The 144,179-nt window shown below is 37.9% G+C and overlaps 1 protein-coding gene, 2 long non-coding RNA genes and 1 pseudogene across 7 annotated transcripts; 3 read left to right on the forward strand and 1 right to left on the reverse strand.

Moving 5' to 3' along the window:
- Nucleotides 1-11,508: 11,508 nt before the first annotated feature.
- LOC125248851 lies at nucleotides 11,509-17,916 on the forward strand. Of its 2 annotated transcripts, XR_007180414.1 has the most exons (4): nucleotides 11,509-11,846; nucleotides 12,472-12,630; nucleotides 12,905-12,941; nucleotides 17,366-17,916. It is a non-coding gene; the product is annotated as an uncharacterized LOC125248851 (long non-coding RNA). The 2 variants fall into 2 exon arrangements; XR_007180408.1 differs by having other exon boundaries at nucleotides 11,509-12,630.
- Nucleotides 17,917-19,326: 1,410 nt separating this feature from the next.
- Nucleotides 19,327-58,963, forward strand: LOC125276422 (annotated as a pseudogene).
- Nucleotides 58,964-70,856: 11,893 nt separating this feature from the next.
- Nucleotides 70,857-113,626, forward strand: LOC125246482. Of its 4 annotated transcripts, none has more exons than XM_048157469.1 (17): nucleotides 70,857-71,086; nucleotides 82,869-83,213; nucleotides 83,284-83,640; nucleotides 88,152-88,253; nucleotides 89,235-89,336; nucleotides 92,174-92,260; nucleotides 92,354-92,446; nucleotides 92,584-92,658; nucleotides 93,422-93,535; nucleotides 101,225-101,359; nucleotides 102,405-102,488; nucleotides 102,764-102,862; nucleotides 103,010-103,090; nucleotides 104,713-104,808; nucleotides 110,701-110,799; nucleotides 111,416-111,444; nucleotides 111,606-111,958. In XM_048157469.1, exons 1-17 carry the CDS (start codon nucleotides 71,035-71,037, stop codon nucleotides 111,624-111,626), a joined length of 1,971 nt encoding a protein of 656 aa, XP_048013426.1. In that variant the 5' UTR covers nucleotides 70,857-71,034; the 3' UTR covers nucleotides 111,627-111,958. The 4 variants fall into 4 exon arrangements, with proteins under 4 accessions (XP_048013426.1, XP_048013424.1, XP_048013423.1 ...); XM_048157466.1 differs by lacking the exon at nucleotides 111,606-111,958 and adding an exon at nucleotides 111,975-113,626 and having other exon boundaries at nucleotides 70,861-71,086; XM_048157467.1 differs by lacking the exons at nucleotides 92,584-92,658; nucleotides 111,606-111,958 and adding an exon at nucleotides 111,975-113,626 and having other exon boundaries at nucleotides 70,860-71,086.
- Nucleotides 113,627-135,978: 22,352 nt separating this feature from the next.
- LOC125248976 lies at nucleotides 135,979-137,647 on the reverse strand. The gene is made up of 3 exons (XR_007180460.1): nucleotides 137,320-137,647; nucleotides 136,972-137,007; nucleotides 135,979-136,056 (listed from the first exon to the last, which is right to left on the reverse strand). It is a non-coding gene; the product is annotated as an uncharacterized LOC125248976 (long non-coding RNA).
- Between the last annotated feature and the right edge of the window lie 6,532 nt (nucleotides 137,648-144,179).

Raw genomic sequence — 144,179 nt, forward strand, 5'->3', positions numbered from 1 at the left:
ATGAATAACTACTTCTCTCTTCTCTCCAAGATTTCCAGAAAATACCAAAGGAGTGCATAAAGATATGGTCTTGAAGTAATGTATTGTTAAAGTGCCAATGTGACTTATAGGATTTAGGTGACAAAACAGACATAGACATAGAAATATAATGATGATCTGACATAGATGTAGGAGATATACGATTACTAAAAAATCTTCCTTTGTTACATTCCTCAGTATAGAAACGATCCAATCTTGCAGCAGAAACATGATTTGAGTTAATTTTCAACCAAGTATACTGTTTAACATTAGGATAAGCATCCCTCCATAAATCTATGAGATTATGTCTATTAATTAAAGATTTTAATGCATCTACTGAACCAAAATGAGGTTCTTCATGGTTCCTATCTAATTCATGATCTGCAGTACAATTAAAATCACCACCTATAACAACAATCTTATCATCTGAACACTTCAACATTTCTTCAGAAAGTTTTTTAAAAAAAATCACCACGCTCACTTCCTATATTAGGAGCATAGATATTATAAAAAGCAAAACTATTATTACCTATTACTATATCAACTCGAAGAAGGCGTCCAGGTATTATTTCTAAAATAACTGGATTATCTTTAACACGTTTTGAAAATAAAAACGCAACACCAGCACTCAGATTCGTACCATGACTAAGACTAATGCTGCCCTCCCATTCATTTATCCAATCAGTCTCATTACAGGCATCAGTATGAGTCTCTTGCAACAAAATTACATCTGCTTTTTTAAGTTGTAAATACTTAAATAAAGTCGATCTCTTTCGTACATCTCTACATCCATTTACATTTAAGGATCCAATGTTAAAGGATACCATCAGGATGAGAAAGAAAAAGAAAAAAGAGAAATTGAATAAATATCGATATAGATGTAATTTCCAATACATAATACCTCTTTAAGGACTTTTCTTTACTCTTTTTCTAACAGCACTTACAAACTTTTTTAAACGATAACGCTTAGGCTGATCTAATTCCTCAAGTGTAGCTTTCTTCATAGCATTTACAGAGGAATCAATAAAAAGCTTTAGATCAGGAAAGTACATTTCAATCTTTGGTTTTCTCTGATTTTTTGTAGCATTCAAGAAGTCATTTAACTTTTCCAGACTATAAAGTCGAGACTTCCTGAATCTCCCAACAGTACTTTCCTGAGAGCTTAATTCATCCAATTCATCAGTGATTAAATCTGAACACTCACTATCCAATTCACTGTCAACAACTTGTGATGTTGGCTTTTCAACCAACAGATCAGCATCATTTTGAATCATGTTACTGCTTGATGCCTGTACCTCATCCAAGACATCACTCACTTTAGGCCTGTCTTTTTCTCCAGACTGTTTTAACCCCTCAACAGTCTCTACAGGATCATTCGTTCCACTCTGTCTAACGTCAGGAACTGTCGCATCTGTAATTTCAATACTATCATCCTGACGCAACTGTTCTCCCATTTCAGTAGACGCGGAAATTTCCGCATTCAAATCATAAGCAACACTTTCTGTAGTCCGTTTAACTAAATCTTTCTCCACAACATCTTGCACTGAATCAGATTCGGAACTATTTCTTGCGCGTTGAGCCTCTTTAACCACTGGACAGCCTGTTTTAATGTGGCCATATTTTCCGCAAATAAAGCATTTCATGGTCTCAGTAGTGATGAAGATCGTATAGTCCCTATCACATACTGTCAATTTAACAGACACATCCAACGTTTCAAATTCAGCACTTAATATCATCAGAGCCTGACGTCTAAAAGACATGACATGCTTCAAATCTGGAGTTTTTAGTCCCAGCGGGATCATTTTAATCGGCCCAACCAATTTTCCATAACGAGCTAAAATAGACTCAAGCGCTTTATCAGAAATAAACGGAGGTACATTTGATATCATCACTTTTTTCGAAAGATTAGACAAAGGCAAGACTGGTACAAACACATCTTGAACAGTCAAACCACACTCCACCAAATGACTAACCATTTCGATTTCTTTCAGAAATACGACAATTGCTTTATTCATTCTCGACGCAGACATTATGTTTTGTGCACCTATTTCGCGACCAATAGCAACCAAAACATTCTCAATGGAAATTGACTCATCTGCCGGCATGCACTTGCACGCGTGCCGAGCCGACAGATTGGAAAAACCATCCGAATTTAAACCCATCTTTATCAGCTGACAACTTCTCTTCTAACTTACAACAAAATTAGAAATAAATAAATAAAATTAAACTGAAAAAGGAAAAGTTAGAAACTCACTCAGCAACTCCACATGCTCCTCACCCACACACTCCCAACAGCCACGCCGCACATGCGCACAGACAGAGAGAGAGAGAGAGAGAGAGAGAGAGAGAGAGAGGGAGACACACACAGAGAGAGACTTTTTGACTTTTAGAATGTCCTTTATTTATACATTACAAAATAGCTTTTTTTTTTTTTTTTTTTTCTTCTTCTTTTATGGGAAAAAACCACATAAGTTTATACATTCCCAAGCTATAAAAACATGAATAAATAAATAAATAAACAATAAAAGACCTTAAACACTCAATTACAAACCTTCTCAAAAAATGTTAATTTTAAATCCTTCAAAACCATCAGGTTCACATAAAAACCCATCAACTCCCCAAAAATGATAAAAAAACATCACATTATTAGTAAGTTTGTAAAAAGCATATTCCAACGTTAGTCTTTTTTTAATAAAACAATTAACCATGAAAACAGGATCTGTTTCACCCCCCTTTGCTTCCACTTTATTTTTCCTTGTAACCCAAATTGCAAGCTTGATTAAACCATACAAAAAATTTAAAATAATCACTTTCATCCTTTTATCAACGGAGTACTTTGGGCCATAAATGAACAGATTAAAACTAAAACAACCCACCAGTCTTATACTCCAACATTTTGCCAATCCTAAAATATTTTTTAAACGAGAACATTGCATAAAAACATGTAAAACACTCTCAGACTCACCACAGAAAGGACATCCCTCCCCAACTAAAGGATCTAACCGTGCTATGTGTCTGTTCGTAGCTAATATCCCATATACAATTCTCCATTGAAGATCTCCTATTCTCTTCTCAATGGGTCTTTTGTACAGGGACCTCCAGCTTCCTCTCGGGGAAGAGTCTGACTCCAACACTGAAGTCCATTTTGTTCCTTTGAAGTCTTTAAAAATTTTATAGTTGCAGTTTTTAACACACACTCTGTAAAGGGTTTTCCTGGTTAACGTTCTAAAACAACTCAACTCGGGGATTTTCATATTCACTGTGTTTCCAGGGGTTTCCTCCCAATCCTCATCCTTTAGGGAGATTTTAAAATCAGGGAAACCATACGCCTCTTTACAGGTTTTTGGAGCAGTAACATTTAAAAAGTCTCTTGCGGCTCTTGGGAGTGCCAACTCTAGTTCGTTAAACAACCGTTGGGTGGTCCTTACGGATCTGAAGCCCACCATATCAGCCAGTTCCTTTGCCTCCATCCATTCACATCCTCTTCTAAGATCGGATACCTTTGATAACCCAGCACTAATCAGTGCGACTCTAATGGCATCAGAGGACAAACAAACAGTGTGTAAAAGATCATTAAAAAATAAGGGCTCTTTCAGGATCCAGGCATCAGGACTCCCCCATTCTCTGGAAAAATTAAAAGTCTGCCACAGCTCCAATATATTACTATAAAAGGGTGTAAGTCCTCCGAGTGAAGTTCCATTAAAATTCATTAAAAACAGTTGTCTGTCCAATCCCATTCTTCTGGTCTTGAGAAGCAGGGCACACGCAACGTCCATCCACACGTGAGGCTGATGATAGAGGAGGCGCTGGACCGCCATCAATCGAAAGGTTGCCAGCCTCGCCTTTATGTCGATGAGTCCCTGTCCACCTTCATGCACCGGCAGGTAGAGCATCGCTGGCTTTAGCCAATGTTGTCCAGACCAGAAGAAGTCCACCAGCATCTTTTGAATCTCTCTGATTAAAACCATCGGTGGGTCGAGGACCATGAACTTATGCCAGAGTGTTGAGGCGATCAAATTGTTGGCGATCAGAACTCTTCCCCTATACGAAAGCTGGGGTAGCAACCATTTCCATTTAGACAACTTAGCGCGGACCCTATCTACTAATCCCTCCCAATTTTTCTTTTCAAAGTCATCATTACCTAAAAATACCCCTAAATATTTAAAACCTATTTTATTCCATTTAACATTTTTTGGAAGTTTAGGTAAGTTAAAAATATCATTACTTTTGGATCCAAACCATAAGGCTTCTGTTTTTTCCCAGTTAAGTTTGGCAGAAGAAAGTTTGCCATACATTTCTAAGCTTTCTTCTAAACATTGCACATCTTCTGTATTTTTAATTACAACAGCAACATCATCAGCATAAGCAGAGAGAACAAAAGCTTCTTTTCTTAAACCTCCTGATATAACTATGCCCTTTAATTTTTTCCTTATCATGCAAAGTAAAGGTTCTATTGCTAAACTGTAAAGCTGTCCTGACATCGGACATCCCTGTCTAATGCCTTTCTCCATTTTTACAGGAACGCTTAACCCTCCTCCAACTTTTATCAAACATGAAGCGTCATGGTATAACACCTTTATCCAAGATAAAAACTTTTCACCAAAACCATAGCATTTTAGAACATAAAAGAGATAGTGGTGATCTACACGATCAAAAGCTTTCTCTTGATCAAGAGAAACAATCCCAAAGTCCACATTGTACAGTTTTGTATACCTTAAAATATCTCTCATTAAAAACAGGTTATCATAAATAGATTTCTTGGGAATACAATAAGCTTGGTCTTCAAAAATTAACTTGTCTAACACTTTTTTAAGTCTGTTAACAAAGCACTTAGACAGTATTTTGTAATCTGTAGTGAGTACAGACACAGGCCTCCAATTTTTTAACATAAGCAAATCTCCTTTTTTGGGGATTAGAGAGAGAACGGCCCGCTGACAACTTTTAGGGAGCATATTCAGATTAAAACTTTCCTTTAAAACACAAACCAAATCTTGCCCAATAACTTCCCAAAAGGACTTATAAAACTCTGCCGGCAGACCATCAATGCCTGGAGCTTTCCCTTTATTAAGCTGATGAACTGCTTCCGTCACTTCTCCGAAACACAGGTCACTTTCAAGAGTTTGTGCAGTTTGTTCATCCAATACTGGCAGACCATTAAAAAAGTCACTTGATGGATAGAAGTCAGTCTCTTCTTTTGCATATAAATTAGTGTAAAAGTCCACAGCAAGCCTTCTCATCTCCTGAGGATCTGAGGTAACTGTCCCGTTTGCTTTTCGAATGCCATGCATAACATTGGATTGGGAGTATTTTTTCTCCAAGTTAAAGAAGAAGGTTGTTGGAGCATCCATATCCTGCACTGATATAAACCGTGCTCTGACCAAAGCTGCTTTAACCCTCTCCTGAAATATATCTCTTAATTCCTGTTTTTTTGTCTTTAAGCGTTCTTGTAAACAAGGATCATTTTGGTTCATCAGGCTATTTTGAATTTCACATATCTCTTTTTCTAAAACATATACAGTATATTTAAGCTTGTTTCTTGTATGTGATAAAAATTGCTGACTAAAAAGTTTAATCTGAGCTTTCCCCACTTCCCACCACTGCAGGAGATTGTTAAAATCACTTTTTTGAGTTACCCAATAACTCCAAAATTGTTTAAAATTTTCGCAGAAGTCGTGATCTAAAAGAAGTTTGGTGTCAAACCTCCAAAAATAAAAACGAGGGGTTGTATGTGACAATAACACATGTAAAGTGATCATATGGTGGTCTGAGATAACGTTTGGGATTATTTGTGTGTCCATTGCTCTATTATACATAGTTTTCTTCATATAAAATCTATCGAGACGAGCAGCACTAATTCTATTGTTAGTAACTCTAATCCAGGTGTACTGTTTCACTCCTTCATTCTTTCCTCTCCAAATATCAAAGAGTTCTGATTGTTTTATAACATTTTTTAGGGATAGAGCAGATGATGGATGAGGTTCTTCACCATTCCTGTCAGTGATAAAATCTACAGTACAGTTCCAATCCCCACCCATAATTAAAAAATCATCTTGATCTAAATCATAAAGAACTTTCTTAAGTTTCTGAAACAGTTGAATTCGATCACTTCCTACTGTGGGAGCATAAATATTAATAAAAACAAAAACCTTACTGTTTATTTCTACTTTTAAAACAAGGAGCCTTCCTTTTTCTACTTCCCGTTTTGATAAAATATTGATCTTTGTTTTCACTGAGAAAAGTATTGCCACCCCTGCACTTACATTAGTGCCATGGCTTAAAACACACTCACCATCCCACCTCAAACCCCAATCTGTTTCATTTGCTTCATCACTGTGTGTTTCTTGAAGAAACATCACATTAATCTCTTTAGGTCCAATACACTCTTTTAACAAAGCTAATTTATTTCCATCCCTGGCCCCATTTATGTTCAAAGATCCTACTCTCAGGATATCCATAGAAATAAAAGAGGGAAGGAGATCAAATAAAATCAGAAAAGTAAAGAGAAACCCGAAAGAGTTGTAGACACCCATGTGATCCTTATTTTAATTTACTTCTCTTATTTCGAACTTTCTTTGAACTTTGCCTAATTGCCGTTATGTGTTTCTTTAACCTAAATCTCTTTTGTTGGGACAGAACTTCATTGCTGCACTCACTGCGAATTTTTATCACTGAATCAACAAACTTGTTTAAATCAGGGAAAAACTCTACAAGTTCAACACTTTTGCCTTTGGTTTCATCCAAGAAGTTGTTAATCTGTTCAACAGTATACAACTCTCCTTCATAAGCCTTATCCATATCCACATCAAAACAGGATTCATCATCTCTAATGCTTCCTTCAGTGACTGCAGACTGTCCATCCACCTCATCATCACTACTCTCCACACACCTCTTACTCAAAGCCTCTTCAGCTTTAGCACCATCAGAACTCTGCTGAACACTTACAGCACTGACACTAGGCATTTGACTATCATTAACAACATTAACCGCTTCACTTACCTCAGTGTTAATCACTTTGGCCGTCTCTGCCTGTACACTGCCTTCCGTCGTTACAATTTGTTGCTCATCTGTCCGCGGGCCCTGGTTCTCCTCGGCGCGTTGTTTATGTGGACAGACGAAGCGTTTGTGGCCGATATCTCCGCACTCAAAACAGCGTAAACTGTCTGTGCTCGCGTACAGCATGTATGAACTGTCTCCGTGAGACACACGGAAAGAGACATCGAGTGTTTTGTCCGGCGAAGTTAGAAACATAGGCTATACAGTTGTCTCCTAAAAGACAACACGTGTTTTAGCGATGCGTTCTTGCATCCGAGCGGAATCATTTTCACCCCTCCAGCAATTTTCCCGAATCTAGACAACTCCTTTACAATTGAATCACTAGAAATAAAAGGCGGTACATTTGAAACCGTGACTTTTGTAGCCGGGGCAGATAAGGGTGTGACGGGCACGTACGTTTCCTTAACCCAAATTCCGTTTTCAATCATAGTTTTTACTAAGTGTTCGTTTTTTAGAAACACTACAACAGCTTTATTCATCCTAGAGGCCGAGTTTATTTTTTCGTGGCCGATTTGGTCCGCGATGGCGAGGAGAACATCTTCTATGGTTGCGCCTGATTCCGGCGCACACCTGAACCCATTCCTGAGAGAGAGAGAGGCGACGCTCCCCGCTCCGGGGCAGACGTCATTACAGCCTCACGCTCCCCACTCACTCAATCACGCTGACTAACACAAAAACAAAAGGGAAAAAAAGGAAAAAGAAAAATAATGCCCAAAGAATTGGGAGAAAAAAGGAAAAGAAAAAGACAAACAACGGTTAAATCAGAAAAAATCTTGAAAAACCGTGCGCTCCCCCACATGCAACCCAAACGCCACACTCTCGCTACCCAGCATGCAACACACCTGAGAGAGAGAGAGAGAGAGAGCTGTTAGTGAAATAACACATTAGTTGGCACTTCAACAGAGACAAACAAGACTGACAAATCTATTGAAAACATGCTTTGTTCACGCCATGTCGTGATTACTGTTATCACGAGATGAGAAAACACATGATTTTATTTGTTCATGTCATCAGATTCAGAATTATGTGCTTCTGTCACAACATTATTAATCCCAAAATGAGTCTCCAGCAGTCAGGAAGAAGTTGGAGCTCTCAGAAAATTATATATTATAATTTATGGTAATTACAGTAATTACTTGAACTTGAACTTGAACTTGAATAGGGAAGACGGTCTGGCAGAAGCTCAACATTTTAATTCATAACTTGTTTAAATATGGATATTTTTCTCACACAAACGCATCGCTTCAATCATGACGTCTCACCTCTGTTTTATAGCATCAAATAACTAACTAAAACCAAACTTATTTAAAGAACGAGCACTTGAACTGACACCAGCGTGAAAAAAACTGCCTAATATGACAGAAATTGTCTTTGGAAAGAAATAGTTGAAGTGTAACAGAATTAGTTTGTCTGGCGTCCCACTGAAACACATGGAGAGGGCGGGGTTTATGACCTATACTGCTTCCAGCCACCAGGGGGCGATCGAGACACTTTGGCTTCACTTTTCAGGACTCGTGTGGCACGCTTGTGTACTCCACATTATCCTCCTCTGTAGCTCTCTGAAAGAAAACACTAAAGTTCATCAATGTATTCATCACATTATTGGCACATCTATCCATCCTCTTTCCACAAGCACAGGAAATACAGCACAACACCTCATGTGATTCTTGAATTTATTAATTATGAACAAGAAAGTAACAATATGATAGAAGAAATAATGAAAAAGTACAATAAGATACATTTCTGGCTGACAACTACTTAAAGAAATGCTGGCGGGGAAAAGTTCAAGTAGTTAAAGGTATATTTCATTTATAAAATGTAATACTTAAACAGAACAGTCTAGAGAAAACCATAATGTAAAATTAATTAATTAAAAAAATAAAACATTAAATTAACATCATATTTAAAAAAAAAAAACAATAAATAAATACATTAGATTAAAATAAGTAAATAGTGATAAATGTTCAAATAATATATGATAAAAATCAAATAAAATTAAAACAATCTAAAATAAATTAAAAGTAATTAGATATAAATAAATACATGGAGGTTTAAAAATGAAATTAGAATATTATATTATTAGAGGTTTTTTTGTACAATTACATCAATATTTTACATTTCTCTCACTGTATGTGTGAAGGGTGAACATTTAAACTTTGGTATGTCAAATTCAGGCGGAAATCTAAAAAATGCCTCAGAGTGGAAGAGGTTAAATGAAATAAATACATTATTAAAGTAAATAAATAATAAATTATTAATCTCTTATTGGTCTGTTTATCTTGAGCCATTGAACAGAGAAACAAGCCTTGGAAATTGATAAAAGAACACATATTATACAGACACTCTATATTTAATCTTAGATGATTAGTTTATTGCATTTGATAGATTTTACTCTCAATAAAACTTTTGCAATACATTTGTAAAAGGTGTTTTTATGCATGTTTGGCCTGAGTTTTGTTGCATTTACACTGTTCTGACCACTAGGGGTCACCGTGGAGACAGGTGTCAGATTGTTTCGAAGCCTCGACACATTACGACACATTTGCTTCAACTGCTTCAGTGTTTCACGAAATAAATAGTGAAAATAAATAAACAAATTTGACTTACAGTCACCTGAAGAATAACACAAAAATTAAATGAGAAATTAAAGTACAAATCAACAAAAGTGCAACAAACTATTATATTTTCAGATATGCCACATCGGGCGAGACTTTAAAACAGCCAGTTACTACACAAAAATGTCTAGAAAACTATGTTCAAAAGTCGAGTTGTGAAAACACCGTCCTTCATTCAAAGGAGTGTATCATCTTACCCTCCTGTGATTAGTGAAACACACATCTTTACACAATATTTAATCAGAATACACACTCCCTCTCCTTGGTTTTTTAAAATGGATGACATTAATTTAGTGATCAAGTGTAACACCCTTATTATGATCGAAATATGATCATATTTTGTACTTATCATTTAAATTCTCCAATTGTTTATCATAAATCAGCATCTCAAGAAAGTGTGCCTCCCAGAACTTGTGACAAAATATTACTCAAAGGACATGCAGCCTCATGTTCCCAGAGAAAGAGAGCAGGAGTGAAGAAGAGGCTGTTGTTTATGAAAGAACTGCACTTACTCAGTTAAGAGTGTTGACTCAAAGAGTATTAGCCTGTTACTTGAAATTTGTTACTTGAAATTAAGTGTTTCAAAGTAGTTCAACACAAGAAGCACAAGAAACGAAACATTGCACTTTGCAGGAGATTTTATTACTTACTTATTGCACAAGCTATCTATTACCCTTTCTACATGTATCCACGTGTGTCTTCCATATCCATAGCGTCGAGTTGATCTGCTTTTAGTGAATGCAGGAATTTTAACTTCCGCGAACATCATTCCCACGGTGTCTTTAGCCCTTTCATGCATGAATTATGATAGGCTACTTCAGGATTTTTTTCAAAAGTGTTTTTATTACTCTTTAGGCATGAAAAAATAATCACCTTCATTTTTTTCAAACACGCATTTTTCGCGGGCCGGCAGTTTGAGACCACTGGACTAACTAAACAGAACAGAAAACAAAAACAAACAGAATATATTTGACAGTGGCTCTCTCTATTGGACAACACTAGTATTGTGGCATATATATGATTAAAATTCACTAATTCGTGGTAACCTTATTTCATGCTTTAAACAATTAGTTAGAATTTTTAACTTCCGTTTTGTAGCTAAGCAGTACTCTAATTATACATTATATCACTTGCTATTTAACAATTACACTCAGTCCTGCATTAACAGTGTGATTCAGTTTGTTTACACTGCCTGTATAGAGTGCCCCAGGGATGACGTGTTTTTGTAGGCCAACCCGGAAGTTAGCGGCACACGGGTTCCCTCGACTGAAAGCCTATTCATTTTTCCCATAGACTTTTGGAAAATCGCAGAAAATAAGCTCTGTGTTTAACAAAAGGTTATGACACTTACACGTTTTGTCTATCAAGATAATCTTTACAAGTTAACACAACATTTATAGATTTTGAAGCCCAAATAAAGTCGTCAGATATAAAAAGCTAACAGTAGGCTATAAACGGACTACAGCACACCATGGTTGCGGATCAACGTCGTCACCACCAAGCTTCCTCAAACTTTATTTAGAAAACAACTTTATTTATAAACATGCTCGCTGATTATGATCTGTGCTGTTATGAATACTTTTCCACTTTTTCATGAGAAATGCTGTCCAAATGTCCCGTTTTTAATGATGACGTCTAAAGTCCCCGCCAAAGGAAGTAGTCCCTTTTAGCAATTTGTTAGCAACCGCCAATTTTAAGACACAGTAAAAGTTAAAAAAATCACAAGCAGGTTATAACTGGTGTGTTTTATGTCATAGATCAAAACGTGAAAGTATTTAGAGGCTTTGTTAACCACAGACCTTATTTCAGGCGATTTAGCAAAAACCCATTCAAAAAACCCATAGACTTTACAGCGTTGGAACCGGAAGTCCTAAAATGCTAACTCGCTTCCGGGTTTTGCCTACAAAAACGCGTCATCCCTGGGGCACTCTATTTCAGTAAGTTAGACTAGACTTCCTGACCACCTGACCACCGGACGACCATTTAAAACCAATAATAACCAACTGCAGAACCGCAGAACCATACGTCATGACAGTCTGAGGACGACAGCGCCAGACTAACAGCCTGAGGGCGGAAGTGGGCGGAGTAATAGTCTCAAGTTGTATGTGGGCGGAGTTAGCGACAAACAAACAAACAATCATGGCGGAAGAAGAGAACACGGTAAAAAGTTTCTTTGTGTTGTGCTTTTAATCGATCACGTTTATGTGTTGTGTATTTATTCGATCATTAACACTTAACATGACTTAAATATTTTGTAAATGGGCTTCAAAGTCACTTTATCACGTCTTTTGATATTTTACAAATCGTCTCACGTTGCTTGCGCCCTGGTGAAAAAATACTATAGTCATTTATAGTAAATACTATAGTGTTTTTGAACCATACTATAGTACTTTAAGTACTTGAATTAATTTATTGTGGTAATTCTATAGTTGCTGTGATAATATAACAGCTATAATAATATGAACAAATTACCCAATATTGTACTAAGTTTTCTACAATTTTAGGGTATATTATACTACAATATACACTAGTTTACTGTAGTAAAAACTAAAGTATACTATTTGTTACAGTTTATCAGTTCACTATAGTTAATATTATAGTATTCTGTAGCATTCATTAGTGTTGTAAATACAGTGTGGTTCAAAAACACTATAGTATTTACTATAGTATTTTTTCACCTGGGTGTTTACATATTCATGGTTTGTGATTTTACTTGTTGTTGGTACTGTATTTTATTTAATTGGTTACATTTTACAATACTGATCAGTGTTTTTGTGGATTTTAGAGGCATATTAGTATTGGGAGATGCTCCGCTTTACTTCATTTACAGCGATGCAAAACGTGCTGCAACAATTTCCACTGTCCAGTGCTCTTAAACCAACCAGACGGCACAGGTTGAATGCACAGCTTCAAATTCACTTAAAAAAGGCTGTTGTTCATGGAGGTATGGACGTTTCTTTTGTATTCTGAATTTAAAATGTTGTTTTTGCAATGCAGTAAGTAGTAATTTTGACTTTAGAAGAATGAAACTTGTTTCTTTTATGCAATTTTTATGGTTATATATTTAAGTTTTTCTTTAATTTTGCAATGCAGTAAATTGACAAACAAGGTTAGTTTCATAAGACTTTCATAAACACATAAGCTACTTGTACAGATGGTGTGTTGTTATATCTGTCAAATCTTTTCAGGAATAACTTAATAATATTCTATTGTTTTAGAACAGTTGACCGGCTCTGGGGGATCTTCATGTTAATGGTAAGAAAAAAAAAAGGAAAAGTTAAAAGTTTTTAAAAATGTATGAACTTCTCTTTTCATTAGAATGAAAAACATATATGAGGGCTTTTCATACTTTAAATAGTTAACCCTGGGTGATTGTTAACCCCAGGTAAACAGAATCCTGGGTTATCTTGATTCACGTTTCACACTGATCATCATTTACCTGAGGTTAACAATTAATTCTGAGTATTCATACGCAGCGTTTCACACTGTACATTACTAAAACCTGGTTAACATCCTTATTTGCAGTGTCAGTGTCACTGATTGGATGAACAAAGCACACAATATGTTTTCATAAATGCTCAGGCATTGCACATCCTCATTACATATAGTCAACTTCACTATCAAGTTTATCCTGAATTAACATTTCAGACTATAAAAGAATTAAACAGTATTTTCTGCACTGCAATTGTTCCATTTTCTGTCAGCATTTGTTGTTTTTTTTCTTTCCAATGCTGAATTTTCTATTTATATACAACGCACAGTGTTTCTGTGACTGTCAAAATCACGTAAATATACAAGCAATATGTGGAGCATTACTTAACCCATGGTTAAAAGTGGTGTTTAGGACGACGATAACCCGGGGTTAAGTGCAGCGTGAAAAGCCATGTGAATTGCTTGCCTTTTTTAAAAAAAAAAAAAATTAAACTGAACATAATAGATTAATTTCATTAGTGACAGGGTATGATTTGTCTTCAATATATAAACATGAGAAAAACAGAATGTCAAAACTTTATTATACATGCTGTGCTGCATCCTGACCAGAGGTGTAAAAAGTACTCAAAAATGTTACTCAAGTGAAAGTACAAGTACTGAGTGAAAATTTTACTCAATTAAAAGTAAAAGTATCTGGCCAGAATCATACTCGAGTAAAAGTAAAAAAGTACTACATTAAAATTGTACTTGAGTATTAAAAAAGTAAAAGTAACAGCAAGAATGAAAACTAGAGATTCTTGTTTAAGCTTTTAATCTCTAAAAACATGAAGTGAATGAACCACATACAAGGTTTTATCCTGCTGTAGAACTGTTTGTGTTTAATTGTTTTTAATTATCAAACTATAAGACTACTACCTAATGCCAGTATGCAACATGCTACTCAAAGTTGCAAAACCTCTGATTTAACTTAAGCAGAAGCTGATTTTCAAAATTGTGAGTGTCAAGCCTAGCTCTTTTGGAGCTAAAAATCAATCCTGCAGTGCCTGAAACACTGGTGTCTGAAACACAGGACAGATATCCATCCACTCTTTGCTGGCTTCATGTGTTGTCTGTTTCAAAGAAGCGAAAAAATCTTCATCATCAGATGAACTGTTGGCCATGGGTGCTCTTGATTCTGTGGCTGATTTTTGACTTCCTCCATTTTCTTCCACTGACTGTTATACAGTGGGTACGGAAAGTATTCAGACCCCCTTAAATTGTTCACTCTTTGTTATATTGCAGCCATTTGCTAAAATCATTTAAGTTCATATTTTTCCTCATTAATGTACACACAGCACCCCATATTGACAGAAAAACAGAATTGTTTACATTTTTGCAGATTTATAAAAAAAGAAAAACTGAAATATCACATGGTCCTAAGTATTCAGACCCTTTGCTCAGTATTTAGTAGAAGCACCCTTTTGATCTAATACAGCCATGAGTCTTTTTGGGAAAGATGCAACAAGTTTTTTCACACCTGGATTTGGGGATCCTCTGCCATTCCTCCTTGATCCTCTCCAGTTCTGTCAGGTTGGATGGTAAACGTTGGTGGACAGCCATTTTTAGGTCTCTCCAGAGATGCTCAATTGGGTTTAAGTCAGGGCTCTGGCTGGGCCATTCAAGAACAGTCACAGAGTTGTTGTGAAGCCACTCCTTCGTTATTTTAGCTGTGTGCTTAGGGTCATTGTCTTGTTGGAAGGTAAACCTTCGGCCCAGTCTGAGGTCCTGAGCACTCTGGAGAAGGTTTTCGTCCAGGATATCCCTGTACTTGGCCGCATTCATCTTTCCCTCGATTGCAACCAGTCGTCCTGTCCCTGCAGCTGAAAAACACCCCCACAGCATGATGCTGCCACCACCATGCTTCACTGTTGGGACAGTATTGGACAGGTGATGAGCAGTGCCTGGTTTTATCCGCACATACCGCTTAGAATTAAGGCCAAAAAGTTCTATCTTGGTCTCATCAGACCAGAGAATCTTATTTCTCACCATCTTAGCAAACTCCATGCGGGCTTTCATGTGTCTTGCACTGAGGAGAGGCTTCCGTCGGGCCACTCTGCCATAAAGCCCCGACTGGTGGAGGGCTGCAGTGATGGTTGACTTTCTACAACTTTCTCCCATCTCTCGACTGCATCTCGGGAGCTCAGCCACAGTGATCTTTGGGTTCTTCTTTACCTCTCTCACCAAGGCTCTTCTCCCCGATAGCTCAGTTTGGCCGGACGGCCAGCTCTAGGAAGGGTTCTGGTTGTCCCAAACATCTTCCATTTAAGGATTATGGAGGCCACTGTGCTCTTAGGAACCTTAAGTGCAGCAGAAATGTTTTTGTAACCTTGGCCAGATCTGTGCCTTGCCACAATTCTGTCTCTGAGCTCTTCAGGCAGTTCCTTTGACCTCATGATTCTCATTTGCTCTGACATGCACTGTGAGCTGTAAGGTCTTATATAGACAGGTGTGTGGCTTTCCTAATCAAGTCCAATCAGTATAATCAAACACAGCTGGACTCAAATGAAGGTGTAGAACCATCTCAAGGATGATCAGAAGAAATGGACAGCACCTGAGTTAAATATATGAGTATCACAGCAAAGGGTCTGAATACTTAGGACCATGTGATATTTCAGTTTTTCTTTGTTAATAAATCTGCAAAAATGTCAACAATTCTGTGTTTTTCTGTCAATATGGGGTGCTATGTGTACATTAATGAGAAAAAAAAAAACTTAAATGATTTTAGCAAATGGCTGCAATATAACAAAGAGTGAAAAATTTTAAGGGGGTCTGAATACTTTCCGTACCCACTGTAATTTCCAGGTCAACAAAGAGCTTAGAACCCAAGAGGCGACACTCTGATACTTTTTAGGCAACAGTCACTAGATGGCGCTCTGGTAACGCGGCCACCATTATGGGGTGAAAATACTAACTGGACCATTGAATCCTTCACATCTCACGCACCCAAAATCGGTGAATTTCACTGCCAAATCAGAAGCACAATAGAACAGATTTTTAAATTAAGTCACCACTAAATTGTATGGCTCCTACAGTAAATGTTGTATTGTCTTATATACGTTTTATTTTACCAGTTGTGGAATCCAACCATTCATCCATCTGAGGTAACGTAGTTAGCCTACTTTATTGAGCATTTCCATTTTAACTTTAAAACTTTACACATTTATTAATAGTAAATTAATAATTAATTAATTTAAGATCATCATGTTTGCAGCGAACAATATATTTCAGACCTAGTGGAGTAATAATAATAATAATATCTAGGTCTGAATTGAAATAAGCTATATTGTACGTTTTAATGGATCACGCTACAAACATAATGATCTTATGATCTACTGTGTCCATTATCGCATAATTCCCACTTTTGGACACTTTTGCTTCAGTGGACATTAGACAACACTGCAAAATCAAGCTGTTATATTCATATATTTATTGTCCAACATTCCCAATTTTTCTGATGCATGTCATAATTTAATTTCATATGTCGGTATTAATTCAGTGTTTATAAGTCTAATACTAATACTAGATCTTTTAAAGAGTTTTAACCCAAACTGACTGAGAGCAAAAAGGTTTTGTGAAAAAGTTTTTTTTTTTTTTTTTTTAACAAAGCAGTTGATATTGCCATAGAAACTAGTGGACTGCCAAGTCGCCTTCACCCCAAAATGGCGGAAATGCAAGGCCGCTGCTGGCGCAGGTGTTGCAATGGAACATTCTATTGAGTGTCGCTTCTTGTTAGTGTATATTCTTTGAGGTCAAGGTGCTGTGCATTGTGGTAATTGATGCAACATGACGTCACTTCCAAAGGACCAATGAACATGTCTGACCAATTTCATGGAATGTGAAAATGAATCTCATTGAATAAATAACCTTTAAATTAAACTGGTCATCAGCGCAATTCAATTGGTTTGGTAATAGCAAAAGAAAATTGAATGAAGTGATCTCCAAAAAATAAGTACTTTTTGACTGTAAATAAAATTGTAAGGAGTAAAAAGTACTCTTTTTTCTCAAAAAATGTAATCAAGTAAAAGTAAAAGTATTGATTTTCAAATGTACTCAAGTAAAGTAAAAATCCCCAAAAATAATACTTAAGTACAGTAATCAAGTAAAATTACTCAAGTACTTTACACCTCTGATCCTGACTACAACACAAAGTGTTGTTAAATACACTTTTAACATCTCATCCCATTTGTTTGTACCCTTCTCTCATGAAGGAACCACAGATCACAGAAGACTTCTGTACTGCACAACAACCAAAGGTCTTCACGGGTTTAGTGGAAGAGCTGTGCTTTCTGATATTGAAAGAGGAAGACCAGGAACAAGCCCTTCTTCAACTTTCACAGGCTGAAACATGATGACAGACAACTTAAGGATGATATGGACATTTTTCTTAATGAGTGTCTGGACAAAAACAGTCTCTAGGTAAAATTAATCGCATGTTTATGGAGATTTGATTTTTTTTTTTTTTTAAGATTTAATTTGTCATCATGTACCTGCTGTTCAATCTACACTCAATTTGGTTTGATTTTGTATTTTTTTAGAGCAAAGCACAGCTAGTAGCTATATAATGCTTTTGCTACTTACATTTTAGTACATTTTATTAAAATTAAATAAATATCTTTTCTGTTTTTGTTTTTGGGTTTGATGGATCTGAATGTGCTTAATTCATGCATTCTAGTGTACAATCGTGTAATGCGTATTATATATTATGAAAAACAATGATTCATTCTGAAATGCTTAAGTAAAATATTTTATGACAAATTAATAAATGTTTATCATTTTTTGTGTTTAAGCTTTGTGTTCAATTTATATTCAGTTAATCATTTAAGACATAAAACAAATTTATGAACTTTTAAAATATTAAAAGGTTACAAGGGGGTTTTAATACACACATAGGCTATATATATATATATATATATATATATATATATATATATATATATATATATATATATATATATATATATATATATATATATATATATAGTACAGTCCAAAAGTTTGGAACCACTAAGATTTGTAATGTTTTTAAAAGAAGTTTTGTCTGCTCACCAAGGCTACATTTATTTAATTAAAAATACAGTAAAAACAGTAATATTGTGAAATATTATTACAATTTAAAATAACTGTTTTCTATTTGAATATATTTCACAAAGTAATTTATTCCTGTGATCAAAGCTGAATTTTCAGCATCATTACTCCAGTCTTCAGTGTCACATGATCCTTCAGAAATCATTCTAATATGCTGATCTGCTGCTCAAGAAACATTTAATGTGTACAATTGTACAAAATATTTGTGTACAATATTTTTTTTCAGGATTATTTGATGAATAGAAAGTTCAAAAGAACAGTGTTTATCTGAAATCTAATCTTTTGTAACATTATAAATGTATTTACTGCCACTTTTTGATTGATTTAATGCATCCTTGCTGAATAAAAGTATTCATTTCTTTAATTTCTTTTCAAAAAAAAATAAAAATAAAAATTCTTACTGACCCCAAACTTTTGAACGGTAGTGTATAATGCTACAGAAGCTTTGTATTTCAGATAAATGCTGTTCTTTTGAACTCATCAAGGAATCCTGAAAAACTGTTTTCAACATTGAAAATAATCATAAATGTTTATTGAGCAGCAGATCAGCATATTAGAATGATTTCTGAAGGATCATGTGACACTGAAGACTGGAGTAACGATGCTGAAAATTCAGCTTTGATCACAGGAATAAATTACTTTGTCAAATATATTTAAATAGTACACAGTTATTTTAAATTGTAATAATATTTCACAATATTACTGTTTTTTATTGTATTTTAAATTAAATAAATGTAGCCTTGGTGAGCAGACGAAACTTCTTTTAAAAACATTAAAAATCTTAGTGGTTCCAAACTTTTGGACTGTACTATATATATATATATATATATATATATATATATATATATATATATATATATATATATATATCGTAACGTGTTTGTGTATATGATTAAGCTATTAACACAATGCGAATCTATCTATATCTATAATTTCAGTTAGATCGTTTTAATAACAATATTTCACATTAACATGGTTTTAAACTTTAAAAAGCTCCAAATGGAGCGATGCCTACGGAGATAAATTGACTCCGCCCACTTCCGCCCTCAGGCTTTTAGTCTGGCGCTGTCGTCCTCAGACTGTCATGACGTATGGTTCTGCGGTTCTGCAGTTAGTCCTATCTCTTTAAAACTGAGAGTAACCCTGATCCGCGGGCATTTCACGAACATGATCGAGCTTCCTTTAGCGGATCATATATATATATAAATATATATATACATATGTGGTAATTTATAGCGTTTTGGTTTAATGTAGCATTTGAAGATGCACCAGACGAACTGTGTTTTGGTGTCAGTCCTGCTGATGATCGCTGATGGTATGTACAGGCTATTATTAGCGCTCTCTCTCTCTCTTCAACAAAACATTTTTAATGGTCAATTATTTTTTATTTCGATTCCTAAACTATATATTATTTGGCTTCAATGCCCCTTAATCATGACTGCCTTTCGTCGTGCTGCTTTATAAGACTTTATGCGGTCTATAAAGTCCTAAAATTGACCACTTGCAGTAGCTGACAAATGGCTGACTGGAAACATTGAAAAATATAACATATTCGGATCAGACCAGTGCCTCATGACAAATTAAGGAAAAAAGCACTATATAAATAAAGGTGACTTGACTTGTTGCAAATTTTGTTTACTGTAGCCTATACAATATGCATTTTTTTCTCTAACTACATTATCTGGATACTGTTCTCCATTTTTTTGATGTAGTGTCTAATGAATGATCTGCTTAAATTATTGACAGATGTGTGTTTGATCTGAAAGCAATGTTTGATTTTGAGAACAGGTGAAATTGTTTGATTTTGCCAGAAGAGTCAGGGGTTTTGTGAATGTAGTTTGAAGATTTTGTGTTTAATGTTGTGAGAAAATGGGTGATGGCAAGAATGATGCTACCATTAAAGGAAAGAATATAAATACAAAATACAGTGCTCGACATTAAGCCTTGTTTTGTGCTTGTCCTTTGGACAACTAAATTGGCAATTTACGTGTCAGAATAAAAAAGTAGCTTGCCTGGGAAAAAATAGGATTATTTTGTGCAACATTCTTATCAGTGTTTTATCAGCAGTGACATATTTAAATCTGCATATTTATGTTATTTGCCCTGGGTTTTTTTATCAACCTTTATAATCTAATTAAATTAACGTTTCATCTTTTATTTCATATTCTTACATTTGATACATTAAAATAGTAAGACACTATAGGGCTGTTACAAAGAATAAAAGAATTTACACTGAAAAAGTACAACTACATTTTCGAATATACAATGTTGGTGGGAAATTTATACTTTTAAACATGAAATTAAACTGCCAGTAGATGGCAGCAAATGACCATCTTAATGAGTGAGCCACTGAATCATTTATTCACACTATTCAGGCTGAATCAAGAATGAAGCAGTTGTTTATGATTGGGCCATTGAATCTTCACTCAACCGATTCGTTTAAAGCACTGAATCATTCGAAACGGCTGAGCGTAGCTGCGAGATGAGCTGGTTCTGCTTTGTTTGAAAGTATTTTTTGCTGCTACAATAGAACAAAAAACAGGCAATATTGCACCTAAAACATGAGTAATTAATATTAACTACTTGTTTATTGAACTGTTGTATGAAATTCGTGTCAATTTCAATCGAGGTGATATTCAGGAATTCAGCACTTTCGGTCATGTGATGCTTAACTTTATCATATGCCGTAAATAGCAAGCTATAAAAACCACACATATTGAATTTTTATTGCAACATGATAACTGAGTTTCTTTGTGTGAGCATTTTACAAGTTACGTGAGCCTCAACAGTGCAGTATCACTGCCGACATTACGAGTATCCACTATCAATCGCTAAATATATCTTTCTTAAGTTTTGGTTGTTATTGACATTTTAATCAAGCTACTTATCTGGTCAGGCAAGTAAAATTCACTTTCACTTCAATAAATCCACTTGAGCCCTGCAAGCCTATGTGCTGGGGCTCAGCCCCGGACGGCCCCGGCCCACTTTAACCCCTGGGTGATGGTTTCCAAAAAATGTGTTTTAGCAATTGTGAAAAACTGTAAAACTAAGCTTGCTGTTTACGCCACTCTCCCACATCTCAGATCTGGCTGTTTCGTAATTTTGTCTGGCCCAACCAGACAGGGTAAATTTAATATAAAGTTTTTTCCATAGTTAGTCACATAAGGAATAATTGAGTCATTGAATTATTACAAAATAATGAACACCCAAGGTGGTAATGCGGACACGATGTGAAGTGGAGTTTTTGTTTTTGTCAGGATTTTGTGCCTAAAAAAACTCTTGTGTGTAGGAATAATTTCTTACGCATCTCATCCCAAGCCTCTGTTGCAAATTCCAAAACATCATTTTAGAGCTAGTAACAGAGGCTTGAGCCATTAGAGAGAGAATAGGCATATATCTGTGAATTAGCCTACCTGAGTCTGTGCATCTCTAATGGCAGCAGTGTCTCTAAGTTTACCTACCTCAAGAACCGCAGTTATTACCTCGCTGGTGAGAAATGTCAAGTAGCTTTTAAATTGCTAAATTATTTTACTGATTAATTCATCAGAGCAGCACTGATATTTATTAGCTTGGTCGGTTGTCGTTGTGGGTTTTGTTTCTTTTGCGGTTGTATAACTGAAATCATTTGGCGAAGTGATATGAAACTGTAATGTGGTCAACACCTGCAAGAACTACTTTAACTGCGTTTCCCTGAAAATAATTGCACACCTTAGAACATTGGTCAACTAATCAGATGCGAGCTTTCAACAGCCCTGTAGTATAAACTAAATCAGCCGGTTAAACAGACAGCTCTAATATTTACAGATGTAGACACAAATCGACTTTCTGCTGCCGCAGCCTGCTGTATTTTTCTTGCACGTCTTGATTGACAGAGGTCTCGTCCAATCAGCGTTAAATATCCCATTCACAAAATATACCTATATCTTTTCCATTTTGTCTATCTTGTGTTTTCTGACTTGTTATTTTGTTTACTGTGGTAGGGTTAGCCTGTTGTGCAGTAATAATTAGACAGACTCCAGACATTGCCTTTGAATATACTTTAATCACAGCCAGAGCACCTCGTATCAATCACAGAGAATCCCACCAACAAAAGGAGTACAACAGTTTAGAGGTTGGCCGATATATCGGGCCAATATTTGTCTTTTTTTAATATATCGGCATCGGCCGATATCCGTGTTTAGTAGCGGCGATTTAAAGGCAGACAGCACGCAGACAGTACTGTTGTGTTTCCTGTAGATGGCAGTTAAAACACGGAAATTTAGGTGAATGTTTCGCCGATCCAAACTCCAAACGTTCAATTTGATGAACACTTATGCAGTTTCCTGCAGATGGCAGTGTAATCTCAGAAATGTGATTCACTGCTTTTCAAACGTAATCGTAAACGAGACTGGAGAATGTACGTTGCATATATTTTGTTGACGCTTCGATAGAGTTTCTCCCATTTTTCTTTCTTTTTTTTTCTCTCTGTCTCCTTAGACAAACCCACTATGTACTGCTTGAATTTAACATCAACGAGTTATGCTTTACAAAAGAAATTTAATTTATCAATACGAACCTTTTTTGATGAAAAAAATTACACATTAGCATTCAGTATGAGCCTTAATGTAATATTATGTTCCAAAATAAATTCAAATAATTCATTTCCACTGAAACATGTATGATATTCCAATAAAATTGTACTAAAATAATGCATATGTTGCATTAGGGGTTTTATTTCGAAAGGGACTTTTTCACCCACATGCCTGGATTTTAAAAGTTCCTAAAATGGGTCTGATACACCTATAAAAGCAGTACTGTATGTAAAATGATGAATTACATTCTATCTGCATGAATAGATGGAGTATATGGGGGGGGGGGGGGTATTTTGGCAGGCCCATTTTGGAACATAATATTACATTAAGGCTCATACTGAATGCTAATGTGTAATTTTTTTCATCAAAAAAGGTTCGTATTGATAAATTAAATTTCTTTTGTAAAGCATAACACGTTGATGTTAAATTCAAGCAGTACATAGTGGGTTTGTCTAAGGAGACAGAGAGAAAAAAAAAAGAAAGAAAAATGGGAGAAACTCTATCGAAGCGTCAACAATGCAACGTACATTCTCCAGTCTCGTTTACGATTACGTTTGAAAAGCAATGGATCACATTTCTGAGATTACACTGCCATCTGCAGGAAACTGCATAAGTGTTCATCAAATTGAACGTTTGGAGTTTGGATCGGCGAAACATTCACCTAAATTTCCGTGTTTTAACTGCCATCTACAGGAAACACAACGGTACTGTCCGCGTGCACGTGAAGAGGGGGTAGTCTGCAGCCGGGGGGTCGGAATTGGGCACAACACCTGGTTTCCATCCAACTTTACATTAATGAAAATTCAGCTCAATAATATGCGCATCTGCGTGTGTTTCCACCAACTGTGTAATGCATACAAGACTGTGCAACATTACGTTTTTAATTGATTTTTATTTATAAAGTTGTATTTATTTTATTTAAATGTAAGTTTACATTTATGTTCCAACAAACTTGAAAAATTCTGCTTGATAAATGCTCTAAAAATTATGTAAATGATTGACAGATTTTGTTTATATTAGGCCTACCTGTTTTATATATTTAATACTTGGTCAGTTTATTGATTTGTTTGGTTAACTTTGGATAAATATTTTATTTTAATACAGTGCAGTGCACAAAATTAAGATTCGAGAGATGGTTGAAGTCCGTGTTCAATAAATGATGTTAAGTTTTAATAAGCATCCACTTATTATTAGTGTGACATTTTAGCATGCAAATGAAGGGGAAAACTTCAAGATATCGGCCCTAAAAATCGGCCGCACATATCGGCCATCGGCTGACCCTGACCTCTAAAAATCGGCATTGGCTATAGAAAAACCCATATCGGTCGATCTCTACAACAGTTTTTATAGATCAGGAGCATAATAAATGTTACATGATTTATTACATAATTTTTCTCCACTATTATTGGTTCTTCATATGTATAATTCGGCAAACCCTTGTGTTACTAGGTAAAAGCAAATCTGGATTTCTTGATTACAGCAGTTTGTTACTCAAAGTCATGATTTTATATATTGAGACAACTTTTTTTGCGTCATTTCCCTTTCGGATATGATTCAGACACACTGACTTTGACCAAAGTGTTAGACATTTGGATTTCCAAATTATAATGTTAATCCTGCAAGAAAATGACATTTTAGTTATGATTAATTAAAATTCCATCACAATACCATGACTTTAAACCAACAAAAGATCAATGTCTAATGATGCTATAATTTGACGTTAATCTTATGATGTTCATTAGACGTCGGCTGTTGGTTACTAGATACCATGATTTAAAACCAACACAGTATCAGCGTCAGCTGGCGTCATATTCTACATCAAACTGATGTTGACATTGTTTTGACATTGAATTTCGGTCACTTAAAGTCAAAATTTTTTAATCAAATTGCATCATCTAATGATGTTGTGTGTCTGTTGGGTATTTACTGAAGTGTACAAAAATTGGCTTGCTGATTTGAGTCAGTGTTTACAGCCTTTTTTTCTATAACATAGAAGTGAAAGAATCTCTGTCAAAGATTCATAAACACAGTTTGATTTTGAAGTGCAAAAGCAAAAGTATTTAATTTGACAGAGATAATCAGGAATTTGTATCTTTGAAGACACACACTGAGCATTTGATTTAAAACCATTCGGGACTGAGGCCAAAATATTGAATATTTTTTATATATACATTTTACATATACTGTAGAAGAACAATGTTTGAGGTAATGGATGAGATAAACACTAAGAAACATTAATCTCTCTCTCCCTTTCTCTCTCTCTCTCACACACACACACACACACACCCACACACAAACACTATGAAAGACTACACATGAGTGTAAACATGAGTTTCTGACCTCTCCTCTATCGTCACAGTATGATTTTTGTAAAACAATTGGTCAAATATGAAGCTTGAGTCTAAAATACCTTTTGACAAATTTACATGTTTTCCATAAATATTGTGATGCTATAATTGTGCATTAAATGTAAACTGCCTAAATAACTAGAAACCAAAAACAACATGTGGGTCGAGCTCTAGTGACACCCCTGAATGAACCTACTGGACATAAATACTTGTTCATGTCAGTAATTATGCTCTATGCTAGTATGGATCCATTATGCTTTGTAAAACTACAAAACAAACTTTAATCTCTCTGTCTCAGGATTCATTGTGCACGGTCCATCTGGTCCTCTGGTTGCTCCTCTGGGATCTTCAGTGGTTCTGCCCTGTTATGTTGATGAACCTTTATTAATGGAGGATCTGGAGGTGGAATGGAGAAGAAGAGACTCAGAGACTTTAGTTCATCTGTTTCAAGATGGTGAGAGTCAACCAGAGTCCCAGCAGCAGGATTATCAAGATAGAGCTCATTTCTTTACTGAGAACATTAAAGATGGAAACTTCTCCCTCCGTCTGGACAATCTGAGAGCTGAAGATAAAGGAGAATACACATGTACAGTTCACAGTCAGCTGGAGTCTGGAGAGACTGTGGTTCAAATTAAAGTTGATAATGTTGGTGAGTATTGACCACATGAGTCCCTATCTTCATTTTCACTATGATTTTACAGAAACTAATTACTGAATTTGTATTTCCTGCTGTGATATTTCCTCTGTTCTTTCAGAGCGTTTGCTGGTCTCAGGATCGGATCGGTCTATATCTGTGTTTGTTGGTGAAGACGTCACTCTGAACTGCTCTGTAGACTCTCACATCACTCCTGAAGACTTTGAACAGGTTTCATGGAAGAAAACCAATGAAGATGAGGAAGTTCTGGTTCTGCTCTACCAAAACAACAAGACTTTTCCAGATTCATCCCATGAGCGATACAGAGACAGAGTTGAGTTCTTCACTGCTGAAAATCCCCAAAGGAAACTTCTCTTTCCGATTGAAGAGTGTCAGAACTGAGGATAAAGGAGTTTATATGTGTCAAGTGTTTGCTGGAGGAGCTTCAGTCAATGCAACTGTAGAGCTGGACAGACTGGGTGAGTCATGAAAAACTAATACACAAGTGTCATTTAGTTATTCATTTACTTCCAGTTATATGAAGTTTATTATGATTCCAAATTTTACAGAAAAGTGATTTGATTTATTCCAATGAATACAGCTGCCATTTTTTTAATGGACCATAACTAAACAGCATTAAAATATGCAAAGAAATTACCATAGAGTGACATTTCCTCTGAGATCAGATGACTTCACACAGCTAATAGACACACACACAGTTCAGGACATTGATCTTCATGAGAGACACAACAGGCACATGTTAGCTGAAACTTCAGTCACAATTTCAATCCCTCATTCATTTCTTTTTTCATAATACTTGCATGAAATTATAAAAAGGAAAATTTTGGCTTGTCTAACAATATTGAAATCATTCAATATATTCTTTTTATATTTATATAGTTTCGTTTTTTATTATATATATTTTTAAAATTATATTAAATACATTTATGATGTGCTTTTTTTGGGATACTCAGCAATTATATATACAGTGGGTACGGAAAGTATTCAGACCCCCTTACATTTTTCACTCTGTTATATTGCAGCCATTTGCTAAAATCATTTAAGTTCATTTTTTTTTTCCTCATTAATGTACACACAGCACCCCATATTGACAGAAAAACACAGAATTGTTGACATTTTTGCAGATTTATTAAAATTGAAAAACTGAAATATCACATGGTCCTAAGTATTTAGACCCTTTGCTCAGTATTTAGTAGAAGCAACCTTTGGATCTATACAGCCATGAGTCTTTTTGGGAAAGATGCAACAAGTTTTTCACACCTGGATTTGGGGATCCTCTGCCATTCCTCCTTGCAGATCCTCTCCAGTTCTGTCAGGTTGGATGGTAAACGTTGGTGGACAGCCATTTTTAGGTCTCTCCAGAGATGCTCAATTGGGTTTAAGTCAGGGCTCTGGCTGGGCCATTCAAGAACATTCACAGAGTTGTTGTGAAGCCACTCCTTCGTTATTTTAGCTGTGTGCTTAGGTCATTGTTTGTTGGAAGGTAAACCTTCGGCCCGTCTGAGGTCCTGAGCACTCTGGAGAAAGTTTCGTCCAGGATATCCCTGTACTTGGCCGCATTTATCTTTCCCTCGATTGCAACCAGTCGTCCTGTCCCTGCAGCTGAAAAACACCCCCACAGCATGATGCTGCCACCACCATGCTTCACTGTTGAGACTGTATTGGACAGGTGATGAGCAGTGCCTGGTTTTCTCCACACATACCGCTTAGAATTAAGGCCAAAAAGTTCTATCTTGGTCTCATCAGACCAGAGAATCTTATTTCTCACCATCTTGCCAAACTCCATGCGGGCTTTCATGTGTCTTGCACTGAGGAGAGGCTTCCGTCGGGCCACTCTGCCATAAAGCCCCGACTGGTGGAGGGCTGCAGTGATGGTTGACTTTCTACAACTTTCTCCCATCTCCCGACTGCATCTCTGGAGCTCAGCCACAGTGATCTTTGGGTTCTTCTTTACCTCTCTCACCAAGGCTCTTCTCCCCCGATAGCTCAGTTTGGCCGGCCCGCCAGCTCTAGGAAGGGTTCTGGTCATCCCAAACGTCTTCCATTTAAGGATTATGGAGGCCACTGTGCTCTTAGGAACCTTAAGTGCAGCAGAATTTTTTTGTAACGTTGGCCAGATCTGTGCCTTGCCATAATTCTGTCTCTGAGCTCTTCAGGCAGTTCCTTTGACCTCATGATTCTCATTTGCTCTGACATGCACTGTGAGCTGTAAGGTCTTATATAGACAGGTGTGTGGCTTTCCTAATCAAGTCCAATCAGTATAATCAAACACAGCTGGACTCAAATGAAGGTGTAGAACCATCTCAAGGATGATCAGAAGAAATGGACAGCACCTGAGTTAAATATGAGTGTCAAGCAAAGGGTCTGAATACTTAAGACCATGTGATATTTCAGTTTTTTTTTTTTTTTAATAAATCTGCAAAAATGTCAACAATTCTGTGTTTTTCTGTCAATATGGGGTGCTGTATGTACATTAATGAGGAAAAAAATGAACTTAAATGATTTTAGCAAATGGCTGCAATATAACAAAGAGTGAAAAATTTAAGGGGGTCTGAATACTTTCCCGTATAAATACTTTACCGTATATATATACACACACACAGTTCACACAGTTCTCTTCAGCAACTTTAATATTGGCACAGCAGTTAATTTCACATTCTTTATTGTTTATTTAAAAGGGACAATGCATATTAATTAACATGAGCACTCATGTCCATCATGTTAATATGCCAGATTTAGCCATACAGGCTAATTTTAATTTTCATCTGTTGTTCCTGATAGGTTGATGGTAAAGAAAAGTCCATAAGTACATAAAACATGAAAAATCATATAAAAACACATTCCAGCAATAGCCATAACAAGAGCATATTAACACAAACACAAAATGACTGTAAATATAAGGAGACAGAAACAAGCCACTACTCTGAATTATGAAGACATGTTTGATTATCCAATAACCACTGTTTTAATGATGCAGAAAAAGAAGTAAAAGATGTAATTAATATTCCTTAATTCTGTCGGTACCGTTTTCCAGGTATGTGCTGCTCTATAAGAAAAGTCTGACTGCCCAAAAGCATATCTTCTATGTATTATTGTACAATCTCATGCACTACAACTACCAAAACACTTCATTCATGTCTCAAATCAACTCATTCTTCCAGAACACTAGCAAAGGTTGACAGCCGACAAACACACTTTGTCACCCACAAACAATGACCTAAAAAACACTAACAACATGTAGCATTATACAATGTTTTCTTGTGTAAAACAAGGACACATCTCTGTTTATAATTCACTGCAATATATGTTACTGGATTGAATCAGACATGATGCAGAATTCTTCAATATTTTATGTTGTTTATTTATTTTTATTTTTTTGCACTGAGTAATTCCAAAATACAAGAATTTGTATACACACCATCCACTGATACAGATACAGTTTTTATAGCATTTAATTTTAAGATTTAAAATATATTTCATTAAAATATTACTGTAGGAATGTAGCAAAATTGCTGTGTTATTCAGTTTTGTATTATGTTATTGTTTTAAACATAAGTTTTGAAAACAGTATGTAAGCATGTGCAAATTGGCCTGTATGTACAAAGAGTTTTGGCAGTTGTTGTGTCTGAGTGAGAAAAGAATTCATGACATTTGAGAGATGTAGTCATTGAATGCATTTTGTGCCAAAGCAATGATAATTGATCCTCAGTTTAGCCCACATAGACTTCTGTTGTGCTCACTGTGTGAAGAGTTTTGCAAAAGTGACCCAAGTACTGAGAAACGTCTGTAAAAAACTGTAACTTTCTCTAATTACTTCTAATAACTTAACTTTTTTAAAATGATTGGCCTAGGCAGACTGCAGTTGAGGCAGTCAAATGTAATTTCTCAAATGCATTCATTTTCTATTATAAATTTTGTCACATTCTTTTTGTTGTTGCTCATGAGCTACTTTAAAATAAGATTAGAGATCACTGCATCTTTTGGATCCATGGCCAATAACATTTCTATCTCATTACCCCAGTGATGACAACAGTATTATTTCATAATGTTTGGAGTTCTTATTAATATTTTCATTATTTTATTCAACTTGACCCTAATAAATTACTTGTAAACTTTTTATTTTCTTTTTTCAAGACTAATTCAATTGTGCTTTTCCCTTCAATTATGATTTTAATGTAACATTTATGTTTGTAATATAATAGCCCTCCCTATACCAAATCCAGCTTTAGTTTTTTCGCTACTGTCTTTCAACGAAGTTCCTCTTTTTTTGTTTCCTCCTAAAAAGCAGACAGAAAATTGATCTTGCCACAGTTTCGCATCTCAGGATATTCTCTTTGTCCTCAGGAAAAGTATCAAGTGAAAAATTCACCTTTTCCTGCATTAAATCAGTCTTTCTTCATGCTGAAGTGTCAGGAGGGGAGCTGAAAGCTCATCACCCACTTTTTCTCTTCTCATCTGTGCAGGTGTTTGTCTTTGGGGACCTTTGCTCTCTCTCCACTTGTTGTTTCCATTCATCACAGCATTGTCACTGAAGAGATCCGCATGTATCGAGTTCAACTTCTATAAATTCTAATCTAAATAATATCTGAGCAATAAGCTCTTTTTCTAAATTCACTCATTCTTTTATATCAAAAATCTCACTGGTTGAAAAGCAGTTCCCTCATTCTGGGGTTTAGTGAAGCAAGTTTTTCATGGCAGGAAAAAGCAAAGCTAATTCTTCTTTGCAATCTGCAAAAATCTATCATTTATATCTTTGATTATAGTATACTAAAATTAAATAATTTTCCTATTATAATTCAGACTTCAGTCTTCTCATCTATACTCATACGCTGGGATCAAAATAATCTAATAGAGTGAATAACAATTTCCTCACCCATCATCAAGGAATTCCTTTCATTTTAATCAACAAGTCTCATTTTGTTACAGTGGTTGAGTGTACAAACGAGAACAAGACGAAGAAGATACGAATCACAGGTTATCTTTAGTCCAACACCGACAGGAAGATTCCCAACTCATATTAAAACAAGGTCCAACAAACACAAAACAGAACAGGGAGATTATATAGGGGAACAAATGAGGGAGAACATAATCAGGGAGAACAGAAACAGGTGAGGATAGTTAACTAATCAGGACACACACAATGAGATGCAAACATAATCAGAAGTCCATGGGTGTAACACATTTACTAAGATAACTGTAAAATGTCCATGACTATTGCAACATTTCATTTAACTTGGTCACCCAATCTCATTCTCATTCAGCACACGTTATTAACACAAACCTAAATTTCCACAATGGAATAATTTTTCATACTGTCCTCCAGGGAAAACAAGATACAAATTTTGAACATCTGCAGATAAATGACATAATAATTTAAGCACGTGCAAACGTATTATTTGTTCATTTAGTTATTTAATTTATTGAATAAATATACATATATTATTATTTTATTTATTTTACTATACTATTCTTTAAAGTCAATATCTTGTAGTAATTTTTTTTCTTCTTTCTTTCTGCAACTCTCCCAATTTCATATACACATTTATTTTATTACCAATTTTATTTTGCAAAACTACAGGGCTCATACAATCATTCCTTTATTGTATCTCCTTTTCTGTGGACCGCACCTATTCTTCTTCTCATAGACTCTTTTCATTAACCAAGTATCAACTGTCACAGTCCAGAGGAAAGGAGCTTATTTATAGATAATGATATGCACACCCGCCACACACACACACACACACACACATAGGCCTATCACACTGACACAGACTCCACCCTCTACATGCCATATAAAATACTGTTTAAAAAAAACCCATTATCTATCCATTCAGACCTTCGCTGTTTAACAACAAAGCGGTATCACAGATAATCTTAGTTCAACCATGCAGTCCTTCGTCGTAACAAAGCGGTATCTTGAACTAGACCAACATATCCTCTAGTCTTTCACAGAGTGATATCAATAAACTTAAACTGTTCACCCGAGCAGACCTTTGCATTAACATATCTTTAAAGAACTCGGTAACCATGAACCTTCATCTGAGTGCATGCATTAACATAGATCCACCGATATCCTTCTTATCACACTACATGCGATTATTCCAGAATCAATGATTCTTTTTCTTTTTTGGTTCTTTAAATTTGGAGAAGCTTTTTAAGTGTCTAACCACAATGGGCAGGTTGCTGCCAGTTAACACAAACACAAACCACCTACGAGTGGCCACTAGAATTTATGTTAATTGTCCAGCACAGTCGTCTATGGTTTTCCACCTCAGCTCTGAAACCAATCCCGTCCTCTTCGCCAATTGTTGTGGTTTCTTCTTTTTGTAAAAACAAAACATCTTTGATTTTCAACCACCACTGTAGGGGTCTCATGTGCAGGAGGCCACATGCTATCATGTTGGACACAGCTGCCATGAGCCCCAGTAGCCCTAGCTGGCCTAGCTTTATCCTGAACACCATGGTCAGGATGGTCTCGATTAGTGAAGTCACGATACTGGAATTTCTAACTATACCTTGAAGGTATTGATATTCGATACCATTTTCGATACCATGGGAAAAAATGCTGCATATACTGTCATATAGATATTTACTATTATTTCTTTTTGACCATCAATTGAAAGTCTAGGCAATCAGTAATTTCTAATGAAGAGATCACTTTATATGATAAAGCTTTTAATGTTTTTTTTATGTGTATATACACTCACCTAAAGGATTATTAGGAACACCTGTTCAGTTTCTCATCAATTATCTAATCAACCAATCACATGGCAGTTGCTTCAATGCATTTAGGGGTGTGGTCCTGGTCAAGACAATCTCCTGAACTCCAAACTGAATGTCAGAATGGGAAAGAAAGGTGATTTAAGCAATTTTGAGCGTGGCATGGTTGTTGGTGCCAGACGGGCCGGTCTGAGTATTTCACAATCTGCTCAGTTACTGGGATTTTCACGCACAACCATTTCTAGGGTTTACAAAGAATGGTGTGAAAAGGGAAAAACATCCAGTATGCAGCAGTCATGTGAGCGAAAATGCCTTGTTGATGCTAGAGGTCAGAGGAGAATGGGCCGACTGATTCAAGCTGATAGAAGAGCAACTTTGACTGAAATAACCACTCGTTACAACCGAGGTATGCAGCAAAGCATTTGTGAAGCCACAACACGCACAACCTTGAAGCGGATGGGCTACAACAGCAGAAGACCCCACCGGGTACCACTCATCTACACCACAAATAGGAAAAAGAGGCTACAATTTGCACGAGCTCACCAAAATTGGACCGTTGAAGACTGGAAAAATGTTGCCTGGTCTGATGAGTCTCGATTTCTGTTGAGACATTCAGATGGTAGAGTCAGAATTTGGCATAAACAGAATGAGAACATGGATCCATCATGCCTTGTTACCACTGTGCAGGAGGCTGGTGGTGGTGGTGTAATGGTGTGGGGGATGTTTTCTTGGCACACTTTAGGCCCCTTAGTACCAATCGGGAATCGTTTAAATGCCACGGCCTACCTGAGCATTGTTTCTGACCATGTCCATCCCTTTATTACCACCATGTACCCATCCTCTGATGGCTACTTCCAGCAGGATAATGCACTATGTCACAAAGCTCGAATCATTTCAAACTGGTTTCTTGAACATGACAATGAGTTCACTGTACTAAAATGACCCCCACAGTCACCAGATCTCAACCCAATAGAGCATCTTTGGGATGTGGTGGAACGGGAGTTTCGTGCCCTGGATGTGCATCCCACAAATCTCCATCAACTGGAAGATGATATCCTATCAATATGGGCCAACATTTCTAAAGAATGCTTTCAGCACCTTGTTGAATCAATGCCACGTAGAATTAAGGCAGTTCTGAAGGCGAAAGGGGGTCAAACACAGTATTAGTATGGTGTTCCTAATAATCCTTTAGGTGAGTGTGTGTGTATATATATATATATATATATATATATATATATATATATATATATATATATATATATATATATATATATACACAAATGAAATGCTTTTTTCAAGTAGGTCTTGTATTCAGGTAAGAAACTGAATAAAGAAACAAAGTAATCAAATTTAAAATAACATTGAATAATCTTCATTATAAAAATTAAATACAGATTAATCAATTAGTTACACAAGTCAAGAGCAGTAAGTGATTTTATCTTTTGTTTGATTAACATTAAGAGCACCACATTTATTATGCTGCTGTTCCTTTGAGACCTGACGCATACACAGATCCAAAATTCTTACTGTTCAAGACTGTGTTTATGTTAATACTTACCAAGATGGGCATTTTGACATTATTTTTGAGTGTATTTGACGATTAATAAGCCGCAAAAAGAGCTCATTTTGGCACTTATATGTCAGAGGCACATTTATTATCCGTGTGCGCTTCTTATGTGAGTGCTAAATCTGCAGGCATGCGTAGAATTAAAGCTGCAAGCAGCATTTATCAGGGTTCAAGCATGTAAGGCCTTTAAGCACATATGCGTAAAAAGATGTTAAGTTTTACTTAGCTTGTAAGCACTTAGATCATAGAGGGAAAAGACCATTTACAGCCAATACAGGCAATTTATTAAGGATATATGAAATATGTTTTTTTTTTGTTTGTTTTTTTAAGTTTTTTGACAGTTATAGCGTCACCTATGTTCCGATCTCCACCACTTTGGTCATGGATGATGAAATATAATGAAATATATCCTGAATGCAATGTAAGTCGCTAAAAGTGGATAAAGCATCTGCCAAATGCCTAAATGGAAATAATTTTTCTTAACCATAAAAATATGTTGATTTTGTCCCTAGAAGTGAGCTAAATCTGACAAAACCTCCTGTTCGGGACATCCATTGTTGTTCTCTTTTGTAAAAATAATGAGCCAGTGTAAATATGTAAAATTGTAAATGTTTTCTGTGGGAGTTAGAGTGTGGGTTAGGGTTAGGCTGTACTATTTATAATTAGCTATAAAACAATAGAAATATATTGAATGTCAACTTTTAGCTAAATGTGTGTGTGTTCCTTAATCATATTTTGGGGAAAAAATGTGCAATATATATAAAGAACTTTGCACAATAATAATATTGTTAAATAACTGTGTGTGTTTGACAGGTTTCTCTGCTCTACACATAATGGTGTTCATCCTCTGCATTTCTGCATCTGGATCTGCTCTTCTGCTCTGCTGTCTGATCTACTGCAGATCAACTACTAAAGGTACAATTATAACAGGAACATATTCTGATTTACTGTGATTCAGTGATTCAAATACATTTGAACTTAAAAATAATAACCATGATGATAATAATTAGTGTTTATTTAGTGTATAAATCAAACAGCTGCTGCTGCTTTTCATATGGAAATATTTACAGTTTAGAAAAAGTCAAGAAGTCAAAGGTGTGTGATAGATGATGAGTTTAATTCATTTCAGTTATCACTGTTAGTTATTAATATTTTGCCAAGTACAGTTATAAAACATTACAAAAATTTCTAGTAGCTGCTGTTAATAGCTCTAAAATGAGAACAGTGTCATTGTTTAACTGAAGTAAGTTCAGTGTTAATTCAGTTCTGTTGTAAAGATCATCAATTATTAAATTAGTTCATTTCATATATAAGGCAGTTCTGTAGAAAATGTCATATATATAAATGTAATGGTCAGAAAGAACAGTTAGCAAGGGGGATGTGGCAAACGCACAGATGGAGATAAAGGTAAAGAATCTTTAATAAACAGATAATTCAAGAAACAGGTAAATGAAGCATAACCTACACCGTGCAAAACTAAAACTGAACACTGAAAACATAAGAACTTAAATAGTATAGGCAAATGATGTAATAGCAGAAGTGGGAAAGCTGAAGAAAGGAACACATGAGGTGTGTCCCAATTCGAGTAGTTATGCACCATTCTATGACGTTCTTAAGTACAAATTGTGCGTTCACACTGAAATGTGATATTTCAGTTTTTCTTTTTTAATAAATCTGCAAAAATGTCAACAATTCTGTGTTTTTCTGTCAATATGGGGTGCTGTATGTACATTAATGAGGAAAAAAATGAACTTAAATGATTTTAGCAAATGGCTGCAATATAACAAAGAGTGAAAAATTTAAGGGGGTCTGAATACTATTAATGATAGAGAGTTATTAAAGGTGCCTTAGAACCCCTTTTTCACAAGATGTAATATAAGTCTAAGGTGTCTCCTGAATGTGTCTGTGAAGTTTCAGCTCAAAATACCCCATAGATTTTTTATTATTCAAGTTTTTAACTGCATATTTTGGGCCATAATTAGAAATGCGCCGATTCAACGCTTGTCCTTTTTAAATCCTTGCGCTTCCCGCCCCCAAGCTCGCGACTTTATTATACATTGCATAAACAAAGTTCACACAGCTAATATAACCCTCAAAATGGATCTTTACAAAGTGTTCGTCATGCAGCATATCAGATCATGTAAGTACAGTATTTATTTTATGTTTACATTTGATTCTGAATGAGTTTGATAGCCTATGCTGTGGCTAATGGGCTAAAGCTAACATTACACACTGTTGGAGAGATTTATAAAGAATGAAGATGTGTTTATGAATTATACAGACTGCAAGTGTTTAATAATGAAAATAGCGACGACTCTAGTCTCCGTGAATACAGTAAGAAACGATGGTAACTTTAACCACATTTAACAGTACATTAGAAACATGCTAACGAAACATTTAGAAAGACAATTTACAAATATCACTAAAAATATCATGATATCATGGATCATGTCAGTTATTATTGCCTCATCTGTTATTTTTCGTTACTGTTCTTGCTTGCTTACCTGCATAAAGTCTGTTGATTCGGCTGTGCACAGATCCAGACGTTACTGCCTTGTCTAATGCCTTGAACATGGGCTGGCATATGCAAATATTGGGGGCGTACATATTAATGATCCCGACTGTTGCATCACAGTCGGTGTTATGTTGAGATTCGCCTGTTCTTCAGAGGTCTTTTAAACAAATGAGATTTACATAAGAAGGAAGAAACAATGGAGTTTGAGACTCACTGTATGTCATTTCCATGTACTGAACTCTTGTGATTTAACTATGCCGAGGTAAATTCAATTTTCAATTCTAGGGCACATTTAAACATTTTATTAGAAATATTATTAGAAAATTTAATTAAAATGTAATTTACTATTGAACTGAACAGGTGTTATTTTGTCTTTTCTCTCCAGACACAGTGTTTCGTCTTCAGATGTTTCTCATCTTCTGTCCAAATATACTGATGTTTCTGTCTTTTGTCCTCTGGGGTTTTTCTGAAGGTCAGTGTTTCAATACTGATTGATTATCAACTCATTATGATTTATCATTCAAATATCTGTTTATATGTACAGTAATATCTGGTGTTGTTTCAGGATCTCTGTTTGAGTCGGTCTCTTGCTGTGCTCTTTATTTTCTGAGGCCTCTCATGTTGCTCTGGGTGGCTCCATATACTGATGAGTTCACAGGTATGACTGATTTATTATTATTTATATATTAATATAGTATATGAATTATAATACACATAATGTTTACACATAAACCAATGAATTTTACAACAAAAAAATGAAATTTTTTTTGGCATTTGTGTTTAATTGTGGTGGTGTTGAAAATTATATTTTGGATGTAATTATTTAATATTTTCTGTTTTACAGGCAATATTAAAACATGGGTTCAGTATGACAGTTATTTGGCAGAATATATTGTTTTCTCAGGTGTTTTTTATTCAGGTAAATAAATCCAGATGTAAATCAACAGTCAGTATCATAAACACATTAAAATGCACATTAACAATTGAACAATATTTACATTTAAATTATGTGATATTCTCAATATCCTACAGGAAATCTTTAATACTTGGAAGTGTCCGGTGTTACTGTTGTATTTCTGTCAGTATATTCCACATGTTTACTGCTGAATCTCTGTGTGACTCAACACATTTATGATCTGCACCAATTAATTATTAATTCATGTTAGTGACTGAACTAAAGCAGGAGGTCAGAGGTCATAATCAGCACAAAGGTCAAGGGTCAGTATCAGAAGAAAGACTGACAGTTCAAAGAATGTGTTGTAATGTTGTGTATCAAAGCATCTGTTCAATGAGGAGAGTTTCTGTAATTCCTGTGATCTGTGTTGATATTTTGTTTTTCTATTAGTAATTGTTGATTTTTTTTCCTCTTTCCTTATTCCAGTTCTGTTTAAATCTGCCTGGGACAAAAGTGTGAATTACGCCGGATTTGAAGGTGTCGTGATTATAGTCATGTTTGTGATGGTGCTTCTGCTAAACCTCTTATTTATTATTTACTGTAAGTATTTCCTTCATCAAGAGTCAGCAACATGAGCAGAAATCAATGATCAATAATGCTGCTTGAGTTACAAAATATACAAATCATAATATCAGACCTGATTATCAGTTAATTGAAGCATTTCCATGATGTATTCCATATATATATATATATATATATATATATATATATATATATATATATATATATATATATATATATATATATATATACACTCACCTAAAGGATTATTAGGAACACCTGTTCAGTTTCTCATTAATGCAATTATCAACCAATCACATGGCAGTTGCTTCAATGCATTTAGGGGTGTGGTCCTGGTCAAGACAATCTCCTGAACTCCAAACTGAATGTCAGAATGGGAAAGAAAGGTGATTTAAGCAATTTTGAGCGTGGCATGGTTGTTGGTGCCAGATGGGCCGGTCTGAGTATTTCACAATCTGCTCAGTTACTGGGATTTTCACGCACAACCATTTCTAGGGTTTACAAAGAATGGTGTGAAAAGGGAAAAACATCCAGTATGCAGCAGTCCTGTGGACGAAAATGCCTTGTTGATGCTAGAGGTCAGAGGAGAATGGGCCGACTGATTCAAGCTGATAGAAGAGCAACTTTGACTGAAATAACCACTCGTTACAACCGAGGTATGCAGCAAAGCATTTGTGAAGCCACAACACGCACAACCTTGAGGCGGATGGGCTACAACAGCAGAAGACCCCACCGGGTACCACTCATCTCCACTACAAATAGGAAAAAGAGGCTACAAATTGCACGAGCTCACCAAAATTGGACTGTTGAAGACTGGAAAAATGTTGCCTGGTCTGATGAGTCTCGATTTCTGTTGAGACATTCAGATGGTAGAGTCAGAATTTGGCATAAACAGAATGAGAACATGGATCCATCATGCCTTGTTACCACTGTGCAGGAGGCTGGTGGTGGTGGTGTAATGGTGTGGGGGATGTTTTCTTGGCACACTTTAGGCCCCTTAGTGCCAATTGGGCATCGTTTAAATACCACAGCCTACCTGAGCATTGTTTCTGACCATGTCCATCCCTTTATGACCACCATGTACCCATCCTCTGATGGCTACTTCCAGCAGGATAATGCACCATGTCACAAAGCTCGAATCATTTCAAATTGGTTTTTTGAACATGACAATGAGTTCACTGTACTAAAATGACCCCCACAGTCACCAGATCTCAACCCAATAGAGCGTCTTTGGGGTGCGGTGGAACGGGAGTTTCGTGCCCTGGATGTGCATCCCACAAATCTCCATCAACTGGAAGATGATATCCTATCAATATGGGCCAACATTTCTAAAGAATGCTTTCAGCACCTTGTTGAATCAATGCCACGTAGAATTAAGGCAGTTCTGAAGGCGAAAGGGGGTCAAACACAGTATTAGTATGGTGTTCCTAATAATCCTTTAGGTGAGTGTGTGTGTATATATATATATATATATATATCACAATATTTTACATGATAAAGAGAAAAAAATAAAAGTGATGAAAGAAAATTAAATCAAAGTGACAATGAATGTCACGGTCCATTAAAGGATGTGAACTGAAATAATAGCAGTAAATCAGCAGGTAAAGTCATTAGTTTATCAAGTCTTTAGCTCTCTCTCACAGACACACTCAGCACTTTTATCATTATTTTCTCCTCAGGATTGAGCACACACTCTTATTGAAACATTTTCAGAGGTGTCAGATCACCTCAAGCCATTGATTCACTGATTCACGGTCTGGAAAACCTAAAATAATAACCTGAATTGTGATTTCCAGGTCATGAAAAATCATGGAAATAAATAACATAATAGTGAAATATGGAATAGTTTTGCTCCGCTGTAAAATATTTTATCAGCATGTTTCAGTCTGTGTTGATTTCCAGGTATAGCCTGTATGTATAGTTGTGGTTATAAATTTACATTCCCTTTGCAGAATCTGAAAAATATTATCTTTTTTATGTATGAGGGATAATAAATTGCATGTTGATTTTATTTAGTACTGTCCTGAATAAGAAATTTCACACAACAGTGTTTATTTATAATCCATAAATCAAAGTTACAGCTGCATTTACACAAATGAAGCATTTCAAAAGTTATAAATCTCATAAATCTTAATACTGTGTGTGGTTACCTGGATGATCCACCACTGTATTTTTGTTTTGTGATGGTTGTTCATGAGTCCTTCAGGTCCTGCAGATTCTTCATTTTTCCAGAATCTTTTGCATATATGAACCCTTTCCAGCAGTGACTGTATGATTTTGAGGTCCGTCTGAGAATAACTAAGTGACTCAAACACAACTATTAAAAAAGGTTCAAACATTCACTGATGCTCCAAAAGGGTGATTAAGAGTCCAGGGGTGTAAACTTTTAAACAGGATGATTGGGGTAATTTGATCTTATTTTGTCATCTGGAAAACATATAAATGTCTTCTGAAGGACAGTAGTAAAGGAAAAAAAAAATGATAGGTAAACAAAACAAGAAGCATATCTATTATATGAACATATCCATTATTTGAACTCTTGAACTGGGTCTTCTGTGTACATTCAGTTATTATTTTGTCTTGTTAAATATATGAGAAATCTGTTATGTGAAATAGCTTCTTTTAAAATAGCAGTACTAAATAAAAACAAAATGCAATTTTTATGATCCCTTTTATTTTTAAAAATATTAATTATTTAGAAGATTCTGCAATTCAATCAAAAACCGGGGAATCATGAATCAAATCAAGTCTGATTAACCACTGTAAGATAATGCTGATGATTTTGCTTTCATATCTTTGTGAGAAATATGATGTGCTGAGCTAGAATAAGCCAGTCGTTGAGATAGTTGAGGATGTGAACACCCTGTTCTCTCATGGGAATAAGGGCTCCCTCCACGACTTTCGTGAAGTTGTGGGGAGACGGGGCCATCCAGAAGGGCAGGACCTTGTACTGATATGCTCGACCCTCGAACGCATAGTGCAGAAATGGCCTGTGTTGATGGAGAATCAAGACATGAAATTTCCTTCAGATCGATCGCTGCAAACCAATTTTGGGGACGGATGCACTCGAAGATGTATTTCTGCGTGAGCATTTTGAACGGTAGCTTGTGAAGGCTCCGAATCAAAATTCGCCGGTCTGTGACACGGGGGAATTAAGGAACCTGACTTTGTCGGTATCCCTTATGTCAGTCAGACACAGCCAGAGATGGCGTTCCTGGAACACCACAGTGGACATCGCATGAACCACTGACCCTGCCGTAACCTTTGTCACACGAAGAAGGTCTGTTGTGGCACAAAGTTCATGGAGAACTTGTGGATCATGACCACCCTCGTGCAGGTCCTTCAGTGCCTTGGCCTGATAGACCTGCAACAACAGCATAGATTGCAAGGCAGAAGTGGCTTCCCCGCAGGCTGGATAAGTCTTGCCAGTAAGGTCTGACGATTGCTTACAGGCCCGGGAAGGGAGGCATGGCTCCCTCGGCCAGGTGGAGTTGGAGCACAGATACATATGCATAGCAACGGCTCGCTCCACAGGGGTGCACCTCAAGGGTGCTTTCCACTTCAACCCCCCGGCAGCACCCTATTTCGGTGGGGCATGGGAGCAACAGATAAGATCGGTCAAATCTGCTTTGTATATAGTTATAGGAGTTCAGCCGGTCTCTGAAGAAGTACTCTGTACTGTCTTGCTGGAAGTCAAGGCAGTATTGAACACACAACCGCTGGGATATACCTTACCCAACATAGCAGATCTGGATACAGTCACTCCAAACATCCTCTTGATGGTGGATGGTGCTCTACCCCAGGTGGTTTTCAACAAGAAGACATGAGCAGGAGAAGATGGAGGACCACTGTCAGGTTTTGGCAGACCACTTCTGATCTAGATTTATAAAGTATTACCTGACAACCTTACAGCACTGACAGAAGTAGCATGCCACCGCAGTGGATCTTGCGGTCGACTCTGTTGTTCTGATGATGGACCCGCAGTTTCCTAGGGCTATATGTGGCTACTGGCCAGTCAGCAGAGTGACTAAGGTACGTCAGAGCGCTGATGGTTGTGTAAGGTCAGCAGATGTCTGAATCAAGGACAAAGTCGACACCAGACTAGTTGCCCATCTCATCAGCTATCCCAGAATCAGATGGGGAAATGGATTCCATTGTAGTGCCTACAGAAGAGGCTGAGCAGCCTTTCTCAGGAGCAAATTGCATGCAATTTGGGGGTGGCTGTGTGAAAGTCTCATTAATGTTACTGATTTATGACATGGATGCATAAGAGCGCTTTCTTCCCGATCGGGGGGACTTTTTTTTTTGACGGAACGCAGCGCATTCGGTGGAGTGCTTCACAGTGCTGTGTGCATGCAATTCAGTCTTGCATCAGCCGCCACCTGTCTCCAGCAGGAACGAGCCGTAAGATTCCATGACAGACAGCAGTTATATGATCATCTTTATGTTCCTTTGAGTGTTGTGTGTTGTGAGTTGTGTGCGTCCAGACAGAAAGTGAGTATTGTAAATTTCATAATATTACTCATGCTGAGTTGATTGCTTTTAACTAAATAGAGATGTTAAAAGAGTGATGATACAAAATGGACACTAGTTTGAAGTATAGCAGTATTTTAGTTCACATCTAGTATAAAGTGTAATAATGTAAGCTGTTTATAATGATTCATAATACCCTGTTTGTTGTAAATAATGCAACATTGCGTTTATGTTTGTGTTACAACCACACCTGTCGCGGACTCCATTTCCCATGTTCCTCCCTGTTCCTCACCTGAACTCACTTCCCTCATCAGCTTTCCCGCTCTCCCTGGATTCCCTGCACCTGTCCATCATCATCAGCACTCCCTTTAATTTGAACTCACTCCTTGCACTCCCTGTCCGTTCTTGATGTTATGTTTAGTATTGTTTGGTGATTGTGCGCTGTTCTGTTCCTTGGTGAAATAAAGACCCATTCCTAGAAGTATGATTCTGCCTCATCCCTGCTGCAGCCACGATTGTAACAGAAGAACGGACCAAACTACAAGGAGTTCTACAGGATGGGTATATATTCCTGGTTCCTAGTTCTCTCGTGCCTCCCAGCAAAGAGTATGCTTCAGCGGTGGATCGTCTGTGGGGGTTTTGGCAGGACAGTCGCCCGCTGGAGAGGTACGTGGAGGAATTCACTGAGCTTGCTTGCTTGTTGAACTGGCCAGATGCCCCGCATAACACTTGTTTTCTGATGGTCCTGGATGAGGACACGATTCGCTATAGTGAACCTGCTTGTCGTTTCCCCTAGTCGAGTCTATTAATCTGATTCTTTTTTAAAATGGTTCCAAGTTTGAAATTGAAGAGGTTCAAGAGCAAACGTGTCTTCCTTGTCCAGTCCCCTCAGAAAAGCATGCGGCATGGTCAGTTCACTATGGTCAGTTCACCATGATGGCCCGAGCTCCTAGACCCGCCCTGGAGACCTCCGTACCTGTCTGCACTTCCCCCCGCACTTGTGTGTAGGTCTCCAGGGCGCCCTCCCCCGTTGTTACATCTTAGGCACAAGGACGCGCCTACCGGGGAGGGGGAGGTAATGTTACAACCATGCCTGTCCCGGACTCCATTTCCCATGTTCCTCCCTGTCCCTCACCTGAACTCACTTCCCTCATCAGCTTTCCCGCTCTCCCTGGATTCCCTGCACCTGTCCATCGTCATCAGCACTCCCTTTAATTTGGACTCACTCCTTGTCCGTTTTTGATGTTATGTTTAGTATTGTTTGGTGACTGTGCACTGTTCTGTTCCTTGGTGAAATAAAGAGCCATTCCTAGAAGTATGATTCTGCCTCATCCCTGTTGCAGCCACGATTGTAACGGTTTGGGGAAACCCAGTAGCTTAGTAATGCCATTTATGTTGTTGGTATGAATGTGAGTATATGGATGTTGTGAATAAGAAGCATTGTTTGTTAGAACATATATTTATTTTGTTTGTCGCAGACCACACACATGAGTATATGCTGACACACTACTAAGGATATAAAGCATAAGATGATACCACTCTGCACCAGTATTCATGCTCATCTCCTATATGTGATCAGAGAACACTGTTTAATACAACACACTCCCCCTCTGCATATGCTTGTACAAATAAACCTGTTGAACTGGATTCCTTCTCCAACTTTGGTGTTCTAACCCAGTGGTTCCCAAACCTGTCCTGGAGGACCCCCAGCCCTGCACATTTTGTATGTCACCCTTAGCTGACACACCTACTTCATGTCTTGCAGTCTCTACTAATGAGCACATGAGTTGAATCAGGTGTGATAGATGAGGGAGTCATATAAAAGGTGCAGGGCTGGGGGTCCTCCAGGACAGGTTTGGGAACCACTGTTCTAACCGACACACCCGGACCAACTCCACCTCGTTAGTGACAACTAGCACCTTACAGTCCTTAGCCCCTCAGCTACAGTACTTATTGTTTATCATGGTATTAATTCAAAATCAGATCAAACACTTGGATGGATTAATTGTTTTTTTTTTTTGTTTTTTTTTCTTATACAGCATTGGGTAGATTAATTGGGAGGATAAGTGAACGGATCATTACTATATTCATGGCTCTGGCTAGAATAAGCTTTAATGTTCTGCCTTCACTAAAAATCATCCTCCTGTTCTTCGCCTTTGGATCTGGTAGAGGAGGTGAGTTTACATTTATGAACTATTTACATTCATTTATGAGTAATAGTGCAAGAGAACATTATTCAACTGTATTAAAATCAGATCAAGAAAATTCTCTGGAAACTTTCCAGTTGTGTTCAAGATGTATCTGAGATGTTACTACTTCATTCATATACACTCATTAAAAAATATCCATCTGATTGATTACAGTTTATATGAGGGTGGAGTAAGAAAAAAAGATGGTGTTTTATAAAACACCTTTTAAATATGAGGCTGTGAATCACATCTGTGCTAACATCTGCTGCACATGAGATGTTGCCCATATATAGCCTATATTATTCAGCTGTGCTCCTCATTCTCCTTATTTATCCTCAAGTTTTGAAATGCTGAAAAATAAAACCATTTTCATCTTACAAGCAGAAGTGAATGTGACATACTGTAAATATGATTGATGGATATAATAAACTGATGTCTTTCATTAGTAAAATGAGAGTGATTCATCTGTGAATGTGTCTGTCAGTGAATCTCAGTATTAGATAATCATCTAATGTTCTGTTTTCAGGATTCATCATTATTGCAGTTGTACCAGTGTTTCTCATTGTGACAAGATACAATTGGGATGAAACATGTGCTGGACAAATGGGCTGTAAGTGTTTGATGAATTATGATCTAATCCATGATATAAACATGACTCATGACATCATGAGATCAATATTTTGGTCATGCCATTATGAATGTCTGGGGCCGTATTCACAAAACATTTTATCTTACCACTAAATAGCAGTAAAAGTTCTTAGCTAAGAGTTTTCTCTTAAAACCTATTCACAAAGCTGCTGAGACAAACTTTTACTAAGGAATCGACTGAAGTCTTAAGCTAAGAGTAAGGGCGGGGTTGACCTCATTGCTATGAAGTAAACACACAGTGATTGGCTGATGGGGAGGAGTCAGCGATTTAATCATAGAAATATTGTAGAATGAGGTGTCATGTTTCCATATTAAAATAAAGGTTTTAAAATACCAATGTTGGTCCCACTTTATATTAAGTGGCCTTAACTACTATGTACTTACATCAAAAAATAAGTACAATGTACTTATTGGGTTCATATTGAATTGCAAAACACTTTTGCTGCTATTGAGGTGGGTTACGGGTAAGGTTAGGGACAGCTTTGGTGGTATGGGTAGGTTTAAGGGTAGGGGTAAGGGTTAAGGGATGGGTCAACAGTGTAATTATAAATGTAATTACAGAAATTAATTACAGATGTAATTACATGCAGGTGTTTTTAAAATATAAGTACAATGTAAAAACATGTATGTACACAATAAGTGCATTGTATCAAATGATTAATTGATATGTAAGTACATAGTAGTTAAGGCCACTTAATATAAAGTGGGACCCAAATGTTGCCCTATTTAAATAAAGATTTATTTAATAAAAATGCTGCCATATTCAAATAAAGGTTTTAAATGCTAAGTGTCACTAATTAAACTAATATATACAGTTAATTGTGGACCGCCTCTTGGATGTCTGCATCTCATGAGAATGCAAAATGCAAGCAACAAATTATGTTTTATAAACAAAGTTTGGGAGAAACACATTCACATTCGGTCTACCTAATCAGCTAGAGAGGAGGAATATATACACAGATGAGAGCCGACTCGCCTATAGTTACTTTGACAGTTTTCTGCATCCCTCTGCCAACCCGTCCCTCACTCTCGGCTGGGGATATGGAGAGAACTCTGGGCTAAATTCCAAGCTCGGAGCCCTCTATACCCTTGGACAGCACACCAAATATGCTTATTTGTATTTTTTATTTTTTTTATTTTTTTTTTACTCTATTCAATTATTTGTAAGTGTGAACTCATGAAAACCTGCCACATGTTATAGGACAATATTTATTTATTTGTTAAAGATTTATTTTTGGCACCTCATCATAGATTCAAATCAATAAATCAAAATGTATTGCATTTATGAAGAAAAAGTTGAGCACCCAAGGCTCTATCGCTATTGCCTCAATGGTGTTCAGTGTCTTTGGGTGGATTAGGACTGTTTGTGATTTGGTCTTAGTGTGTCATGAATCTTGTCAGTTCCGGACTACACTTCCCAGCATCCTCCTCATGCTCATTAATGTCACATGTAGAGGTCTACAAAGAAGACCCGAGACCCGAGGACCCGGGACCCGACCCGGGACCCGTACGGGTTCGGGACTATATTTTAAATGGTCAGCCGGGTCCGGGTCGGGTCCTAATCTATTACTTCGGTTCCCGGGTCTGATTAACATTGTGTGTATACCCGAGCCGGTTTGATTCGGAGATCACCCGGCCGTGTTGGGAGTCAGTCAGCGCTGTGCGTGTTTGATACTTGCAAAGTATGAGCCGGGAAATAAGGTGCACTAGTGACCCCAGCCATCAGAAGCAGAACGGGCGGAGTTAATGCAAGCAAACGGTGATCATCGAGTTTTACTATTCCTATCGTGTGCAACAGTAATGCAAACAAACTTCAAGTCTCAAGAACTACTTGTAGCCTTGCACATTCGCATTTAAATAACATAGCCTATTTCAAATCATTAACAAAATATGAACTATCACACAAATGTTTTCTGTGACGCTTAAAGCTTATGTTTCAGGCTGCTCCAGCTAACGCGCATCTCATGCGAGCGCACTTTCTTTCTCCTGTTTTTATAATAACATTATGCCATCTTGTTATATCTAAAGTTTTGGTCAGACTCGGCTCAGAAAGCACAGAAATGACCGCAAATAAGTAATGCTAACGTCAGCGGCCATGTCACTGAACAAGCAATCGTTATTATAGTTCAAAAGGGCAAACAGTCAAAGTTATATTATTATGTGAGTTGTCTCGAATCTCGAGATACAACGAAATAATGCAAAACTGCAAAGTCGCATTTGTCATCGTGACAGCAAGTGAACTTTTAAAGCTATATAATGAGTGGATTAAGCATTTCAATCGGCAAGAGAGGAATAACGGATGAACTTTCTTGGCAAGTGCATCACAGTCAGGTACAAGGGAGAAAGCTATAGCCTACTAATATTAGGTAAGACAACACGTTTTATTTTCGCAACTTGTTTATTGACTTATTAATAGCAATTTGCTGTGAAATAGACCTATGTGCCGATCGGGTCCAGACAGGTCCGGTCGGGTTCGGGTCTAGCTTAGACGGGTCCGGGTAGTGCATTTATGGCATTTCTCGGTTCTGCACGGGTTCGGGTCCAACTTTCAAAATAATAGTCGGGCCGGGTCGGTTCCGTGTAGCACATCTACGGGTCTCTTCGGGTTCGGGTATGAATTTTTGGACCCGTGAAGACCTCTAGTCACATGCACTCACTCCACCAATCACCTATTGCCACATACAGCTAAGCACATTCTCTGGACTATTTAAGACTCACTCACACAACACCTGATTGTGAAGTCTTGATTCACCCTGTGACAATTCTGAGCATTATTATCCTGTCTGCCTGTTTGTTACCGTTCCTGTCTGTTACCCGTTTTTGACCCATTGCTGCCTGCCTTTGACCCTTGCCTGGTATTCTGTTCTGTGAGTGATATCTGCCTGTCCTGATCTACTGCCTGTACCCTGACCACGATTCTGCCTGTCCCTTGCTGTTCCTGTCTACTCCTGTTTGACCCTGCCTGTACGACCACGCTCACTTTTAATAAAAGCTTTGCAATTGGATCCCTACCTGAGTCCTGCCTCGTTACATAGTGACTCAGGATTATTTATTTTTTAAAAGTTTCTCCTAAATCGGCTACTTAGGAGCTACTTTTGTTTTGTGAATACGGCCCCTGATCTTTACAGATTTTGAGTGAGAGTAGAAATGCTTCCAGTGATTTCATAATAATCTGTGTTCAGATGTTCTGAGCATTTCTGAGATGATTTTATATTATGTTTAATGTATGGTCTTGATTCAGTCAGTGTCAAACACAGAAATGCACTTCTTTTTAAACTAATATTATTAAACATGTTTTTCAGGTTCACCTCCGGTCATGAGATCAGTGTGGTTAATGTTCATGTTATTGGTCAATGCTGTATTGGTCTATTTCTACATCACCACTCTGGAAAATGAAAAGGGTACGATAATCTAAAATTATATATCTGATACATATTTCTAATATATTTCACATTTCTGCTAAAATGTACTTAAGCTAAATGTCTGTCAGCTATTTAACCCTACAGAAACTGTTACCATGATGATGTGTTTGTTCATGTTCAGATCGTGTCGGATGGATCTGTATGATTGTGTTTCTTCAGTCACTCTGGACAGTGATAAACTTCACAGGCTCATTTAAACACAGTACAGTTTATTCTCTTCACTTCTGTTCTTCTCTTCTGAAGAGAGATTGAGTCTCTACACTGTAAAATTATCATAAAGATTGTAAAGTTATACAGTAAAAACCTGTTAACAGTAAGTTCCTTTACTATATACAGTGAAAAACTGTTTCTTTTTTGTCTCAGTTATTTACATTAGGCCCTCATGTTACATCTTGTGCTGTTCATGTTAACTGCATTATTTAAATGTGTGTCATCATGATAGTGTTCAGTGATTGTGTGAATGACAAGCAGCTTCTATATTAATATTTATTCATCAGCTTGTGGAGAAGCTGCTTGTCATAAACATTGAACTTTCTCGTCACCTCCTGTGTTTTATGGTATTTTAGTTCTGGTATATTAACATTATACCAGTTAATGAAAAACAGCTTTTACTGTAAATTTAAGTTAAATCCATAGATCCTGAAACGCTGCAGCTGTATGTTTATGGTGAAGTTCAGACAGCTTCAGCTGCTGTTTTTATTTTACTGTAATATTTCACTGTGAATGAATGATGAAAAACATTATTATTATACAGAATATTTTTGTATCATTTATTATTTATTATTAGTTTCAAACTCCAGACAGACTAAGAATCAGATTTAGAAAGAAAATCTGTAGTGGTTGTTAAATGGCTTCATCTGATCTAATGGTGATGATATTGTATTATTTGATCTTCCAGATTTTCTCCGTCTTGTTCCTGTGTATGTGTTTGGATCAGTCGGTGTTGTTGTACTGAACTCTGTTGCTCTGATGACTGAACTGATACTGAAAACAGGTGAGTGAACACTTCAACATCACACAGCATCTACTTACAGAAATATATCTGCATATAAACCATGAACTCTGTGGTGAATACATATTATAAACTACAGCATTTTAATCTGAACTGAGTGAGTGGTAAAATCTCACTGTGAGGCAGAATTGTCATTGTCATTAAGGATGTAGCACTATCTGATCATTTCTGTATTTTCTTTGATATATTGATCTCTCCGACTGTTGAAGCTAGATCTATCTCGGTCAAAAAGCGATGCTTTAATGAGAATACTAGCGTACTGTTTATGAAGGCGATATCTTTAACACCAAGCATATCTGCAGACTCTGTTGATTCTTTTAACTCAAAAGTACAGAATGTTATTGATAACATTGCTCCTGTGAAAGTCAGGAAGAAAAGTGGCAGACAAAAAGCACCATGGAGAAACTCAACAGCAGTGCAAAATATGAAAAGACAATGCAGAAAAGCTGAGCGCATGTGGCGAAAGACAAAACTTGAAATCCATTATAACATCTATAAAGATAACCTTCATGCTTTCAATGTGGAACTAGGGAAAGCTAGACAGACCTTCTTCTCAAATATTATAAACAGAAACTTAAACAACACCCGCACTCTTTTTGCTACTGTAGAGAGACTAACAAACCCCCCAAGTCAGATTCCCAGTGAAACGCTCTCAGACAGCAAATGTTGTGAGTTTGCTTCCTTCTTCTCTGAGAAAATTAATAATATCAGAAAGGCGATCAGCACATCCTTGAGCTGCACTGGGGTAAAACAGATCAGATTACAACCTCAGAAAGTAGCTATTATGTCTGTTTTCAAAGCAATTGATGGTAAAATTTTGGAAGAAACAGTACAGCACCGTAAAACATCAACCTGCGCCCTTGACACACTTCCCACATCTTTTTTCAAAAGTGTGTTTAACTGTTTAGAAGCAGATCTCCTAGAAGTGGTAAACACCTCGCTTCTCTCTGGGACTTTTCCAAAATCCCGGAAAACTGCAGTTGTTAAGCCCCTCTAACACCATATTGAGCAACTACAGACCAATCTCAAATCTTCCTTTCATAGGCAAGATCATTGAAAAGTTGTTTTCAATCAGCTGAACAAATTCTTAAGCTTGAATGGATACTTTGACAACTTTCAATCTGGTTTCCGACCGCATCACAGCACAGAGACAGCACTCATAAAGATAATAAATGAATTTCGCCTAAACACAGATTCAGGTAAATTATCAGTGCTGGTTCTACTTGACCTCAGTGCTGCGTTTGACACTGTCGATCACAACATACTTCTTGACAGGCTGGAAAACTGGATTGGGCTTTCTGGGATGGTCCTTGAATGGTTCAGGTCATACTTAGAAGGGAGAGGTTATTATGTGAGTATCGGTGACCATAAGTCTGAGTGGACATCCATGACATGCGGAGTCCCTCAAGGTTCAATACTTGCACCCCTCCTGTTCAACCTATATATGCTGCCACTGAGCCAAATAATGAGAAAGAACCATGCGCTTAACAAATTTACTTCATCACATATATTAATTTGGAGCAATAATAAGCCTTATAATCAGCTGTTCATGCAAATAAAATCCTGTTGTTTATTTTCATCCTCAGTTAATGGTAAAGGTGCAGTTGGAGATCTGAGGACCGTCATCTTTTCCTCTGAATTCATCTTCACTTTATTTCTGATGGTTTTACTGGTATTTGAACCCTGTGAGTATAACCTGAACTTAAAGACAATTAAATGAATTACATTCACTTGTTGAATTACATTGAATTACATTCAGCTGTTTTGACACTGAATTACATTCAGCTGTTTTGATGCCTCTCATATTTGTTCATAAAGACTGTGATCTTTAGTCTGATTCACTGACAGCTGCTCACAGTTTACAGCAGAAAAAAGCAGTTTTTACTTTATATCTTTACAAGAAATTAATTTAATCATTCAGTATTCCCAGGTATTCCTCAATGAACTTGTTTTTGATAATCACAAATCTTTATTTTCGTTTTTACTTTCTTACTTTTTTATTAAAAATCATTTTTGTATCACTACCTTTCTAATGCACAACATGGGTCTAAATTGACATTCCCTATTCATTCCCTATGCTATTTCAATCATGGCTGAGTGATTATTTGCTGAATCTTTGGAAGAAATGTATTTTTATCATTTATTATTCTAGATATTCATTAAATATCTTGTTTTTGATTTCCACAAATCATAATTATTCCTTTCTTGTTTTAAAAACAAACACATTTTTTCATTATTTCTACATCAATTTTACACACATGGGTCAAAAATGACCCATATAGAAACATTTTGATATTTGCACATTTTTGCAAGTGAGAACATCTCTGGCACCCTTCTGTCTCTGGAGACAATGGAGTATTTGCTCCCAAGTCAGTCTGTTGTGGAATTGCAGTGCCTGCTGTGGCTGAACAGTCCAATACGAGAACAGCAGAGTCTGTTGCAGTTGCTACAGGTGAAGCCTGTACTGCTTCTGCGAGGACTGACTCTGCTCTCTGCCATGTACTCTGCCTCTTCTTCTCCCGCTGTTACTCTCTCTTTCCCTCGCTCAGTTTTACGCTGGTCCTTACGGCAAGCTGCCAGCTGACACGGTTTGCATTGGAAGCTTCCAAGTGTGCGGGATTCAGGCTTCCAGCTTTCAAGTCACACTTGCAGACGTCTTTATACCGGAGCGCTGGTCTGCCTGTTGGTCTAGTGCCAGAGGCAAGCTCACTAGTGATCGACCGATGTATCTGTTTACCGATATTTTTCCCGATATTTAAGCATTTTTCCATAATCGGGTATCGGTTTTGTAATATCGGATTCGCCGATTTACGGCGCCATCTTGTGGCCGTTTTGAGATTTCCGCCATTGCAGCCCGGGCGTCTGAGGAGATCAGTCAACAACAACTCAGTGCACAGGTAAAGTATATGTTCTACTTGGTTTGCTTTAATTAATCAACTTTATTTAACATAACAGACATGCACAAATGAGATCTGAGACATAAATTCCTGATATAGTTCATTTATGCAGCTTGTTTCTAAACAATTGAGACGAACTCATTGAGTCACGTAGTGTAATTCGTCATGTCCTGCCCCAATAAAGACGTAACTTTACATGAATTAAATAAAACAGACATGAATGAGTGCATGTTGAAAATAAAAGCGCTGAATTTAATTCTCTATCTGTTGTATTTGCTCACCATTAGTCTAGAAGAAAAAGTTCGTTCATATTGCTTAGCAACTGACGGATGATCAGGAGGCTTAAGCACGGCCACTGAATGAAACTTTTGACAAGATTATCTTGTTTAAACACCCTAGATTATATTATCATTTACTACATAACAATTATTTCGCTAATACACATATAAATATAGCCTGCCGCTTTGTGGAAATTAATGCAAATAATCGGTATCGGTATCGGTTATAAAAAATCAATATCGGTCGATCACTAAAGCTCACCATACATGATGTCCTTAGGAATCCAACTATCTTGCATTAGGCAGACATGGCCGAGCCAACGTAGGCATCTTTGTGAAAGGAGTGCGCGCATGCTGAATGTTTTTGCCTGAGCCAGCACTTCAGTGCTTGGGACACGGTCCTGCCAAGTGATGCCCAGGATACTACTCAGGCAGCGCAGATGGAAAGAGTTAAGTCTGCGTTCTTGCCAGGTATACAGTATCCACGTCTCACTGCTGTCTCACTGCCACAGGCGGGCCATTGCTGTTGATGCCTTGCCGATTCTGGTGTTCATTCCATTGCTGGAGATAGTGGAGCCAAGATATGTAAAGTCCTCCACTACCTCAAGGGTGTAATCGCTGATGGAGATGCAGGGAATGCTGCTGACATCCTGGCTCATGACGTTTGTTTTCTTCAGGTTGATGGTCAACCCAAACTCATCAGAGCGCGAGCGAAGCTGCTGATGAGACGCTGTAGTGCGTCCTTGGTATGGGAAGTCAGGGCCGTGTCATTAGCAAACAGCATCTCCCTAATCAAGACGTGCAAGGTTGAAAAAGTTGCCATCGCTCCTAGTGTGGATGAAGACACCATCTTCTAAATGACTGAAGTAGTGGCACAGCAGCAGGGAGAAGAAGATGCCGAAGAGTGTTGGGGCGAGGACACAGCCTTGCTTCACACTGCTTCGGATCAGGAAAGGTTCTGAAGATGAGCCATCGTACTGGACCTTACCTTTCTTTTCATCATGGAAGGATGTGACCATCTTCAGACGCTTGGGGGGACATCCGATCCTGTGCAGTAGAGTGACGAGGCCTTCTACTGCATTGGTCAGGTTAATAAAGGCGATGCTGTCTCTGGATAGACACGTTCAGTCAGCACACTGGCGAAGCCCTTCCCCACAATGCTCAGCAAGGAGATGCTGTGATAGTTGTTACAGTCACTGTGGTCTCCTTTGTTCTTGTAGAGCGTAATGATGTTGGCATCTCGCATGTCCTGAGGAACTGTTCCCTCCTCCCAACACTGAAGTAAGAGTTCATGGAAGTGGTCGAGGAGAACACTCTTCTTGCCAGCCTTGACCTCTGGGGGAATGCCGTCACTGCCTGGAGCTTTGTCACATGCTAAAAAGTCAATGGCCTTGCTGAGCTTGTCCACAGTGGGCAAGGCATTCAGTTCGTCCATCACGGGCAAGGAGGTGGTGCTTTCCATTACAGTGTCAGTGATGACGTTCTCCCTTGAGTTCTTGTTCTTAAAACAAGAAAGGAATAATTATGATTTGTGGAAATCAAAAACAAGATATTTAATGAATATCTAGAATAATAAATGATAAAAATGAAATATAATATAGCCTATTGTATGAAATAAAATAAGACTTACATGCATCAAATATACAAAAGAAGCCATGTTGAATTGTGGCAGGTGAATAGTTTTCTGCAGTAAATATGTTCTCACTTGCAAAAATGTGGTTTCTATATGGGTCATTTTTAACCCATGTGTGTAAAATTGATGTAGAAATAATAATAAAAAATGTTTGTTTATAAATTATGAAAGGAAAAATAAACAATAATCAAATAAATTTAAAGATTCAGCAAACAAATATTGATATTTGGATATTTGAAGGTTTATTTTTCTTTGTTTAAACCAGGACTCATCTATTATCCAGTCTGACATGTTTTGAATCTGAATAATCCTGTAAATCTCTTTTCCTCCTCTGTCTCTGAACTCACAGGGATCACACCATGTCTGGAGTCATGTCAGGTTAGTGTCATATTTAATGTAAATCAGATTTTATTAATTCACTTGATGTTAAAGGTGCACTCAGTGATTTATGTTCATGTTTCTTCCTGACTACATCATTTGTCAAATATGCTTTTCTTTACTTTAGATGTGGACAGAATTACTGACTGCACCTTTAAATAAGTGTCAGAAACACATTTAGTGTAGATCTGAGTAAATGATCTGTCTTATCGTGAACACAGAAGTCAATAAAGTCTAGTATTTACGATTAGCATTAGTCAGCCCTTTTAAATTTGCTTTGATGTCAGGTGCTCTGGCTCCCGGCAAACATGTGACTATGGTGGCTGGTGTCTCTATTTTCACGTTCCGTGTAATAGAATCGCCAATAACTAAGGCACTTTCAACAGGATTCGCAGTTGGTGCGTCACTGAGTGGGGAGAACCTGTTTGATGTTCTTACTGGAACCCGAAGAGTGGTGTTTTCCGCGGCTAGGCCGCCTCACCGTAACCCAAGTGCCCTGCTGCGCGGGCTCTACAGCCGGAACCGAACAATGTACAGAGTTCACTAAGCTAGTTGCATCCAAAGCGGTATCTGAAGCCACTGCATTCTTACTATCCTCGATTAAAGTTTGGATGCGTGTCTCTAATTCTGAGATTCTCTCTGTCAGCCTGACTATTTCCCTACATTTATGACATGTAAATCCCTTGTCACTGACCGAGAGAGCTATGCTGAACATGAGACAAACTGAACACGATATAATACTGGGAGAGGATGACATGACTCACCGTGTTTGTAGACTGATCCGACTTACCACAGCTGTTTGATGGAGCGCGTGAGAGACTGCCCAGCCAACATGTCTATGTGGGCCCCATGTGGGTTTTTGATGGGCTGTCACTTGGGCCCTGCATGGGCAACCCAAGTGGGGCCCATAGAGTTTTGTCCATTGGCTCCACACAGACCCCATGTGTGTTAGCCCATAGGAGCACATGATGGGTCCATAGTGGGCTCTAAGTGGGGCTCTTTTGTGTGTTCATTACAGGGGCCCACATGGGTCACATATGGGTTCTAATAAATGGGGCCAATGTGGGCCACATACAGAACCCTTATGGGACCCAGAAGGGTAATAACACTGGACCCACAAATGGCCCCTCTATGGGGTTTTTGTGGGACCACAGTGGGTGAGAACTGGGCCCCATTTATATTTCTTTTTTATTCCTGTAGGTGAAATGAAGGTGCTTTAATGTGCTCATTTGCAAAATAAATTTATGTTTTAGTAAACCTGTACCTGACTTAATATAATTTAAATTACATGAGAAAATATTTGTACTGTGAAGAAAAAGAATTTCAACTCAGAATTTGAAAAACCACCTTTTTATTGATCATAAGAAGAAAAATAAAAGTACAATAAAACAGGATAAGAGCATTGAAAATTCTTCAGTCCATCACTCCTGGGTTGGGGCAGACCCATCAGCTTCATATCTAAAGAACAATAATGAGGGAAAAAACAGAAAAGGCAATTATTTTAAAATACCATAAAATCATTAACAGGAGCACTCTCTTAAAAAGCATGCATGATTATGATCAAGCCATGCCAGTGCTTTATATTTCTGTCCAAATGGTTAAAGTAACACTTAAAGGGAGATTTCTACTACTGAAAGGAATATGAACGAGTTTATTAATTTAATTTAACTTTCAAAAGCTGTTTTTATTATACATTACAACTGTTAACTTTTAACTATTTTTGAATACAAAGTAATGTGCACGTGTATTATTTTTTTATGTATTCATATCTTGTAACACGTGTGTGTGGAAATTGCTGCGTTATGACTGTGGAACTTTTGTGGATGTTTAAAATTGTGCAAAACCATCTCGCACCCTGCTGAGGCCCTGTTATAAAACATACAAACAGTATTGCTTTAATTTAACATGAATAGTTAGCATGTTACAAACCCACATGGGGCCCACATGCATGTTGGCTGGGTAGAATTTAGATTAAGAAAAGAAAAAAAAAAAAAAAAAAAATTGTGACCCATATGGGACCCTCAAATTAACAATGTGGGAAACCTAACTGGGCCCCAAAATGTATTCAAAATGGGGCCCACATTCAGCCCATCAATGTGCCCACTCTGAACCCATGCCCAGATGATGCCCGTATAGCCCAGTTAAAACCCATGTGGGGCCCACATGGACATGTTGGCTGGGTGATGACAAGTTAACAAGCTAGTGAGATGCAAACACGTTGTAACAGCGATTTAGATTCAGAGATTACATGCTAACAAAGTCAGATTAATGTGGTAGGCAATATTATATAAAAGGTAATAATAATATAAGCAACAATGAATAAAAGTAAGAGATTCAAAACAAAGCTATACGGAGTTACAGATGCAAACCACTCTGAGCAGCGAGGCAGATAGGAGCAATCGAGCAGAACAGGATGTGCTAATCTCAATATAATGCATAAACAACCTGCATTACCATAGCAACCTGGAATTATCAGAAATGCATAGACCAGGTGTCTCCATACTCGGTCCTGGAGGGCCACCATCAGCTCCAGAGTTCAGCTCCAACCCCATATTAAACACTCCTGAACAGCTTATCAATATCTAATATTTAATCAACATATCTAATTAGGCATACTAGATAATAACAAACTTCATTTGAATGGCAACATCGCATTTTAAAATGGTAATATATAATAGAGGCCACATCATGAGGATGATGTTACCTTGAAAAAATGATCTTGTGGCCATGACAAAACTAAGTGAACTGAACATGTCCCCTCCCACAGCTAATAAACTCTGTAATATCTAAAATATCTGTAACACCACATCCTGATCATCTGACAAACAGTCCCACAAGTACTATGTTATATACTAGAGTTATAATAAAGTTATCAGCAGCAGGTCATGTGACTTAAGTTAAGTTAAAGGAAATTACGTTTCTATGTGGTAAAACTGTTAAAATGAGGAGACTCCATGAGCAGGACTGAGAAACACTTCTGTGATTCTGTTGAAAACATGTTAAAACATGTCTTATTCTGAACCCAGAATCACATGAGATGAATCCTGTACTGAATGAACAAAACCAAGAGACTCAGCTGGATTCAGTGGTTTCACAAACATGATCAACAATCAGACAAAAACACTCCTGAAACAGTGATTTAAGAGTTCAATATCATACAAATTGAAACTGAGACTCTTCAAGATCAACAGAGAGAAAAATCAGTGTTATAATTTTTATTGTAAGAATCGATTGAGGTTTGAGTCTCAGTTCAGGATCAGGATGTCAGTAAATGTTCAGTTCAGGGTCTCTTACACCCTTCAGAATCACTGAGATCAAAACTCCCCTGAGTTTTTGTTACCCTCCTACCTCTTCCTCTTGTACTTCCTCTTTAAATCTTATCTATGGCCCGCCCATAAGAAGAATGACATTTTAGTTCTTACAGCTCTGTCAACTGCTCTCTATAAAGTTGCTTTCATTGGATGTGTATTCGAAAGAAGTACATGTTTTGTTCATATCATGCTTATATGATTCTATCATCTTGTTTCTTGTCTTTAGTGTGAGAATTTGAGTTTCAAGCTGTTTAAGCGAGTCCAGAGCAAATCCAGCCGTCTATAATTCACACATTTATTACTGCAAGTTTGTGTATTACATTATGATTATTTAAATTATATTAATTTGTTTACCAGCATATAGGGTTTTTGCTTGTGTATAAACCTCTTAGTCAGTATTTTATGGCATGTTTTTGACTGTTGTTTCTGCTTATGCACAGTAATGCACCATTAGAAAATGGAGATCTGTCTAATCGTCTTATTTAAATGTTTACTGCTGTTGATCTTATGTATAGTGTATTTATTTCAGTTGTGATTTATTATGTATATGTATTTGTTTAGACACCCCACATGTGCCATATGTATGTGAGAGCGTGCATAATAAATGGAGCATCAGTTGAGTACCGACCTCTGGCTTTGTCCGTTCTTACCGACACCCCCTGGTGATCACAAACCAAAACAACAATTCCAGTGCAGTTCTTTAAAAACTATTCAACATGGTCCTTCGAGCCAGATTGTGTGTGATTGCCCTGGAATAAGATATCCAGAGCCAGTGAAATGACAGTCTGATCCTGATATCCACAGCAGACGGGTACCAAGGTCCCCACATCACTTGGTGGATTACTAGGTAAAATACAAAGGCTTCCAGCACACATACCCCTCCTGTTTCCAGACTGCAACTCGTACACCACCACAGAGAGTCAGAAATGCAAGGTGCACTTAATCAGTCAGAGGGAGCTGCCGAGATGACACCCCTCACCTGATGGCAGGAGTTGGAGCAAGAGAAGAAAATTACTGGAGATGGCCAAAAGATGGCCGCCATACCAGAGTCTTCAGAGGATGCAGCACTGACCATTATGACCACAGCCATTTTATGTGTGTGGGCTGCACACACATCTGCTCCAGCCCCAGACCAGCGTCCAGAGGGGACTCCATCCCCTGTCCAGTGTCCAAAGACGGCTGCCACATCAGAGCCTTGCCAAACCATGCCGGAGTGTTGCCACACCATGGTTGTCACGCCACGGCTGTCAAAGCGCCATTACGTCACGAAAGTGCAGACTCAGAAGAAGACTGTGAGGGGTTTAGGGTGCCATTTGGGATTCAGCCAATAGATGTTTTTAAAAATACAAACCATTATTTTTAGGGATGCACCGATACCAAGCTCATGTACTCGTACTCATAAAAATACCACCGATACCTCACGTGACGTAACTGACATAATTGTCTGTAAACAGAGACACCGGCAGCAGCAGCAGAAACAATGCATGCGTCTCAATCAGCCCCCTAGTTCAATAGTCAGGGCACTGATCAGGGAATCGGCCATATTCCTTTACATGATATACTGATTCATGAGCTAGGGAGCTGATTGAGATGCAGGGAATGTCAGCTTCAGGGGTGTGGAAATACTTCAAAATAATGATGACACACACATTGCTAACTGCATGCTTTAAATTACAATTCGTTATCGATTGGTGAAGGCGGGATAGGCGGAATCGCGCTGAATGACAGACCAGAAGCGCGCTCTCTCTCTTTTGTTTGCGCGCGATCAGTTCTCCTCGCGCATGAATGGTCAAATGCACACATAGTTGTCAAAATGTCCATCGTGTGGAGTATCTCACGTAAATACAATCGATTATGGCTTAAGTGGATGTAAACATTTAGGTGAAAACAGGATATGTGTCAGTATCCATGGATTCCTTCTTAAAGGGACAGTAGCCTATATTTGTCATTAATGTTAATACAACAACAAAATGTGTTAAATAAATGTATACATGGTAAATAAACCTACTGTATCTGAAAAACACATTTGTTTAATTTGTATCTCTATAGTATTTGTTGTATTGTTTGTAATTTGTTTATAAATTGTGTTTTTATATAACAACAATTATATACATATTGGTAATTATGCCCTTTGAAGGTTATTTGACACTGTGAAATTTCTGTTCTTTAAGTTTGTGACAAGCACATAAAAAAATTATTACTTTTTTCATTAGAGTAATAATAACGAATAAGGTGATGGGATGGATTCTGGAATCCACTGCTGCTTAAATATATATTTTTATTAATCAACATTTATATTTCTGTTAAATTATTTGAATGACTTCTTCAATGTATGTTAAAGCATCTGTTTTCCTCTGTACCGCTCACTGAGAGAAAAGAACATGTTATCACTATGTTTTGGGAAAGTTTCCTGCTCAGAGCAGAGCTCAGATCAACTTCAACCTTGAAATAGCTGCAAATCATGTGTATCTGTGTATGTGTGCTAGTGTTCTGTGTGCAGGTCCCTTTGTTACTGGTGGACAACTAGCACTCTGCTAGACCAGCAGACGTCATGTCATGAACCCAAAAGAACAGCCGGTACCTAAATCCAGGGTCCCCCTCGTCATCTTCGTGACGAAGGGAGATACGCTTCTGACAATCTGTCCATGTGTGGAAGATTACCAAATTTGTCTATTTTTCTTAGCCAATCAGAATCATTCAACCTGAAGTAATGACAGTTGACACTGTTAGAGTATAATTATTGTGAAAATGTGAATGTACGCAGAGAGCGGCCTACGAACCTGAAGCTGGCTTCTGCTGATGAAACTGCAAACTATTCTTCATTAAGTTTTTCTTCAATTTATTAATTATTTTTTTAAACTTTTACTTTATTCAAAATATCTGGTCTCAAGGGTCCTAAACTGTTTATACCCAAAAAAGGAAATAACAAAGCTGTCCTACATTCATTAGTCTCACTGTGTTGTGCTTGGAAAACTGCAACATCACCAAAAAAGAAAAAGAGAGAGAGAAAAATTAATAAATGTTTCGGTTTATAATAAATGTATACAGTTTTCTTAGTCACGATACTGCAACTTGCTAAGCCAGTTGATAGACAAAATCAAAAAATCCCACATGATGTGCAACATGCTCCTTTCATGGTCCTTTAGTTTGAATCTATCCTGATGCAGATTTGTGGAAATATGGACTCCAATAATCTACTGGTCATAATGATTTCAGAAGAATCCAGAGTAAATCAAATATAACTTTTTATTTGCCAAGTAAAAATGTATCATGCCAATTACATAGTTGGACAATTAGAAGCCAATTCATAAATAATAAATGCATAACATCAATTACTCAAAGAAATGCATATACACACAGAGGTGTGTGAGTGTCTTCAGACATTCAACCATCTCTGCATGGGATCTCTGGCTACAGAAAATCCCCCATGACTGCTTTGCACTTTTCCTTATATACCAGGTTTTGGGGGGACAGGAGTGGGTTTTCGCAACACCACCCAGAAAGAGGACAGAATTCTCCTTAGTTTTCAATCTTCTTCATAATACTAGTGAATGCTGTGAAATTGAGACCATTTTGCAATCACATTTGAAATGATGCCAAACATGAAAGAATAAAACAATAGATACACAAGAGTACATTATACATAGAATATGGCTTCCTGGAGAACTTTCAGTGACTAGTGTCAGGGGGGAGGAGGGTTTGTGTGTGTGTGTGTGTGTGTATGGGGAGTGGGAGTGGGGGTGGGGGGGTGCATCCTGTAGACGCGTGAGGACAGTTTAGGGCAAGGCATTGTCCTATGCCATTTCTTTGAGATCTTCTCTCCAGATGAGTTGTATTGCTTTATTGCAGGGCACTTGATCTCAGTTTCTGTCTGAGCAGAAAAATCAAGTCTTACAGTCTTAGTCTTGTGTTATGTGAAAGATACTCTGTATTTATAGTACTTTTCAGCTTAAAGACAGTAAACAGATTATAGCTTAGCAATTACACTTAAGTTTGTGAATTAATTGTGAATATATTTCTCTCTATATATTACCTATATAGATCTGAAATCAATCTCACAAATGTCTCTGGAATAAACAGGGATTCATGCTTTCAATGGCAATCACAATGTGTCATATTTGTCTATTAATTCATAAATGCTATTCTAAGATTATTTGGTCCCACTTTATATTAAGTGGCCTTAACTACTATGTACTTACATCAAAAAATAAGTACAATGTACTTATTGGGTTCATATTGAATTGCAAAACACTTTTGCTGATATTGAGGTGGATACGGGAAAGCTTTGGTGGTATGGGTAGGTTTAAGGGTAGAGGTAAGGGTTAAGGGATGGGTCAACAGTGTAATTATGAATGTAATTACAGAAATTAATTACAGATGTAATTACATGCAGGTGTTTTTAAAATATAAGTACAATGTAAAAACATGTATGTACACAATAAGTGCATTGTATCAAATGATTAATTTAATTTTAAGTAGGCTACATAGTAGTTAAGGCCACTTAATATAAAGTGGGTCCGATTATTTTAATCTCTGTTTATTGTCCCTAGTCATGCCTCATTCTCAGTTTGTCTTGTTCACTCATTGAATGAATAGGCCTATGGGAAAAGAGCCATGAACATGAAGCCAATCCGTTCACAAAACCTTCTCCCAATCTTGCGTCTGTACATGGCTTTTATACATGTGAAGGGGTGGTGTAGCAACTGTCTAGTGAGAATATACTGTCATGATATAGGAATGTGGTTTCATATAGAAAAACAAGTCTAAATATGGTCAACTTCCGGTCAAGTAACTATTCTTCCCAGAGCATTCTTTCCTAGCCTTGGCTGCTTTCCAAGAAACACACACACAATATACATAGCGTACATTAAAAACAGATGTGTGATGAAACAGCATTAGGCAAGGCAAGGCAAGGCAATTTTATTTGTATAGTACATTTCATACACAATGGTAATTCAAAGTGCTTTACATAAAGAAGAATAAAAATAGAACATAAGGAATAGAAATAACAGTAAAAACAGAGAATTGTTTTTTGTTTTTGTTGTCCATCAGAGTGGATCTAAACGTATCTATCCCTCAGAGCGGATCTTACTGGATCTTCCTCACACGTCAGGACCGCTGTCTAGCTCTAGCTATTAAGGCACTTCGAACTGATAAACAAAGTTTCAATCACCCCTTTTGCCAGGACACCTCAAACTGTGCCACACAGCCCCAATCCCCCTTCCGGAGATATCTTATCTATGCAACACAGTTCAAATTTCCCCTTTGGAAATTTCCCCCTTTGGAAAGTGTCCTGACTGTAATCCAGAGATATCTTAACCATGCACCACAGCTCAAATTTCCCCATGGTTAATCCAAATTTACCAAATTTTAACTTAATCAAAAATGCTTTCTTCCTAATTCTCCCAGCTCTTTCAACCAGACAGCAATATTTAAAATGCATTAAGAGTCAGAAATAACAAGATGATACATAAAATATATAAAATACATTAAAAATGAAATAAAAACAGGAAAGGAATTAAAAGAATAAAAAAGATAATATGTATTAAAAAAAATGCAAACAGTTCGGACATAGCACAGTGCTCAATCAGCAAATGCATAGATAAAAAGATGTGTTTTGAGTCTGGATTTGAATGTGGCTACTGTTGGATCATCTGATCTGTTCTGGAAGCTGGTTCAGCTGCGGCTGGCATAACAGTTAAAAGAAGACTCTCCTTGCTTTGAGTGAACCCTTGGTATTTCTAAGTGACATGATCCTGATGGTCTAAGTGATCTGTTATGTTTATATTCTATGAGCATATCTGCAATGAATTGAGGTCCTAGGCCATTGAGTGATTTATAAACAAGTAACAGTACTTTAAAATCAATTCTAAATGCAACTGGAAGCCAGTGCAAGGACCTGAGGACTGGTGTGATGTGTTCATGTTTTCTGGTTCTGCTCAGAATCCTGGCAGCAGCGTTCTGTACGAGCTGCAGCTGTCTTATGGTCTTTTTGGGAAGGCCAGTGAGGAAGGCCAGTTTGGGAAGGCCAGTGCTTTCATCACCCGGCTGGTGATGAAAGCATGAACAAGTTTCTCTCAAGTCTTGACTGGAGACAAAGCATCTAATTCTTGAAATATTTTTGAGATGATAATATGCTGATTTAGTTATTGTCTTTACATGGCTACTGAAACTCAGGTCTGACTCCAAAATCACACCAAGATTCCTGACTTTATTTTTAGTTGTTTGACCCCTAGAGTGAAGGTACATGTTCACTTTGAGAACTTCATCTTTGTTTTCAAACGCAATGACTTCAGTTTTGTCTTTGTTTAACTGAAGGATGTTTTGACACATCCAGTTTTTAATTTCATCAATGCATTGGCACAGGGAGTCAATGGGGCTGTAGTTGTTAGGTGATAGGGCGAGGTAGATCTGGGTGTCATCTGCATAGCTGTGACAATTTGGTTCTTTCTCATTATTTGGCTCAGTGGCAGCATATATAGGTTGAACAGGAGGGGTGCAAGTATTGAACCCTGAGGGACTCCGCATGTCATGGATGTCCACTCAGACTTATGGTCACCGATACTCACATAATAACCTCTCCCTTCTAAGTATGACCTGAACCATTTAAGGACCATCCCAGAAAGCCCAACCAAGTTTTCCAGCCTGTCAAGAAGTATGTTGTGATTGACAGTGTCAAACGCAGCACTGAGGTCGAGCAGAACCAGCACTGATAATTTACCTGAATCTGCGTTTAGGCGAAATTCATTTATTATCTTTATGAGTGCTGTCTCTGTGCTGTGATGTGGTCGGAAACCAGATTGAAAGTTGTCAAAGTATCCATTCAAGCTTAAGAATTTGTTCAGCTGATTAAAAACAACTTTTCAATGATCTTGGAGGAAGGAAGATTTGAGATTGGTCTGTAGTTGCTCAATATGGTGTTATCCAGATTTTTCTTTTTCAGGAGGGGCTTAACAACTGCAGTTTTCCGGGATTTTGGAAAAGTCCCAGAGAGAAGTGAGGCATTTACCACTTCTAGGAGATCTGCTTCTAAACAGTTAAACACACTTTTGAAAAAAGATGTGGGAAGTGTGTCAAGGGCGCAGGTTGATGTTTTACGGTGCTGTACTGTTTCTTCCAAAATGTTACCATCAATTGCTTCGAAAACAGACATAATAGCTACTTTCTGAGGTTGTAATCTGATCTGTTTTACCCCAGTGCAGCTCAAGGATGTGCTGATCGCCTTTCTGATATTATTAATTTTCTCAGAGAAGAAGGAAGCAAACTCACAGCATTTGCTGTCTGAGAGTTTTTCACTGGGAATCTGACTTGGGGGGTTTGTTAGTCTCTCTACAGTAGCAAAAAGAGTGCGGGTGTTGTTTAAGTTTCTGTTTATAATATTTGAGAAGAAGGTCTGTCTAGCTTTCCCTAGTTCCACATTGAAAGCATGAAGGATATCTTTATAGATGTTATAGTGGATTTCAAGTTTTGTCTTTCGCCACATGCGCTCAGCTTTTCTGCATTGTCTTTTCATATTTTGCACTGCTGTTGAGTTTCTCCATGGTGCTTTTTGTCTGCCACTCTTCTTCCTGACTTTCACAGGAGCAATGTTATCAATAACATTCTGTACTTTTGAGGTAAAAGAATCAAGGAGAAAATCAACAGAGTCTGCAGATATGCTTGGTGTTAAAGATATCGCCTTCATAAACAGTACACTAGTATTCTCATTTAAGCATCGCTTTTTGACCGAGATAGATCTAGCTTCAACAGTCGGAGAGATCAATATATCAAAGAAAATACAGAAATGATCAGATAGTGCTACATCCTTAATGACAACGGATGAAATGTTTAGACCCTTACTGATAATTAAATCTAGAGTGTGTCCACGATTGTGTGTGGGTCCATGTACATGCTGAGACAAATCAAAAGTATTCAAAACTGTTAGAATTCTGAATTCTTTAGAATTCAAACTCTGAGGAAATTGCTGATAACAGTTCTGTAAAGTCTTCCACAAATGCTAGAGAGTATTTTGGAGGCCTGTAAATAACTATAAGTAGAATGCGAGGAGCACCTTTTAACACAATACCCAAATATTCAAAAGACATGTAATCACCAAATGATACTTGCTTGCATTGATAGACATCTTTAAATAGAGCAGCTACACCTCCACCTCTCCTAACAGCTCTGCAGACACTCATAAAAGTAAAGTTAGGAGGGGCTGTTTCATTCAGGATTGTTGAACTGCAACTGTCTTCAAGCCATGTTTCATTTAGAAGCATAAAATCTTGATTGTTTGTGGTTATTAAGTCATTGACTAGAAATGATATATTTTTAAGTGAACGGATGTTTAAAAGTGCTAACTTAACAGTCTTACTTTCTGTTTCTACAGTAATCTTAGTTTGACTTGTAATAGGCATCAGATTAAATGGGTTTGCCAACCGGTTTGAGAAGGCCTTTGGCTTTCTATCACGCAATAGAACAGAAATAGAGAAAGCAACAGGCACACTGGGTTCCCGCTTGTTCTGTAAACATTTGATAAAGTCACTGTTATCATAGCGGGGACCCGACACACACTGAGAGCTGTTATCAGTTGTTTTTGGTTCACCTAGAACAGATGGAGGAGGGTGAGGGCCCTGGCGTTGTGGCAGGGGCCAAAGAGCTCTTGCAGGAGGAGGGGGAGGGCGAGCTGGGCCCACAGGCTTTGGTGGTTGTGGGGCTTGACGTTTTTTTGTTGATATCTGGGGGCTCGCAGAAAAAGAGTGGGAGAGTTTGGTTCCAGCATAGACCAGTTCCTCCATTTTCTCTGAGAAGCACAGAAGAGGGGATGATGGAGAAAAGAATAACGTGTCCAGTGAGAGAGGCTGTTGCTCTGGTGTTACAGGAGGCTGTAATATGTTGTCCTGGCTTCCCTGGCTGTTTTCCCGAAAGTCGTCCTTGGGTGCTGAATCTTGGAGCAGTTCTAACACGTCACTGTCTCTCGGTGAGCTCTGTGGGCAGGGCTCAGTCAGGATTGTGTGTGTGAGCAGTGGTTGTTGTGGCTGCATGGTGTTATCGTTGTCCTTGTGGGATGTGTCAGCCGCATGTCCATTCAGCTGCTGAAATGAAGTCCTGTGGTCAGTTGTATTCTGTCCAGGTGTGTTTGTGCCATTTAGATTTAGTGGATTTGCACACAGTGCTGAAGAATGATGGAGGGAGAAGTAGATATTGTCCTTTAGCACTCTTGAGCCCAGTTTGTTTGGGTGCAGGCCATCATGTGTGAACAACTGTCTCAGACTCCAGAACAGATTGAAGTTCAGTCCCTTTAAGTTGCAGGTTTTTTTGCAGCCATGTGTTTAGCCCAAGCAACCGTGTAAATCTATTTGTTCCTCTTGCTGGGAGTGGTCCACTGATGAGCGACTGAACTTTTAGTCTTCTAAGCATTTCAAAAAGTTCATTGAAATCCCTTTTAAGGAGTTCTGACTGCTCCTTCCGAATATCATTCTTCCCCACATGAATGATTAGTCGATTTGCAGTCTTATATTTCATCAGACCAGGAGAGCGAAAACAGGGAGAGACAGGGAAAGAAAAGTCAGGCTGATAAGATTATCTTACAGCTATGTCTTTGGGTTGTTTGAAAACCTATGAAAACCTTAAATCTTTAGCATATGGACCGAACTACAGATATTGAGAACACAGAGATAAAGAATCAATAAACTAGATTACATCAGACTTTTCTTGAGAGGGTCACATGAGCAAGACAGACAAACAAACAAAACTTAAATAGACTTTCCTGTAGCTCAGTGGTTAGAGCTGGCACTAGCAATGCCAAGGTCATGGGTTTGATCCCAGGGATTGCACATACTCAGATACAAATGTATAGTATAATGCAATGTAAGTCGCTTTGGATAAATGCATAAATGTAAATGTAAAAATAGTCTAACCAACAAGGACAAACTAAATGCAGGTGCAAAATATTGCCTATTGTTGGTCTGAATGTTTCTATTGTTATCCTCATTTGTCAGTTGTCTGTATAAAAGTGTCTGCTAAATGATTAATGTACAAATATAAATTATAACTGACTAACTAAACAGAACAGGAAACAAAAACAAACAACCAACAGAATATCTAAATTTGACTAATGCCCCGTTTACACGTACATGGTTATTTTAAAAAACCGAGACATTTCCCTTCGTTTGTGCCCTTCGTTTACACGCAAATGGAAAATTCGCCTCTGAAAATGAGTCTTTCTAAAAACTCCGGCCAGAGTGGAGATTTTGAAAATCTTCGTTTGCACGTTTGCATGTATAAACTGAGACAAACGGGTGTTTAGGCAGCCAACGTCACAGTATGCGCCAGAGCTCGCACCTACGTCAAAAGTGCGACCTATGTTTACATGTGATCATGGAAGCGTTCAGAGTAGCAGTCACATTTATGTTGGTGCAAACTCTTCTCGTGTGTTTGCATTTGCAAATACAGCTGCTCTATTATGCCAGTTTGGAGTTCAGGAGATTGTCTTGACCAGGACCACACCCCTAAATGCATTGAAGCAACTGTCATGTGATTGGTTGATTAGATAATTGCTTTAATGAGAAACTGAACAGGTGTTCCTAATAATCCTTTAGGTGAGTGTATATATATATATATATATATATATATATATATATATATATATATATATATATATATATATATATATATATGATTATTATTTTTACATATATATGATTATTATTTTTAATGATTTTTTTTATTACTGATAATATACTGACATTAAATTTAAATTCACTAATTCGTGATATGTTATTTCATGCTTTAACAGTTGAATTTTCAACTTCCATGTTGTAACTAAGCAGTAATGATGTTATTATTATGTCACTTACTTTTTAACTATGACATTCAGTCCTGCATTAACACTGTATTTCAGTAAGTTACATTAAAGGCTTCCTGATCACCTCATTTGACGCAGACCATTTCACATAAATTTTAAATTGATTATTAAAATCTATCTGCGTACACATGACATATTAAAGGGTTACTTCAGGATTTAGCATTAAGCTTTGTATTAGTAGAATACCACTAGTATTTTCGAATTACCGTGCTTTCCCCCTTCATATCAGCCCGAGATGAGAGATTTATGCATTTTTATTCTGTAAAAAAGCCTCCGATGACGCAAAAATCGTCATTTTGCGTCATCGGAGGCTTTTTTGGCCAGAGGCTTAAAACTACAACCAGTAATAGCAGGTAGTTCCGCATTTTTTCACCAACGCCCATACATATGCGCGTTTGAGGTTACTCACGGACATAGATCAAAGATTTTATCAAAAGTGGGTGTCAATTATATTTTTAATCTTACAGTAATTAACATTATTTTGTTATAGTCTGCACTACATCAGTGGTTCATCTCGCAAATTTATCGGTCTCTGCAGTCATCTCAACCAATACAGCAACAGGCTTTTGTGGTAACGTTAGCATAAATACTTTAATAACAGTCAACTTATATGCAACTTATATGTAATTGTCTATCTAACGTTACTTTGCTAAGTTTGCAGTTTCACTGCTACCTACAACACTACATATAGGCTACTGTGTTATCAGAAATAGAGGCTAGTATCAGCGAGTCTTACCTCTAGGCGAATACGCTTAGGCCGTGTGTCCACCAGAGCGTTTTTAGCCAGCTGAAAACGCTTGGCGCTCTGCTTAAAACGCCCGTCTGTGAGCGCTTGAGAGCGCTTCTGCAGCGCAGCGTTTTTTTCCGTTGAGGCGCTTTGTTGCTATGATACGGAATATCCACGGCACTGTTTACTTGTAAATGATTTTGCAGGAATTTGTTTCAGCCTTAGGCCGTGTGTCAATTTAGCACCATTTCGCTGTAAATGTAGGAACTAACTCACGATTTATAGAATTAATATGTAACAAAGCAAGCCCAGTTGTTTGAATTTTCCTGGGTAATGCCGCCTGTAACCGATAGGCGTGGTTTGGGCGTGGCCTCGCAAGGGCAGCAAAACAAGTGCATTCTGGGAGTTGTTGTCTTTCATCCACATTAGTCAAAAATACATTTTCTGCCTTTTCTCAGTCTAGAAAGCTCCAAATTCAAAAATAATTTCACATTTCTACTACATAAATGACCAATTTTAAATACACATTCATCTTTCCAGGGGTGAAGTACCCCTTTAAGAGAGCAAGAGAGAATGAGAATACATAAAGGTGTGCGTTTTTGTGTTGTGAAGTCAAACGTGTGTATGTGCGTCCATGGGTGGGCGTGGGGGATATGGGTGAAAAGAAATCTGATTGGCTAGTTTAGTTTCATCTTTTTTTCTAACATGAAAAGTGACGTTACAGATAGTTAATGTTTAAAAACAGGCTCAAAATGAGTAAACGCTCTCTAAAACAGCTACATTTTTGCAAACGTTTGCAAAAAGGCCTAAAACTATTGAGTAGGGATGGAGAAATGAAGCCTCTTAAATCTTTGAAGCTTTTCTCTAATGTTTCAGAAAGGTTTTTGGTTTCAAAGCACCAAGAGTGCCGAAAACAGTGCCATCTTGTGGCAGGTCTGTGCGTACCCTGAGATAAATTCCTGCAGGCGCCTCTGCAGACCACCATTTAAAACTGAAAGTAAAGAATACAAGTAAACCCGCGGACATTTCGCGAACATGAGCGAGCTCCCGTCAGCGGAACATCTACATTTGTGATTATTTATAGCTAAAGAACATAATCGTTTTAGTGTAATGTAGCATTTGAAGATGCACCAGACGAACTGTGTTTTGGTGTCAGTCCTGCTGATGATCGCTGATGGTATGTACAGGCTATTATTAGCGCTCTCTCTCTCTTCAACAAAACTATTGGGCACGACTGCCCTTCGTCGTGCTGCTTTATAAGACTTAATGCGGTCTTTAAAGTCGTAAAAGTGACTGACAAATGGCTGACTGGAAACAATAATATAATAAATATAAATAACATATTCGGATATTTAAATAAAGGTGACTTGACTTGTTGAAAATGTTGTTTACTACATTATCTGGATGCTGTTCTCCATTTTTGATATGGTGTCTAATGAATGTTCTGTGGTGTTTATATTTTGACTGATGTGTGTTTCATTTGAAAGCATTGTTTGGTTTTGAGAACAGGTGAAATTGTTTGATTTTTCTGAGTCAGGGGTTTTGTGAATGTAGTTTGAAGATTTGGTTTTGTGTTTAACATTGTGTTTTGGCAATTGTGAAAAACTGTAAAATCTAAATTTGCTGTTTTTGCCACCCTCCCACGTCGGGTTGTTTTGTAATTTTATCTTGTCCAACCAGACAGGGTAGATTTAATATAAAAAGTTTTTTTTTTTTTTTTTTTTTTTTTTTGTAATTAGTCACACTAAATTAACTAGTTAAAGAAATAGTTCTAATATTAACACATACAGCCTGCTTTATTATTGGTTTATTTTTTTAAATTTATTTATTTTTGCATGTCCTGATTGACAGATGTCTCGTCCAATCAGCATTAAGTTGTAACAAAATGTACACTATATTGCCAAAAGTTTTGGGACGTCTGCCTTTACATGACATGAACTTTAATGACATCCCATTCTTAATCAGTAGGGTTTAATATGGAGCTGGCCCACCCTTTGCAGCTATTACATGCTGCGTTCACACCACCTCGTATTTACCGGAATCTTGAGATGACAACACGTGACATTATTCAGAGTCATTCATGTCCTTGGACTGGGAATTATGCGTTTCCATGGCACCACTATCAACAGGTATGAATCTACAGAGGTCAGGTGGTACAGCGTCCACATGGTACACCTGGGAGCTTTCAGAAATCTCCCAACTCACAAGCTGTAATTATGAGCTCTACAAGGACATGAATGCTATTTACAAGCTAGAATCTCATGACTACAGGAATTACGAGGCCGCGTGAACACACCTACAGCCTCAAATCTTCTGGGAAGGCTTTCCACAAGGTTTAGGAGTGTGTTTATGGGAATTTTTGACCGTTCTTCTAGAAGCTCATTTGTGAGGTCAGGCAGTGATGTTGGTGAGAAGGCCTGGCTCGCAGTCTGCGCTCTAATTCACCCCAAAGGTGTTTTATCGGGTTGAGGTCAGGACTCTGTGCAGGCCAGTCAAGTTCCTCCACACCAAACTCGCTTATCCTTGTCTTTATGGACCTTGCTTTATGTACTGGTGTGCAGTCATGTTGGAACAGGAAGGAATGTTGAAGCATTAAGAGTTCCTTTCATGGAACTAAGGGTCAAGCCCAACTCCTGAAAAACAACCCAGGGTTCGAAATGAGGGGGGTCTGGGGGGGTCCCGGACCCTGTGCCCTACCATCACCAATAAATAAATTACTTTTAGAGCACAAAATTGTTTATAAGAGAACAAATTTCTTCAATGAGAGTCACTTAATTTTGCTCTCAGAATATGCATTTAAATGTAAAATGTACAAAATTTTCCTCGGGGGTTCCCCCGGACCCCCCTAGAGGAACCGATGTCCACCCACCACAGTTTCACAAAATCCTGTGGGAAACACTGACATATTACATTATTACGTTAATTTGACCATCGCCCACTATAGATCATAATCTATAAAGGTGAGAATTAAGATATTTCATGATAATTCAGTTTGAAAAAATAAATAAATAAATAACTTGTGCCCCCTCAAAAATAATGAGTGCATGACACCCCTGAAAGAGACTGTTTATTAATTATATAATAAACAGGGGGGGGGGGGGGGGACCTTCAGAACCTTTAATAATTAAATTTTAGGGGACCCCCCAAGAGTCCTAAGTCATTTCGAACCCTGAAACAACCCCACACCATAGTCCCTCTCCACCAAAATTTACATTTGGCACAATGCAGTCAGGCAAGTACCATTCTCCTGGCAACCACCAAACCCAGACTCGTCCATCGGTGTGCTTTACACCACTACATCTGACGCATTGCATTGCACTTGGTGATGTAAGGCTTGGATGCAGCTGCTCGGCCATGGAAACTCATTCCATGAAGCTCTCTACGCACTGTTCTTGAGCTAATCTGAAGGCCACATGAAGTTTGGAAGTCTGTAGCTATTGACTCTGCAGAAAGTTGGAGACTTCTGCGCACTGTGCGCCTAAGCATGCGCTGACCCCACTCTGTGATTTTATGTGGCCTACCACTTTATGACTGAGTTGCTATTGGTCCCAATTGCTTTCACTTTGTTATGATACCACTAACAGTTAACCTATGTGCCGCGTCACCCCCCTGGGTGGTTTCTACCGCGACCACGTAACACTATCTTGGTCACGAGCCACTTCCTCTATTCATATTACTCAACTCTTGTAAAAGGTTTACCTTTATAGATTCAGGAGGAGTCAGGTAAGCATATATAGTATTTTCTTCTTAGATTATATTATCTCAGGGTCTACTTCTGATCACTACCATACCTCCTAGACCTACAGTTCAGATATCAACCAAGCCTATGGTGGGTGGGGTGGGTTATTCTCCAGTTCAGTGCACCACAGCTGGCTCTTCGCCCTCAGAGGACAGCTGTGCCTGCTAATGCACTCCCACGGCCCACTCTGTTGCGACTGGTTGACAACCTTGACCGACTTTGTAAAGTCCGTCGGGATATCTTTATAAAAATCTATCTTTTTCAGACAGTCATTTCTGATACCCCAAAAGGATTCTCTCTCTACAACAATAAACAGACTGAGATTATCAGAGTTTGAGGGCAGTCCTCATTCTCATTGTATTATTTCTTGCAAAGGCAAAAGCTAAATACACACTCTATGCCAGCTTAGCTGGAAGTTCCATGGGCCAGATAAATAATTACATTTTAAAGCTTACCTTCTTCTCTACTTAGTATATGTTCTCTCTAAGAAAATCAGGTGTCGTCTTTGATCTTCTGAGGATTGTGGTCTGGCGTCATATGCTCTTTCTTTCTTCAGCAAAACTACACAACAACTACTACTGGCCCCTGCATTTATATTCTCTTTTGACGCACTTTATCTCTTCATTTACACACATGTGGTTTCTTCTTGCGTTAACATATTACCTGCATGTGTCAATTGCTGTGTTACTTGTCTATCACCATTTTTTTACTTGTGTCAATGCATTTCCTATTTGCGTCAATGGCTTAAGCAATACACCCATTTGGTCCCACTTTATATTAAGTGGCCTTAACTACTATGTACTTACATCAAAAAATAAGTACAGTGTACTTATTGGGTACATATTGAATTGCAAAACACTTTTGCTGCTATTGAGGTGGATACGGGTAAGGTTAGGGAAAGCTTTGGTGGTATGGGTAGATTTAAGGGTAGGGGTAAGGGTTAAGGGATGGGTCAACAGTGTAATTATAAATGTAATTACAGAAATTAATTACAGATGTAGTTACATGCAGGTGTTTTTAAAATATAAGTACAATGTAAAAACATGTATGTACACAATAAGTGCATTGTATCAAATGATTAATTGATATGTAAGTACATAGTAGTTAAGGCCACTTAATATAAAGTGGGACCACACATTTTTTTTATTATACATTTTTTATGTATAATAAAACTTTTATTATACATAGAAATAAAAGAAATAAAACTTTTAAAAGACATTTGGATTGAGTTTGTTTCTTACACCGTCAGTCTGGTGATTTGTTTATTTTTGCCACAACAACATTTTTATCAGATTTCTACCTTGATAGACATTTATTTCCTAACTGTCTTCATTTTTGTCAGTTACACACAACAATGCTTCTCTCCCCCAGAACACTCCATTTCTCTTGACACTGTGGAATATTTAGTAGTGAGGAAATATCACAAATGGACTTATTGCACAGGTGGCAACCTATCACGGTACCACACTTTAATTCACTGAGCTCCTGAGAGCGACCCATTCTTTCACAAATGTTTGTAGAATTCTGCATGCCTAGTTGCTTGATTTTATACACCTGTGGCCATGGAAGTGATTGGAACACCTCAATTCAATGATTTGGAGGGGTGTCCAAATACTTTTAACTTTTCCATTTTGTCTATCTTGTTTTGTTTTCTGAATTGTTATTTTCTTTACTCTGGTAGATTTTCCCCTACGCACCTGACTTAAGTCGACCCACATGTCCCAGACACCTATAAATTTATACTCTAGTAAGTGTAGTTCAATACCTGTTCGAGTCAGTTGACATGTCAACCTTTTTGAACACTATCACTTATCAGAATAATATCTCTAGTTATCCTCCATTAAGCACTATCACTTGAGAATATAAGTAAGATCTCTAGTGTCCAGCCTGTTGTGCAGTGATAATTAGACAGACTCCAGACATTTCCTTTGAATATACTTTAATAACAGCCTGAGCACCTCGTATCAATCACAGAAAACAATTCCCATCAACAAAAGGAGTACAACAGTTTTTATAGAAGAGGAGCATGGCAAAAGTGACATGATTTATTACATAATTTTTATCCACTATGATTGGTTCTTCATATGTATAATTCAGCAAACCCTTCTGTTGTAAAAGCAAATCTGGGCCCGTATGTATAAAACTTCTCAGAAAAGCTCTTAAGAAAAATTCTTATTAAAAACCTTTATAAAGAAGCTAAAAGCAACGTTCAGCATAGTTTAAGACTGATTCTTAAAGGGGGTATCACACACAGTTTCTGCCAATCTCATGTCAATCTTGAGTACCTATAGAGTAGTAGTGCATCCTTCATATGGCCGAAAAGTCTTTAGTTTTATCATATTTATAAAAGATACATACATTGTACCGAGTCTTTCCGCAAACAACCGAGTGCCTGGAGGCGTGTCATGTGAGCGAAGCTAAAGAGTGACGAGCTGTCACAAGCACGCGCAGCTTTTGTGTAGAGGTCGGCTGCAAGCTAATGTATTGTTTACATTATATGCACTCAGGCACCTATTGCCAACAAAACAGACATTTGAAGCAGTTTTACTCACCACGTGCTGTTCCGATTCATAACTGTGACCGCTCCATCTTTCAGTTTCAAATGATCTGTAAATCCAGCGTGGAACTGGGCCTTGTTTATGAAACCGTAAGCGCCAATTCTGAGGGCTCGAGCAGCCACGGAAAAACACAAGATATTCTCCATTAATTTTAACCAATAAAAAAGTGATTGCACCTATCAGTTTCTATGGTGATTTTAATAACAAATATCGAGAGCACATCAATGTATTGCGTGAAAACAAAACTCTCAGCTCCACTTAACGCTGGGTTCTTTGGGAAGCAAGGTTATCTTTCCCTCACAACCAAAAACACACTTCTTTGGTGACATAGTAGATTTCGTGAAGTCCTGTGACCTGTGCAGTGCTGCCGACGACTTCCGTAAAGCCGAACGCGCATTGATGGGCATGCTCTTGCTCTCTCTCTGGTCAACCTGTGCACTTGCGCACTTGCGGGAGAAGTACCCGTACAAGGAATTCCACCCCCGATTACGTCACTCAGGCCCATACTCGGCCCATAAAGATTTTAACATCCACATAGAAAATGCAGAATCCAATATGGCAAAAGAAATCCTAACAGTTTTGAATACTTTTGATCTGACTCAGCATGTACATGGACCCACACACAATCGTGGACACACTCTAGATTTAATTATCAGTAAGGGTCTAAACATTTCATCCGTTGTCATTAAGGATGTAGTGCTATCTGATCATTTCTGTATTTTCTTTGATTTATTGATCTCTCCGACTGTTGAAGCTAGATCTATCTCGGTCAAAAAGCAATGCTTTAATGAGAATACTAGTGTACTGTTTATGAAGGCGATATCTTTAACACCAAGCATACCTGCAGACTCTGTTTATTTTCTCCTTGATTCTTTTAACTCAAAAGTACAGAATGTTATTGATAACATTGCTCCTGTGAAAGTCAGGAAGAAGTGTGGCAGACAAAAAGCACCATGGAGAAACTCAGCAGCAGTGCAAAATATGAAAAGACAATGCAGAAAAGCTGAGCGCATGTGGCGAAAGACAAAACTTGAAATCCATTATAACATCTATAAAGATATCCTTCATGCTTTCAATGTGGAACTAGGGAAAGCTAGACAGACCTTCTTCTCAAATATTATAAACAGAAACTTAAACAACACCCGCACTCTTTTTGCTACTGTAGAGAGACTAACAAACCCCCCAAGTCAGATTCCCAGTGAAACGCTATCAGACAGCAAATGCTGTGAGTTTGCTTCCTTCTTCTCTGAGAAAATTAATAATATCAGAAAGGCGATCAGCACATCCTTGAGCTGCACTGGGGTAAAACAGATCAGATTACAACCTCAGAAAGTAGCTATTATGTCTGTTTTCGAAGCAATTGATGGTAAAATTTTGGAAGAAACAGTACAGCACCGTAAAACATCAACCTGCGCCCTTGACACACTTCCCACATCTTTTTTCAAAAGTGTGTTTAACTGTTTAGAAGCAGATCTCCTAGAAGTGGTAAATGCCTCACTTCTCTCTGGGACTTTTCCAAAATCCCTGAAAACTGCAGTTGTTAAGCCCCTCCTGAAAAAGAGAAATCTGGATAACACCATATTGAGCAACTACAGGCCAATCTCAAATCTTCCTTTCATAGGCAAGATCATTGAAAAAGTTGTTTTTAATCAGCTGAACAAGTTCTTAAGCTTGAATGGATACTTTGACAACTTTCAATCTGGTTTCCGACCGCATCACAGCACAGAGACAGCACTCATAAAGATAATAAATGAATTTCGCCTAAACACAGATTCAGGTAAATTATCAGTGCTGGTTCTACTTGACCTCAGTGCTGCGTTTGACACTGTTGATCACAACATTCTTTTTGACAGGCTGGAAAACTGGATTGGGCTTTCTGGGATGGTTCTTAAATGGTTCAGGTCATACTTAGAAGGGAGAGGTTATTATGTGAGTATCGGTGACCATAAGTCTGAGTGGACATCCATGACATGCGGAGTCCCTCAAGGTTCAATACTTGCACCCCTCCTGTTCAACCTATATATGCTGCCACTGAGCCAAATAATGAGAAAGAACCAAATTGCATATCACAGCTATGCAGATGACACCCAGATCTACCTCGCCCTATCACCTAACGACTACAGCCCCATTGACTCCCTGTGCCAATGCATTGATGAAATTAAAAACTGGATGTGCCTAAACTTCCTTCAGTTAAACAAAGACAAAACTGAAGTCATTGCATTTGGAAACAAAGATGAAGTTCTCAAAGTGAACACATTCCTTCATGCTAGGGGTCAAACAACTAAAAATCAAGTCAGGAATCTTGGTGTGATTTTGGAGTCAGACCTGAGTTTCAATACCCATGTAAAGACAATAACTAAATCAGCATATTATCATCTCAAAAATATTTCAAGAATTAGATGCTTTGTCTCCAGTCAAGACTTAGAGAAAGTTGTTCATGCTTTCATCACCAGTGGATTATTGTAACGGGCTCCTCACTGGTCTTCCCAAAAAGACCATAAGACAGCTGCAGCTGCCAGGATTCTGAGCAGAACCAGAAAACATGAACACATCACACCAGTCCTCAGGTCCTTGCACTGGCTTCCAGTTGCATTTAGAATTGATTTTAAAGTACTGTTACTTGTTTATAAATCACTCAATGGCCTAGGACCTCAATACATTGCAGATATGCTCATAGAATATAAACCTAACAGATCACTTAGATCATCAGGATCAAGTCACTTAGAAACACCCAGGGTTCACTCAAAGCAAGGAGAGTCTGCTTTTAGCTGTTACGCCAGCCGCAGCTGGAACCAGCTTCCAGAAGAGATCAGATGTGCTCCAACAGTAGCCACATTCAAATCCAGACTCAAAACACATCTTTTTATCTATGCATTTGCAGATTGAACACTGTGCTATGTCCGAACTGTTTGCATTTTTTTTATACGTATTATCTTTTTTATTCTTTTAATTCCTTTCCTGTTTTTATTTCATTTCTAATGTATTTTATATCTTTTATGTATCATCTTGTTATTTCTGATTTTTAATGCATTTTAAATATTGCTGTCTGGTTGAAAGAGCTGGGAGAATTAGGAAGAAAGCATTTTTGATTAGGTTAAAATTTGGTAAATTTGGATAAACCATGGGGAAATTTGAGCTGTGGTGCATGGTTAAGATATCTCTGGATTACAGTCAGGACACTTTCCAAAGGGGGAAATTTCCAAAGGGGAAATTCAAACTGCGTTGTATAGATAAGATATCTCCGGAAGGGGGATTGGGGCTGTGTGGCACAGTTTGAGGTGTCCTGGCAAAAGGGGTGATTGAAACTTTGTTTATCAGTTCGAAGTGCCTTAACAGGTAGAGCTAGACAGCGGTACTGACGTGTGAGGAAGATCCAGTTAGATCCGCTCTGAGGGACAGATCCGTTTAGATCCACTCTGACGGACAACAAAAACAAAAAACTCCCTGAAACTTCCTAGCGCTTCCATCCAGATAACAAAATTCTCTGTTTTTACTGTTATTTCCATTTCTTATGTTCTATTTTTCTTCTTCTTCTTTATGTAAAGCACTTTCAATTACCATTGTGTATGAAATGTGCTATACAAATAAAATTGCCTTGCCCTGCCTTGCCTATTGATATATGTCATCTCATTTAAAGTTGGAGCGATGATGCAAACATGAGTTCCATCATCAATGGCTTTTTGCCATTTGACGATCAGTTGGAAAGTCAATAACCTGACATACAGTAGTAGCCAAAAGTGATGTCTGGCATAGGAAAATTGACATATTCAACCTTTATTCAAATATTATTTAAAGTGTGGTAAAGATTTTATAAGCATGTTGTGTAGTTGTGTTTGAGGTCAATTGTTTTAAATGTGATAACACAGTGAAACATGCTAAACTGTGCTGACATAATATTTGGTCAGGCTAAAGAAAATATTAGCCTGAATCTTTACACTCATTAAAAATGTAACTATTACTTTAATTTCTTCAGTTAGATCAGGGGTAGGCAAGTTCGGTCCTATATAGCCGCCGTCCTGCAGAGTTTAGCTCCAACCCTGAAAAAAAACCCTAACCCTAACCTGCCTATAGCCTTAGTAAACCTGAAGAACTTAATTAGCTTGTTCAGGTGTGTTTGATTAAGGTTGGAGCTAAACTCTGCAGGACAGTGGCTCTCTAGGACCGAACTTGCCTACCCCTGAGTTAGATCATTGATTTGTAGAGTGGGAGAAGTTAAGTTTAAAATTTCTTACTTGGTCAGTTACAAAAAATACCTTAACGATCAAACGTTTATTGTTTTATCAACTCCCTAAACAGTTTAGGACAGGGGTGCCCAATAGGTCGACCGCGATCTACCAGTCGATCGCAAAGACAATGCTGGTAGATCGCACACAATTATAATAAATGATTTTGTTAAATTGTAATAAAAAGAAATATAACAATGCCCTTTCTTATCCTTTTAGTTTCTGTCTGACTTGCATTTGACTAATACATTTTTACCAGGAAAGATTTTTGTTTATTCAGTTGCCATGACAACTAGCCGGAGAACAGAGCGCGAAGTCGGCTTCCTCCAAATACGCTCGAAACAAACAGCTGTCTCTGAAGTGAGCGTGCACGTATTGAGCAGACGATTTTCATGAACACATCCACGATCTCTTTAATGTTCTGTATTTTCGCACATAGAGCTTGTTAGTGTATAATACAGTGATAATTAAGGAAGTCGGGAAAAGCATCCTCTTTGTACTTAATAATGAATCCGTTTGAACGGCCGACCATCGCATGTGCTCCGTTAGTGTTGATTGACACCAGTTTAAACATTGGCAGCTGTGTTTTGTCGACAAAGATTATGTAAAACGGTCTGATTCTATTCAGTGCAAGTCATCAGAATAAGGTAAATGCCCTGGCTAATGTAATGCTGTAAGTATTTTGAGTTTATTATTAAAATTAAAACTTGTTAAAATTGAATATCAACAATGAACATTTATTTTTATTTTCCTGAATACCATGTAGAGATGCATGCTTTAGTAGCAACAAGCATTTGAAATGAATCTTATTTTTTTTTTTAAATTAATCTTATTTAGTTGATGATTTTAAAAGTAGATCATCAGGCAAAAAAGTGTGGGCACCCCTGGTTTAGGAGTTATGAGCCATTTCATGCTTTTGATCGCTGTATCTGAGTAGCAAGCAATACTACTACCATTTGACTGTAACAGTCACAGTCTGTCTCACCGCCCCCAGACTCCATTTCCCATAATCCTCTCTGACCCACACCTGCACCCAGTCAACTCATTATCATGGATTCCCGACACCTGCACTTCCTTTAAAGACCCTCTCCTCCTGCACTCCCTTGTCTGTTCTCGTCATTGTTTTGTTAGTTGTTCAGTTCCTGCTCCTGTGTTTCAGTATCGTTAATAAACCTTTGCTGCTTAACTTGATCCTGCATCATCACCTTGACTACAACTAACCCTGACAGAAGAACAGACCCAAAAAAGAATATGGAGAGCCCAAGAGCCCGCTCCAGTCTCCGAACCAGAGCCTGCTCCAGCACCAGAGCCCGCTCCAGCATGAGAGCCCGCTCCAGACTCCTCACCAAAGCCCGCTCCAGTTCTCCACGAGCCCGCTCCAGTTCTCCACAAGCCCACTCCAGTTCTCCACAAGCCCACTCCAGTTCTCCACGATCCAGCTTCAGTTCTCCACAAGCCCACTCCAGTTCTCCACGATCCAGCTTCAGTTCTCCACGAGCCCACTCCAGGCTCTGTTCCAGCCCACGGCCCTTTACGGGAGTCCCTGCCTGGAGAAGGGAGGTATCCAAAGCTCATCAACTGACCACAGGGGTTCCTCAGGGTTCAGTTCTTGGACCCCTCCTCTTCTCCATTTACACTACATCACTTGGTCCCATTATTCAGGCACATGGTTTCTCCTACCATTGCTATGCTGATGCCACACAACTCTTCCTTTCATTCCAACCAGATGATCCCACAGTAGCTGCACGAATCTCAAGCTGTCTGACGGACATCTCAGCATGAATGAAAGAACATCATCTACAGCTCAACCTGGCTAAGACTGAGCTTCTTGTCTTCCCTGCCAATCCGACTCTAAATCATGATTTCAGCATCCAGCTAGGTACATCCTCAATTAACCTATCAAATTCGGCCAGAAATCTTGGAGTAATCCTTGATGACAAACTGACCTTCAAAGACAACATTGCGAAGACAGATCAGTCATGCAGATTTGCACTATCAACACAACTTCTCGTCCAGGACCTGGTCATTTCTAGGCTTGATTACTGCAATGCTCTACTGGCTGGACTGCCATCATGCACAATCAAGCCTCTACAAATGATTCAGAACGCTGCAGCACGTCTCGTCTTTAACGAGCCCAAAAGAGCCCAGTGTGATTTTTGTAAAACAATTGGTCAAATACTGAAGCTTGAGTCTAAAATACCTTTTAAATTACATGTTTTCCAAGATTAAATATTGTGATGCTATAATTGTGCATTAAATGATACAGCCTAAATAACTAGAAACCAAAAACAATATTTGGGGTCTAGCCCTAGTGACACCCCTGAATGAACCTACTGTACTTAAATACTTGTTCATGTCAGTAATTATGCTCTACGTTAGTATGGATCCATTATGCTTTGTAAAATACAAAGCAAACTTTATTTAATTTCTCTGTCTCAGGATTCGTTGTGCACGGTCCATCTGGTCCTCTGGTTGCTCCTCTGGGATCTTCAGTGGTTCTGCCCTGTTATGTTGATGAACCTTTATTAATGAAGGATCTGGAGGTGGAATGGAGAAGAACAGACTCAGAGACTTTAGTTCATCTGTTTCAAGATGGTGAGAGTCGACCAGAGTCCCAGCAGCAGGATTATCAAGATAGAGCTCATTTCTTTACTGAGAACATTAAAGATGGAAACTTCTCCCTCCGTCTGGACAATCTGAGAGCTGAAGATGAAGGAGAATACACATGTACAGTTCACAGTCAGCTGGAGTCTGGAGAGACTGTGGTTCAAATTAAAGATGTTGGTGAGTCTGAACTCAAATGGATCTATGGAAATATTTCCTGCTGTGATATTTACTCTGTTTGTTCTTTCAGAGCGTTTGCTGGTCTCAGGATCAGATTGGCCCATATCTGTGTCTGTGGGTGAAGACGTCACTCTGAACTGCTCTGTAGACTCTCACATCACTCCTGAAGACTTTGAACAGGTTTCATGGAGGAAAACTGATGAAGATGAAGAAATTCTGGTTCTGCTCTACCAAAACAACAAGACTTTTCCAGATTCATCACATGAGCGATACAGAGACAGAGTTGAGTTCTTCACTGCTGAAATCCCCAAAGGAAACTTCTCTTTCCGATTGAAGAGCGTCAGAACTGAGGATAAAGGAGTTTATATGTGTCAAGTGTTTGCTGGAGGAGCTTCAGCCAATGCAACTGTAGTGCTGGACAGACTGGGTGAGTCATCATAATACACAAGTGTCATTTAGTTATTTATTTATGTACAGTTGTATATAAAGTTTATTAAAATTCCAGATTTTACAGCAAAGTGATTTATTCCAATGAATACAATTGCCAATGTAATGGACAATAACTAAACAGTGAAGAAATGACTGAAGAGTGACAGATCCTCAGATGACTTCACACAGCTAATAGACACACACAGTTCAGGACAGTGATCTTCATGACAGACACAACAGGCACATGTTACGTATAACTTCAGTCGCCCACAAAACACATTTCAATCCCATATTTAATTTCCTTTTTCATTATACTTTCATGAAATAATAAAAAGGAATTAATAATAATTTGTCAAAAAACATTAAAACATTCAATATATTATTTTATATGTATATAGTTTACATTTTTAATTAAGCTTACAATTTGCTTTTTCAGCAATTATCTTTTCAGTAATTAGTTTTATTTATACAATTACTTATTTCTCAGTACTCAAAACTCTTCACACAGTTATCTTCATCATAGTACAGCAGTTATTTTCACATTCTTTATTCTGTATTTGAAAGGGACAATGCACTTTAATTAACATAAGTTCACAAAACATGAAAAAATCATATAAAAGCACATTCCAGCAAACATAGCCATAACCAGAGCATATTAACACAAACACAAAATTACTAACTATAAGAAGATGGAAACAAGCCACTACTCAAAATTATGAAGACATGTTTGATTATCCAATAACCACTGTTTTATCGATGCAGAAAAAGCAATAAAAGATGTAATATTTCTTAATTATGTGTACAGTATTCCAGGTTTGTGCTGCTCTATAATAAATGTCTGACTGCCCAAAAGCACTTGTTATTGTACAATCCCCTCTAGTAATGGCTCTAATAGATTAGTTATGTTTTTTTTCTAATAAATTGGACTTCTAATAAGTGGAGGTGGGGCGATACCATGTAAAATCATAATACCATGTAATTAATCATATTTTCCCTGTTTAAAAGATCATATTAAAATTGATGATATAAATTAGACATTTTATGCAATATTTTTAAATAATCAGGTCATTAAAGGGTTAGTTCACCCAAAAATTAAAATTCTGTCATTTATTACTCACCCTCTTCTCATTCCACACCCGTAAGACCTTCGTTAATCTTCGGAACACAAATGAAGATATTTTAGTTGAAATCCGATGGCTCAGTGAGGCCTCCATAGGGAGCAATGTCAAGATCCATAAAGGTACTAAAAACACATCTAAATCAGTTCATGTGAGTACAGTGGTTCAATATTAATATTATAAAGCGACGAGAATATTTTTGGTGCGCCCCAAAAAAAAAACGACTTATATAGTGATGGCCGTTTTCTAAACACTGCTTCAGGAAGCATCGGAGCATAATGTATAAGCGTGTCGAATCAGTGGTTTGGAGCGCCAAAGTCACATGATTTCAGCAGTTTGGCAGTTTGACACGCAATCCGAATCATGATTCAATATGTGATTCGATATATATATATATATATATATATATATATATATATATATATATATATATATATATATATATATATATATATATATTTTGGCGCACCAAAATGAACTCACATGAACTGATTTAGATTTGTTTTTAGTACATTAATGGATCTTGAGAGAGGAAATGTCATTCCTCCCCATGAAGGCCTCACTGAGCCATTGGATTTCAACTAAAATATCTTAATTTGTGTTCTGAAGATGAACAACGGTCTTACGGGTGTGGAATGACATGAGGGTGAGTAATAAATGACAGAATTTTCATTATTGGGTGAACTAACCCTTTAATATACAAACTGAATAACAAAGGACCCAATATCGAACCTTGAGATTGACACCCCTCTACTGTTAATAATTAACCTAAGTAAATTTTACATGGTCCATGTTTACATTACAGTATGAAATTATTCATAAAATGTCCTCTTTTGTATAAATGGTAATGAAATTACAGTTTGTTTGTTTTGTTTTTTACAATCGCTAGATCTAATTTTTTTGTTTTTGTTTTGTTTTGTTTTTTACAATCTCACCTTAGATCTAATACTGTCGCATGGAATTGATATTGTTGCTGTTGAAATCCTACCGCAGAGCGATGATATATCAGATCATTATTTAGTCTCGTGTATAATACAATTAGCCAAGGCTACAAAACCACCACCCAGCCATAAATATTGTAGAACCATCACGTCTACCACTAAAGATTGCTTTATAAATAATCTCCCTGAGCAGTTTCATCGCCTTAGTATACCTGACAACTTAGAAGAACTCGATGCTGCAACAGAAACTATTGGCTCTCTCTTTTCCAGCACATTAGATGCAGTCGCTCCTTTACGTCTAAAGAAGATTAAGGAAACTAATCCAACGCCGTGGTATGATGAGCACACTCGGGCTCTAAAACGAGCTGTTAGAAAAGCTGAACGTAGTTGGAAGAAAACAAAACTAGAAGTTTTTCGCCTTTCGTGGAAAGAAAAAATGATTGAGTACAGAACGGCTATAAGAAATGCTAGATCTACTTATTTTTCAAATCTCTTAATAGAAAACAAACATAATCCTAGGTATTTATTTGACACAGTGGCTAAATTAACTAGAAACAGAGATTCAACTGCTGACGTTTCCATAGAGCACAGCAGTAATGACTTTATGAACTTCTTTACTTGCAAGATTGATAATATTAGAGAGAAAATTAAAAACATGCAACCGTCTACAGTTTCGCTTCAGACAGTGCACTGTAGTGTCCCTGAGGTAAAACTAGAATCATTCGCCGCTATAGGAGAGGAAGAATTATCTAAACTTATCAAATCATCAAAATCAACGACATGTATGTTAGACCCAATGCCGACTAAACTACTGAAAGAAATGCTTCCAGAGGTCGTAGGTCCACTTCTTGATATAATTAATTCATCGTTAACACTAGGATACGTGCCAAAACCTTTAAGCAGGCTATTATTAAACCTCTTATTAAAAAACCTCAACTAGATCCGAGAGATTTAGTAAATTACAGGCCAATCTCGAATCTACCTTTTCTGTCAAAGATACTTGAAAAGGCAGTTTCATCACAACTGTGTTCCTTTTTAGAAAGAAATGGAATCTGTGAGGATTTCCAGTCAGGATTTAGACCGTACCATAGTACTGAGACTGCTCTCGTTAGAGTTACAAACGATCTACTCTTATCATCCGATCGTGGCTGTATTTCTCTATTAGTGTTATTAGATCTCAGTGCTGCTTTTGACACTATCGATCACAACATTCTTTTAAAAAGAATTGAAAACTATATTGGCATTAGTGGAATTGCTTTGGCATGGTTCAAATCGTACTTATCTGACCGTTATCAGTCTGTAATAATTAATGAAGAGATGTCGTATCGATCACAGGTTCAGTATGGAGTACCACAAGGCTCAGTACTAGGACCGTTGCTTTTCACTCTGTACATGCTGCCCTTAGGAGAGATAATTAGGAAGCATGGTGTTAGTTTTCACTGCTACGTTGACGATACTCAGCTCTATATTTCCTCGCGCCCTGACGAAACCTACAAATTCACAAAACTAACAGAATGCATAGCTGACATTAAAAACTGGATGACAAGAAATTTCTTATTATTAAATTCAGAAAAAACTGATATCCTAATCTTTGGACCAAAAACTTCCTCACGAAAAAACCTTGAATACTCTCTAACACTTGACGGGTGCTCCATTAAATCTTCGTCCTCAGTTAGGAACTTGGGTGTGCTCTTCGATACCAATCTTTCATTTGAAAGTCATGTTTCTAGTATCTGTAAAACCGCCTTCTTCCATCTAAAAAATATATCTAAATTACGACATATGCTCTCAATGACAAATGCGGAACAGTTGATTCATGCATTCATGACCTCAAGACTAGATTATTGTAACGCTCTACTGGGTGGTTGTTCTGCTCGGCTTTTAAACAGACTACAGTTGGTCCAAAATGCGGCAGCTAGAGTTCTTACTAGAACCAGAAAGTATGACCATATTAGCCCAGTTCTGTCAACATTACATTGGCTCCCTATTAAACATCGTATAGATTTTAAAATCTTGCTACTTACTTATAAAGCACTAAATGGTTTAGCTCCCCAGTACCTAAGTGAGCTCTTAATGCATTATAGTCCTTCACGTTTATTGCGATCTCAGAATTCAGGCCAGTTGATAATACCCAGAATATCAAAATCAACTGAAGGCGGCAGATCCTTTTCCTATTTAGCACCTAAACTCTGGAACAATCTTCCTAGCATTGTTCGGGAAGCAGACACACTCTGTCAGTTTAAATCTAGACTAAAAACACATCTCTTTGCTCTTGCATACACATAACACATTATCAATACATTAACATTTTTCAAATCCGTTAAAGGATTGTTACGCTGCAATAATTAGGTCGGCCGGAACCGAGAACATTTCCTATAACACTAGATATACCTGTACATCAGAATAAGAATGGCATCTACGCTAATATCTGTCTCTCTGCTTATCCCGAGGTTTTCCGGGTGCTGGATCCAGGCCGTATCCAGATCAGATGGAGAACCTGTGTCTGGACCTGACTACAACGCAGCCCAGGAGACAATGGGCCTACAGATCCAGTTCTGGCTGCATAGATTTTTAAATCCCCGTATCCGCTTACAAATATATATATATAATCTATTTTTAATCTCTATAATAAAAATGTATAATTCAGATTTTGATCTCCATATCCATTTACATATATTATATATATCTTCCAAGGGGTTTTTTCCCTCCTAGGACTTTTTTCCCACGCTGGGTTTTCTCCTAGGGGGTTTTTTCCACCCCTGGGAGTCAGCCGACATTGGCTTAATGTAGCACCATCTTGTATATGTTACATATTACCACGCTTGTTTGTACAGCTTATTTTTAACCACTTCCCTTTTTTTCTGTGCTTCTAATATGTAAAGCTGCTTTGAAACAATTACCAATTGTAAAAGCGCTATATAAATAAATTTGACTTGACTTGACTTGGCTAGGACACAATTTCTCCATACAGGTCATTTATTCATAACTCTCCGCACAGTTCTCCTGACCAACTCTCAGTTTCACAGCAGTTAATTTCACATTCAAAATGCACTAAAACTACCAAAACACTTTATTCATGACTCAAGTCAACTCATCTTTCCAGAACACTAGCAAAGTTTTGAGTTCATCACTCAATAAAACACAGATCAAAAAAAAAAAAAAAAAAACATGACCTAACAAACTGATGCTGTGATCACTGTGTGAAGAGTTTTGAAACTTACCAGTTGGGTAAGTGTTCAACTACAGTTTAGCATTAGCTGTGGTTGACCTAATTGTTTTGATAGCATTTCCTTGTCTTAGCTTTGAAATATATTTCAGCACAGTATTACTGTAGAATTGTAGGAAATCTCTTTTGCAGATCTTTTAGTGGTGACTGTGTCTTAGTCAGAAAAGAAATCATGCATGCAATAATGTGTTAAACTGACATCATGCTTGTGTGTGTCCCGCTTTATCATATCTTAGGGACACATTTGTGCAATATAAGGAACTTTGCACAATACTATCATTGTCCAATAACTGTGTGTGTTTGACAGGTTTCTCTGCTCTACACATAATAATGATGATTCTCTGTATTTCTGCGTCTGGATCTGCTCTTCTGCTCTGCTGTCTGATCTACTGCAGATCTCCTACTAAAGGTACAACTATAACAGGAGCATATTCTGATTTACTGTGATTCAGTGCAAATACATTTGAACTTAAAAATAATAACCATCTTCATAATAATTAGTGTTTATTGAGTGTGTAAATCAAACAGCTGCTGCTGAAACTTCTTGACTAGAAAAAAATCAAGAAGTCAAAGGTTTGTTAGTGTGATAATGATTCATTTGAGTTATCATAAGTTATTAATATTTTGACAAATACAACACCAACATGAGATAAGAGTTAATAAGTTACAACATAAACATTAAAGTAATTTCTGGTAGCAGCTGTTACATTATTGTTGAATTTATATCATCAAATTTGGAGCATCCTTAACCTTTGTGTTTCTAGTAGCTGAAAAATAGTAGCAAAATCTAGTACTTATATAGACAGATCGCTCATCAGTGTTGTGTACGGTGGGGTAAAAAAAAAATGTTAGATGACTCTGTTTACTTTGTTTGAATATTTTTTTATGAAGTGTGTTTTTCTGGTTCAGATGGCATTAATCTGCGTCATTTTTTTTTTTTTTCTGATTCTTCACTGACTCTAGATTCATGAGTAAACCACTAGTGTTTACAAATGATTATGGTCATGTGTTTCTGACAATGTCCCAATAATCTGATCACAAAATATTTGCACCTGTAAAGTGTGATTAAAACAGCCTGACAGAGGCTGATAGTGGGGTTAGTTGGCCTCAACATTTACCTCACATTTGAAATTAAATCTCATTTCCTTCTCAGGTTTGATTGTGCAAAAATCTTGCAAACTTAAAATTAATCTTGGAGGTTCTGTGCTTTTGCTCTGTCATCTCTGATCCTCACACAGAATGCTCATCGTCTTATCCTGTGTTTTCTTACTCGAGATACTGTAGTATTATATTGTATTATATTCGGGACAGGAATTACCTCAAAGGTACTGTTGTACTATATTGGTACTGTAGTATTGTATATTATATTGATGACTGGAGGTTGTTCAAATTGTCAGTGGTTAGGTCAGATTAGTATTGGGAATTTCCACAACAGCACCCTAAACACATTTTCAACATTTTAACTGTCTGCTTTGGAGCTAAATGAAAACTTTTTCAGTATCACATTAGAAAAAAAATACTGTCATTTCCATATCCTGCAAAAAGTGATAATGTGCAAATTTTTACCTTGAGAATCTATACTTTATTTAACCCATAAAAAAAATAATCAATCTAATGTAGTCAGGTTAAATCAATCATATTAAGTAATCGCACAAAATATTATATTTGATTTGATGAAATTAATTAATTTAGATTTAACCACATAAAGCAGATTTTTAGATCACCTGACAAAATATTTTTTCAGGGTATAAAGTATATTTTATCAAAATATGTGCTTCATGAAGCTATTGTCAGACAAGGAGGAGACAAGGGTTCAGTGTGAGGTTTTAACAGTGAAACATGGAATGAGGGTGAGGGTGTCACAACATCTGTTATTCCTTCACAAACTGCCCTGAAACACAATTCAAATATAAATGATTATAAATAAAAATATAACTTTACAATGCTCATTTCGGCCCCAGTGGTGAATATTATGTTCAGAAAAATACACCAGAGTGAAATTTAGTATTTTGTGAATTATGTTTTTTAGGCGGCCTTTCACATCACATGAGTGCCAGGAACACCAGATTAAGCTTATAAAATATGAAATATATTATTGTTACGTTACGTGTTAAATGACAAACCTGAATAACTTAAGGATTAAACATTTGTCTAGCAAAACAATGAATAAAAATACATTTATAATGCTTACCTTTCCTTTTCATGTCCGTGTCTGGCAGATGAATAGAGATTTGAATTGCGTTGAATTTGAAATGGCTGCGTCAAAGGCTGTTCCTATGTAGGGTCCTGTCCTTTGTAGGTATTTTCAAATGTCCTCAACGTACAGCAGAATTAAATACATTGCATAGAGGATCTATCGTTGTGGTGGTATCTTCAGTCTTTTATTAATATACCGAATTAATATCTTTGCGATTGCTTGCACCATCAAGTTTACGTCCCTGTGTCATAACGCAATAAGGCCCCTTGTGCGAGCCACGTTTAAATAGATTAGACGTCTTGTAGACATCCAAGAAAACTCCTAGTCTGACGTTCAAATATTGAACTGCATATCTACGTCTACAAGGGTCCAATATTCAGACGTTCAGATATTGAACCAGTTTTGCACATCCACAGGCATTCATAAAGGGTCCTCGTCAAATGTTCAGATTGAACCTGTTTTGTACATCCATGGATTTCCAAAAGGGGTCCTACTCAGACATTCAGATATTGAACCTGTATTGCATATTCAGCAGATGCACAAAAGTGAGTCTGAGCTTACGGACATTATAAAGACATGATCCAAATGTCTCCCTGACATTGCATGTTTGCTGGGTTCTGTGCTTAACTCTTAATAAATATTTGGGCTTTTAATGCAATTTGTAGGGCTGTTTAATTAAAAAAGAAAAAAGAAAAAAAGAGTTGACCAGAGTCCTAGCAGCAGGATTATCAGGATAGAGCTCATTTCTTTGCTGAGAACATTAAAGATAAGGAAACTTCTCCCTTCGTCTGGACAATCTGAGAGCTGAAGATAAAGGGACTCTTCAATACTTAATCAGTACTTTAGTTATTTATAATATTACATTTGTGTTTCCAACACAGTTTGAATTTGATTCATTTAAGTTATAAGTGTAATAGTCAGGAAGAACAGAGATGTGTATTTTAAATAAAATTAAATGGCTGATAATGATAGTTTAAATAATTCATATTTAATTAAAGCATCATTTATCCATTTGACTGAATGTGTGTTATTTTGTCTTTTCTCTCCAGACACAGTGTTTCGTCTTCAGATGTTTCTCGTCTTCTGTCCAAATATTCTGATGTTTCTGTCTTTTGTCCTCTGGGGTTTTTCTGAAGGTCAGTGTTTCAATACTGATTGATTATCAACTCATTATGATTTATCATTCAAATATCTGTTTATATGTACAGTAATATCTGGTGTTGTTTCAGGATCTCTGTTTGAGTCGGTCTCTTGCTGTGCTCTTTATTTTCTGAGACCTCTCATGTTGCTCTGGGTGGCTCCATATACTGATGAGTTCACAGGTATTATATATATAGTATATGAATTATAATGTGCATATTCTGACAATAAACCAATGAATTTTACAACAAAAGTTTCATTGTGTTTGTGTTGTAAATTATATTGTGGATGTAATTATTTCATCTTTTCTGTTTTACAGGCAAGATTGAAACATGGATTAATATTTTCAGTTTTAAAATAGAATATATTGTTTTCTCAGGTGTTTTTTATTCAGGTAAATAAATCCAATTTTATTCAGGTAAATAAATGTAAATCAACAGACATTATCATAAACACATTAAAATGCACATAAACAACTGAACAATAATTACATTTAAATTATGTGATATTCCCAGTATACTGCAGGAAATCATTAATGGCCTGGTTTCATAAACGGGGTTTAGCCTAAACCAGGATTAGGTCTTAGTTCAATTAGGGCATTTAAGTAACTTTTTATAAACATAAGCTAGAAAAACATTACTGTTGTGCATCTTGAGACAAAACAACTCTGACATATTTTAAGATATGACAATACAAGTTAGATTGAGACAGCTCAAACATGCACTTTAGTCTAAGACTAGCTCAAGCCTTGTCTGTGAAACTGGAGGAACAACTAGGAAGTGTCTTGTGTTACTGTTGTATTTCTGTCAGTATATTCCACATGTTCAGTGCTGAATCTCTGACTCGACACATTATAATCTACACCAGTTAGTTATAAAAATATTGCATTGATTGTTACAGTAGACATCATGTTAGTGACTGAACTAAAGCTACTTCTGAATGACATCTCAGCATGTGTCAGGGTCAGAGGTCATGTAATCAGCACAAAGGTCAAGGGTCAGTATCAGAAGAAAGTCTGACAGTTCAAAGAATGTGTCGTAATGTTGTGTATCAAAACATCTGTTCAATGAGAAGAGTTTTTGTAATTCCTGTGATCTATGTTTCAATTTTGTTCTTCTATTTTAGTAATTGTTCTTTTTTCTCTTTCTTTATTCCAGTTCTGTTTAAATCTGCCTGGGACAAAAGTCTGAATTATGCCGGATTTGAAGGTGTCATAATTATAGTCCTCTTTGTGATGGTGCTTCTGTCTAACCTCTTATTTATTATTTACTGTAAGTATTTCCTTCATCAAGAGTCAGCAACATGAGCAGAAATCATGTTTTACCAGATTAATGCTGTTTGAGTTACAAAATATACAAATCATAATATCAGACCTGATTATCAGTTAATTGAAGCATTTCTATTAGACAATGTCTTTATATAGCAGATTATATATATATATATATATATATATATATATATATATATATATATATATATATATATAATATACAGTGGGTACGGAAATTTTTTCACTCTTTGTTATATTGCAGCCATTTGCTAAATCATTTAAGTTCTTTTTTTTTCCTCATTAATGTACACACAGCACCCCATATTGACAGAAAAACACAGAATTGTTGACTTTGCAGATTTATTAAAAAAGAAAAACTGAAATATCACATGGTCCTAAGCATTCAGACCGTTTGCTTATATATTTGCGCATATATTTAACTCAGGTGCTGTCCATTTCTTCTGATCATCCTTAAGATGGTTCTAAACCTACATTTGAGTCCAGCTGTGTTTGATTATACTGATTGGACTTGATTAGGAAAGCCACACACCTGTCTATATAAGACCTTACAGCTCACAGTGCATGTCAGAGCAAATGAGAATCATGAGGTCAAAGGAACTGCCTGAAGAGCTCAGAGACAGAATTGTGGCAAGGCACAGATCTGGCCAAGGTTACAAAAAAATTTCTGCTGCACTTAAGGTTCCTAAGAGCACAGTGGCCTCCATTATCCTTAAATGGAAGACGTTTGGGATGACCAGAACCCTTCCTAGAGCTGGCCGTCCAACCAAACTGAGCTATCGGGGGAGAAGAGCATTGGTGAGAGAGGTAAAGAAGAACCCAAAGATCACTGTGGCTGAGCTCCAGAGATGCAGTCGGGAGATGAGAGAAAGTTGTAGAAAGTCAACCATCACTGCAGCCCTCCACCAGTCGGGGCTTTATGACGGAAGCCTCTCCTCAGTGCAAGACACATGAAAGCCTGCATGGAGTTTGCTAAAAAAACACCTGAAGGACTCCAAGATGGTGAGAAATAAGATTCTCTGGTCTGATGAGACCAAGATAGAACTTTTTGGCCTTAATTCTAAGCGGTATGTGCGGATAAAACCAGGCACTGCTCATCACCTGTCCAATACAGTCTCAACAGTGAAGCATGGTGGTGGCAGCATCATGCTGTGGGGGTGTTTTTCAGCTGCAGGGACAGGATGACTGGTTGCAATCAAGGGAAAGATGAATGCGGCCAAGTACAGGGATTTCCTGGACGAAAACTTTCTCCAGAGTGCTCAGGACCTCAGACTGGGCCGAAGGTTTACCTTCCAACAAGACAATGACCCTAAGCACACAGCTAAAATAACGAAGGAGTGGCTTCACAACAACTCTGTGACTGTTCTTGAATGGCCCAGCCAGAGCCCTGACTTAAACCCAATTGAGCATCTCTGGAGAGACCTAAAAATGGCTGTCCACCAACGTATACCATCCAACCTGACAGAACTGGAGAGGATCTGAAATTAGGAATGGCAGAGGATCCCCAAATCCAGGTGTGAAAAACTTCTTTCCCAAAAAGACTCATGGCTGTATCAGATCAAAAGGGTGCTTCTAATAAATACTGAGCAAAGGTTCTGAATACTTAGGACCATTTGATATTTCAGTTTTTCTTTTTAATAAATCTGCAAAAATGTCACCAATCCTGTGTTTTTTCTGTCAATATGGGGGTGCAAAAAATGAACTTAAATGATTTTAGCAAATGGCTGCAATATAACAAAGAGTGAAAAATTGAAGGGGGTCTGAATACTTTCCGTACCCACTGTATAATCAAAAAATTGACAAAAAATAAATCAAATTGACAATAAATGTCATGGCCCTTTAAAAAATGTGAATTGAAATAATAGCAGTAAATCATCAGGTAAAGTCATTAGTTTACCAAATCTTTAGTTTATTCAGTCTCAGGCTATCGAGTGATTTAAAAACAAGATTCTCCTTGTGCAGGATACTCAATTATTCATGATAACACACCATTTAAAAAAAATATATAAATATTAATTTAGTTCATATTATTAATATTAATAATATTAATTTACTATCAGTAAATTAATATTAGTTTACTATCAGAGCAACCTGGGCTCTCATAACATCTGAGCAGTGCCACAGACTGATGGACTCCATGCCACGCCGCATTGCTGCAGTAATTCAGGCAGAAAGCCCCAACTAAGTATTGAGTGCTGTACATGCTCATTCTTTTCATGTTCATACTTTTCTGTTGGCCAAGATTTCTAAAAATCCTTTCTTTGTATTGGTCTTAAGTAATATTCTAATTTTCTGAGATACTGAATTTGGGATTTTCCTTAGTTGTCAGTTATAATCATCAAAATGAAAAGAAATAAATATACATATAATATACAAAATATAATATACAAGTTTCACTTTTTGAATGGAATTAGTGAAATAAATAAACCTTTTGATGATATTCTAATTATATGACCAGCACCCGAATAGGAATCTTGCTAGAGAGGCCATTCTGCTTCAAGTGTAACTAAACGAGCCAATGCAAATTGGCATGCAATCATATGCAGCAGCTGCTCTCCTCGCAGCGCAGATATTTAATGAGCAGCAGGTACCTTGCATCTTAAGCTTTTCGCACAGCACAGCAGCGAGGTTGAGTCCTCTCTTTTTCTCTCTTTTGTGTTTGTGCTTGCCTTTTTGATCAAAAAAACTGTTTTTTCAGCTTGAAAAGGGCTGTTCTCGTGGCCAATACGGTGCGTTAAAAGCCGTTTTGACAGTCAGTAAGAGTGTTCAAAGAGAGGAGTGCACATGACAGGCTGCACACAATCCCTGTCTGTGTTGCGGCGGCTGTTCCCCTGCATGCTTCAGCACTTTTAAAAGAGTAAGTCCCTGAAAGAGCTTACAGTGCTTTCCAGTGCTGCTGGTCAGACCCCTTGTTTCTTCGAGCAGGAGTGCCACTAGAGCAGGTGTCTCGGCATGTTCACAGATGCCTCTGCCACCAGCTGAGGTGCCACGTACAACAGGCATGCAATATCAGGGGTTTGGACAGGCCCCCAACTGCATTGGCACATCAACTGCCTCGAGTTGCTTGCAGAGCCACCTGAAAGAGCCATTACAGGGCAAGCATGTACTGGTCCGCAAGGACATCACTGCGATCTTTGCGTACATCAACCGCCAAGGTGGTTTATGCTCCCATCGCATGTCACAACTTGCCCGCCATCTCCTCCTTCGGAGTCAGAAGCATCTGTGGTCGCTTCACGCCATTCATGTTCCTGGTGAGCTCAACCGTGTGGCCGACAAGCACTCAGGAGCTGCGCTTCCAGGAGAGTGGCAACTCCACCCCCAGGTGGTCCAGCTGATTTAGAGAGAGTTCGAAGAGCCTCCTGTTTGCCACGCCAGAAACCTCTCACTGCCGGTTGTTGTACAGATACACTGGCACACAGTTGGCCCTGGGGCCTTCACAAATATGTGTTTCCCCCAGTGAGTCTACTTGCACAGGCCTTGTGTAAAGTCAGAGATGGGGCACCCTTTGGCACCCTCATCCACACCTCTGAAAACTCCATGTCTGGTCCCTGGACGGGACGCGGAGGTTCTAGGTGACTTACCCCCCGAGGTACTTAACACCATCACTTCGTCACGTGCACTGTCTAAAAGATGTACTTATGCCTTGAAGTGGAACCTTCAGGCAACGAATTGTGCCTAGAGTTCAGGCTGAGCAACAGCCACGTGGTACTGAGACCCCAGCCTGGCTATGTGCCCAAGGTTCCTACCACTCCCTTCAGGGATCAGGTAGTGAGCCTGCAAACGCTGCTCCCGGAGGAGGCAGACTCAGCCCTGGCTTTGCTCTGTCCAGTTTGCGATTTGCGACTGTACATAGATAGAACTCAAAGCCTCAGGACGTCAGACCAGCTCATTGTCTGTTACGGAGGCCAGCAGAAGGGAATGGCTATCTCCAAACAGAGGATTGCCCGCTGGATAATGGACGCCATTGCCTTGGCTTACCAAGCACAAGGCGTGCCCTGCCTGGTCAGGTTGCATACTTATTCTACAAGAGATGTTGCATCCTTCTGGGCGCTGACTTGTGGCACCTCACTGACAGACGTTTGTAGAGCTGCGGGCTGGGCAACACCTAACATGTTTGCTAGATTCTATATCCTTCGTGTCGAGCCGTGTTCTCTCCTCAGGTCAGAGGCATGGAGAGGCCTCGGCTTAGTGTTGGCTTGCTGCGCATACATGTGCTTATTACTCCAGAGAGTCCCTACAAGGCAGACACTGTTGAGTCCTCCAATCTTCCTTCAGCAGTCAGATGTGACGGAGTGTCTGGCGCCAGGCCTAAACTCTGTTGTATCCTTTAGAACCAGATTTAGGCTGGGTACCATATGTGTGACCCTACAGGGATCCCATATGTGTAGTTCCACAGTTGCTCCTAAACAAAGTGATCGACACTCTCTGTGTTAACCCTGTCCCACCGTCCTTAGGCAAAGGGGTTTAGGTGGCTTGCAACAAAGCGCTGGAAGGGAGCTGCTCCTGTGGTGCTTTGGTAGGGATTCCTATTCGTCAGTCTGTCCGACGAGAACATCTCGGGAACCCTTGTTCCCTGAAGGAGGGAATGGAGACGTACATCAGGTCGCCACAGTCACTGTACCCCGCTGATGCTGCTGCCTAACCTGTTTGGCTCCTCAACAAAAACCTGAAGATGCAATGCACCTGCTGCTTATTACATATCTGCGAGGTGAGCAGCTGCTGCATATGATTGCATGCCAATGTGCATTGGTTCATTTAGTTACTCTCAAAACAGATTGGCTTCTCTAGTGAGATTCCTATTCGTAGGTATGTCCAACGTACGTCTCCGTTCCCCCCCTTCAGGGAACGAGGGTTACCTATGTAACCGAGATGTTATGTGAAATAGCTTCTTTTAAAAATAGCAGTATATAAAAATGCAATTTTATGATCCTTTTTTATTTTAAAAAATATTAATCATTTAGCAGATTTTGCAATTCAATAAAAAATCTGTTAATCATGAATCAAATCTGATCAAGTCTGATCAACCACTGTAAGATAATGCTGATGATTTTGCTTCCATATCTTTATGAGAAATATTATGTGATCAGGAACCAGCATTAGTGAAATCATAGCTCAACAAATCACTAATCTGAATCTCTTTTGTTTAGTTTTTCTTTTTAATGCATGTATCCATGCATTTATTTAATTATCTGAGTAGAGACACATTAAATGTTTATAAAGATAATTCTGATGATTGTCATTATTAATGATTGTCATAACGAAACCTAGCCAATCAGATGGCTGATACTTTTCGCACATCCTGCACACGTTTGACTTTACAACACACAAACACACACCTTTATATATTCTCATTCTTTCTTGCTTTCACATTATGACATGACTGTACACACACATACAGTAGATTAATAATTTTTAAAAATAATTTTAAAAATTATAATAACGACATTAATAAGCACCCTCTCATGGTATGCAGAGTGCGTAGAGTTGTCTGACCACTATGTTTTTATTGTATTTCATTGTGTTTTATTGCAATGTAAATTGTGTAATTAGATGGTTTTGTTAAATTGGCTCTTTTTCCACACACCCGAAATGACATTACAGATAGTTCATGTTTAAAACCAGGCTCAAAATGAGTAAATGCTCTCTAAAATAGCTACACTTGGTCTAAATGTTTGCAAAAAAGGCCTAAAAGTACTGAGTAGGGATGGAGAAATGAAGCCACTTAAATCTTTGAAGCTTCTCTCTGATTGTTTAGGGAAAGTTATTTGAATATTTGAGTTATCTCATCGAAAAACTAAATAGTAAGTTGTGATTAGTATTTTATTACAGTGTATAATTACTGAGATTTATTATCAAGATATTTATTACTAGTCTTTATTACAGTATTCTTTAGTTGAATACATTAAATAATGATTGAATTCATACTGAATTACATTCATTTGTGTTTATTTGCATTTTACTTTCATAATGTAGATAAACTGAGTCAGTATTTTGTCATAATGCCTACATAATTACTTTAATGTGTGTAATATTAAGTGGTCATTTGGTCCCCCTCTAAATAGTGTTAAATAACACTGAAGCAGAGTTAAAGTTAATGAGATAATTAACCAATTAATTAAGTGATGATTGAGCATTAGTGATGAACACCTGCTCTTAACAAGCAGAATCACTGGAAAAAAAGGGAAACACAACAACTACAACTGACTTCAGCCACAGCCTTAGATGAAATCAACTGAAGATAAAAAGTGTTTATTCTCTGAAGATCTGATTAAACAACTCCACAAACAGCATTACCAGCTTCAAATATTAATAACCAGATTTACTTTATTTTCTCATGTGTACAGAAGTACTTACTGAGAATTGACAGAGGTTTAGATGTTGTTTTATTGGTCAAGAAAACAAATGGTGCCACCATCATGGAGATCAGCGTTTGCTTAGGTTGGGCTTTTTATGGTCGATTTTTCTCTGCAACAATGCATATACTGTTATAAAGCAGTGAGGTCAGTGCTTTATAGTGAGCAGATATTAGCTGCTTTTATATGATATAGTAATTGTGAGATTGCCTGATTGCATCCAAAGCAACTGGATTTTGGTTTTGCATTACCAACTCTGTGAAAGCATGAGAAAAAGTGTTGCAGCAAACAGATATATGGAATAATTTAAAAACCATGTAGTGCATAAAAAATGTTGAACTACTGCATCACTTTGACACACACAGACATCAAGAATCAGCATATGAATCACAACAATGGTGATTAAAAATGCTTTACGTTGCAATGCATGCTATGTATCACCATAGGACAAAACTTCCATCATGCACTGCAGTATGAATAATTATTGTCACCACTGTTGAGGATTGTATGCTCTGTTGCCATGTCTAAGCCTGAGTGGTAATAGTTGCTCATTTTCAGCATTGAAGCATTATGGTGTCGTTTGTTTGGAATTTTTTTTTTTTTTTTTTTTTTTTTTTTTTTTTTTTTTGCAATTTTGTAATGCTGAAAATACCTCTTTGTGCATTTGAAATGCATTTATTTTAAGCAGAAAATTTAAACTGATCTGCTCCTTCAGTCTTTTAATTCAGCAATGTACAAGTGTTTGCTGTGAAACACCATAGCTCAAACGCAAATAATCTTAAAGACGTAAAAGGGTCAAGAGCCCAACTAAAACAAACCCTGACCACCATGATGGTGGCATCATTTTTTGACCAACAAAACATCAACATCTAAACCGCTGTTAATTCTCAATAAGAACTTCTTTAGATGTGGGACAGAAATAAAGTCAACCTGGCTGGTAATAAGTGAAACAGACCTTTTAATCAGATCTTGAGGTATTTAATGTCTTTTATCATCTTTAGTTGATTTCATCTAAAGCTGTGGCTAAAGTCAGTTGTAGTTGTTGTTTCTCTTTTCTTCAGTGATTCTGCTTGTTAACAGCAGGTGTTCATCATTAATGTTCAATCATCACTTAATGAATTGCTTAATTATCTCATTAACTTTAACCCTGCTTCACTGTTACATTAACACTATTTAGAGAGGGACCATATGTTCTCTGAACAGAGTTGATCTAACCCTTGGGATTTTACTGTGTACTTTTTTGTTTATCATGGTATTAATTTAAAATCAGATCAAACATTTGGATGGATTTATTTATTTATTTATTTTTTCTTATACAGCATTGGTTAAATCAATTGGGAAGTTAAGTCAACAGAACATTAATATATTCTGGGTTCTGGGTAATGTAAGCTTTGATGTTCTGCCTTCACTACAATTCATCCTCCTGTTTTATGCCTTTGGATCTGCTAGAGGAGGTGAGTTTACATTTATGAACTATTTACATTCATTTATGAGTAATAGTGCAAGAAAACATTATTCAACTGTATTAAAATCATATCAAGAAAAATCTGTGGAAACTTTCCTTTTGTGTTCTAGACATATTGTTCTTTACATATTAAAATATATTGATGTGATTAATTAATTAATTAATTACAGTTTATATTAGGGTGTAAGAAGAAAAAGAGAAGGGGTTTTATAACACACCTTTTAAATATTACAGTATCTTTAAAGTGTGTAGCATTTATTTTAACAAGTTCATTTGATTACGACAATTAATTAATGTTCACACTGATGTCCATGTTATCTATTAATGTTAAAACTTACTCTTCGAACTTGACATTAATTTAGTTTATGAATATGTAGTAAATAAAAAAATTAGTGCAAATAAAAAAAAATTGCAAAACAACATAAGAAAAAAACAAAACAAATCTATGTTTACACTTGGTGTCTTTTTTGAAGCTACTAGCATCTGTTTTACATTACTTCTGGATGCGTTTATAGAAACAGCATACCTCGAGTAAGAGAGGTTTGGGTTAATCAACCAAGAGTTCAGGGTATGTGTGACAGTAAGTTAACCTTGCTTTCTGTGTTTTCCCTATTTGTTGTTCGTGGAACTGTTGTTTAATGCGACATCACGTGATCAGGAGCTCTATATCATCAGGACTGTAATTGAATCACATCTGTGCTAACATCTGCTGCACATGAGATGTTGCCCATATATAGCCTATATTATTCAGCTGTGCTCCTCATTCTCCTTATTTATCCTCAGGTTTTGAAATGCTGAAAAATAAAACCATTTTCATCTTACAAGCAGAAGTGAATGTGACATACTGTAAATATGATGAGTGATGGATATAATAAACTGATGTATTTCATTAGTGAAATGAGAGTGATTCATCTGTGAATGTGTCTGTCAGTGAATCTCAGTATTAATATAATCACTCTTCATTTAATCTCATTATTATTATAATCACTCTTCTGTGAATCTCATTATTATTGTAATCAATCTTCTGTTTTCAGGATTCATCATTATTGCAGTTTTACCATTGTTTCTCACAGTAACAAGATGTGATTGGGACAAAACATGTGTTCGGATAATGGGCTGTAAGTGTTTGATTAATTATGATCTGCTCCTGATATAAACACTCATAACTCATCATAATGAGATCAATATTTTGCTCATGTCATTATGAATGTCTGATCTTTACAGATTTTGAGTGAGAGTAGAAATATTTCCAGTGATTTCATAATAATATGTGTTCAAATGTTTTGAACATTTGTGAGATGATTATATATTTAGGATCTTATTTTTATTCAGTCAGTGTCAAACACAGAAATGCTCTTCTTTTTAAACTAATATTATTAAACATGTTTTTCAGGTTCATCTTCAGTCAGGAGATCAGTGTATTTAACTCTTATGTTATTGGTCAATGCTATAATGGTCTGTTTCTACATCATCGCTCTGGAAAATGAAAAGGGTGCGATAATCTAAAATTATATATCTGAAATATCTTTCTAGTATATCTTAAGCTAAATTGTACTATACATGTTATATGTCGGTCAGTTAATGAACACTTTACAGAAACTGTTACCATGACGATGATGATGTGTTTGTTCATGTTCAGATCGTGTCGGATGGGCCTGCATGATTGCATTTCTTCAGTTACTCTGGACAGTGATAAACTTCACTTGGTCATTTGATTATGGTACAGTATCAATCATCTGATCATCTTCTGCTATCAGCTCTAGTTTATTCTCTTCTGTTCTTCTCTTCTGAAGAGAGATTGAGTCTCTACACTGTACCATTATCATAAAGACTGTAAAATTATACAGTAAAAACCTGTTAACAGTAAGTTCCTTTACTATATACAGTGAAAAATTTTGTTATCTGTTTGAGTAAAACTGTTTGATTAAAAGGTCTGATTCACTTATTACTAACCAGGTTGACTTTATTTCTGTCCCACATCTAAAGAAGTTCTTATTGAGAATTAACAGCGATTTAATTGGTCAAAAAATGATGCCACCATTATACCAAAGTATAATGCCACCAAAGTAATTTGCTTTTGAGCAATTGCAATGGTGTTTCACAGCAAACACTTATATATTGCTGAATTAAAAGACTGAACGAGCAGATCAGTTTGAATTTTCTGCTTGAAATGCATTTCAAATGCATAAAGAGGTATTTTCAGCATTACAAAATTGCAAAAAAAAAAAAAAAATCCAAACAAATGGCACCTTATTGCTTCAATGCTGAAAATGAACAACTATTACCACTCAGGCTTAGACATGAAAACAGAGCATACAATCCTCAACAGTGGTGAAAATAATTATTCATACTGCAGTGCATGATGGAAGTTTTGTCCTATGGTGATACCCAGCATGCATTGCAGCGTAAAGCATTTTTAATCACCATTGTTGTGATTCATATGCTGATGTTTGATGTCTCTGTGTGTCAAAGTGATGCAGTAGTTCAACATTTTTATGCACTACATGGTTTTTAAATTATTCCATATATCTGTTTGCTGAAACACTTTTTCTCATGCTGTAGTTTCACAGAGTTGGTAATGCAAAACCAAAATTCAGATGCTTTGGATGCAATCATGCAATCTCACAATTACTATAACGTCATATAAAAGCAGCTAATATCTGCTCACTATAAAGCACTGCTTTACAACAGTATATGCATTATTGCAGAGAAAAATCTAACATAGAAAGCCCAACCTAAGCAAACACTGATCTCCATGATGGTGGTGCCATTTTTTTCTTGACCAATAAAACAACATCTAAACCTCTGTCAACTCTCAGTAAGTACTTCTGTACACATGAGAAATAATATTTACTTCATCAGCTTGTGGAGAAGCTGCTTGTCATAAACATTGAACTTTCTCGTCACCTCCTGTGTTTTATGGTATTTTAGTTCTGGTATATTAACATTATACCAGTTAAGGAAATACAGGTTTTACTGTAAGTTTAAGTTAAATCCATAATTCCTGAAACGCCACAGCTGTATGTTTTTTTGTGGTGAAGTTGCACCCTCAGGTGCTGTTTTTATAAAATTTCAATGTAGATGAATAATGAAAGACATTATTATTCTACAGAATATTTTTGTATAATTTATTATTTATTATTAATTTCAAACTTCAAACAGACTAATAATCAGATTTAGAAAGATGTGAAGATTTTTTTTTTTTCCTGTAGTGGTTTTTAATGTGGTTTCATCTGATCTAATGGTGATATTACCTGTATTATTTGATCTAATGGTGATGATATTGACTGTATTATTTGATCTAATTGTGATGATATGAAACTGTATTATTTGATCTTCCAGATTTTCCCCATCTTGTTCCTGTGTATGTGTTTGGATCAGTCGGTGTTGTTTTACTGAACTCTGTTGCTCTGATGACTGAACTGATACTGAAAACAGGTGAGCAAACACTTCAACATCAGTAATATATCTGTATATAAACCATGAACTTTACAGTAAATACATATTATAATCTAATACAGAATGTTAATCTGAACTGTGTGGTAAACTCTCACTGTGAAGCAGTGAGATCAGCTTCATCTTAAAGTTCCCTTTCAGTCAGTCACTTTTGACGTACGTCAGTAGTGACTGACGAATTGGGATTTCGCTAGAGAGCCCTATCAGCTTTGAGTGAAACTAAACAAGCCAATGGATTTGGCATGCGATATTTGAATAATGCGCACTGCCCCCGCCAGGTGGGTATAAATAGGGAAGCGGATGCAATCGCACTCTGTCTTTCGCTTCAGAGCCAACCTGTTGTGTTCCTGCTATTTGACTAAGAGTGACTTCTCAAGCCTTTGAAGAGCCTTTTTTTCGTCGTGCTGGTGTTAAGGCACCCTACAGCGAAGCCACGAGCTTTCACAAGCTATTATACAGCTTTCAGCTGCTGTTTTCACAGCATTGTTTTCTGCCCTGCTGGTTTGCGATTTGGGCCAGTTCCTCTGTGAATGTGACTACCAGGCGATCAGTGTGTACCTGCAATCACATTGCAGCTGTTTCCTGTGTGCTTCAGCACAAAAGAACAAGAGCTAAAGAGCTAAATGTTTCCACAGATGCCTCTTCCACTGGGTGGGGAGCCACGTATAATGGGCATGCAGTGTCGGGTCTGTGGACGGGGCCCCAACTGCATTGGCATATCAATTGCCTTGAGTTGCTAGCAGTACGTCTTGCACTGGGCCACTTCAAGGAGCTGTTGTCAGACAAGACCATTGCGTATATCAACCATCAGGGTGGTCTACGTTCCTGTCGCATGTCGCAACTCGCCCAAGAGGGTAGGGGACCTGCACACATTTTCGAATCGTGCCTGGAATTCGGGCCCAGTGACTCTCACGTTATCTTTAGACCCTGGTCTGGATATGTGCCCAAGGTTCCTACCACTCCCTTCAGAGATCAGGTAGTGAACCTACAAGTGCTGCTTTCGGAGGAGGCAGACCCAGCCCTGGCTTTGCTCTTTCCCATCCGTGGTCTGTGCCTGTATGTGGATAGAACGCAAAGCTTTAGGACCTCAGATCAGCTCTTTGTCGGTTACGGAGACCAGCAGCAGGGAAAGGCTGTCTCCAAGCAGAGGATGGCCCACTGAATAGTGGACATCATCTCCTTGGCTTATCAGTCCCAAGACATGCCTTCCCCGCTCGGGTTAAGAGCTCACTCCACTAGAGGAATTGCCTCTTCCTGGGCGCTGACGCACGGCGCCTCGCTGACAGGTATCTATAGAGCTGCGGGCTGGGCGATACCCAACACATTCGCTAGATTCTATAGCCTTCGTGTATAACTGGTATCTTCCAGTGTACTCGCTTCCAGTAGCCGGTAACACGAAGAAACCCGTTCTAGTGTTGGCTTGCTATGCCACTCCCGCCCCCTGGGCCAGATACGTGCATCCATTGCTCCAGTAGAGTTCCCCGCTTGGTGAATCCTGTCGAGTTCCTCCGCCTCCCCTTGCGGCTCGGACATTGAGAAGTGTCTGATGCCAGGCCAAACGTCCGTCTCCAACATTGATGTCTGTGCCATATGTTGTGACCCCTCCACCTGACTGGTCCCATATGTGTATTGTCCACGGTCAAACTCCCTACGGTGAGCCAGTGTCTTTCCCTTAGCAGATCCACCTCTGCTGTCACCTGTCAGATGAGTCTAGGCTGGAGCCATCCCACGGACTCCACATATTTCCACGTAATTCCTCTCCTGCAGGGTAGATTGTGGCCTCTGCAGTGTCCCCTATGGGTTTGCTTCCCCAGTATTGTTTAAGTCTTACTGTAGTAGAACATCATTAGACTCTCTCAGTGTAAGCCCCCTTTTCTGCCCACCAGGTGCGCCGGGTGGCTGGAGCTTACGCTGGGCGCTGGAAGGGGTCAGTAACTGTGGCGTTTTATTTGGGATCCCAATTCGTTAGTCACTACTGACGTACGTGATCAACTGAAAGAGAACGTCTCAGTTACGTATGTAACCCTCATTCCCCGAAAGAGGGAACAGAGATGTACGTCCCGTCGGCACAGTTCCTGTGCCTTCGCTGTAGTGCAGACTCTAGGTTGTCTCCTCAGCAAAAAACAGAGTGCGATTACATCCGCTTCACTATTTATACCCACCTGGTGGGGGCAGTGCGCATTATCGTAAATATCGCACACCAATTCCATTGGTTTGTTTAGTTTCAATCAAAGCTGATAGGGCTCTCTAACGATATCCCAATTCGTCGGTCACTACTGTCTCCATTCCCTCCTTCAGGGAACGAGGGTTACATACGTAACCAAGACATTATTACTCTTATTTCCATTCACATATTGTATGAAAGCCCAATGATGCCCTCTGGAGGTATCTTTATGTATATGCATTTTTTATTATTGTCTGGACAAGTCAAGACATGTCTGTATCAGTATTAAGTATATAGGAAAACTGACTTGTTCTTTGTGCCAGATATTGGACTGCATGTTTGTTGTTCCTGTGAGTGAATAAACAATCATTGTTTTACATTCTAAGCTGTTCAACTTAAATAATTTGTACATTTTGTTATTGTCAATTTTGAACTGTACTAGTTTAAATAATATTTTGAACAATATGTATAATTTTATTTACTGTTACTACTGCTGTGTATAATGTTGATTTTCTTCTTGCCTTTTGTAATACTGTTTATATCAGCAAACTTATATTGTATTGTAGTATATATATATATATATATATATATATATATACAGGACTGTAGCCTCAGGGGCTTCAGGACATCCTCAGCCACACCAAGCACTGTATCCTCACACTCTAGTGGCATCCCCAGCACCTCATCCAGTTCCATCTCATGCCCTTCCAGCTCAGGCAGCAATCTATAAACCTCAAGCGCAGACTCCCAGACTAGAGATATTCTGCCTATGGTGTTCCAAAACCCGTCATACCAACCTTTGAAACGGCGTGAGAGTAACTTTGCACTGCTCAAAATGGCATTGGTCAATCTAATGAATAGCCAACAGCACTTAAGTGAACAGTAGGTCACTTAAAGCTTCCCAGTGCTTTTCAGCTTGCCAAGGTGTATATGCACGATCCCCGGCTGTACACAGCTATAGCAAGCACTGCAAAATAAATATGGTCAACCACGCCAGCTAGTCCCATATGAGTTAGGTGCCATACTGAATGCTCCTGCTGTAAAGTTTGGAGATGCTGAAGCTTTTGATGACCTATCCATCCATTCATTGGTAGGGATGCTCAAAACACTAGAGTTTCAACCGTATTGTCCTTATTGCAATAATAAGGACCATTTCCTGAACTCTTGCTCTAAATTTAAGTTACTAACCACAGAGCAAATAATGAATTGGATAATGGAAGGAAAACAGGGTTGTAAATGTGGAAAGGCACATGCTACAGACCACTGCACTCTGAAGCGGGGATGCAAGACTTGCAAAGAGCTGCACCTTACCATTCTCCATGAAGCAGCCTTGCAAACACAAAAGAGTGATCTTCTGGTCAATGTTTCCCCTTCCCAGGTGTGCTTAGATCATCCCAATCGATCTCCAAAGGTGATGCTAATGGTAGTCAAGGATCTACTCCATCACAGAGATAAAGCCATGGAGACGTATGCAGTGTTAGACGATGGCTCTGAGCATAGCATAATACTTCCACAGACTGTGGAACAGTTAAACCTTACCACAGTGTATGAAACACTCAGCCTACGTACAATACGTCAGGATGTACTTCACTTAAATGGACCATCTGTTTTCCTCTTTGTGTCAACTTTAAACAGACAAACTAAGAAGTTCCAGATTAATCATGCCTTCACTGCAGAGAATCTGAGACTGTCTGAACACTATCCAGTAGCTGCTCTCCAACGCATATATGCCCATATCCGGTCCTTACCATTGCCACAGATTGAGCGAAAACAACCCTTGATGTCAGACATGCCTCACATACTCTTGCCAGTCCAGCCCATACGAATGAGACCTCCTAATGCACCCATAGCTGTTCACATTAGATTCGGTTGGACTGTCCAAGGCCCTGTTGGGTATAGCCTGCTCCTTGTGACCAATAATGTCTGAACACCTCTATATATACTCAGAATGCTGAGCTTCTTAAGAATGTTGAGGTAGATTGACACTCTACCTTACATTAACGAAACAACAGCCACTTGTTTCAAACAGGACCAGCACACTCTCACACTACTCAAATCCCACACTACTAGAGTAGAGGTAGACTGCATTCTACAATATACCACTTCTTTGCTCAGAGGTCCGAACGCTAACACCCTTAAAGCCCCAAAGGAAACAGTACTGGCATCCCTCCGCAGCACTGAACAGAGACTTGCCAAAGACCCAAACTTCTCTGAGGCTGGCTATGTGAAAGAAATCTCCCCTCAGGAAGCTGAGAAGTCCACTGAATCCTGGTACATTCCACACCGTATGGTGAAACACAATGGCAAAAAAAGGGTTGTGTTTAACTGTTCTTTCCAATATCAGTGTCAGTCATTAAATGAACACCTTATTCGTGGTCCGATACTTGGTCCATCTATTCTTGGAGTTCTGCTTCGGTTCAGACAGCACACCGTTGCTGTGAGCGGAGATGTGAAAGGTATGTTTCACCAAGTTCACCAAAAAATAGGACGACGAACTGAAAAGAGATGGGGAATAGTCTTCAATTGTATGACCACCTGTTGCCTCCATCTGGATCTACTTGAGAGTTTCAACACTGATGCCTTCTTGATGTCTTTATGGAGATATATAGCTAGAAGGGGCAAGCCTGTTCTCATTGAAGTGGAAGGCATCATGAATGCTAAGCCTTTAGGCTATGTATCATCCGATATCGCAGACCCAGACCTAATCACACCTAACATCTTGCTCATGGGTCACCATGACTCCTCTCTCCCACAGTTAATGTATGACTTAAGCAATCTTTTGGGAACCAGGAGGTGGAGGCATAGTCAAATACTTGCAGACTAATTTTGGGCTAGATTTATTAATTACTACCTGCCAAGTCTCTAGGAAAGACAATGGCAAAGGGACAATGACAAACTCAGGATTGACCAAGTAGTGCTCATCATGGACCCGCAACTTCCACGAGCCCTCTGGCTAGTGGGCAATGTGACCCGTACCTTCTCTGGACAAGATGGATGAATAAGGACAGTTGCGGTTCAGGTTCAAGAACTTATGTTAGACTGGTGGCCCAGTTGATCCCACTTCCCAAGCTCGTGGATGATGACAACTTCAATCCTGCCACTTAGGTAGGGCTTTCTACCATGTTCAAATGTTCAGAGTAACATTTGAGGGCAGCTGTGTATGAAAGCCCAACGATGCCCCCTAGAGGTATCTTTATGTATATACATTTTTATTATTAAGTTAACATTTTACATTCTAAGCTGTTCAACTTAGATATTTTGTACATTTTTTATTGTCATTTGTGAACTGTACTAGTTCAAATAATAATTTGAATAATATGTATAATTTTATTTACGACTGCTGTTTATAATGTTATTTTTTTCATGCCTTTTGTAATACTGTTTATATCAGCAAACTAATATTGTATTTTGTTTTCTCTGTTCATTATAGACCACACATACCCCTATTGGTGAATGCCTGTAATACTTCAAACATGCAGCTATAATTCTAATAAAATACTTTAAATGGGACCTTTCCTCTCGCTCCAGTTTCTCTAACTGGAAACTCCTACCACCATTTCTACTAGTGTCTAAACGAACCATATATTAATTTACCATATATTAATCTAGTGTCTAAACGAACCATACATATATTAATTTGGAGCAATCATAAGCCTTATAATCAGCTGTTCATGCTGTAAATAAAATCTGTTGTTTATTTTCATCCTCAGTTTATGGTGAAGGTGCAGTTGGAGATCTGAGGGTAGTCGTCTTTTCTTCTGAGTTCATCTTCACTTTAATTCTGATGGTTTTACTGGTATTTGAACCCTGTGAGTATAACCTGCTCTTAAAGACAATTAAATGATTTACATTCACTTCAGCTGTTTTGATGCCTCTTATATTTGTTTAAGGGATTTTCATTTAAAAATATGACTACATATGTGACCAATCATCTGTCTTTTCAGGGATTAAATGATCAGTTTTGTGTTTTGATGATTGAATCTCACATGTGTGTTTATTGACTGTGATCTTCAGTCTAATTCACTGACAGCTGCTCACAGTTTACCGCAGAAAAACACTCAATATATTACTCATTCACAACCAGCATTTTACTGCTATTTATTGCGGTCTTTGAGGGCATCATTTTCATAAAGATATTTCTGCTGTTTTTATAATGATTGTGACTAATTGACTCATTCTAAACTGAATTAAACTGAAGCACTCGATCTTCAACACTCACTGAACACAATTCAATTCATTCAGATGTATCTAGACTGAATATTTAGGGCCAGAGCACTCATGGTGTGAGTAACCTATTGGAATTGCTCCGTTTATTACTGAAGGTTTATTTTTCTTTGTTTAAACTAGGACTCATCTATTATCAGATGTTTTTTGAATCTGAATAATCCTGTAAATCTCTTTTCCTCCTCTGTCTCTGACTCACAGGGATCACACCATGTCTGGAGTCATGTCAGGTTAGTGTCATATTTAATGTAAATCAGATTTTATTAATTCACCTGCAGTATCACTTGATGTTAAAGGTGCACTCAGTGATTTATGTTCATGTTTCTCTGACTGAAGTCTATCTGAAACATCGCGTGTGTTTAAACGGTAATATATCATTCTGTCAACATAGGATCTCGAGGCCACGACATGAGGATGTTGTTACCTTGAAAAATGATCTTGTGGCCATGACAAAACTAAGTGAACTGAACATGTCCCCTCCCACAGCTTACTGACTCTAATACCTGAAATATCTGTAACACCACATCCTGATCATCTGACAAACAGTCCCACAAGTACTACAGTATGTTATATACTAGAATTATACTAAAGTTATCGGCAGCAGGTCATGTGATTTTGAAACATTTCCTTCAGTTTAAAAGAGAAAGTGCTTCTATGTGGTAAAACTGTTAAAATGAGGAGACTCCATGAGCAGGACTGAGAAACACTTCTGTGATACTGTTGAAAACACGTGTTAAAACATGTCTTATTCTGAACCCAGAATGCAGCAGCTTCTGATGAAACTCCAGCCGCTGGATCAAACCAGAACCAGAACACAGCAGAATCACTGGAGATGAATCCTGTACTGAATGAACAAAACCAAGAGACTCAGCTGGATTCAGTGGTTTCACAAACATGATCAACAATCAGACAAAAACACTCCTGAAACAGTGATTTAAGAGTTCAATATCATTCTTCATTTGTTAATGAAACAGGATGTTTAACACTCATCACACTTGTTCTTTGTATTCATGTAATAGTGATTTGCTTTTATAACTATTTCTAGCTGTAAACCAACTTCAACAGTACAAATTGAAACTGAGACTCTTCAAGATCAACAGAATGAAAAATCAGTGTTATATTTTTTATTGTAAGAATCGATTGAGGTTTGAGTCTCAGTTCAGGATCAGGATGTCAGTAAATGTTCAGTTCAGGGTCTCTTACACCCTTGAGAATCACTGAGATTGAATATTCAAACCTTCAGATGGCAGCTCAGATCCTTCATGTAATATCAAAACTCCTCTGAGTTTTTGTTACCTACCTCTTCCTCTTGTACTTCCTCTGCTCATGATCAGCCATTCTCCTCCATAATACTGAGTCTGTAAATCAGATCAAGAAATTAATACATTTATAACTCTAAATTGTATTGTAATTTCTAGACGGCAATAAAAACATTAGATTCTTTATGTGAAAAAGAAAATAAGAGGTTTGGCTAAATGTCCACCTATTGTTTGCATTTATAGCAGAGATTGTCTTATTATAGGGAGATGAGAGGGTCTGTATCTCTTAGCATTGGAGAAAGTGTAACGGCTAACATGGATCACGTGCGGCACCTCTCTGCCTATAATGTAACGTCAGTGCCCACCAATCAAAGTTTTATGACAGTCAAGTACAGTTTACAATAATCAGTTTCTTGTGAATAAATGTTCTATATTTGGTGTTATATCACTAGTAAATGTAGAGTAGGACTGCATTGTTTGTGGAATGTGCTATACTTAAGAGTACACTAAAAACTTATTTGTAATTTAATTGTTGAAAAGGCCCAGTATTTTCCATACTGTTTTCTGATTTGATGTTGATATGTGATTGACAGTTTAGTTTGGCCCGCCCATAAGAAGGATGACATTTTAGTTCTTACAGCTCTGTCAACTGCTCTCTATAAAGTTGCTTTCATTGGGTGTGCATTCGAAAAAGAAGTGTGTTGTTTATATCATGCTTGTATGATTCTAACATCTTGTTTCTTGTCTTTAGTGTGAGAATTTGAGTTTTAAGCTGTTTAAGCGAGTCCAGAGCAAATCCAGCCGTCTATAGTTTTTTGTATGTAATACTGCAAGTTTGTGTATTACATTATGATTATTTAAATTATATTAATTTGTTTACCAGCATATAGGGTTTTTGCTTGTGTATAAACCTCTTAGTCAGTATTTTATGGCATGTTTTTGACTGTTGTTTCTGCTTATGCACAGTAATGCACCATTAGAAAATGGAGATCTGTCTAATCGTCTTATTTAAATGTTTACTGCTGTTGATCTTATGTATAGTGTATTTATTTCAGTTGTGATTTATTATGTATATGTATTTGTTTAGACACCCCACATGTGCCATATGTATGTGAGAGCGTGCATAATAAATGGAGCATCAGTTGAGTACCAACCTCTGGCTTTGTCCGTTCTTACCGACACCCCCTGGTGATCACAAACCAAAACAACAATTCCAGTGCAGTTCTTTAAAAACGATTCAATATGGTCCTTTGAGCCAGATTGTGCGTGATTGCCCTGGAATAAGATATCCAGAGCCAGTGAAATGACAGTCTGATCCTGATATCCACAGCAGACGGGTACCAAGGTCCCCACATCACTTGGTGGATTACTAGGTAAAATACAAAGGCTTCCAGCACACATACCCTCCTGTTTCCAGACTGCAACTCGCACACCACCACAGAGAGTCAGAAATGCAAGGTGCACTTAATCAGTCAGAGGGAGCTGCCGAGATGACACCCCTCACCTGATGGCAGGAGTTGGAGCAAGAGAAGAAAATTACTGGAGAACCATATGCAGGCAGAGAAGAGAATCAGCAACTGCATCAAACCATTAGATTATGAGATATAGGATAAAAAATGGTTGAAACAGCCTCAGTTCAGAGTCCCGTTCCTCTGCCCCGTACCAAATCAGTTGCTTCTTGTGGTTCCACGTACGCGTTTAAAATGTAAAGGTGATCGGGCGTTTTCTGTTGCAGCTCCTAGGCTTTGGAATGACCTTCCTCTGTCTCTAAAAACTTGTCCTTCATTGGGTGTTTTTCAGAGTGCGCTTAAAACTTATTTGTTTTCTCTAGCATTTGACAATGCTTTGTAAGTGTTTATGTCATATGTCTGTTTTTTGTTTTTTATGTTTCTCTTTTATACTTTGTGTACAGCACTTTGGTTCCACTTGTGGTGTTGAAAGTGCTTTATAAATAAAGTTGAGTTGAGTTGAGTACAATCTATAAAGAGGGAAAACATAAATATTAAAAAGCAGAGGGCCCAAAATTGATCCCTGAGGCACTCCAGATTGAATAACTTTAACCTCAGATCTAAATCCACCCATGGCAACAAACTTCTTCCGATCATTGAGGTAGGACTTAAACCGATTTAGAACAGTATCAGAAACACCAAAAACAATTTCACAGTCCAAAAACAATGAACACAGTCCATACAGGGTGAGGCACAATGACAAGCACGCTGAGGGAACGGCCACTGAGATCAGCCCAGGTTGTAAACAGGCCGGTGAGCATTGGCAGGTGTGCAGCATGAGGCCCAAAGATGTAGCGGGAGCCAGACAGGATCAAACAGCACACATAGTTAGATTCACGAGACACAATCAGGCACTGAACCGGCCTTGCTGCTTGGCAGGGAGAGAGAGCAGCCACAGGGATGCTCAGCCTGCAGGACAGGGCAGGGGGAGACCAGAGACACAGAACCAGGACTTGACATGACAGGTGGTTAGATGGTTTGGAACAAGGAATGACAACAAGGACAAAATGGATACAAGAAACTCCTACAAAAATGCTATGAGCTTAGGTGAACAAAAGAGTAGTATACAGGCATGAGGTTTAACGAACTGGCAAAGACATGAAGGAAAGAGTGCACAATATAAAAGAGGCAAAGAACGTGAGGAACAGGTGACAACACTCATAACAAACGAGGACTGAACAATGACTAAACAAGAGGGCGTGGTGACAGCAAACAAGGAGGTGGGAACAGAGGAGCACATGGCAAACACAGACAAAGCCATGTGCTCAGACACAACATAAACAAAGACACATTAAACAAAGACAAAACAAACAAGGCTGTCAGGGCAAAACGCTGACAAGGTGGCCTAAATTTTTATTAATTTTGGCTCTCTAAATAACACTTAAAATAAACTGTCTCAGACAATATTTCTGAAACCCATTGTAGCAAATTAGCTCAAAATAAATATGAATAATTAATCATAACTCATTACAATAACATAAATATTTGGATCAGTTAATAAAATTAACTTAATGTAATACAATTAATATTACAATCAATTAACCTGTTCGTCCAGTGGACACTCAGTGTTGATTGTTTATTAATTCTCAGAAATGTTAATTTCCATGTTATGGAAAAACAACATTGGTATTGTACAGTACTACTCAGAGCATGTAGTCAGGATCTAAATCACTAAAGAGGCAATTTATTAGCAGACGGAGTCAGAACCAAACATTACGTTGAATTTCATGAAACTTAAAAATCATAAAACGTGAATACAATGAGTGCAATACAACAACAGTAATAATGGATACCATTTCCTGGGGATGTGCATGTTCATTTATAGAACAGTCTGTCTATAAATTAACGCAGGAACGTATGTGTTCTGTGTGGATAATGCAGGGAAGATGCAGATTTTCTGTGTCTCTTCTCTGTTCTCAATGTGGCAACCACATTCTTTAGCGCAATAAACTTGTAACTGAGAACTTCTCGGGGATGGGGGACAGACCCCAGAGTGAGCTTTAAACAATTATTGGTTAACTCTATAACAAATAACTGTGTCTGATGTGTCTCAGTCGTTACACCATTGTCTGTCTGGAATGTAACACCCCAATATATTTTCTCTCACTTGGGTGGCATTGAATTCCTTTTAATGTGCAACTATAAAATTGAAAAACTTCCAATTGACCCTTCGCAAAGTTACTGTTGCTTTGTCCGACAAGCCGTGGCGCTGTCACGCCACATGCAGTGAAGAATACGTCGCAGAGCAAAGAGGACACTGACAACACGTCGACAGACAAACCAGGTTACTTATGATATTAAACAAAGTCCCAGCTTTCAAACCCAGCTTTCTGTGTAGTTTTTAAAGAAATTCAAACAACAAAAACAGTTTTGTGGCTCTTTAATTTGCTATGACCATGGTCGTGACAGATTGCTGTAGCGCCTCAGCTCAAGAGGCTCGTAACCTTCCTACGAGTCCATTTATAGTATCAAATAAACATGAATGAACATGAGAATGAATATTGTTTCAAACGCGGAAAGACGTCAATATACACAATTTTTCAAGTTTAACTCCACCGAGGTTAATCTTCTAACTCCTGACTGCTTTGTCAGACAAAATGGCGGATTCGGCATTCTGATTGGTTAGATCGCTTGTCAATCAAACTCCTGGTGAAGGGTCAATTAAGCTCTCTAAATTTTATCAACAAGCAAATAATAATGGAAATATATTGTGTAGGAATAAATGTTTCTTTTTTCACATTAGGTTTAATAGCAGGCTGATATTAGCCAATTATTCAATAATGATGGGATCTCAAAATAGCCTACCTATTACACTACAAGAATTCAATATTACCGAGGCTATACCTGCTGAAGTAGGAATGCTTTTTAAAAATAATACCTGTTTGTGGTCTCTCACATTTTGAAAATCTTTAAGTGTGATCCTAGCTTAATGTTAAGGCCATGATTTCCATGATGCAGATAAAATGTGCTATTTAATTAATTAATAAATAAATCGAAAACAGAGCTGTCAAATCACAGCATGGTCTAGTAGTGTCTGTGGCCCTGTTTCCACCTGGTATTATATCTGTATGCCCTCTAAGACTTGAAAATATTCCAGGTGGCATGATTTGCTTTTCTGTGTTAAAGTCCAACAATTAGATCTTTATTTTTAAAAGAGATGATGTCTACTCCTCCCGTTATTTTTTATTGGAATAATGTGATATCACTTTTAAATCTGTGTATAAATTGTTTAGTAAGAAAGACTCTATGAATTATTTTGTATGAAATTTCCTTAACTTCATTTGTAAGGAGCAACTTCTGGTGCAGTGACAAAACTTTAGTCCAATTTATTGTCTGCATCGCAAACGCCCCTCGGTCAATGCAACAAACAAAAAACAAACAAAAAAAAAACCCACCAGATTCACTGAACGTTTGTTGTGTTTTTTCAGGATGGCGCAGTTCTCCGGTAAAGAGACCCTTTAGATGGATCTGGACAGTGAGGAAGAATTCACCTTTTCCTCAAAGGATGATTGAGATGTAGTGATGGGCAGATCAAGGCTTCGTGAAACACTGAAGCAGTTGAAGCAAATGTGTCGTAATGTGTCGAGGCTTCAAAACAATCTGACACCTGTCTCCACGGTGACCCCTAGTGGTCAGAACAGTGTAAATGCAACAAAACTCAGGCCAAACATGCCTAAAACACCTTTTACAAATGTATTGCAAAAGTTTTATTGAAAGTAAAATTTATCAAATGCAACTAATAATCTAATAAGATTAAATATAGATTGTGTGTATAATGTGTGTTCTTTTATTAATGTTCAAGGCTTGTTTCTCTGTTCAATGGCTCAAGATAAACAGGCCAAAAAGAGATTAATAACTACCATCATTCATTTTAATTATTCTAATATCTAATTAAAACATCTACAAATGTATAAAACTGGTATAAAAAAGTGAAACCCATAGACACTTGTTCAATAGTTCTGCATGATTCCTGGATTCACTTTATCATCACCCTCTACTGGTGAACCATTGAATTTTCAAAAAGAAAGAAAAAGTCCAGTAAATGGTCTGTTTACTGTTTGTCATAAATATTATCAGCTCCCACCTTGATCTCATAACAATGACAAGGTCTTCCAAAGCATATGGAGTGCATCTGGTACGTTACAGTGTCACTCCGTAAACCATGGTATTAAGTTGTTCATTTAATCTCAGATGGATGGTCTGTAATACTTTGCCCACATTGCATTGTATACAGCATCAAATTTAATTTATGTACTGAAAGTCCCAGGGACTTTGCAGACCTTATACTCTCCTAGAAGCACTTCCAAAATATCTGTTCATGATCTGTTCAAGTTTGGCGACACACAGCCTTAAGGCCCCGTGGCAGTCAATGGTGGGCGAGATCTGCTTGGTTGCAAACATTCCTTCAAATATCTTCCTTTGTGTTCAGCAGAACAAATAAATTTATACAGGTTTGGAACAACTTGAGGGGGAGTAAATGATGACAGAATTTTCATCTTTGGGTGGACTATCCCTTTAAGGTTGAACCAATGTAGTCACGTTGACTATTTAATCAATGTCTTTTCTACCTTTCTGGACCTCAAAAGGTGCAAGGACATTGCTGCCTATATGTGGATCAGATACCCTCGGATGTCATCAAAAATATCTTTATGTTCCAAAGATGAACAGAGGTCTTTTGGGTTTGGGACGACATGAGGGTGAGTGATACATGACAAAAATTTCATTTTTGGGTGAACTAACCCTTTAACACTTTTACTGAGCACCTAATTTTATTAATCTTGGTGAATTAATACTCATACAAAGACATGGCAACATAATATCCTTTCTGCCTTTACAGTATGCCTGTATGGAGGCAGCATTTGATTTCACCACTGTACGTGCAGTCTTAGTGTTGACATGAAAATGTTTGTTAATTGTGGTGAGTTACATTATAACTGTTCTCATCTTTAGTCTGACATGCCATATCTGAGGAGGTTTTGCTGGAGAACCTTGGGATTGATGGGTATGGTTTGTGAAACGAAAAGTAGCACATTAATAGATACTACTATCAAAGTGGGAAAGCATGATGAATATATTTGGTCAAGTTACAGACATGGTCGAAGATTTTCCCATTTTACACCAGAAGGCACCGGAGGCTGCCGACCTGTCTTTCGTGTCCCCAGGAAAAGGAAAATCTAGCACTTTGGTAATATTTTGGTGAAAAGTAGTGAAAGAAGCATGTATAAATGTGTAGCTGTTTCATAAGCAATCTGTTTTTTATGTTTTACATTTTGAAGGGACCTACACTCCCAGCAAAGATGTCGAGGGTTTCACAGGATGACATTTTACATGTGTTTGCACGTGTCTATCACTTTAATGTTGATGAAAATGGCTTGTAATGACTCTTTATTAAATCATGTTTCATTTCTACAGTTACCAGATGACATTCTCAAGAGGATCATTGTCTTTGTACTAAAAGACGGCTGCTTTGCTATCCTCAGCCTGGCTCTGACATGGCAGAAACCCCGTATTCATCACGCCGGTATGGACGGTTTGTTGAGGAGCTGTGCTACTGGCTGTCGTATCGATGAGACCTTCACAATGGACGATCTAGTTGACTTGATCTCTGCTGATACTTCAGGGCTGCGTTGTGGTCCAGTTGAGGATCATATTCATCATGCCGGTATGGACGGTCTGTTGAGGAACTGTGGCACTGGCTGTCGTGTTGATGAGGCCTTCACAGTGGATGATCCAGTTGACTCGATCTCTGCTGATACAGGGCTGCGTTGTGGTCGTGTTATGGCACCGGTCCTTGGTCTCATCTGGATACGGCCCGGATCCAGTTGACTACGGTAAACCTCGGGATAAACAGAAAGACTAATATTAGCGTAGATGCCATTCTTCTTCTGATGTAACAAGTACATCTGGTGTTATAGGAAGTGTTCCCGGTTCCGGCTGACCTAATTTATGCAGCCTAATAATCCTTTAACAGATTTGAAAATATAAATTTATAATGTGTTATGTGTATGCCAGGTTAAAGAGATGCGTTTTTAGTCTAGATTAAAACTGACAGAGCGTGTCTGCATCCCGAACAATGGTAGGAAGATTGTTCCAGAGTTTAGGTGCCAAATAGGAGAAGGATCTACCGCCTGCAGTTGATTTTGATATTCTAGGTATTATCAGCTGGCCTGAACTCTGAGATCGCAATAAACGTGAAGGACTATAATGCTTTAAGAGCTCGCTTAGGTACTGGGGAGCTAAACCATTTAGTGCTTTGTAAGTAATTAACAAGATTTTAAAATCTATATGATGTTTAACAGGAAGCCGTAGTGGGCAAGTGATGACAGAACAGGGCTAACAGGGCAATGCAGTGATGACAGAACAGGGCTAATATGGTCATACTTCCTAGTTCTAGTAAGAACTCTAGCTGCTGCATTTTGTACGAGCTGTAGTTTATTTATCAAGCGGGAGGAACAACCACACAGTAGAGCGTTACAGTAATCTAACCTTGAGGTCATGAACGCATGAACTAACGGTTCTGAATTCTACATTGAGAGCATATGTCATAGTTTAGATATATTTTTAAGATGGAAGAATGCAGTTTTACAGATGCTACTAACATGGCCTTCAAATGAAAGATTGGTATCAAAGAGCACACCCAGGTTCCTAACTGACGACGAAGACTTAACAGAGCAGCCATCAAGTGTTAGAAAATATTCTAGGTTATTACGTGAAGAAGTTTTCGGTCCAAAAATTTGAATTTAGTAGTAGGAAATTACTGGTCATCCAGTTTTTTATATCAGCTATACATTCTGTTAATTTTGTGAATTGGTAAGTTTCGTCAGGGCGCGAAGAAATATAGAGCTGAGTATCATCAGCGTAACAATGAAAACTAACGCCATGCTTCCTAATGATATCTCCCAAAGGTAGCATGTACAGAGTGAAAAGCAACTTTAATAAGAGGTTTAATAATAGCCAGCTTAAAAGTTTTTGGTACGTATCCTAGTGATAAAGATGAATTAACAATATTAAGAAGGGGATCTATGACTTCTGGAAGCATCTCTTTCAATAGCTTAGTTGGTATAGGGTCTAACATACATGTTGTTGATTTTGATGATTTAACAAGTTTAGACAATTCTTCCTCTCCTAAAGCAGTAAATGAAATGAATTTTTCCTCAGGGACACTCTCTGACACGATACTGTAGTAGACGGTTGCATGGTTATATTTTTTTCTCTAATATTATCAATCTTGCAAGTAAAGAAGTTCATAAAGTCATTACTGCTGTGCTCTTTGGAAACATCAGAAGTTGAAGATCTATTTCTTGTTAATTTAGCCACTGTATCAAATAAATACTTAGGGTTGTGTTTATTTTCTTCTAAGAGTTTTGAAAAATAGGCAGATCTAGCAGTTTTTAAGGCCTTTTTGTACTCAATCATTTTCTCTCTCCACGAAATGTGAAATACTTCTAGGTTTGTTTTCTTCCAGCTACGCTCCATTTTTCTGGCTGCTGTTTTTAGGGCCTGAGTGTGCTCATTGTACCATGGCATTGGATTAAATTCCTTAATCTTTTTTAAACGCAAAGGATCAACTGAATCTAATGTGCTGGAAAAGACAGAGGCAGTAGTTTCTGTTGCAGCATCGAGGTCTTCTAAGCTGTCTGGTATGCTAAGGTGATGAAACTGATCAGGAAGATTATTTATAAAGCGATCTTTAGTGGTAGAAGTGATGGTTCTACCATATTTATGGCAGGGAGGCAGTTTAGCCTCTTTGACTAAATGTAGTATACATGAGACTAGATAATGATCTGAGATGTCGTCACTCTGCTGCAGAATTTCAACGGCATCAATATCGATTCCATGTGACAATATTAGATCTAAAGTATGATTACGACAATGAGTGGGTCCTGACACGTGTTGTCTAACACCAATAGAGTTTAGAATGTCTGTAAATGCCAATCCTAATGAGTCTTTTTTATTATCTATGTGGATATTAAAATCACCAACAACAAGGACTTTATCTGCAGCTAGTACTAACTCCAACAGAAAATCAGCAAATTATTTAATAAAGTCTGTATGGTGTCCTAGTGGCCTGTATACAGTAGCCAGCACAAATGTCAACTTACATAATGTAACATTATCATTTGTTTATCATTATTATCTGTATTTTTTATTTGTTGAACATCAATGAAATCTTTACCATTAAATGGGTTTGGAAGTTTTTTGTTTTTACTAATTCGGGGTACAGACACAGTCTCTATGTGATAATATCTAGGTGTGAGAGTTTCTATGTGTTGGGATTTATCTTACTTCTGTAACATGAGGCAGCTAGCAGACGGTCGGTTTAGCCAGTCTGTCTGCTGCTTTGTCCTGTCCTGGGCCCCAGTTTGTCATGTTTCAGCTCTAAGACTATGTGCCATATTACTAGAGAGAAGAGCAGCACCATCCCGGGATGGATGAATACCATCTCTTTTCAACAGGTCAGGTCTGCCCCAAAAGCTTTTCTAATTGTCTATGAAACCTATATTATTCTGCGGACACCACTTAGACAGCCAGCCATTGAGTGATGATAATCTGCTAACTCTCTCATCCCTCCGACGCACAGGAAGGGGACCAGAGCAAATTACTTCTCCTGACATTCAATTCAATTAAATTCAAATTTATTTGTATAGCGCTCTTCACGATACATATCATTTCAAAGCAGCTTTACAGAAAATGGATGTCAACATTACAATTTAAAGAATGTAGTTAGCAAATAATATACTTTAGGTAATTAATTACAATCACTGTTAGCAGTTTAACTGAAGGTAGAAGCAAAGAGCTCCTGGAAAATGAATTACATTAACAATAAATTAGGATATAGAGATTGTGCAATGTGAATGTTGATCCAGATGATTGCGTCTTCTGAAGTCCTCGCAGGAGCTGGCGCCGTCTCTTCACAGGTGATGGTCATCTGAGGTCTTCTTAAGAGGCTGGATCCAAACTGAAGATGAAGTCCTCTCTAGTCACCTCAGGGCGGGTGTCCCGAGGCAAAACAGAAAAGCAAAAGGAGAATAATTAGCGTAGCTGCTGTTCATAACTTTAAGCAAAGATAGTCATGTGCAGTTGATCTGGTATGAGATGCATTATGTGAATGCTTGGCTAAAGAGATGCGTCTTTAATCTAGATTTAAACTGGGTGAGCGAGTCTGAGCTCCTAACATTATCAGGAAGGCTATTCCAGAGTTTAGGAGCCAAATGTGAAAACGCTCTCCCTCCTTTAGTGGACTTAGCTATCCTAGGTACAACCAGAAGTCCAGAGTTTTGTGACCTTAGAGAGCGTGAAGGATTGTAGGGCGATAGAAGATCGGTTAAGTACACAGGAGCTAAACCATTTAAAGCCTTATAGGTCATTAGCAATACTTTATAATCGATACAGAACTTAATGGGTAACCAGTGTAGAGATGATAAGATTGGTGTTATATGATCATATTTTCTTGACCTGGTAAGAACTCTAGCAGCTGCATTTTGTACTAATTGTAGCTTGTTTATTGATGAAGCAGGACAACCAGCTAATAATGCATTACAGTAATCTAGTCCAGATGTCATGAAAGCATGAACTAACTTTTCTGCATCAGAAATAGATAACATATTCCGTATCTTAGCAATGTTTCTGAGGTGGAAGAAGGCTGTTTTTGTAACATATGAAATATGATTTTCAAAGGACAAGTTGCTGTCTAATATAACACCCAGGTCTTTAACTGTCGAGGATGGAGTAACAGTACATCCTTCTAAATGCAGATTGTAGTCTGAGAGATTCTGTGTACAGGTTTTTGGTCCAATAAGTAATACTTCAGTCTTATCTGAATTTAATAGAAGAAAATTACTAGTCATCCAATGTTTTACTTCTTTAACACACTCTGTCAGTTTGGATAATTTAGAGATTTCATCTGGTCGTGATGAGATATATAACTGAGTATCATCGGCATAGCAGTGAAAACTAATTCCATGTTTTCTTATAATATTGCCGAGTGGCAGCATGTATATTGAAAATAGCAGAGGGCCTAACACCGATCCTTGCGGCACTCCATAGTTTACTATCGTGATCTTAGATTTTTCCCCGTTTATATAAACAAAATTGTGACGGCCTGATAGGTACGACTTAAACCACCGTAATGCCTGTCCCTGAATACCAGTGTAATATTGTAGTCGATCTAAGAGTATTATATGATCTATAGTGTCAAACGCAGCACTGAGATCAAGTAACACTAGTATTGAGACACAGCCTTGGTCAGAAGCTAGAAGCAAGTCGTTTGTAATTTTAACGAGCGCAGTTTCTGTGCTATGATGAGACCTGAATCCTGACTGAAATTTTTCATAGATAGAGTTTTTTTGCAAGAAGGAGCATAATTGGACCGACACCACTTTTTCTAGTATTTTAGACATAAATGGAAGATTTGAAATGGGTCTGTAATTTGCTAATACGTTTGGATCTAATTGTGGTTTCTTAATGAGAGGCTTAATAACTGCTAGCTTGAATGGTCGTGGGACATGACCTAGAGATAAAGACGAGTTGATAATATTGAGAAGAGGTTCTTCTGCTACAGGTAACAGCTCTTTCAGTAGTTTAGTGGGTATTGGATCTAATAAACATGTTGTTGGTTTAGACGCAGTGATAAGTTTATGTAGCTCTTCCTGTCCTATAGTTGTAAAGCACTGCAACTGTTCTTGAGGGGCGATAATTGAGGCTGAATCATAAAACTCTGTCAAAGGTTGTACATTTACAATTTTATTTCTGATACTTTCGATTTTTTCATTAAAGAAATTCATAAAGTCATCACTACTAAACTGTAATGAAACATTTTGTTCTGGTGATATCTGTTTATTTGTTAATCTAGCTACTGTACTAAATAAGAACCGTGGATTGTTTTGGTTAATTTCTATGAGTTTGCGGAGATGCTCGGCTCTGGCTGCTTTTAGAGTCTTTCTATAGCGGGATGAACTGTCTTTCCATGCGATTCTGAAGACCTCTAAACGAGTTTGTCTCCATTTGCGTTCTAGATTACGAGTTTCTCTTTTCATAGCGCGAGTAATACTGTTGTACCATGGAACAGTATTTTTCTCTCTAACCTTTTTTAATCTCATCGGTGCAACAGTATCTAATGTACTAGTGAAAATGGTGCACATGCTGCTAGTCATTTTCGAGAGATCATTTGTGTGTTTAGGTACGATGAGCAGCTGAGACAGATCAGGCAGGTTATTTGTGAATTTATCTATAGTTGTCGGGAGAATTGTTCTGCCTAGTCGATATCGTGGCGCAATTTGACAAATATCATCAATATGCAGTACGCATGTTACAAGGTAGTGATCAGAGACGTCATCACTTTGCGGTAGAATTTCTATATCAGTAAGATTTATTCCATGTGATATAATTAAATCTAGAGTATGATTAAGACGGTGAGTGGGTCCAGTGACGTTTTGTTCGACCCCAAATGAGTTTAGTAAACATTAGGAAGTAGTCTTTAGATGGGTGAAGGGCAGAAACTACCTGTGGACCAATGAGAAGTCCTGTCCTTCCCAGGCTTGGTACAAGAGGTCTTCTTCTTGCCCTCTAAGAGAGGTTTTATCTGATGGCATTGGACAGTTTGTTTGTGTTAGTCCACCAAGTCCAATCAAAATGTAGCAAACCTTTGTCCGCTGTTACGGACAGAGAGGGGCCCGGCTGTAAACTGGGCCCTGGAATGTGCTGTTCACTACAATTGTTTATCATATTGTTTGGAGCAAGCTGTTGTGCATGTGTAGTGCTCTCTCTCTCTTTCTCTATCAGTCCATGCTCATTTGAGTGAATCGGGTGCAGCTGTTTTCATGGGCGAAGCTGAAGTGATTCTACGGTGGATATAGGCTTCTCATTGAGTTCTCTGTAGCATGTGTGTACGTGCTTTATCGAAACTTGTGTGGAGCTTGAATTGTTAACGGTATTAGCCAGTAAATATCAAGTTGCAATTTTAAAATAAGGAAAAACCTCTTGTTTGTTTGTTTTGGCCAATTTAAACCCACTGAGCTGAGCCACTTCCTTTCATAAATTATAGGATACTAATCCTTGTGTTGTTGTGTGTTTGTGGGAGCAGGGGACATAACTCCTGGTGACACTTATTAACTGTGTTACATTTGGTGGTTTTGAATGTGTAGTATGTAACATACTTAAAAATAAAACTGTTAAATTGTGGAAATTGTTCTTCATTATTTTATTGTGCTTAATTTGTATGTGATTTTGCTTTAAACACAAAATTCTGATTAAGACTCAAATTATTCATAATTTAAAATTTTAATATAAAATAATTTAATGTTTTATTTAATGTTTACTGCTAAATATCACAAACATAATGTGTACTTTCTAAAACACATTGTTACATTGGTAGTTGAACTGTTTGGTCAAAAAACAAACATGAACAAAAGGCAGAGGCCCTCAAAATACGGATTTTAAACCTACTGATATGTTTTAAAGTCTAGTGCAAATTGCTGGGAAAAAAACAAAAGTATTCAACACCTTTGTGTCTGTAAAAGCTTATTAGAGTACCTCAAGGGTGATGTGTTTTTGTAGACCAACCTGGAAGTTAGCGGCGCACAGGTTCTCTCGATCTAAAGCCTATGCATTTTTTCCATAGACTTTTGGAAAATCACAAAAAATAAGCTCTGTGTTTAACAAAGGGTTATGACACTTACACGTTTTGTCTATCAAGATAATCTTTAACACAACATTTATACATTTTGAAGCTTAAATAAAGTGGTCAGATATAAAAAGCTAACAGTAGGCTATAAACGGACTACAGCACACCATGGTCACGGATCAACGTCACCACCACAAAGCTTCCTCAAACTTTATTTAAAAACATGCTCTCTGATTATGATCTGCACTGTGTATAAATACTTTTCCACTTTTTCATGAAAGATGCTGTCCAAACATCTAAAGTCCCCGCCAAAAGAAGTAGTCTCTTTTAGCAACTTGTTAGCAACCACCACAATAAATGTTTAAAAACTCACAAGCAGTTTATAACTGGTGTGTTTTATGTCATAGATCAAAACGTGAAAATATTTAGAGGCTTTGTTAACCACAGACCTTCTTTCAGGTGATTTAACAAAAACCCATTCAAAAAACGTATTGACTTTAGGGGGATGGAACCAGAAGTCCTAACATGCTAACTCGCTTCCGGGTTTTGCCTACAAAAACACGTCATCCCTGAGGTACTCTATATGCCGCTTCGATACAATTGTTTCAACTACTTCCTTATTATGTGTGAAGATCCGCTCGGCCGCTCAACTAGTGGAGGTGACGTATTTCCGCTCCTGATTGGAGCTCTACTTACCCATTACGGCTGCAGCCAGCCCCTACAACATATAATAAGTGACATATTTGCTTTCTGTTATTATCTGCCATCACAGCTAAAGGATTACCGCTAGCGACTAGCTTTGGTCCCTCTCAGCCGGAAATAAGATGACAAAACGAACACAATGGCGTCACACTTGTGGTCGCGAAAATAAGGTGAGTAACAAAAAAAAAAAAAAAAGGTGAATAACACATGAGAGCTTCAACCTGTCACTACAAATCCAAAGTAATTGAGCAAGCGCATTAATCAACGATTAACCGATGGTAAGCAAGACCAACCCACGTAATTATCATACATGACAAAGAAATGTAAGAATAAATATGAAAATACATTTTAAAAAAAGTTGAAATAAATAAATATTAAAATAAATACATCTGGAAATAAATACTTATTGGAAGAAGTAAATATATAATAAATTAAGGGGGAAAAATGTATTTGATAAAAAATAAATCATATTTCATCAAGTCGTTTATTCATTTATTTATGTTCCTATTATCACATTTATTTACCTATTCATTTATTCATTCATTTATACATGTTTAATTTCTGCAGGTTTGTTCCTCCAAACAAGTCCAGGATTCTGCAGTGAAAAGTAAAGGTATGAGGAGGAGCTCAGCGAGGGGACGAGGCGTGAGAGGACACACAGGATGTTTTCGCTTCAGCGATGCAAACAGCCTTCCTATTTTAAATAATTAAACTAATGTAAATGATAACGCTATATGAATCAGAAAGCCTGTTTTCAGATGTTTACTGTAATCTACCTGATCAGAAAAAATATTTATTAGGAAAATTTTACTGGGGCATGTGCGACGCTCCTGATGTGAAAAGAGAGAGACCGTAGAGTAATAATTATAAAATGATGTTTAACAGGCGTAACTTAGTAAGTAACTTATCATTCACAAATAAATAAATAAAAATAAAAATCAAACAAACATATTTAATCTTTTTAACACATTTATTAGTCTCCATTAAACATTTCTAATGGCAAGTCAATGAATCAAAGAAGCTTGTTTCTTCTACACTGATTCTTCACATGCTGGTTCATTTCACACACACATAGGGCTTAGATTCATCACATTTCACTTCTTTCCAGTTGCCATCTGTTGAAAGACAGAAAAAAATATAGTTGTTTTTATCATTTGTGTATTATGAAAAAACGTCTCAGGTTACGTATGTAACCATAGTTCCCTGAGAAGCAGGGAACGAGACTCTGCGTTGAACACGCAGTGGGGAACGTCCACGTGACTCTGTGTTTTGAAAGCCAACTATCAAAAACTCCAATCCTATTGGCCGGCGACAGCCTATGACGTCATATGGTGCGACCCGGAAGTATAAAAGGCACGTCTAGGGAAGCAGTCAGTATCCATCGTCTTTGAGGGACTGTTCCGCAGGCAACCCTGAGCATGGCAAGGAAACGCAGAGTCTCATTCCCTGCTTCTCAGGGAACTATGGTTACATACGTAACCTGAGACATTCCCTTTCGAAAGGGAACTTCAACTCTACGTTGAACACGCAATGGGGAACGATATACCCACGCAGCCATGCTTAAGGAGAGTGTATGCCAGAAGAATGGCTGAGACAAATAAAAAACTGTTTCATAGAAACTGCCAGCAACTCCCCCTCGGGTCACACCAGGCTGTAGGTGACAGCATTCCCAATGGCCAACAGCCCAAGCTGAACCAACAGAAGGCCTTCCAGAGAGAGAAGGCCTATTAAGGCTGCTAGAGGCACCTGAGACCAACTTTTCCACAGACAAAGTGGTCTCTTTTAGGCAATAAGGCCAAGGAACCAAAGGGAACCCTGACCAGTCACTAGAGGGGAACAAAGTCACCCCCAATGCCTCCAGGGAGGCCGACCTTGTCTATCGTAGGCCAAGCTTAGTCTATGCCAACCCTATATGAACACAGAATCTTAAAAATGCATCCTTCATAGAAGTGAGCGGGTAAGAGTGACTGCAAAAAGGCAGGAGCAACTAAAACCCACCCATAGAGACGGGCATCCTGGAGAGCAGAACTCAGCTGAGTGCTATGAACCCTCATATTGAGGGGAGTATGATCCACTTCTCTTGGATCTACTCAGTGCTTAATTAATGCACTGAGGAGGCTGTGCGCTAAACACCTGATGCTTCAGGGGAGCACAAACCAGCCTAGGGCTGAATCTTAGCCTGATTAAAGTTGACCACCATGATCAGCTTAGGGAGCTAAGTACTATTACGTACATAACCCGAAAGGGAAGTACAAAGCTTGTCTAACAGGTAGACCGTGAAATGGGCACATACTCATGGAGGTCAAAGAGGGGCCTACAGCATGAAAGTAACTGAATGTGATACAGAAGTACATTCAGAAAGTAGCCTGAAGGGGTCACCCTGAACACCTGTCTTGCTGGTTGCAAAGCGCCCGCATGATAATCTACCCAACACAATCCAACGAGCAGTGTACTCAGTAAAAGCACCTTTTTACTCTTTTAAGCAAGAGGAGTACAACATACGCCAACACGTAATCGAGGAAGGCCCGTATGGGATTACAACCTCAACAGACACGTAGCATCAGCTCGTGGCAGTGTTCTTAGGCACTGAAGAACGATAAATAACCGACACAAAAGAGGTTAAATATCATCTGAGCCCCTGGCCAACCAGAAGTGTATATATTGGTTCTCAGAGAGAAATACACGTCAACTTAGAGGGGCCTACAGTCCTAGTGACAAGTGGCATTCAGCAGTTGTAAAGTAACATACACAGACTGTGCCAACCAGTCAACTGAAAAGGAGGACTTGAAGGGCCAACAATCTCGGCAACAAGTGGTGTACAGCAACTGTAGAATAAACCAAACTGTGCCAACAAGCAAACTGAAAAGGAGGCCCCGCGGGGCCAACAATCTCAGTAACAAGAGGCGTTCAGCCTGTCTGAAATACTAAAAACACAAAACTGTGCCATCATGAAACTAGAAGGGAGGCCTAAAGGGGGCCTACACTTTCAACGACACGTGGCTTCAGCTCGTGAATTTAGAGGGAACCAAGCTACAGGGAACCAGCTTTAAACCCAAGCTATGGGAAGCTAACCTGAGCTAAAACTACACATTCCACCAGGCAATGTATTCTAAACGGAGGCTAAAGGGAACCACCAAAGCCAACACGGTCTAAGGGAGGCCCATATGGCCTACACCTCAAACAAACAAGTGGCAAAGCCTGTGGCAGTGTAGATATGTGAGCCAACACTGTTTAAATAACAGCATGCCAAATCTAGCAAATCCTAACTAGAAGGAGGATGGGTGAAAAACAGGCCTACAATCTAAGTTATTAGCAATATAACCAATAAGAGATCACAAAGGGAGCTACATAACAACCATCCTTTCCTCAGAAAGTGGTAATGCTACCCTGAGTATGCAATCCAACAGGTGATGCACTCAGTAACACCAATAAACCTACTAATGGGGAATATTAGGTCACCAGTGTTTACAATAGCGGCTAAACAGAAAGCCTGCTATCATAAACAGGTGCTAACCTGTGGCAGCATAACTAAGCTCACATAGAAATGTAGGCCAAAGATCTAGAACTTAAAGCCAAACATAGCGCTTTCATTTATATGCTATTTTCAAAGAGAAAATAATTTCTCCATACAGATTCTCAAATTTGCACTAAGCCATAGAGGACAGAGCTAAAAGGTAGCAACGTCAACTCAAACTTGATAAAAAACAACATGTGGCTTAGAGGAAAAACATATTTTCTCAAAGCATAAAGTTCTAGAAAGTGAGGCCTCGGACAACTGCATAACTTATCTACGCAAAGATAAGGGCCTACCACCTGAGATAACAGCATCAGGGAGTCTAAAACAGTCTACAACCTAGCTGTTAACTCTACTGTTGCACCTACAAAGTCAAGGGGATAATGGGCATACAGCCTAACAACTCCCTCAGGAGGAGGCCAGAACTAGGAATATATATCCAAACAGGGATAATATATATATATATAGGGTTATTAACAAATAACACAATAACCTAGCTCTAGCCTAGCCGCTAAGCTACGAGCCTATAAATAACAACAGGCACCAAACAGCTTAATAAAGCCTGTTATTCACATCCAAATCCCATGGGAAGAGAAAGGAAGTGACGTTCACAACAGTGGCGTAGCCACGGGGGGCCTGAGGGGGCCTAGGCCCCCTCATTAACATGCAGGCCCCCCCAGATTTCTGAGCGATTTTTTACTTTTTATGTTGATTTGTTACACTGATGCATATGCTGTGTGGTAAAATGCAACAGCTGTTTTTAGACTTATTGGTTTGATTATTTCACGTGTTGCACGTAGCCTCTGCTGTCTTTGCGTGAGAGTTCGTTATTATGCGGTGAGTGGCAATGTGAAGCGGCGCCCGAGGCTTCCCGTTTCCAGGACGCGCATCTCAATGCAGTGAAATGCAGTTCATTTTAACCAATAAAAAGTCGTTAGAGAATCAAGAACCTCTGACTGCAGCGCACACAGCTTTCTTCTCGTCATTATATTTCATTTGAGGCAGTTTCCGTGGCGTTATTTGCTCTCGCTCAGATATTGCTTGTGAGGCTGTGCGCGCTCAGACTTTCTTATATGTAAATCAAACATGCTTTTTCTAGAATTGTCTTCTCTCCTGGATTTAAAGTTGCTAGAAGCTATTAACCATCAAACTTACATAAATGACTGTTAAAATAACACCTATAAATGTACAAATTATATAATTTTCAAACGTCAGCCAGCTATCTAGATATTTTTATTATCTATTTATCAGCTATCTAGCCTAAATGCTTATTGAATTATTATATTTAGCGTGAGATCGGGTTGGATCATCAAATAGTACAATATCAGCATGAGTGTAATCAAAGTGGTTATGAGTCTGGATAATCTGTATAGAAATAACGGGTTTTCCACGATTCAAAAAGCAAATTACACCATCAAACAAAACAATATGTAGGGATAATTTACTTTAGGCTCTGACAAAATGTTTTATTGTTTAAAATTAATTTATAAATGGTTTATGGTCTGGTCTATGTATCCCTGCCTCTGCTGAATTATTTTTATCCCTGGTGGGGAAAAAATATCCCTCCCGGGTGATGCTTCTCCACAAACCACCAACAGAGCATATACAATACCAAAAGTAAAAATCGTTTTTTTAAAACATTGCCAAGTTAAAAGCTGCGTTTATGTAGAACAGTCTCTTTACGACCACAACAAACTGGACATTTTGTGCATTCCGACTTCGCTTCAGCGCCAGACGCAAGTCAAACGAGCGTGGAAAAGTGATGACGAGCTTCAGTTGAACAACAGTGAACTGAGGTCAGATGAGTTGTCAGGCTATGTCGGTAAAACTCAGAAAAATTAACATGACTGTCCAATCAGCCGTTATACTGTGCTCATGGAGCGCACTCAAGAATTGCATGCGCAAATGCGCTGGCGAGCGCTGCATAATTACTTTATTATAGCTTAAATAAAGCGCACTAGAAACTATGAGCAATGATGGTCGTTTGAAAATGAAATTGCCAAACATGCGAATAAAGCTGCCTCAAAACTGTGCATGCATGCATTTGTTGACATGGTTTTAAAGCAATTTGTTGGTCTTAACGTCTTAAAAATGCACATATGTACACCAAGGAAATCTAAATTTTCTCGGGGGAGCATGCCCCCGTACCCCCTAGCAAACAACATTTTCTGACCTCGGTAATTATGAAACTCTGCGTACATGTTCTATAAATTCTATCTAATGAAATCTGAGGTAAACGTGTATTTCTACAAATGCGCACTTTGAGAGTTTGTATATGTAGTAGCTTACGCACTGTGATCAAAAATAAATGGGACCAAACGCGACTGAATGTAAAGGTTTGTGTCTCATTATTCTATTAATAGGCTAACTACCGATTGATTTTGCATTTCTTTTAGAAATTAAGAATTATTAATCATTATTAGTGTCATATATATATATATATATATATATATATATATATATATAAATTTAGCGGCCCCCTCATTTTTAGACGGGCCCCCCCCAACAATAAAATTCTGGCTACGCCACTGGTTCACAAGCAGTAATGTCAGGCGGCCGATTAAAGCTGCCGACACACAAAATGAAGCAGTGAGTGCCAACTCAAGCTATAATGAAAAATAGCTGAGAAGCTTAAAAAAGACTAAACAGCAGCCATTTTGTGGCCTACTCAGTCCTTTTTTAAAACTACTTCAGTTTCACCCAAAAAAACGGACCTTGTCTTACCTTCCCGCAGCTCGAAGACCAAGGAATCCTCCTTCTGATATGAATGGAAGGAAAGAATCCAGGTTCTAGGCCAAAAGAACCCTTTCACTATCAAACCAGAAGGCAGGCCATCAGAGAAAAATTCATCATGGGCCCAGCCGTCAGCCTGACTGTTCAAGGGTGTCTCCTGAACATGTATAAAATGATACAAATTCCCGGCAAAGGCCGAGTAAGAGGGGCGAGGGTAGATGTACTGTACCCTCGCCAGAGAGGAGATTGATCACTGGCGTGGATTATTCTGACGCCGATATTCAATCACCTCCCTCAGATCTTGCTTCCTCTTCCTTGTATCCCACTGCTTTTGCAATTGACTGCAGCAGAGTACGCCCTGCCATTTAGACGAGATGTCATCTTAAGGGGTCTTGACGGCAGGACCGGAGCTTTTAGTGACGGTGCACTGCCTGTGACGAGATAGTTCGCAAACGTCTCGTTAATAGGCGAGACGTGGATTGGGGCCACACCCACCATGTACAGATGTCGACGCCCCTTCCCTCGAGAAGGGGGCCAGGTGGGAACGGAGCGTTTTCATAGGGAAACGCTCACAGTTTACACAGACAGCGCCCTCAAGCACTGTCCGTGCATGTTCTTCCCCCAGACAGTGAACGCATAGGTTGTGTGTGTCTTCCGGAGTCAAGAATCTCGTACATGGATCAGCACACTTCCTAAAGTGCTTACCTTTGCCCTCAGACATGATTGGATACCTTATTTCTTGTAGAAAAAGAAACACGATAGTGGCAGACAAAAACAGTCCCAAAAAGACGAAGAGATACTGACTGCTTCCCTAGGCGCGCCTTTTATACTTCCGGGTCGCACCATATGACGTCATAGGCTGTCGCCGGCCAATGGGATTGGAGTTTTTGATAGTTGGCTTTCGAAACACAGAGTCACATGGACATTCCCCATTGCGTGTTCAACGCAGAGTTGAAGTTCCCTTTCGAAAGGGAACTAAATAATGTTTATTTAGTATGGTAGCGACAGAAATATTAGTATTTGATGTCTAGAAAACAATCAGCAACAATGTTTCCATGATGAATGTTCACAAAACATTTTTAACTGTGATGAAAAAGTCATTTTCTAGCTTCTGGATATACAGTATGACATGAAGCAGTATCTGCTAATCTTCTGATGGTCTAACACAATTCAGATTGACGGATCATTTATCATGTTATTTCATGAGCATTAACAGAAGTTACTTACGGACAGAGTTCATCTCAATGCAGTGCTCATCTTTACCGTGACTGGGTTGTCCAGGCGACCATATTTGATAGTTCAATTTGGTTCCATCACTCCAGTACCAATGTCCCCACTGTGAACAGAAGAGAAAAATCAGCATTGTGTTTATGTCCACAGCTTTACATGGCTTCATTTGAACTTTAATTATCTAAAAGATGATTCCTCATGAACCCTAACCCCACTTTAAACATGTCAGAAATCTGAACAGAAATTATTCCACAGAAAGAGTATCAGTAAAGAATATGTGAAAACTGTGTAAGAAAGGGTTAAATCACTCAGTTATCTCTATCAGCCACACTATTTCACATCGAGTTTCACAATACAAACACTGGAGTATAACATCATCATGGTGAGCGGTGCCTCTCATGGCTGCCAAAGCACTAAACTAACTGTTCTGAGGACCAAAAATAAATGATAAAAACACAGCTATGCTCATGCGTTTTGAAAAATGTATTAAATGAGATTTAGTGTAATGGTAAATGGCCAGAAGCACAGAAAGTATGATGGAAAAAAAAAAGATTGCATACACGATAAATTTTATGGAGTCCGATCCAGGAAGGTGTTGATGCATGAGTTGTGCGTCTAATCAGGTTCTTTATGAAAATGTACTCCTCATGGCTGTGTACAGAAGCAATGTGTCCATCATAACGGTACAAACACGTATACTGTAGAGGCAGAGACATGAGCAAACACAATGAACATGTTATTTTAAATCAATCTTCTAAAATCTGTGACATGCCTTCAGTTACCATCGAAATAATATTTACTCACTGTGCTGTTTATTTTTTGTTTATTATTTTACACATGAAATATAAAATCTGCCATCTGTGATGGGACTACTCTTCTAGAAAAGGTTCTGGTTATACTGTATATAGATTAGATATAACTTCACATAAATTAAGTGATCCTCTCATGATAACATGAAATGTGTTGTGTCTGTATTTTCAGACCATTATGATGTTTCAGTATCACAGAGATGTTTGTTCACATCCTGGAGCTCCACTGTAATTTCTTTACTGTTAACATATTTTGTTTTTAAACTGAGGAACAAGTTGAATTGACTTTCCTCTGATAACTGACAGGTGTCACAGATGTTTACAGAGTTAATCCAAGAATATTCTTATGATTTTAATGTCATATCAGAAGCTGAATGTATCATACCTCGGCATAAGACCATGATGAAGGGTCATTGAAAAACTTGAAGCATCTGCATCCATAGGCAGTCCATCCTGCCTTACAGACTGTTAAATGGAAGGTTTGTTTGTTATTATGTTGTTACCTTTAATGACCTTTCATGAAATTAAATGAATAACTTTCATTTAAAGGTACACTATGTAACTTTTGGCCCTTTATCGGTTTAAAAAACAAAAAGGCATGCAACACTGTTTCAATTGTGCTTTGGCTTCGCATGACTGCGGAGATGAAGGCGACGCTTCACAAAAGATGCTGTACAGTGAACTCTGTTAGAGAGCTACATATGGCAGTCTATCTGGTCCTGGAATTAAATACCTCAAAAATTCCTTAATCGCTGTGTCACTTTTACAACATTTCAAATCCCCTCAGTTCTCGTCATCTAAAGCCGAGCTAATGTTGATTCTTGTTTTATTACGAGCTCTGTTGCGTTCTCTTTTCTCTAGCAGACTCTCCTCTGTTCAGTGTTTATTTAAAATGGGCGATTCTCCAGAGGTTGGAGATTCAGCTGCTCCATCTCTTCCTTTCTTGCTCTTGTGACAGCTAACCTGTGCCACTCCCACACCAGACACGCGTCAAAGCGGCCGGAGCAACTTTTTCTCTATTTACGGATGTGACGAGACACACATGGGCGAGTGATGTATGTCGGAAAACTGTTCTGGTCTAAAATATAAACACTTATAATAGACTTACCATAGTGAATCAGTGAATCATGTTTTGTAAGAAGGATTGATGATGTATTGACTCATTATTTAAATGTTGTTTATTTTGAACAAAAAAGCTACATAGTGTACCTTAAATAAACAAAGGATTTAAAATAGTTTCCAAGATGCTCTTTAGATCATTTTAAAGCATGCTGGAGAACATGATCATCAGGTGTTACACACACTTGTTATGGTGGAGAAATGCACAGGTTTTGGACTTTTGTACTGTACTAGACATGAAGAAGACAAAAGAAGACTTACTGCCACAATCTTTATTTTCAACAGGACCCGTTTCCACTTAAAAAGAAAGAAATACACATTTTTAAAACAGAACTGCTAGCAGTAGTGCTACTACAACTACTGATAAATATATACTGCAAATTAACAGGCATATTTGGTGTTGTATAGTATTGTCAAAATAATATAATATAATTCATAAGAATCAACAACTTCAGCTGATATAATGATATAATTATTGTTATTTTTAATTAGTGTTATTTTCTTAATATTATCATGATAATTCAGAGACAAACACAGGTGCACATACTGTTACATACAATTCATGGTAAAATAACAGTTATGAAGTGAGACGTGGAATAATAGTTTTACCCGAAGCATTCAAAGCGACCAGAAGACAGAGAGACAGATAGACAGTCCACAACGCCATCGTTTCTCAGAGAACACTGGAACTCTGACTAGATTTAAAACACAATTATACACAAATAATTATTAAAACGATTTGTATTTTTGTGTCAAGAACCAGTAGATCAAAGATTTGTCTAGGAGTAGGAAGTGAGCTCATAAATTTCTGTTAATGGATAAAAAATTTGGCAAACAAAATAAAAAAAAAGGGAAAAAAAAAAAGAAAATATATTCTTTAGATTTGTTGGAGTAAGTGTAATAACAAATAATATCTTTCAAATTAAAAGATTGTGTATTAATGGGGGTTTTATTTAAATGGGAGTATAAGTTTGACCAAAACTTTTGAACTAATTCAAAAATAGAATAAATGTATCAATGTTTCATCTTCATGACCACAAAATGAGCGAGTAATAAGAATATCAACATATTTTGATATTGTTTAAATACCAATGTCTTATGCAGTATTTTAAAGTGGACTTGTTTAGTCTTATTAGGAATAAAATATTAATAGGCTAACAACCATGCTTTTCTCCAGTCGATATTGTCAATTAGGGCAGCCCAATGAGATCTTCCTCTAGAGCGAATTTGGTCTCTTTTCTGAAAAATCTGTCAGATGTGTTTATTATTACATTTCTTGTCATAAATGCTAATGCCATCCAATAACAAAGCCAACTCCTTTGTATCTTTCTGGTTGTATATTATGTGGCTCTTAACCAATTGCACTAGACCTGTAGGAAGAGCTTTAATCACGGTATTATATTCTTTAAAAGGAACAGGGAAGTCATGGACAGTCATAAAGCATTCATAGGATAAGATATTACCAGAATTGTCAAATAACCTCTATTAAACCAGTTGGGAAAAATAGAGATTTGTTCCAAACCGTTATATTCATATTATTCCACAGAAGAGTTTTGCGTGGTAAGAAATTGTGAAAGTAACACAATTTCCATGCAAGAAGAGTCAGCTGATGGAAATTAGACAGTTTAACAGGGAGTTTATTATACATATAATTACATTTTAAGATAAAAGTTATAGGCCTCCAATTTTATTAAAGATATAATTAGGAAAAAAAAAAACATATAGAATTTGGATTTATTAGACATCTTAAGCCAGTTTATTTTAAACACATTAATAATATTATGAAAATGTAAGACACTTCTACAGTTGGAAATTACTGCTTTTTAAGTTTGAGAGACCTGTTTTTCCATATAAAGTTAAGGGAAATTTTCACCTTTAGCAGTACAATCAGTCACATATAAAGAAAGTGAAGGATACACAAAGAGAGAAAGATGTTCTGCTTTAGAGAGGAGAACGCTACCAGCCAGAGGTCTTTCTTTTCCCTTATGGTGTGATTCATTACAGTCAGTGACCTCAAAGCACCCCCTGAAGACTTCAACGGTGAACAGGATATTGAGAGTTTTTGGAATTCTCTTCATCTTGCCATGATAAGTCATGTTTTTTTTCCAAAGTGAGTTATGGTGAATACTATTTTTTTATCAGATTGTACATTGTAAACACAATTTGGATTATAAATAATGCATCACATTTTGTAGGCACTGCAAACAAAGTGTCAAAGGAGTCAAAGTGGCACTTTTCTTAACACAGTGTTCAAAAAAGTGAGAACATGCCCCTCTTCAACTGAAGCACAGCTGAGCAGTGTTACTGAGGACCATCTGATTGATAAGTTGACAAAACAAAAGGTGATGTAGCCTGGTGATGAAAGAAAGTGTCCAGTAAATGGTCTGTTTACTGTTTGTCATAAATGTCATCAGCTCCCGCCTTGATCTCATAACAAGACTGAAGGAGAACATGAAGAGCAGACAAACATATGACAAGGTCTTCCAAAGCATATGGGGTGCATCTGGTATGTTACAGTGTCGCTCCGTAAACCATGATATTAAGTTCATTACACACTTTACAATCTATTGAATATTTACTCTCAGGTGTATGGTCTTTAATACTTTGCCCACATGGCATTGTATACAGCATCAAATTTAATCTATGTGCTGAAAGTCCCAGGGACTCCTATTACATTATCATCACGGACCAATGGTGGCATGAAGGTGTTTTGCAGCTGAAGTGAACTTTTCCTGTAAGTTTGCTTTGGGAAGCTATTTCGAACTTCCAAAAAGAACACAAAACGAACTTTGTTTTAGCCTGATTTTGTTCGAAATGATGCCACAGTTTTTTCTTCGATTTCGTTTGAAGTATATCGGGCCTTTATGAAGGCAGACTGTCTGAACCCACAGAAGACAAGGTGAAGGCAGCCAGGGATGGAAAATTGCAGGTGTCACTGCCATGGCTACATGAAAGGGTTCACTGTGAGGAGGAAAATGCTCATCTGGTCACTGGATCATCTGAGCACTATGTCTTAAATGAACGCTTCCAAGAGAAGAATGCCACAGATCCAAAGGACATACTGCGCAGGATCCAACTCGTCCCTGAGCCGAAAGGGTGGTTAAATAGCCAAATTGCCGAGCAGTTTTTTTTTTGTTTTGTTTTTTGCCAAAATGGGTAAAAGTAACTACTTCTTCCTGGAATTTAACATTATCTGTACAGACTCTGTAACTCATTGCCAAGATCATTCTCATAGGTGATGATGCCTCTCAAAAGAGGAATACTGTTCCTCGATTCGATGTTTGCACAGTGGGAACAAGGCTTTGGCCACAAGCCATACCGGGACATCTTGAGGTTAACAGGATGATCTGTTTCAGCAGTCACGTTCCCCTAATGCAACTACTTTCGGCAGTCATGTTCCTTTGTCTTGCCAACTTTAGAGCATCTAGTCTTAGCAGTTATGTTCTCCTGACTTGTCAAGGCTGCTTGGACAAACTATACATAGTTATTGTACCTCTTTACGTTCAGAGGATGTAAGCATTGTTCCCTGACAGCAACATAGTGTCGGGCCAGATCCGACCCACATCTGGTCCGCATGTAAACCACATGTACCAGATGTGGGCCGGATCTGGGCCACACTATGTTGCTGTCAGGGTTTGCATCTCATGTTCAACCAAACACTCAATGATCTGCATTTCTGAAACTGTTTGTGTTCCCCAGAATTACACTGTGTGTATTTAAATTAAGTATTCCTCGTAATCCTTTCTTGATTTTCATCAGGACTGTTGAACAAAAGCTCATGCCTGGGCCATGGGCCACAAGAACAACATGTATAATATCGATAGTCATTGTAAATTCTTTATAATGGGTGTTCTTTCTTCAAACAGAGGTTATCCCTATAACATTTTGGTATTGACTGTGGAGTATTCATAGTTATGGTGAGTTGCCAAGCTCATTTTCAGGATGTTTATTGATGTCCACATGACATCCATTGTGTCCTCACCATGTCCATTATGCCCACTAAAGGGTTTGTTCACCCAAAAATGAAATTTGTCACTTATCACTCTCCCACATCATTCCACATCCGTAAGACCTTCGTTCATCTTCAGAAAACAAATTAAGATATTTTTGATAACATCTGAGAGTATATGATCCAGCAATTGTCATTACATTCCTTTTGAGGTCCAGAAAGGTAGTAAAGCCATCAATAAAATAGTCTCGTCGCTTCATAACATTAAAGGTATAGTTCACCCAAAGGTGGAAATTCTGTCATCAAAGGAAGATATTTGGAAGAATTTTCATAACCAAGCAGATCTCACACACCATTGACTACCATAGTATGAAAAAAAAAAAAAAAAAATACTATGGTAGTCAATGGTGTGCGAGATCTGCTTGGTTACGAAAATTCTTCCAAATATCTTTCTTTTGTGTTCAGAAGAACAAAAAAAAAAAAAAAAATACAGGTTTTGAACAACTTGAGGGGGAGTAAATGGTGACAGAATCATCTTTGGGTGGACTATCCCTTTAAGGTTGAACCAATGTAGTCACATTGATTATTTAATCAATGTCTTTTCTACCTTTCTGGACCTCAAAAGGTGCAAGGACATTGCTGCCTATGTGTGGATCAGATACCCTCGGATTTCATCAAAAATATCTTAATTTGTGTTCCAAAGATGAACAGAGGTCTTTCGGGTTTGGGACAACATGAGGGTGAGTGATACGTGACAAAAATGTCATTTTTGGGTGAACTAACCCTTTAACACTTTTACTGAGCACCTAATTTTATTCATCTTGGTGAATTAATACTCATCCAAAGACATGGCAACATATTATCCTTTCTGCCTACAGTATGCCTGTATGGAGGCAGCATTTGATTTCACCACTGTCTTAGTGTTGACATGAAAATGTTTGTTAATTGTGGTGAGTTACATTGCAACTGTTCTCATCTTCAGTCTGACATGCCATATCTGAGGAGGTGGTGGAGCAAGGTTTTGCTGGAGAACCTTGTGATTGAGGGGTATGGTTTGTGAAACGAAAAGTAGCACATTAATAGATACTACTATCAAAGTGGGAAAGCATGATGAATTTATTTAGTCAAGTTCAATTGCAGACATGGTCGAAGATTTGCCCATTTTACACCGGAAGGCAGGGAGATGGGGGATGGAAGGCCGCCGCCTGTCTTTCGTGTCCCCAGGAAAAGGAGACGTAGCACTTTGGTAATATTTTGGTGAAAAGTAGTGAAAGAAGCATGTATAAATGTGTAGCTGTTTCATAAGCAATCTGTTTTTTTATGTTTTACATTTTGAAGGGACCTACACTCCCAGCAAAGATGTCGAGGGTTTCACAGGATGACATTTTACATGTGTTTGCATGTGTCTATCACTTTAATGTTGATGAAAATGGCTTGTAATGACTCTTTATTAAATTATGTTTCATTTCTACAGTTACCAGATGACATTCTCAAGAGGATCCTTGTCTTTGTACTAAAAGACGGCTGCTCTGCTATCCTCAGCCTGGCTCTGACATGGCAGAAATTCAACAATACTGTCAGCCAGGAGCATTTTTGACAGGAGGCGCACTTCAGATGGCTCACTTTATATGTAGCTTGGAGCCACTGCAGTGACGATGTAGCGGCTCAAGCGTGCAGTGTGGACCGGGCGTTAAAGATTTTTTCATTTAATATGTCTGAATTGTGAGTTAATATACTGTCATCATCTTGTTTTAAAGGATTAGTCCACTTTTAAATACACTTTTCCTGATAAATTTACTCACCCCCATGTCATCCAAGATATCCATGTCTTTCTTTCGTCAGTCGAAAAGAAATGAAGGTTTTTGAGGAAAACATTCCAGGATTTTTCTCCTTCTAGTGGATTTCAATGGCTACCAACAGGTTGAAGGTCCAAATTGCTGTTTCAGTGCAGCTTCAAGGGCTTTAAACGATACCAGATGAGTAATAAGGGTCTTATCTAGCGAAACGATCGGTCATTTTCGAAAAAAATACAACCGTTTATGCTTTATAAACAAAATATCGCCTTGAACGTACTTTCCGCTTCCGCATTCTTCATAACGCTTACGCTGAATGTTCTACGCCTTCCCTATTCTACTTATGTAACGAACGCGGCGCCAGTTTCGTTTTTTACCGTAAGTTGAATGTGGACTAATCCTTTAATACTGAACAGGTGTAGTGAATTGGAAAATACTTTCCGAGAGTCATCAAATCTACAGAAAGCCTTACACCATCTCTAGGTGTCGCAGACTACAGTGCAGCCAGCTTTACAAAGACTGTGGGGCTGGCTACCAAGGAAAAGGACAATGGGGAGTGCTTTTGGGATTTTACTCCTCAGATGAGCATCCTGGCTACTGTATCTGGGATTGCTTTATAGACGATGGAGGTGTTGAACAGTGAAGTGTGTGTGTATGCAATGTCTTTACTGTAACATGGTCACTTGCAGTTCAAGTGTTGTCAATATAGTTCAAAAAGTTTTTTTTGAACCGGGTGCAGCTGTTTTCATGGGCAAAGCTGAAGTGATTCTACAGTGGATATAGGCTTCTCATCGAGTTCTCTGTCCTGTTTCCCCACATTGTAGCATGTGTGTATGTGCTTTATCAAATCTTGTGTGGAGCTTGAATTGTTAACGGTATTGGCTGGTAAAAATTAAGTTGCAATTTTAAAATTAGGAAAAATCTATTGTTTGTTTGTTTTGGCCAATTTAAACCCACTGAGCTGAGCCACTTGTTTCCTTTCATAAATTATAGGATACTTATCCTTACAGAAAAATTTTGTGTTGTATTGTTGTGTTTGTGGAAGCAGGAGATGGAGACGGAACTCCTGGCGACACTTATTAACTGTGTCAAAACTGGTTGTTTTGAATGTGTAGTATGTAACATGCTCAAACAAAACTGTTAAATTGTGGAAATTATTCTTCATTATTTTACTGTGGTTAATTTGTATGTGATTTTGCTTTAAACACAAAATTCTGATTAAGACTCAAACTATTCATAATTAAAAAATTTAATATAAAGTAATTTAATGTTTTATTTAATGTTTACTGCTAAATATCACAAACATAATGTCACGATCATTGCTCGTTCCTGTTCACTCCGGACTCCATTTCCCATAATCCTCCCTGTCAATCACATGCACTCACTCCACCAATCACCTGTTGCCACATACAGCCATGCACACTCCACACTAATCACCACACCCAGCTGATACTCATTACCAGGACTATAAAAGATTCACACACACACCACCTCACCGCGAAGTCTTGATTACCTTGTGTGTCATTTCTGAGCGTTTATTCCCTGTCTGTTTGGCCTGTTACCGTTTGGACTGTTACCCTGTTTATCCCTGTCTGCTGCCTGCCTCGACCTCTTGCTTGTATACCGACCCGTTGCTGCCTGTCCTGATCTTTGCCTGTCCCTTGACTACGACTCTGCCTGTTCCTCACTGTTCCTGTTTGTTCCTGTTTTGACCCTGCCTGTACGAC

The sequence above is a fragment of the Megalobrama amblycephala genome, linkage group LG1 (genome assembly GCF_018812025.1).
Source record: "Megalobrama amblycephala isolate DHTTF-2021 linkage group LG1, ASM1881202v1, whole genome shotgun sequence".
In the NCBI taxonomy this organism is placed as follows: Eukaryota; Metazoa; Chordata; class Actinopteri; order Cypriniformes; family Xenocyprididae; genus Megalobrama; species Megalobrama amblycephala.

Bases quoted from the DNA above. Each gene is read 5' to 3' on its own strand.
- LOC125246482 (XM_048157466.1), top strand. From the start codon at position 71,035: ATGCACCAGACGAACTGTGTTTTGGTGTCAGTCCTGCTGATGATCGCT. The intron at 71,087-82,868 runs GTATGTACAGGC...TCTCTGTCTCAG, and splicing joins CCTGCTGATGATCGCTGATG to GATTCGTTGTGCACGGTCCA. The intron at 92,659-93,421 runs GTAAATAAATCC...TCTTTATTCCAG, and splicing joins CTCAGGTGTTTTTTATTCAG to TTCTGTTTAAATCTGCCTGG.